This window comes from Serinus canaria, chromosome Z (genome assembly GCF_022539315.1).
Source record: "Serinus canaria isolate serCan28SL12 chromosome Z, serCan2020, whole genome shotgun sequence".
NCBI classification, from domain to species: Eukaryota; Metazoa; Chordata; class Aves; order Passeriformes; family Fringillidae; genus Serinus; species Serinus canaria.
The window spans coordinates 9,065,191-9,196,772 of record NC_066343.1 but is presented as its reverse complement, the minus strand read 5'-3'; the positions used below and the strand labels follow the sequence as shown (position 1 = coordinate 9,196,772).

The window sequence follows — 131,582 nt, the reverse complement described above, 5'->3', positions numbered from 1 at the left end:
TTTTGTGTTAGGAAAATAGTTTGGTCCTTGGCTCCCCCCATGTTCTCCCCTCACGATGGTTTGTCCCAGATTGTCTTTTACTTTCCTTTCCCGCCACTTGCCTGCCCATCAAACCCAGGGACAACCTGGGACAAACCATCATGAGGGGAGAACATGGGGGGAACTAAGGACCAAACCATTTTCTTCCCTCCCTGCCCTTATCAGTCCTCTCCCCTCCCAGTGGTGCCCTCTACTCCCCTTGTCCCTCACTGTAACCACCCCCCTTTTGTTCCAGATTTTTCCATGTCAGTCACCCTTACTGTGCTCTATGATTTGCCCCTGGGGCTTTTCCCCTCCCATGTATGATCTTTATTGGTTCAGATATGCTGTTCGTTCCTCCCCTACCCTATTCTTATCGGTTACTCTGAGTCTCCCCCTTCCACTCCCACTCCCTGTATCAGCTGCCCCCTGAGCCTGTCTCCCTTGTCGCTTGCCTCTGGAACCATGAAGGCCTAAAGCCTCCTTGACAGCCACGCAAGTGTCCTCTCTTTTTCCTTTGCCTTGGACTCCTCGTGGTCTCCTCCTCGCCTGTGCCACCCACGCCACAGACGGCACCACCACCTGGGGTCCTCTGAGGGAACCTGGGGGTGGCAAATCTTGTGGCTTCCTCCAGCCAAGCTTGGCGAGCAGTGAGCTGGGACTGATTTGCTCCCCTGGCTGCAGGGAAGGGCCGCACTGCAGAAAAACAAAACTATTTTTTTCCCCATGAACATCTTTTTAAAGGAAATAATAAGGGGTAAAATCACAGAATCCCAGGGTATTTGGGGTTGGAAGAGATATCTGGAGATGATCTGACCCATCCCCCTGTCCAGGGAGGGTCCCTGTAACCTGCTGGGGTTTGTTTTATGGGGTTTATTTTATTTTATATTATATTATGGCCATAAAATGGCAACACTGGCACCACTGGGCAGAGCCTGGCCCCATCCCCTGGCACCAGAGGATGCACCACAAAAAACTCCCTGTGGATTTCCAGCAGGGAGTGCAAACCCCAGAACCACTGCCCTCAATACAGGGAGCACTGAGCTGGCTTTTGGACAGGATGAAAAATCCATGTTCTGCAAAGGAAGCCTGTCCTAAAGAGGGAAAATGTGGAGAGGAATGAGAAATTCGTGTTTCCAGAGCAGCTGTGGGGCTGCTGGTGGGTAAAACCAGCACTGGCAGAGGAAAGAAATAATGTGAAGGATTCCACTGATTGATGAATGGAAAAAGAGATTTGCCTTTACAAATGAACTTTGGGTTGGCTGAGAAATGAAATTAGGCATTGAAAGATGAAAGAAACAGTGGGGAAGAAAAACCCCCTAAATTCAGTAAGAATTAAACATTAAAAGGGAGGGTTGTACATCAGAGGGGAATCTCTGGGATCAGGAGTTCTGGGCAGTCTGAACCTCTCCAGTCCCTCAGCCAAGGGGGAAAGAGAGAAGGGAAATGTGGCTGGGAATTGGGATAAGAAGGAGGCTGCACCTCCAGAAATGTGAGAGACTCCAGGGAATGGCCCATGGCCTCTGCCTTGGTTGCAATAAAGGCAAAGGACTCCTCTGGCTCCTGTTTGGACACAAATCTTTGCTGTTCGTGGGTTGGTTTTCCTAACAATGTTGTAAATTATATATTGTGATAATAATATATTATACTATAACCTGGGAGAGGCTGCAGCCTTTTTCCCAGGAGCACAGGGGTGTGAGGGGTGAACAACATTCCTGCTGGGGGTTTTAAGCCCACCCCAGGTCCTGCTGGCATGCTGGGAATTATTGCATTTGGGTTTGGAAGCAGAGGAGAGCCTGGCAGTTTGTGGGTTTAATCATGCAGCAGCTGGGATGCATTTTAAATAAGCTCCTTGTCATGGTGAGTTCACAGATCCTGCAGGTTTTAACCAAAATCCCCCTGAATCCAGGGGCCTCAGGTACCTGCAGGAATTCTGACCTGCAAAGCATCTGCTCCCCATCCATCCCTGTGCCATGGAAATGATCCTGCATCCCTCTCTAGTGTTGACAAATCCCTTCTGTGTGCAGCCCTGAAACAATTTAAATTTAAAATTTTACATTTAAAAAAACCCCAAAAATTTAAAAAATAAGTAATATGAATTATCTGAGAATTATTAGTTTAAGATGACCCAACCAGTGCAGCTCTTGGTACTTTTTGTCTGATTGAAGAAGATTCTGCTGCTTAGACCTGGGAATTGGTTAATTAAAAAGCCTCTGCAGCCTGTGGCAGGGAGGAGGTGGAATGAACTGGGAGAGACCTTGACAAAAATTTTGACCTCACATCTTTACATCTGCAGCTGAACCTGCTCCCTCCAAAACAAAGAGTGTGGCCCCACAACCCTGGCACCTCTGTTTAAACCAGACTTGTTCAGATAAAGTTACCCAGGTAAAAATCAACGTACCTGAAAATAATATAAGTAAAATTTAATATCATTTTACATATTTATATATTTTATATTTATAAATATTTAATTTTATATCATTATATCATTTTATATCGTTATATAGTTTTAATTATATAGTATTTAATTATTTTTATTATAGTTATTGTTTAATTATTAGTTATTATTTAATTAATAGTTATAGTTTTAACAATATAGTTTTTAATCATTTTAATAAATGTTTAAATTAAATATATTTTTAGATTAATATATATTTATAAAATAAATAGTTAATTTATATATAAAATCCTGTAAATTATACATATAATTTAATTTTTATATAATATAATTTTATATATTTATATGTACTTATGTAAATTTTATACTTATTTTAATGTATTTATAAATATTTAATCTATTTTTATATATGAATATAATTTAATATAACTAAAAACTAAACTCTCTAAAGCCAAACTTCTTTTGTTCAGAGGAGTGCAGAAATGCAGTTACTTGGTTTTACCCAGCCCATGCAAACAAGCTTGGCCCTGGAGACCTAACACTGGGTAGTTTAGACTCAAGAAATTCCATGAATTCACAGCAAAAATCCATTTTCTGATCTGCAGGCTTACCCCGAGATCATCAAGCACCAAGATCACCTGGGCAGTGAGGTGTTGTCAGGGACCTCTAGGTAAATGTGGGAAATGTTGATTAAATAAACTAAAATAAATTAAATAAAAACAATTAAATAAAATTAGTAAAATAAATATTAACATTTTAAAATTCTTTAATGATTAGATTATATTTTATTCATTTTATCAATAAATTAGACTTTATTAATTTTTTTGTTCCATTTTCTCCCTGGACCAAAATGAAAAGTTAGGAGTTTATCTGTCCCACTCCTGCAGCTTGCCAGAGTTCTTGGTTTCCTGACGTGGACAAAGCAGGCACAAAACTTGTGTGCACTCAGTTCTCCACAAATCCCGTGTGGAATTGCTGTACTCCACAGTGTCTCACATCAATAAAGAAATTAAAGTGACATTGTGACAAGGGATGCTGCCATCCCTGGGGGATGGGGGGGGACACCTGCTGGATTTTGGGGCTCTCCTGACTCTGCAGAGCTGGTGGTGGGTGCAGGGTCAGCCAGGGAATCCCAAACCAGCCCTCCTCTCCTCAGTCTTCCCTGGAGTCCTGGAAAAACTCCCAGGGGAATGTGAGACACAGGGAGGGGAATTTATGGAAAATATGGGAGATGGTCGTTATGCAGAACGTCCTGAATTCCAGCTCCTGGTATCTGCAAGGGCAAGTCTGGTCCACAGCTGCAAATACAAATTAAATTAATTCTAATCATTGTATAAAATTATTTATTAAATAGCAATATTCTTTAATTGTACATAATCTATAAGTATAGAAATATAGCATAATGCATAAATATTTAATACATATATCATGTATATATATAAAATATATCAGTAAATACATTTAAATATTTACTTATATATTTATTTTTAATTATAAGTAAATATATTTATTTATAACAATAAATAATATATTAATATATTTAATAATATATTTATCATAAAATATTATATTTACTAATATACTTATTTATTTTTATATTAATAATGTATTTATTTATAATATATAAGCAAATATTTTAAATACATTTAAAATATTTACCTATATGTTTATTTATTGATATATTTTATACATTTATATTATATATTTATTGAATATTTTCATATATTTATGAGATATAAATATATTTATAAATATATATCTATACATAAATATTTAATAAATATAACATATATTTATATTATATAATTTTTAAATGCTTATATTTATATCTATAAATGAAATATTATTGTGGATATATAAATATTTATGTAATATCTAAATATAAATATATAAAATTATATAAATCATAAATGTAGATATATGATATAGATTATATAGATTATATGATTATATAGATATAGATTATATAGATTAGATATAGGTATAGGTATAGATATAGATAGAGATATAGAAATAGGGATAATCCATCTCCTGCTGAAACCACTGCCTGCCTGCCAGCCACCAGGGGTGGAATCAGAGCTGCATTTTTCAGAATTATCCCTAAAACATCCCTGGGAGCAAAGCAGGGTGGGAAGTGCTCTGGATCTGCCACTCCCAAGGTATGTCTTCCCATCCTCCCTGCCTTCTCCCTTGTCCTGGGCTGGAAATTCAGGATGTAGCTGGGTGTGTGTTCCATTCCCACCTGTCAGAGCTGGGGCAGTTCTCCTCTGTTCATGGGGCAGTTTCTTTATCCCTCCCACAGCCCATCCTCCCTCCAGGAGATCTCTGCTGTCCATGGCCCATCCATCATTAATCACCTTCTGTCCATGGCCACTGAGTGTCCCTGCAGGGCTGATCAAATCCCACCCTCCCATGGGAGATGCTCCACCCAGGGCAGGAGCCAAGCATTCCTACCTGGATCCAATCTGAGCTTTGGGACACCCCAGCAGCCTCTGCCCCCTGCATTCCCAGAGGAGCAGCTTTCTCCTGCCCTGCATTCCCAGAGGGTTCCAGTTCCTTTAGAAGGAGGGTCCCATTTCCCAGTTAAGTGGGACACACCAGGCCTGGACCTTATCAGCAGAAGAGATTTGGTACACAGGGTGCCTTGGCAAGAGCAAACAGAACTGTGAGTATTAAATCGAGACAAAGCTGAAGGTTAAATCAGGACTTAAATCAGGAATTAAGTCAGAAAAGAAAATGACATCAAGACTTCTGCAAGCCAGAGGTGTTATGAAATGTGTAAGTTTTTAATGTGATCATTAACCCAATCATTGCAGTAAAACATTATTAGCCTTCCTAAAACAGTGTATAAGCACGGGTTGCCCACAATAAATTTGGATTCTTTTGACCATCTCACAGCCTCCCTGTCCTTCTCATCATCACCAACACCAATTCCTGCAGCTGAGGCCAGGCAGAGCAGCCCCATCTCTCTGCACCCCTTGTGCCACCCTGAGCCACACCTGTGCAAGGCAGAAACAAACTCAGAGAGATGCAGCCCTGCAGAGGGACCCCATCTCCTGATATTAAAGGGTTTATCTGAGAAAATACCTTTGGTTTGGCTATTTTGGCCTCTTTGAATAACATCCTTGGTGCTCTGGTGTTTCCTCCTCCGGTTCAGATTTCCATGGTGAATATTCCTGGTGAACTTAAAGTTCTCCCCAGGCAGTGGGCAGATCCCACAGACACACTCCACACCCTTCCTGCCACGCAGCAGCATCTTTGGCAGTGAAACACCATCATCAGCCATGAGATTTTCAGGATGTGAGGAGGAAAACAAACATTTCCCACACCTCTAATCGTGAAGGAGCTGGGACTGCAGGAGAGCTGCCTTCCCCCCAGGCAGCTGCATTCCTTTATTACAAATATTGCCCTCCCCAGTCTGGCAAGGCTCACCACAGCCACCCATGGCCTGAGTCTCTCCTGGAAGAGGAAGAAGTGCCTGGGGCTGGGGGCTGCCCCTGTGCCTCACACCAGCCCAGCAGCACCAGGGGAAATCACATCTGACAGCCACGGGGAGCCAGCAGGGACCCCAGGGAATAAATAAATCTGCCGGAGGGGAGGCTGACAAGGATAAAACCACTCAGAGGTCAGGAGAGGTTGGGAGTGTCAGTAAAATCAACCCACAAGCAGCAGGGCTTTGTGTCCAGAAAGTAGCCAGATGAGTCCTTTGCCTTTATTCCAACCAAGGCAGAGGCCATGGGCCATTCCCTGGGGTCTCTCACATTTCTGGAGGTGCAGCCTCCTTCTTATCCCAATTCCCAGCCACATTTCCCTTCTCTCTTTCCCCCTTGGCTGAGGGACTGGAGAGGTTCAGATTTCCCAGAACACCTGATCCCAGAGATTCCCCTCTAATGTACAACCCTCCCTTTTCATTTTTAATTCTCACTGAATTTAGGGGTTTTTCTTCCCTACTGTTCCTCTCATCTCTCTTTTTGCATTGATCACTCACTGGAATCCTTCCCACTGTTTCTTTTCTCTCCCAGTGCTGGTTTTACCCACCAGCAGCCCTACAGCTGGTCTGCAAACACAAACCCACTGCTCGTCTCAGGAGGAAAACAAGGAGAGGGAAGAGCAGGAGGAAGAGTGGGGAGAATTCCTTGCTGTCCTGTGAGGTGGTGCCCCACAGCTGATGCTGGTGTGTGACTGGTGTGTAACTGGTGTGTGACTGGTGTGTGACTGGAGAGCAGCCTGGGAGGAGGCCAGGCAGGATGACACCTTTGAAGGCTGACCTGGAACAGAGACCAAACAGGGCTGAAGAATAAATAAAGGAGGGATTTATTAACAAAGAGGCCTCAGTGGATGCACCTTGGGCAGCACAACCCAGAATGGCCCCAAAGGTGGATGAGAGGTCTCGGGGTCCCTCACTTCTGTTTTGCTCATGTCTTTTAATGGAGCTCATTGTCCCAGCCCAGCTTTAGCCCAGGCACTCCCAGCCTTGTTTTTCTCTCTCCAGCCCACGGGGTTTGTGCTCCTGGGCTGAGATTTGGCTCATTTGTCCTTGGTGCGGAGCTGGAGCAGGAATTGTTTTGTCTCCCTGCTCTGTGCACAGAGCTCACTGCCGCGCTGTTGCTTCAAGGACCCTCGACTCCCCACACGGTGGGGAGGGGGAAGCGCCGGCTAGCAAGAGAGCACTGGCAGCGGCTAGCAGCGGGGGGCACTACCCAGGCGAGCTAGGGGCGTCCAGGCAGCGCCTACGGCAGGCTGAGCAGCGTTTGAGGAGAGCGGCGAAGGACGAAGGAAGCTGGAAGAAAAGAGGTCCTCTACCCCGTGGATGCAGTCCAGAGAGAGTTTGTTCGTCTCCAGGGGAAATTCCAGGGGGCAAAGGTAAAGGGGGGACAGTGACAGCAACTTATAAAGGGGGTGGAACATAGGTAGAGATACATTACATGAACCAATGAGGGAAAACTGAGGAGGGGTATTGAACATAAGTGACACTAGAGGTAACAAATAATATACAGACTAGGGAGGGGTCCGGAGCACCTGCCCAATCACTCCCTGGGGAAGGGAGAAGTCTCTGGAAGAATGGGCAGGGCCCCGGGAGACAGACAGGGCCTGGGAGGGGAGGAAAATGTAGCAAATGGGGTGGTTGCTAGGGGAACGGGGGGTACAGACAAGGAGGGTACTATCTGGGAGAAAGGGGGAACCAGGACTGAACAATCGAACTAAATATGGGGTTAAAACTGGGGAGAACATTACAAAATGGGAAGAACAGTACAAAATAGGAGAGAAACTGGCCGCGCACCGCAACATCTCCCCCTTTTCGTTTAAAAAATAAAATGGGAACTCAGTTTCTAAAAGTCTGTTTCTGAGTCCAGTGAAGCTTGTTGGTCAGCATCGCTGATGGTTTCTGAGACAGCAAACCACTGGGGAGAGGGAGGAACGGGGAGCGGTTGCATCTCTTCATAATGCGATTTCACAGGATTTGAGCTCGGAGCAGCAGGGAGGCAGACGTGGTTGACTTGCGGTGCGGCGGCAGAACAAAGGACAAGGGAGCAGTCTATAATTGAAAAACTCAGTACAACATATGAGAAAATGGAAATGACAAGATTTAAACTGAAGTATTGGGGTCTAACTGAAGCAGACGAAGAAAATAGGTTAGCACAGAGGGTTCTGGGGTGGATGGTTCAGCCTGGGGGACACGTTGACCTGAGGCATCCGCCTCAGGGTGGATTGGGTGACCGGAGGGGCGGTGTTTGGTTTGTGTGCCTTCCCTGGAAGGAAGGGCTTTACCCACTTTGAGGGGACCCATTTGAGCCCGGCGGGGGTGGACACGCAAGCGTACCCACGACCCCACGTCACCAGGTCAAATGGCCCCTCAACCTTCCATGTCTCTGGGTCTTTAATAAGGACAGGTGGTCGGTCCTTAAATTGGGTTGCGGCCTAGATATTAAAATGCCTTGCGATGGGCGGGTTGAGGCACTCGAAGCTGCAGTTTAAAAAATTGATGGTGAACAGCGCCCTGGCCAGTCGGATCTGAGGGGACTCCACCTTCACTGCCCCACTCTGATGTTCGAGAGTACGTTTGAGGCTCTGGTGGGCCCTCTCAACCATGGCTTGCCGTGTCGGGGAGTAAGGGATGCTGGTTTTATGAGTTATTCCCCACTCCTGCAGGAAGCTTCGGAACTCCCTGGAGGTGTACCCTGGCCCGTTGTCCGTTTTGATCTCTTTAGGGATTCCCAACACAGAGAAGGCATGCAACAGATGTTTTTTGACATCTGCTGTCTTCTCTCCTGTGTGGGCAGAAGCGTACACGGCCCCAGAAAAGGTATCCACAGAGACATGCACAAATTTGAACTTGCCGAAGGAAGGGATGTGGGTAACATCCATCTGCCAGATTTCACAGCTGTTCAATCCTCGCGGGTTGGCGCCAGCATTGATGGCCGGAAGCTGAAATGACTGGCACTGTGGGCATGTGGCCACAATCGCCTTTGCCTGGTCCCTGGTCAGCTGGAATTGACGGACCAGGCCGGGCGCGTTCTGATGGAACCGCTGGTGGCTGAGTTTTGCTTGCTGGAAAGCATCGGGAAGCGGGGCCATTTCAACAGGAGCAGCTAGGGCATCGGCACGCCGATTCCCCTCTGCAATGAACCCCGGAAGGTCGGTGTGAGACCTCACATGCAATACGTAAAATGGGTGCTCTCGCCGGGAGACCAACTCTACGAGACGCGAGAGCAATTTGAACAGGGTCATGTTGGAGACCTCCTGGAGAACTGCGTGCTCTGCTCTGGACACCACATCGGCTACGTAAGCCGAATCGGTAACCAAATTGAAAGGCTCGGAGAACCGCTCAAAAACCCTGACAACCGCGGCTAACTCAGCAATTTGAGGTGAACCCTCAATGGTGGTAACATCGGTCTCCCATTGCTGAGTTTTGGGATCTTTCCAAGTCACTACGGACTTGTGAGATGCCCCGGACGCGTCGGTGAAGACAGTCAAGGCTTTTAAGGGCTTCCGGCTCTGAATTTTTTTTAGAGATAATTTGAACTGGTTGTCCTGATTGAATAATTTGTGTTTTTGTTTATGGACTGAAATTTGTCCGGTGTAAGAATCCAGAGCGAATTGGAGAGCCTCATTTTCCATGAGGAGGTGTTCCAACATGGCCCTGGTCAGTTGGCCTGATTTTAACTGAAGTGGCATGTGTATGCAGGTGAAGTCGACGCCGGCCAATTCCCTGATCCGGAAGCGAGCCTTCCGGATCAACTCAGCCATCAGCTCTTGTGGCCGTGTCATTCTTTTGGACCGATGGTGGCTGAGGAACACCCACTCTATGATCAAGAGGGGGTCCCTCGAACCAGGGTCCTCAGATGTTACACCTGAATTGTCCCACTGGAAAATCAACCCGTGGAGGTGTGGCAGACTTCCCAAGATGATAAATTGGAATGGCAAGTCTGGGTGGTAACGATGTGCTTGCCTCTGCGAGATGGTTTTCTGCACCTTTTCTAAGGCTGCTGCAGCCTCTGGGGTAAGGGTCCTAAGAGAACTGAGCTCTTCTCCCCCTTTCAAAAGATTGAAAAGGGGGGCTAGGTCTTCCGTGGGAATCCCTAGCCAAGGTCTTACCCAATTCAAAGTCCCACACAGTTGTTGGGCTTCCACTAAAGAGGATACCTTAGTGTTAATTGCCAATTTTTGCGGAACAATGGTCCGCTTGGTGATTTCAAGGCCAAGGTATCTCCAGGGCGGCATCTTTTGGATCTTATCTTCTTGAAGCTCGAACCCTGCAGAAGTCAACACATCGGTTGTCAGGGCAAGAGCATGGGTAAGTGCATCATCGTTAGGAGCACAAATTAAAATATCATCCATATAATGCAGTATGATTGAGTTTTTTGTTGCCTCACGGACAGGGGACAGCAGGGAAGAGACGTACCGCTGGCAAATCACTGGTGAATTTTTCATGCCCTGAGGCAAGACTCGCCAGTGGTACCTCTTCGCTGGGGCTTCACGGTTGATGGTAGGGAACCGTGAAGGCAAAGCGCGGGGCATCATCTGGGTGCAGGGGAATTTGAAAGAAACAATCTTTAATGTCTAGGACGGCCAAATTCCAATTTTGGGGGAGCGTGGTTGGGGACGGCATCCCTGGTTGGAGAGCGCCCATATCTTCAATGATGTTATTAATTTGGCGGAGGTCGTGGAGGAGCCGCCATTTGTCTTTGTTAGGTTTTTTGATAACAAAGACGGGGGAGTTCCATGGAGACATGGACTCCACGATGTTGCCCTTTTTTAGCTGCTCCTCTACGAGTTCCGAGAGCGCCTTTAGTTTTTGTTTGTTGAGCGGCCACTGCTCTACCCAAATAGGTTTGTTTGATGTCCAGGTCAATTTGTGGGTAGGGCGCTCTTCAGTGGCCGTTACTGAAAAACCTGGGGAGCGCTAAGTAAGTCAATTTTGGCTCCCCACTGGGCCAAAACATCTCTCCCCCACAGGGGTTCCGTATAATCTAAAACAAATGGGCGAACTGAAGCCAATTGCCCATTTGGCCCCATAATTTGCACCACACTCTTTGATTGTTTTGCCAATTGGAAACCCCCTACGCCCTGGATGCGTCCAGCAGCGCTTTGCAATTCCCATTGTGACGGCCACTCCCTTGCAGGAATGATCGTCACATCTGCCCCCGTGTCAAGCATCCCATTGATTTTGGTGGATTGGCCATTCCTTGAGATCTGGCATGTGAGCCGAGGCTTGTCCTGGCCCAAAGTTTGGGACCAGAACACTTCGAATAAAGGTGGTAAAATGTCAAGGTCGGGCTCACAATGCTTCATCTCAGATGGAGAAGCAGGAATGGCCTGGGCGATGGCTTGGCCCTTTGGTAGGGTAATTGGGGGATGTGCACAGACGACGGAAATGCTAAATGTGTCTGTGAGTGCAGGCAGCACCCCCGGAATGATGGTGATTTCCGGGGGAGTGAATTTTGTGTCTCCTACAACGACACACTTACATCCGCGCTGGTACCAGGTGTTCGGTGCCTCGAACCCGACCATGGCAGGTGTAGGCCGTGAATTAATGATGTTCAGGGAGTCCACGAGGCGCAACCTAAAAGGGAAGGCACACAAAGAATCGGTCAGATTTGGCAACGTCACAGCAGGTGGAAATGTCGTGTCCGGTAGGGAAATTTTGTTTGGCGGGTCGGTAGGGGTAAGGGTGTGGGAATGGGGTCCCCTCCCTGGGTTTTTGGGCCTGGTGTTAAGGCTTCCCGCCTTATTCGTGTCTTCGCGCAGGGGGGGACTGCGCTTAGACATTAGTTTTTTGGTTGACTTTCATTGGATGCCGCCTGCTCCTTGCGGAATTGGAAGAATTGTTTTCGCAAGGGGCAGTCAGGCATCCAGTGCTCTGGGTCGCCACACAAGTGGCATTGTCCTTGGCTTGGTCTCCTGGTCTTAGGGGAGGTTGGCGGTTGTTGGGCGGCCATCACGTCGCCGTCGTAGGTGGTGGCTTCGGCGAAGGAGACGCGGCGGGTTGGAGGTGGCGTCTTCGGGTCATCCCTGGCCAGAGATGGTGTCTTCTTCTGGCATGCCTCTATCATTGACTGGATCGTCGGGGGAGGATCCACGGGGAGGCTCAGGATGACCGCCTTGCAAATTGCGTTTGCGTTGGCGCTCGCCAACGCGGTTAGCATCCCCAGTCGAGCGCTCTCCGCCTGGACTTGGTGGTCGATAGCCCTGCGGAGACGCTCGACAAAGATGATAAATGGCTCCCCCGGCCCCTGATAAATCTTTGTAAAGGTTGGCTCCTGAACAGTAGGGCGGAGTGCTAAGAATGCCCGTTCGGCCATTCTAGCACTCTCCCGAAGCGCTTGACGGGGGATGTCCTGAGCTTGAAAGGCCCCGTCGGCCCAATTCCCAGCACCGACCAGTAGGTCGGTACAAACCGTTACACCACTGAGAGTTGTGGCTGTGTTGGGATTCTCCCACAACTGTGGGAGAATGTCCCTGACTCCCTTTTTCCATGCCTCCTCCCACACTAAAAATTCGGTGGGGTTGAGGAGACATGAAAAAAGCGTCCGCAAATCGGCGGGTACAACATTTGTTTCTAATAAAGTGGCCCGAAGGAGTCCCCGGAAGTATTCACTCTCCCGGGAAAACTCTCTTTGGGCCTTGCACAACTCTTTAATGGTGGAATGGGGGAATGGGGTCCACTGCGCTCGGGGGGGCCCTATGCTGTCATGATGGTATGTGACAGGAGCAGCAGTAATAATTGGGGGCAGGCCATCACTTACGGCATTGGAGGCGTGGGAAACCGGAAGCCGGGGAGAGGAGCTAACGGTGGGAACCGAGGCGGAGCTGGGAGGTGGAGCTGATGGAATCGGCTCCGCCTTGGGGGCGAACTCAGAGGGCGGGTTTTGAAGAGAGGGAGGGGAAAGGGGCGTGTAAGAGGGTGGGGGATTAGGAGGGGCTTCGGGATAAGTCAGGGTGGGGTTAGGGAAGGGGGTAAGGGCGGAGAAAGGATTGGCGGGAGAGAAAAAGGGATTATGGGGAGAAGAAGGGTTGGTGGCAGGAAAAGCCATGTGGCTGCCACCATCTTGGGCTCCCCGGGAGCCATTTTGAGGAACGGTCTGGGGGCTGCCACCCTCAGAGACTGCAAAACGAACTTTGGGGCGAACAACTGGGGACTTGGGGGAAAAGGAGTTGGGGGATTGGAAAGAACCCTCCGAAGTCTGGCCAGGACTTCGGAGGCGGGGGGTCAGGGAGCCCTGAGGAGAGCCCGGCGGGTGGTAAGAAGCCGGCGCGGTGCTCTCGCGGGCTGCTCTCCTCAGGATCCCTTTATTTCTGGGGAGAGAAGGGGTGGAACGAGGGTCTGGAACACGGGGACTGGGAGAACAAGAACTGGGGGGTGGTTGTTCCCTCAACTTCTTACTTTCATCAAATTTTTGTTTTTCTTTTAATGCAGTCATAATTTGAAAACTCCAATATACTAGTCTTTTGTTCCGCCATCCCTCATTTGGTCCTAATTGAGATAATTTGTCACCGACCGAATTCCAAAAGTTAACATCAGTAACTGAATCTGGGGACAGCTCAGGAAATTGAGTGAACAACCAGAAAACTAACTGCTTCAACTCTTTTTTAGCAACTTTAACATCCCTCCCCTCAAGGGTACCCACAACTTGGTAAAACACTCTTTTCTGGGGAATGGAGAGCTTGGCACCCATCTCCGCCCCCAAAAAGCGAGAACCACGAAGCAAACTAAAGAAAAACGCTAACTAAAAATCCCCAACCACCAGCCCCAACCTCACCGGGCCCAGGGCAGAACCTAGGACCCGACCAGGCGAAACTGGGAGATTGGGCGGGGGTAGCTTGCGAAGATGGTGAGCTGGAGCTACTCACCCAAACCGGTGGGACGCGGGGAAAAGCTCCGTGGGCCGCAGCTTCCTCCAGGAACAGTTCCCGGGTGAGGAGGTGTTGTTCCTATCCCTGCCCGGAGTGCTACCCCTAGAACGGGGTCTGCTCGACGGGACAGGGTAGCTTGACGGCCACGGAGCAAACGGCAGTCGACGAGGCGAAGTTCCTCGGCGCTGCTAACTCCTGCCGTGGGGCAAGGGGGGGTCTTCTCTTGCCCCACGTTGGGCGCCAAGCTGCCGCGCTGCTGCTTCAAGGACCCTCGACTCCCCACACGGTGGGGAGGGCGAAGTGCCGGCTAGCAGGAGAGCACTGGCAGCGGCTAGCAGCGGGGGGCACTACCCAGGCGAGCCAGGGGCGTCCAGGCAGCACCTACGGCAGGCTGTGCAGCGTTTGAGGAGAGCGGCGAAGGATGAAGGAAGCTGGAAGAAAAGAGGTCCTCTACCCCGTGGATGCAGTCCAGAGAGAGTTTATTCGTCTCCAGGGGAAATTCCAGGGGGCAAAGGCAAGGGGGGACAGTGACAGCAACTTATAAAGGGGGTGGAACATAGGTAGAGATACATTACATGAACCAATGAGGGAAAACTGAGGACGGGTATTGAACATAAGTGACACCAAAGGCAACAAATAATATACAGACTAGGGAGGGGCCCAGAGCACCTGCCCAATCCCTCCCTGGGGAAGGGAGAAGTCTCTGGAAGAATGGGCAGGGCCCCGGGAGACGGACAGGGCCTGGGAGGGGAGGAAAATGTAACAAATGGGGTGGTTGCTAGGGGAACGGGGGTGGAGACAAGGGGTTGGCAGCGTGCCCAGACAGGGAGGGTACTATCTGGGAAAAGGGGGAACCAGGACTGAACCATCGAACTAAATATGGGGTTGAAACTGGGGAGAACATTACAAAATGGGGAGAACAGTACAAAATAGGAGAGAAACTGGCCGCGCACCGCAACAGCTCACCATCCCCTGATGTGAAGCTCACACACTAAAGCAGCACAGAATGTGAAAAATATAAAAGCTACACCTGAGGCATCAAGGATTGTTGTGACAAGGGCACAGCAGACACCAGCAGAGGGAAGGGTGTCACCAGCCCTGAGTGGCAGGAGGGGACAAGGCCACAGGCTGAGCTCCTGGGGCTCATCAGGGCAGCTGCCAATCATCCTGAGTGACAGCCAGGAGGGGACATCACAGGCTGAGCCTGACAAAGGGGGTCAGAGGGCAGAGAGAACAAGAGTGAAGCTTTCCCAGCCAACACGGGGCCAGAGGCTCTTGATCCTGCTGGGGGCATCCTGGAAGGTGGCACAGGCTGCTGGGGCCACCACAGCTCCCTCCTGATGTCCCCCCACACTGCTCTGACCCCTCCATGCCAATCCCAAAGCCCCCTCCAGAGATCCCCATGGCTTTCCCAGTATTTCAGTCAGATTCCTGTGTTTTAAACGCGGCCAGAAGTGCTAGGAAAAAAATCAGGCAAAGCAGCACAGACAGCACCTAAAATGTTCACACCCCAGCTGAGGGCCTGAGCATCCTTTTCTCAGAATTTAATACAGACAATGGTACAGTGAAATTTTGCTGCTCCAGTGAGCTCTGAACTGTGACTGAGGCTGGTCAAGCAACAGCTGCTGCTGTCCTTAATGCATCAGCATTTGACATCTCCTCAAAAAATGTTTGCTGTTACAGAGATTATGAGCCAAACACTTCTGGCACAAACTTTCCTACAGCTCAATGGCATTTGGAGCTGGTTCTGCTGGGTTTTATAAACCTGCAATAAAAACCATCACCCACTTATACTCAAAGATGAACAGAATAAACTGAATTTTGTATCTACATGAAAGACAGAATGGCATTTCTGGGTGGGCTGAACGACAAACAGAAATTATAAACATTACTCTTTATTTCAATCAGGTAAAGAAATAATGAAACTCATCCAGCAGAACAGCAGAACAAGGAGGTAATCACAACCAAGCAGAGCTCCTCTGTAAGGCTGGGTGTGTCCTGCTCATGGGGGGTTCCATTCTCCACAATTCATCTGTCAGTTATTACCTGCATCTCCTTCAAAATTCCCAGCTGTTCCCCCAGCGTGTCCTGGAAGCAAGGAGATTTTACTAATTCAGAACAATTCAGGCATTACTAGAATAATTATTATTAATAATAATTATTATAGGTTATTTGGCCTCCTAAAGGACCACCAAAAAAACCCAACAAACCTCTAGGAGTTGTAACTCACTCCAGAGTTTGGAAGGACAGAGGAGGAATTTGTGGGGTCCCATGTCAAGCCTAGATCCTGCACATCCTGCACATAAAGTGAAAGCTCCCCCAGAAATTTGCTCTGTAGGACAAAAAGTAAATATTATAACGTGGCCTAGAAATGTCTTCAGAGGAACAGAACCCAAAATATTCAGGCAGCCCTGGGGAATCATGCTCCAGCTACTTCCACACCAATTGCCAGCAGGGATTGATGTGAGTCACTAAGCAGATTTCCAGGAGGACTGAAGATTTCCTGATCACTTTAATGACATGAAGAATCTGCCTTTGGAGAGGTTCACTCTATCATTTCCCCTCTGCTGGTGAGACATTAATCTCCCCAGCCCTGCAGCGAGGTTCAGTTGTAATTCTGCACCTCTCTGATTTTCCCTGCAGAATTCCAGGCAGGGGCTGCCTGGCATGTCCTGGGGACAGCAATCCCAAGGGACCTTGGCAGACCATGGTTTTCACGGTCACTCTGTTTATGCAAACCTTTCCAACCCTAAAAATTCCCACAGGCAGCAGCCCTGACACAAAAGGGATCCAGGATTTTTTTTCCTTGTGCTTCACCTCGAGCCAGTGGGAGCAGATCTGAAAAGGAAGAACATTAATGCTGAGGATGTGCTTATTTGGGAACAGGTTTGGGGATTTCCACCGAGTTCCTTTTGCTGATCAGGGGCAGGATTTGACACGGCCCCACACCCATTTCACAGGCTGCTTTTGCAGAGTGGGTGAGTGTGGGGTTTTTTTCAAGAAGTGAAGTTCAGACTGTCCCTTTCTCTCAAGGCTTCACATCTGTGCAGTCATGGCACACCTGGAACAGAGCTGTTCAGTCTCCTGAAGAGCCTTCATTGATATTTTGTGGCAGAAAGCTGCAGCTGGCAGTGAAAAACCTGCTCATTGTTGATAACACGAAATGCTGAAAATTCCTTTTCACTGGAAAGAGCAGCTTGAGCTTGAAGAAGCAGTGGGAAACCAGAGCTGAAAAAACTCAGATTTGGATTTTTTTTATGTGTGTGGTTTTGGATTGGCCTTGTTTTTTGGTTTTGGCTTTTTTGGGGGGTTTTGGGGGGTTTTTTGGTGTTTTGGGGGGGGGGGTTGGGGTTTCTGTTTGGTTTTGGTTTTTTTTTTTTGTTTTTTTGGTTTGGGGTTTTTTTGGAGATTTTTGCTTCGGTCTTTTTGGTTTTTTGGTTTTTTTGGGTTTTTTGTGGTGTGTTTTTTTGGGGGTTTTTTGTGGGTTTTTTAGGGGGTTTTTTTGGTTTGTTTGTTGGGGTTTTTTTGGTCTTTTTTGGTTTTTTGTTTGGTTGGTTGGTTGGGGTTTTTTGGTTTTTTTTTGGTTTTTTTTTGTTTTTGTTGTTGTTGTTGTTGTTGTTGTTGTAATTGTTGGTTTGGGGTTTTTTTAAAAAGATAATGAACTCTCTCCACTGCAGACATGAATAAATGGCAGAAGAGCTGCAGACTGGCTCCAGGACACCTGAGAGGCAGCTCAGTGGTGTAAGGGACATCACGGGGCCAAACAAAAAGTCTTGATTCATCCAGCTGGAAAACCTCCTTTTCCAGCCTCCATCCCAGGTGAAAATCCCTCCCTATTCCCAAGCAGTTCCCTACAGCCCTGCAATTATTTGCAATAACCAATTCAGATATTTGGGCAGGTAACACAGAGCATGCTGAGGTACCAGGACCAAGAGACTCTCCCAGGAAAAGCACCCAGACAGAGCTGCAGAATGTTCAGGAAGGCTGGTCCAGAAATTTCAGGAACTGAAACTCTGTGTTAGGCTTCAAACATAATGTAAGTTGTGAGTAGATTTACACTACAAGCTGCAATTTCTGGTTTATGGTAAGTGATCAGCTTGAAGGAAGAAAAGAAAATGCAAAAATATGTATCTATAAAATTGAGCACTTTCTTCTGATTTCATACAGGTTTTGCCCCGTAACATCAAATTTTGAATTGATTTACTGCAATGCTACAGTGAACAGATTCAGGTGTGACCTGGGAACCACTGAATCAGATTTCAGGCCTGTCACACACCAGGGAAGTGCCATGCCACAAGGCTCTCTGGGGCTGGAGGTGTTCAGGGATGGTGAAGGTCAGACCCACCCTGAAAATGCCCTCTGAGCTCCTGAGGACACTTCCTGGAAGGAGAGGCTGCACTCAGCCTTCTGCAAGTCCTTGATCTAAGAGGAAAAGAGCAGAAATACCAAAGCTGCTGTGGCAGGAATCAGCGTGTCAAGGATGAGAGTAAAATGCCATCATTTAAAAACCTCGAGGGAAAGAAGTAAATCTGTTTCTTCTGGCTCCCTGGAGCTCAGTGCTGCTGGCTCATGGTTTGTCTCCCTGCCTTTACAGTGACAATGGCTCTGATTATTGCCTGTGCATTTTTAATTAATGCTAAGCCAAAACTCCACCACTCCAGTTCAAGCAAAAGTGCTTCATGTGCTGCCTGAAAATCCAGTTCCCTGCCAATGTGAAAGTGCCAAATATTGGGGTGAGGGGCAATTAGACAGCATTTCAACTACTGTAGATGAAGAACAGGTGTTTTGATTTGTTAACAGATGTTTTGATCAGCCTTATCACAGCCTGTGAAATTTACCCTGTTTGAGTTAAAGAAGTGAGACTCTTCCTGTCAGCTCTGAGTGGGAGTGGTTGGGACCCTGAATTTGGAACACTGAGCTGGTTCTGAAAAGATGCTGTAAGGTTTCTGTTTGAGTGAACACATGCATGTTGGAAAGCCTGAGGTGTTCCCACGTGGAAAAAAGTTTGTATTTTATAAACCAGTCTAGTTAGTGCCACCGCATCTCATTTCTGTAGCACACAAATAATTTTAACTTGAATTTTCCTGTCCAAGGACCAAGGCTGTGGAATGTCCCTGTTGTTCCAAAATGTGCCCTTGACAGGGATTGTTTGGCTCACATTTACTGGGAATGTAAGAATACACATTTTTGTGGTTTCCAGCCATGGGTGCTTGCTTTCACACATGGTACCAGGAGACACAAACTGCAATTAGGAGGATTTTTTTTCCCTCTGGTGCATGTTCCACCAAAACATCATTAACTCCTTACAAATACATGGCTCATCCTTCCAGGGCTGTGACCAGCAGTGTATTTCCTGCCTAATTCAATTAGTTTATTTATCCTTTTTTAATCCTTCTGTCATTTGAGTAGAACTGTGATGGCACAGGGGCTGCCTGGCAGAGGAGAATTACCTGCTGCCACTGCCAGGCAGAGCTGGAACACAGAAAGTCACAGCAGAGACAAATACTATGTGTGTTCCTTTCCCCAGGGCATCCCAGTCATGCCATGGGTTAGGAAAAGCTGATAAAGACAGGTGGGAAAAAAAAGCTGAAAGAATTTTTTTCCTTTTTGGTTTTTTTTTTTTCTTCCATTTTTATCCACGTTCTCTTTTACTCCTGAAGTTTTCATTTCAAGATATCAGGTACTAATTCTTGCCTTCAGTTCAGGAGGAGATGGGAGGGACACACACACACACACACACACACACCAGCCTTGAAAATCTGCAGCAAAAAGTCTGGCCTTGCACATGTTGGAGATTTGCAGTGCTGAGCACCTCAAGCACTCAGGCAGCAGATTTCCACCCTGAACACCAGGGAAAAGCAAAGGGAACATTGCTGGGCTGGAAAAGAGGATGAGGAGTGAGGGACAGGACCAGAGGGAAATTCCCTCATTCCCCACCTCAGTCGTGTAGAACCTCTCACAACCAAGGTGTTGATTTGCCCATTTAAACCAAGGAAAGGAATTATCAGGTCAGAACTATCCTGGCAGCACCCTCAGACACCAGCCAGGAGGAGAAACGACCTCTGTGGGAGGAAGAGGCTCCCCTGTGCCTCAAGAGCCTGGGTTTGGGAAGGGCAGCTCAGCAGGGTGAGGATCTCACACCAGTACTGACAGAAAATTTGTCAGGCTGCCTCTGAGCAGTGCCAGGTTTTATTTCCTCAGCCCCAGGCAGGACAGCTGTCTTGGTTTGGAATGACAGGAGTCTGCTAAGGAAGGCAGGAGCCTCCCCTGGAATGGAGAATGGGAACAACCCCCACCTCTGAATTGCTATGGACTTTAAATTAAGGGCTCTCTGGCAAAGATATGGGAGCAGGAATAACAGTTCTGTATTAGGGAAGAAAATAAAAGGATAAAATGAACACTGCAGTGACCCAAACCAACCCTGGCAGAGGCAGAGCACAGCCTGACAAATTTTCTGTCAGTCCTGGTGTGAGATCCTCTGGTTCTGCTGGAGCAGGAATCCAGGAGAAGGGTGCAGTCCCCTCTGAAGGTCCAGGGGCAGAGGCAGCTGCTGCTCCTCTGGGAAATCCAGTGCAGAAGCCGTGCTGGTGTTCCAGGATCTCCAGGTTCTATCCGGGTAGGAATGCCTGGGAATCTCCAGATTCCATCCAGGTAGGAATGCCTGGCTCCTCTCCCTGGACTCACATCTCCCATGGGATGCTGCAGTTCTTATCAGCCATGCAGGGACATTCCATGGCCTGTTAGCAGCAGGGGTCTGCCCAGCTGTGGAAGAGATAAGGAAAACTGCCCACTGAGCAGAAGAGAACTGCCAGACAGATGGCAAACAGATACAATTTGCTTGGCAATCCAGGACAACAGTCCAGCTCTCTGGAGCACGAGGAACATCTCCTGTTTGGCCCTGGCACCCTGAGCTGTGCCAGCATCAGCCAGCTCTGTGTGCAGGACAGGGAATGTGAAAAATGCCTGGTTTATGATTGGCCACTGGCCAATATTGCAGTGAATATCACATGTGTTGTGTTAGGAAGTTATGCTGTGTTAATTCTCTTTAGTAGTGTGTTAAATACAGTTTTAGGCTATAACACAAGGTTAAAATAGAAACTATGCTATGTAGGATACTTTTTTCCTAAAGAAAGGGCTCACAGTGAGACAGCAGCCACAGGACACCTGGATCTTCCAGAGAAAGAGAATTTATTGCTCCATTATCAGGAGAAATGAACTTCTTCCTGCATCACTCGGGCAGGATGAGACTGTCAGGATTCAGAGGCAGGAGCTGACCCTGCCCAGCCAGAATCCTGTGTGTGAATGGAATTGATGCACCATGGATGAGCTGTGTGAATGTGCAACAGGCTGTTGCTTTTAAGGGTTAATCCTCTGTTAATGTGGGGCCTTTTGGGGCTTATTTTGCCCAGAAAGAGGTACCCAGACTGCCCCTAACTCTTTGTTTTTATTGTCTCATATTGTCCTAATCCTAATTGTCCAAACTACTATTACTCTAATTATATTGCTATTTTTATAACCATGTCATTACCATTAAACTTTACAAATTTTAAAAACAAGTGATTGGTGTTTTTCACGGGGGACCAGCCTGGGCAGGGTTTAATTCTCAGCTTCTCCTGCCAGCCCCACTCAGACATTCCTGCTATTGCTGGCTCCCTTCATGGGAAAGATAAAAGTCCGGCAGCTGGCCACAGGCAGCCTTGGCAAGTCCTCAGAAGCTTGTGTGTTACACCTGGTTATGTGTCAAAGATATATTTTTTCCCTCTGAAGTGCCTTCCTGGATGAACTAATCTCTGAGGACTCCACATCTGGTCTGTGTGTCACCTGTACTAATAAACAGGGTACATGTGGACACCTCTCAAGGTGTTTAAAGACCTCTGCAGCGCCGTTTGCAGAGGCTCCAAACAACCAATTTATTCTGTAATCTAAAATTTAAAAAGCCATTTGCTCCCAAATCTGGTTTTGGTCGAGTTTCTGTCATGCTGTGGCTCCCATTACTTGTAGCACAAAAGCACCACAGTGATGAGAACATTGCTGTGTTCTCATTGCTAGAAATCAAATGATGGCTAATTTGGAGTTCCCAAACCTTGCCCCTACAGAAGAAAGGGTGAGTGGGATGGCAGCATCCTAAACTCTCAGGAGCAGCAGTGGAAATCATAGCACAGTGTCCTTGTCACTGCTGGCACCTTCCACCTCTCTGTATTTATATTTTCCATCTGGCATTCTCCATTCAGGTAGGAGTCCTGAGGGACACTGATGGGATTTTGGTAGAAAATAAATGTACCTGGAATTACAGCACATAATGCTCATAATCCATCTCCTGGCACGGAGCTGAGCCATGGGGTGAGCAGGGGTGAGCCTTTGTGAGCAAATGTCTGCTGTTTTCCCATCAGATCCTTGGGATAAACCTCCAGCTCAGGCACAGGAAAGCACCAGGATGCTGCTGTCCTGCAGCCACCATTTCATCTGTGCAGGGGATAAAAACACACCTTAAGGGGCCCTGAAGATTCCAGAGTAGGAAAAGGAATTCATGGGGACAAAAAGGAGGGGATGTGACTTGGGAAGTAGAAGGAGAACACATCCTGAGGAAGAAACTGATGCTGGTTTGTCAGGACACAGAGCAAATATAAGATGGGGGCAAATCTTGCCTTCTGAAAGAATATGCAAAGAGCTTGGTTTGGTGTTTTTTTTAACCTTTATTTAATTTCAAAGTGTCCATTACAGATTCTCTCTTCAAGACTTGGTAAGCTGGATGGAGAGCTATGCCTCTATTTTGGCTTTTTGCTTCAGGAATAAAGTCCCACAACACGAATATCTCTAACTCACAATGGGATTTTTTTTTCTCACCTTCATTCCCAAGGAATCTTCGAGATGATTAACAGTGAATAGCTGGCTAAACAAACTGTTACCTACTTTTCCTTTCATCAGCTGGTGAAAAAATCTGCAGAGAGTACATAAACAGTGCCAGCAGAAGAAAACACCTCTTGTTTCACTGAGACACGGACACGCTGCTAAATATAGATTTTACCAAACTGCTGGTTCCTGAGTTCATAGGACTCATTTCCACTGCTTCTCAGGGGCTCCTTCTCATCTCCCATGTCACTGTCCTTCATCTGTGCAAAATAGGCAGGAGGAGCTTTGCACTCGTAGTGCCTGTCCAGGGATTTCAGGTGGATGAGCATGTGCAGAGCATAGGCCAGGACCAGCAGCAGAACCAGGGACATCACCATTCCCATCAGGATTGCTGGGGAGAAGAAGGCTGCACAGTCCCTGGCATAGGCAAAGTGTCCTTCCTGGATGTTAAAACCTTGAATCTACAGGGAGAACAAGAGGGAACACGTTAAAGCAAGCACTGCTGTTCCATTAATGTGTGTTTTGTTAATTTGCTCCTGATGGCAGTACGAATTTCTGATTGGAGACCTGCACAAATTTGTGTGTCCCACTGACAGCTGGAGCTAATGCTCAGAGTTCATCCAGGTCAGTCTTCTGAAACTGGCAGCTCTTCTAATCCCCTCCACTCTGCTGCCCCAAGGATTTGCAGCTGTGTTTCAAACAGAATTTTCCACACTCATTCTGGGAGGCTCAGCAATATTTAATTGCAAGCATGGTGCCTTTCATGTTAACTGTGCATCTCCAGCATCCCTTGCTGAGAGTCCCAGGAGTTTTTGCTTCAGACTGCACAAACTCCAGCAGGACAAACCAGGAAATATTCTCAAGTGCCTGCCCTCAGACAAGATTTTTCTCACCAGTTCCACATGGGTGACATGTGGCAGCAAAACTACAGAAACTACAGAAAGCTGCACCCAGTTATGGTAAACACCAGCAGGTTTTATTCGTGGCTTCAGTTCTAATATGGATTTTAGCACTCTGGCACTCAGGGAATTGACTGCTCCACTAAATCAGTCCCTGGACATCTTTCACACGGTGACAAAAGGTTTCTCCATTCCTTTTTCAGCTCCCCATGCCCCCTGACTCAGGTGTCTAAATGCAAGGCACTCTAGTCCTGCCACCTCAGGCTCCCTCCCTGTCAAACGCAGAAGAACTGGCACTTCCAGAAGACTATTAATCTCATCCTAAAATAAGGGCTTAAGATGGGTCAGGGGAATTATCCTGTGGCTTTAGAGGCAGGCTGGGGTGACATTAATCAGGGCATAAGGGTAAAATTCCTAGCCATCCAAAGTGAAGTGAGATGAATCCCTGTGTGTGTGGTGCTGTTATTGGTGCTGAGTGTGAGAGCTCAGCTCAAAATGATGTAATGACAAGAAATCAAAGTCACTCACCACTAGAGGGAACACAAGCAGAAAGACTACAAAAAACAGCCTTGCACTTCCTTGGACAGGAAAAGTCTTGGTTTCTATTTTGTGCTCCATGTGATGCCTTAGGATTTTTGGCTTTTATATTGTCCATGTATTTGTGACCCTGCAGTTCTTTAGTGTGAAACTCCAAACCCCACACCCAGTGTCAGCTGCTGCTGTCCCATTCTGGGCAGACACAGCAATTCCTCTCCAGGCCTGGCAGCCAAGGACACCTCACTGCCCCAGGGCCAGAGATGCCAACAAAAGGGACTTGGGGGCAAACTGGGGGTCAATGACTTCATTACCTGCAGCTGGAATTGTTAGATTAACCCCAACATGCAAAGGGATCAAACTTAAAACAGTATAAACAATCATGACCTGTTGTTCATTTTGGTTGTAGCCCCTGAGGGAGCTTTGTCTTCCCAAAATAAACCTGAAGCCCCTTCAATAAATATAACCACTTTTTATTCTCTTAATTTTGTCTGGCCTCTCTTTTTAGGCAGCCCCAGAAAACATTACATGAGCGTAAACTGCGCACGGAAGGTGACGGCCTTCCCCGAGAAGGGCAGAACCCATCCATGGGATCCCTCTGGCTGAAACCCATGGCATCACCTGGAAGTCGATGAAGGTGACCTCCCAGAGGTGGGAGAGGTCGTTCTCAGAGCTGGGCACCAGCAGAGCCTCGTGTCTCTGCAGGCTGCTGACGCGCTGGCAGCGGAAGGAGTGGGTGGCGGGCGCGCGGATCCCCGAGGCGTTGAACGTCGCCTGCACCGAGTGGTTGTACAGCAGCTGCAGCCTGGGCAGGCTGAACCAGCTCTGCACGGACAGCTGGTAGTAGCTGGTGGTGAGCAAGAGCCTGGGAAGGCCAGGTTGGAGCAGGGAGGAGGGAGAAAATCAGTCAGAGGGTTGCAGTTGTTAAAAGTTGCGCAGGGAGCGACTCCGCGCGCCCGGTTTGTGTCAGAGTCATCAGAATATTAGATCAGAATATCAGAATATTGTAGGAGCTCTTGCTCCTTCCTTGGGGTCTGGAAAGGGAGGGAAAGCTTTCCACAGAGAGTGGCAGAGCCCTGGAACCACTGCCCAGGGAGGGCCTGGAGTGTCTGGAGACATCCCAGCCCCAGCTCCTGTGCCTCTGCTCCAGGGGACCCTGCCTGGGGAGGGGAATTGCACCAGATCATCTCCAGAGGTCCCAGCCCCAAATACTCCCAAATACCCTGGGATTCTGTGGTTTGAGGTTGTTCCCTGTGGCAGCTGAAGGAGTTTGGTTTCTCCCACAAAGCAAGAAGAAAACGAGGGTGTTTTGCCTAATTACTTGGAAAAATTATGGATGCAACACTGGTACTGTACCCCCACCCACACCTGGAAAGTCACTCCTCAAGAAATGCTGCTCTCTCCCATCACCAAAAAGCAAACATAAAGTAGGCCACAGTCTGATGCCCAGAGCATTTTAGCTAAAATCTCAGACACAGGAAGATTCCACACAAAAGAGAAACTTTTCCCAAACTTTTCCATGAGTAGAAAACTCAATGTAGAAGAAAAAACACCTTAATAAAGCAAGTCAGGTGACAGACATGCTGAATGCAGGTGTTTCAGTTATACAAGACTTTCTCTCACATTATTTTTGCTTAAACAAATTCTCTTTAATTGCCCTCACAACTGCATAACAATGTATTTGTGCTATGTTATTATCTGGTAGGGATTTTAGTATATAAACTTACCTGATAACAAGTCCCTTTAGATTGCCAATGTCACCAAAGTTCAGGGAAAGCCTAGGTCAAAAAGCAAGTAACATCAGGCTAGGAAAAATATTCAGAGACCCTCAGAGAAAAAAGCACCACAAAAGATTGAGCTCAGTTATACATGCAATTTTTTGCTCAGTCTACCCTTAAAGTCAGCGGGGAAAAAACCTGAAAGGATTAAATCTTCCCCTAATGAAATATACTCATTCACCTGTTGGTTGGAACGAGGCCCAGACTACCCAGAAAGAGTAGAAATCCATGTTTAACTCCCAACAAAACTCAATCCCACTGCTTCCCCCCCAGCTGACAATTGGGCTCAGTGGATCTGTTCTCCTCCTCCAGCCACAACATCTCAGTCAAGCATCACCCCTGCCTGTCATTAGAAAGTGTAAACACACACCTTGTCCTCATCTTTTTAAATATCAGAGCAGGGCAGAAAGCAGAGGTGTGAGCTCAGATTTCCACATCCCTTCCTTACAGCCTGACAAACGCCCTGGCTGTGAGGCAGCTCTGCAGTTCAACAAAGGGAAGGGCCCTACCTGGGTAATTAATGCAATACATGATTAGGATGAATAGATTCTTCTCACTTAAAAGTAGTGTTTTGCCTCTTGAAACCTGCAGGGAGATTCTCATTGTTCAAGTAAGACAGAAAGGAAACACAGTGAAAGCATGCAGGTTCTGAAAGGCCTCCAAAATTAAAGCTGAAGATGACTTGAGGAAACAAAAACAAAACAAAGCAAACAAAAACCCAACAAAAATATTTAAAACAAAAAAAAAAACCGAACCAAAGAAAAAAACAGCTAGCCCCACAATTTCCTGGGTGATCCAGACTTCCTGGGTAACACTGGTCCCCTAGGACAGGACACTGAATCCAGACCATCCCCTGCTTTACTACAAATGCAAGTCAGAGATAGTTGATGACTAGACACAGGCAATTGTGCCATTCAGCTAAAAATAAAACAAAAATGCAGCTTGGATTATTATATCTGATATCATTCCGTGTGTTTTGAAGCCCTTTATTTTGCCTTAGTTTATTTTCTGTTAGGTTGAAATACTTACTAATCAGACTAAGATTATTTTCAAATTGCAGGCCAGAAGAGAGGGGGGAATGTTTGTTATCACTTTTTTAACGTAAGTTTATTCCATTCTCTGCCTCTCCCTGTCAAGAGAGTGCTGGATAAGTTCAGATGCTGATGATGTAATATTCCAACTGCCTCGCTGAATATTGTGATGCTGGGTTCTTTCTCCATTTCACTTTGAGCTTTCTGGTAACCTCACCAAAATGTCTGTGCACCTTGTGCTGCACAATCACAAAGAGGTGACACCTACTTTTCAGGGAAAACATATTTAGATGTACAGGTAAAAGGCTGTGTAGGCGATAAATGAAACTGCTGGGTTTGGTCATGTTATTTATATTGCTGTGTGTGTCATTACAGATTTAAACTCCCTTTATCCCTTTATAATTTATTATTTAACTCCCTTTATTCCCCAGGAATGATGTTTAATTAGGATTTTTAGACCTCCCAGAGTGGAATCTGGTGTGAGCCATGAGGCCAGCACACTGCATGGGGGGAGAGAAGCAATCAGGAAACCAAAAATGCCACCTGCCTTCCCAGGCAGCCAAGAGGGGTTTGGATGCAGTGGGGTTCATGTTCAGCTCTGACTCGGGGTGAGAAGCATGGAAAGCAAAAATTGTGCTGAATGCTTCTCACTCAGGGTGAGAAACACCAAGCAAAACTGCTAAATGCTGCTGACACTGAAGAAATTAATGACAGGCTGGAGTGCAGAGCTCAGGTTCTCAGACGCTCTCGTGCCACATGCAAACCTGTGGTGAACCCACAGTTTGTCTGCAGCACCTCAGGGACCACAGCCTGGGGTTTGGGGTGACCATCCAAACACAGACCTGCACCCTGTGCAGCACTGCTGGTGATGCCTTGGGATTTTGGCTTTTATATTTCCCATGTGTTTGTGACCCTGCAATTCTTTAGTGTGTAACTCCAAACCCCACACCCAGTGTCAGCTGCTGCTGTCCCATTCTGGGCAGACACAGCAATTCCTCTCCAGGCCTGGCAGCCAAGGACACCTCACTGCCCCAGGGCCAGAGATGCCAACAAAAGGGACTTGGGGGCAAACTGGGGGTCAGTGACTTCATTACCTGCAGCTGGAATTGTTAGATTAACCCCAACATGCAAATGGATCAAACTTACAAAAGTGTGCAAACTGTGACCCGTGGTCCATTTCTGGGTGCAGCCCCTGAGGGAGGGTTGTGTGCCCAAAATGCCCCTGAAGGCCCTTCAGTAAATATAACAGCTTTTTATTCTCTTAACTTTGTCTGCCCCTGTTTCTAGGAAGTCCCAAAAACTCATCACTGGCACAGACCCCTTGTAGGGATAATCAGTCATGCACAGCACCTAAGCCCCACAAGCACAGGATCCCCTCTCCAACCCCACAAGCAGCTGTGTAAAACAGCTGGAGGTGAGACAGAGCAACAGCTTCAGCCCCATGGGCAGGGAGAGCAAAGCTGGCTGCCCCCAGGAGGGGCTACAGCAACAACTGAATATGGGTGTCCACGACAGTCTGGGCTTAAACTGCACAGCCCTGCTGCCCACATGGCAGGACATTGTCACAAAAACCTGGGTCTCAGCAAGGGCTGCTCTCCTGATGCCCTGGAGGGGCTGCCTACAACAGAGGCTGGGCAAGATTGAGGGAATAAAGTTGGTGTTTATTAAAAGCCTTCCAGAGCTACACCTTGGGCAGTCAGAGGCCTCCCATGGGCTGCACCCAAGGTGGACAATGGTCACGAGTTTTTCACACAATTATAGGTTTGGTCCGTTTGCATTTCAGGGGTTAATGCTCCGATTCCAGCCTCAGGTAATGAAGTCATTGACCCTCAGCTTGATCCCCCCACTTCACTTTTGTTTGTACTTTCAGGGCTGAGGCTGTGGGGTGTTGTCCTGGATTGCCAAGCAAATTGTATCTGTTTGCCATTTGTCTGGCAGTTCTCTTCTGCTCAGTGGGCACTTTTCCTTATCTCTTCCACAGCTGGGCAGACCCCTGCTGCTAACAGGCCATGGAATGTCCCTGCATGGCTGATAAGAACTGCAGCATCCCATGGGAGATGTGAGCCCAGGGAGAGGAGCCAGGCATTCCTACCTGGATGGAATCTGGAGATTCCCAAGCATTCCTACCCGGATAGAACCTGGAGATCCTGGAACACCAGCACGGCTTCTGCACTGGATTTCCCAGAGGAGCAGCAGCTGCCTCTGCCCCTGGCCCTTCAGAGGCAGAGTGCACCTTTCTCCAGGATCCCTGCTCCAGCAGAACCAGCCCTGGCACTGCAGGAGGGCTGAGCCACAATTCCAGTGGCACTGCTGCCAGCCCCTGACCCACAGGGTGTCAGGCTGTGCTCTGGCTCTGGGTTGGTTTGGGTCACTGCAGTGTTCATTTTATCCTTTTATTTTCTTCCCTAATACAGAACTGTTATTCCTGCTCCCATATCTTTGCCAGAGAGCCCTTAATTTAAAATCCATAGCAATTCAGAGGTGGGGGTTGTTCCCATTCTCCATTCCAGGGGAGGCTCCTGCCTTCCTCAGCAGACTCCTGTCTTTCCAAGCCAAGACAGCTGTCCTTGAGTCTCAGGCCCAGAAGGGACTGTGTTGTCTGGCCAAAATGTGAGGACAGTAACTTACACTCTATTTGGAGCTCAGAGTTACACCCTACACGCTAAAGCAGCTCAGGATTTGAAAACAATAACAGGTAAAACCCTACGGCTCCACTCCCAGATGCAGTTCCCCTCCCAGCAGAGCAGAATTCCCCTTACATGGCGCTGTCCTCGCTGCAGTTTGAGTCCCCAACATCCACGGTGGCGTGGACTCCAAAGGTCCTGTCTGTCAGATCCAGCTGGCTGTGGTTCCCAAACCTGATCAGGATCCTCCTGGCCCAGAACAGGATGCAGGGGGTGCCGTTGATGGTGACGTTCAGGGGGCTGTCGTGGCTGTGGGGGGGCCCAGGGTGGCTCCAGGCTGCTCCTTGCCACTGTCCTCCCCTGCTCAAGTTGTAGCTGACAACCTGAGGGACCACACAAGAGATTTCTGTCAGAAGATGAGCATGAAAAATGCATTTTTTATTATTGGTTTTTGGCAAATATTACAATGAATATTGTATGTGTTATGTTAGGAAGTGATGCTGTATTAATTCTCTTAAGCAGTGTGTTCAATATAGTTTTAGGTTATAACAGAGGGTTAAAATAGAAGCTATGCTGTGTGAGATATTTTTTTTAAAGAAAGGGCTCACAGTGAGATAGGAGCCACAGGACACCTGAATCTTTCAGAAAAAGAGAATTTATTGCTCCATTATCAGGAGAAATGAACTTCTTCCTGTTCTTCCTGCCTCGCTCAGCCCTGAAGGCACTGTCAGGATCCAGAGGCAGGAGCTGACACTGCCCAGACAGAATCCTGTGTGGGAATGGAATTGATGCACCATGGATGAGGAGTATGAACATGCTACAGGCTGTTGCTTTTAAGGGTTAATCCTCTGTTAACCTGGGGCCTTTTCTGGGCTTATTTTACCCAGAAAGAGGTACCCAGACATCCGTAACTCTTTGTTTTTATTGTCTCATATTGTCCTAATCCTAATTGTCCAAATTATTATTACTCTAATTATATTGCTATTTTTATAACCAATTTATTACTAATAAACTTTTAAAATTTTAAAAACAAGTGATTGGCGTTTTTCACAATGTGGTTTCAGGAGTCACCAGAACTCCTGAGCCAGCCCTGGGCTGAGGAAGCTGAGGGATTCCTGGCTGTTTCCCCTTCCCACCTGACAGAGCACCCAGCCCCAGCAGGGAAGGTGCCCCCTCAGCTGAAGACTCTCTAGAGCACTCTAAGAATTGTTTCAGCTCACTGGAAAGGACCCAGGCTGGGCCAAGGACACAGCCCACCATGCTGGAAGCACACTGGGCAGTGTCCAGGTGAGAGAGATGTCTGAGTTCACACCTACCTGCAGGCAGCTTGGCTCACCTTGGCTGTAAATCAGGGAAATACCTGCTGCAGAATGGGGTGGATCAAGTAGGATCCCTGCCTTTACAAAATCAGGACTAAAACCCCGTGTCCTCTGCACACACCAGAAAACTGCCACCCCTTCTAAGCCTAATTTCATAGCCAAATTTTAATTTTCAAAAAGACAGTTTGGCTGTCAGGCAAGACAATCTGACTTTAGGAAGAACTAAAGACTTTAGCTGCCATTCTCAAATTTCACACTCAGATTTCCAGTCACCACCTGTGTCCTGTGCAAAGAAGATAACACACACAATGTGTGTTGTTACCATGCCACATGCCTGCAAGTTCACAGTAAAACAGGAAAGGTTTCCCCAGTCCCAGTCATAAACAGCATCTTACCAAGCTCCAGAAGGGACACAGCTAAGCCCCAGGGTTTTGTCTAGGCTTAAAGAGAGATATTTTGTGTGTGTGTGTGTGTGTGTGTGTGTGCGTTCTGTTTAGATCAGCAAACCACAACTCTCAGCTCAGACCCTGAAAGATCCCTTTTGATTCTGGGCCTTACATATGGCACAAGGATGTTTTAGGATTAAAATTAATGAGCACTGACAGCAACAAGCTGAAAGCAAAGCAAGATCATGGTCAGGAAATGTGCTGAGTGGCTGTGAGTGTATTTATGTAAATGACAGGGCTGTCTCCTCAGAAGTCCACATGAGAGGGATTTATTCAGCATGTTACTGACACTGGAGTGCATCACTTTTGGTAAGGAAGCCTTTTATGCTCAGTTTTTGACAACACCTACAGCCTGGTCTCAGGTAAAAAGCTCCCACTAAAAATCTGAAGTTCTGCTCCAGCTCTTCCTTCAGGAGCAGCAGACATGAGAACAGGACTGGTGAAATCCTGTGGTATTGTTCACAGGGGTCCCAGGATGAGGGAAGAGACGAGAAGGTTGACTCCATGTTCAGAAGGCTGATTTATTATTTTATGATAGATAATATATTAAAACTATTCTAAAAGAATAGAGGAAAGGATTTCATCAGAAGGCTGAGCTAAGAATAGAAAAGGAATGAATAACAAAGGCTTTTCTCTGACCCAGACAGTCTGGACAGCTGGACTGGGATTGGCCATTAATCAGAAACAACCACAGAGACCAATCCCAGATTCCCCCTGTTCCATCCCACAGCAGCAGATAAGAATTGTTTGCAGTTTGTTCCTGAGGCCTCTCAGCTTCTCAGGAGGGGAAAAACCCTAAGGAAAGGATTTTTCATAGAACATGTCGGTGACAAAATCCCATTGCACAGAACGTGGATGCAAGGATTTTGTCCCAAGCCCACGGCCAGCCAGCACCAGAGGTGTCACTGCAGTCCTCAGAAAAGCAGAGAATGTTTGTACAAGTGGCGAGGCAGAACAGTACCACAATATTTTACACGGTTTTCTTGGCTGTTTCTTGTAAACAAAGTAAATCCAATTTGATTCAGCATTGTCATTAAATTGTAAGACCTGAATGTGCTGTGAAAAGACTTCACAGATCCAATCCTTCAGGCATTACCTGTGCAACTGCCTCTTGACTGACATCAGACTTTGGCTCCACACGACCACTGTAGTGCTGACCTGCAGAAGAAGGAGGGTTATTTCATCATTAGCATATTGTAAACATCTATTCATAAACACATTTATAAAAACACACATCTATAAAAACACACATCTATAAAATTTTGCACATTCCTATGCAAACAATAATTATCTCTGCACAGAATGTGTATGTCAGAATTACTGCTTTTGCCCTGGAAAGTACTTGACTGGCAGCACATACTGCCTCCACTACATGGATTTTCTGTTTTACCTTCCTTGTTCACCAAAGTTCCTCTTGTTTTCATTTCACATCTTGTTACCCTCATTGGGAGGAACTCCAGCACCCCAAAATTACAGGATTCAGTCTATACCTGTATTTATTCATCTCAAACACATTAAAAGCTGGTTGGTTTTTTTTTTTTTTTCTTGATGCAGCAAATTCATCAAAGGGTAGGTGCTGAACTGTCTGGCAAAAGTGTGATAGCTGTGCTGGGAGCTTTCTCCCTGCACTGCCAGAAACAGGAAGCTGTGACAAATGCCCTGACACCCCAACTCCTCCTTGCCAGGAGGGTGAAGTTTCACAAGCACAGATTATTTCATGGTCACTCTCACAGCCCCATCCTTCAGGCACTTAACTCTGTTTTCATTTGGTCAAAAAAAGGTGAAGGCATTTTCCTTCCACATTCTCACTGAACCTCAGAGTTGGACAGTGAATTGTTATTTTAGCAGGAAAATCCTTTAAAGGGTATTTTTAAAGAGGGTTATGCTTTAACAAAACATCTGGGAATGAAATCTTCCACAGCCACACTAACAGAACCTGCATCCAGGGATTCAGCCCACCAAAAGCCTTACCAGTTCTCTGGAGAGAATCTTGATCTGAAAATCCATGTGAACTAGGAGAGAGGAGAAAAATATTCACTGTGCAGCCTCTGAATTCAAAGTCTGCAGCAAGTTCAGTGGGGAGAGCTCCTGTTGCTGCTTCACTCCACACAACATTCCAAAGGCAGCTCGGGTCCTTGGCTGGTGGAGGCCACAGGAACAGGGCAAGGCATTCCAAAGCTGCTGTAGGCTGGCTAGAAATGTCCCATTTTCAGAGATCATTCAGCTGGACCAGCCCTGACAGGTACTCCCATGTCCTTACCACGCTGTCCCAGTCTGGAGGGGCTTGACAGCTGGCCTGCAAGCAAAGCTGAGCTAATAGAAGAAATAACAATTGATGATTTTTGAGTGTGTCCATAGCAAGGAAGAAGACAAGGCCATCAGCATGGAAACTGATTAGAAAAGATACGAGAGAATTTTTATAACCTAGACTCCATGCCTAAGTAGATGTGTACATGTGTCTTATTAAATATCTGTAAAACTTTTGCCAATTATATTGACGCTGATTGCTTTGCACCAATGAAGATAATAAGTTATTGTGATGTAGTGAATGACTTCAGAGCATGCTTTGTTAAGGGTATATAAACTGGAGAACATGCAGAATAAAACACTTTTTTCTTCTCGGACCCCAATCACACGTGTGTGTCACATCTGACCTAACAGTGACATCTCATCCCATGGGATGTCAGTTTTGGGGTGGGAAGAGAGCCAGCTCCAGTGCACAAGTGTCACTAGGGTGATATTAGAATGCTTGTATCCCCATTCATGTGTGTTATTTATGCTGGATATTATGTTCTGTGCCTTCAAGACTGGCTCTGCAGAGTGAAAGGTTTGTTTTGGGCCTCTTATCAGCCACTTGGTGGGACATACAGACAGGACACTACATAGTGCTGTTTTTGCTTTTTGCCCTGCTTTTCACTCTGCTCTTGCTTCTGCTCTGCTTCTGCTTGCTCTTGCTTGCTCTTGCTTTCTACTTCTTCTCATTAGTTAATTTAGCTAAACAGTCCAAATTCCTTCCTGGACTGTTTCTCCTTTCCTGTTTGGGTCTACCTGAACCTGCTCCGGACTGGGACCTGGGAAACACTGAGAGTTTGCACTTTGTGGCTGCAGCAGCTGCCCCTGCACTGGAGGAACTGATAACAGAGCAACCACCCCAGGAGAGACTTTCTGAATTTGTCATCTTTGTCAGAGCAGTGAAAGAGTGGTGTCATCCAGTATTGTTCATTTTTTATGCTGGGGGTGCTGTGCCTGTTAAATAAACAGGTTCTTTCCACCTCTCTCTGAGGAATTCTTCCCAAACCAGTTGGGGGGAGGGGCACCTTTTCTGGGGATTCTCTCCCAAATTTGCCCTAAACCAGGACAACAAGCAGAGGAACCAAGGAGAGCTCAGGGCCACCCTGGTTCCCCAGGGAGGATCAGAAGGATCCATCACGTTGGATGTAGAGCAAAAGCAGGGGCTTGGCATGCCTCAGGCACAGATTGACACCACGTGAAGAACCACCCTCCTGGGTGGTTCCATGTTGGGAAGGATGAAAGTTTGACAAGAAAGTCTCACAGCTATGTGTGCATGCCAGAAAGATTTTTAAGTGTAGAATCTGAAGAAGGAATAGAGTTGGAAGCAAGTTTTGATCTGGAAGAAAAGAATTGCTGAGCCAGCCTGAGTGGGTAACCAAGGAGCAAAGGGTGTGTTAGTGAGAAGGGGTTTTATGGCTCAGAGCAAAGATAAACCCACCCCAAACACAAAGATGTTTGTACCAAGCAGGAAGAGAGCACAGGCAAACAAGGCACAAATGTGGCAAGGAGAAAAAAGGGCTCAGAATTTCCCACTGCAAGAAAACTGAAAAACAACTTCTGGCTTTAGCTGTGATGTACAGACTGTGAGTGATTGGAGAGCAGTGCCATGAATATGGGAATTACAGGAGCTATGACAGGCTAGAGGTAACAGTTCAGGTACAGATTGGTTCTGCTGTGTGAAAATGCTCAGCACAGAAAAGTAAATAATGCACTGTAACCAAACCAAAGGGACTCCAGGGCTGCCTGCAGCTGGAGCTGACAGCTGTGGGCACAGCTCTGCCACCCACAGCCCTGGGCTGCTGTGACTCTTGGATGGCATAAACTGCATTTTGGAGAGCCCCTGGAGTCCCACATCCCTCATTCAGGCTCTTACAGTTCCGGGCAACAACAAATCCCATGGAAGTCACTGCAAGGCTAGGCTCAGGAGAAGCACGTCTCAAGTGACAACTAACCAGGCTCCTGCATTTTGCAGCATTTGATTTCCTCCTTAGGCCTGTCTTCAGCTGGAGTCAGCACCATCAGCTTTCCCCAGCCAGAGACTCAAAGGCTTCACAAACACCAAGAGACCCCTCAAGAGCAAAGCCCAAGAACCAGGACTCCCTCAGGACCAGAACCCTCTCCGTGAGCCCATGGACACTTTCCACATTACAGCAGCTTCCTTGGGACTGCGTCCCCCTTCGGAGGATGGCTTGGCTCCTGGGATGGCCTCTGTCCCCTTCCCAAGGCTTCCATCAGAACTCCCACTCTCCCAGCTGAGCCCCAGCCCACAGACCCTGCACAGCCTGCCCTCGGTGCCCTCCAGACCTGCCTCACCCTCCACTGCTCAGGGAAAGACACTTCCACCTTCCTTCCTCCCTCACCCCATTTATCACCATCCTTCCAAACCAACAGAGCAGAAAAAAATTGTGGAAATATTTACGCCGAGGCTGGCATGTAAATATCAGGAATTACAGCAGTTTTCAGAGTTTATGGGCAAACTTCTCCACAGGTTGTTGGGATTGCAAAGCCAGGGCTGGGCTCTCCTGGGGAGCGCTGGGGCAGCAGGGTGAACCCTCCCCTGGCGGGTTCTGGGCAGGGGGATCTGTGTGACCCACTGGCACACACAAGAGGAGGGATCCCAACCTAATTTCCATCACAGCATCCTCTAGGGCAGATAAATGGGACGGCCCAGAGCCCCTCCTGCTTGCTGCCAGGCTGAAAGGAACTTTATGAAGATCAGACATTCAGAAAAGCTCAGCTCTGTTCAGCATTTATCTGGCAGTGTGATTTACATCATAGTTTTTATCTGGTGATGTTATTTACATATGGAGAGGCCAACTTTGCCCTCAGCTGCTGCTCTGAAACCCCAGGGGCTTCAAGAAGCACTCTCAGAGTGGGTCTTCTCTTTTGCTTCTTCTTCTTCTGCTGCTTTTTGGGTGGCAGGGATAGTGCTGGCCTGGGGTCCTCAGGGGGCTTGAGGCTGCTCATGCCAACAGCAAACAGAGATGGGTAGAAATACTCAGATTTTGACATGCAGATAACAAAAGACGTGGCTACAATGGACCAAAACTTGTTTTCTTGCTTAAACAAAACCCCTCTCTCAGGCTGCCTTACAGTTAGGAATGTGGGTCTTGTAATTTGATGTAGCTTTTTTCATCTTTTCCAGCCTTTCTTCATGACAGATCGTGCCTTCAGGCTGGAAAAAGTAATTTGGGGGAGCATTTTTTTTCATGATGATGCCTACAAAATCAGGGCATGCCAAACCAACATGAATGTACATTATTTAGTTATACTGACTTCAGTTGCACATAGTTGCAGCTATATTATATATATATATATAGTTATGCTTAGTTGTACGTTTAGCTCCTCTCCATAATTAAACACTATTTGCATATATGCATAATTAAGCACTCATAGCCATTTACTCCAGCTTGGAAACCACCACGCTGAGGTACCTGGACTAAAACACTGGGGTTGGAAGAAGAATGCTGTAAAACTGTGCAGTTCCTTCCATTCCCTGACAGGTTTCTATGCTGTTTATGGAAGGGGAAAGGTTAATTCTGTTTTTTGTGACTGTCCATTAAGAAAAATGAATCCTGGCTCCTCCACACCCCGTGTAGGCACAGCCACTCTGGGCTCAGAGATGTCACATCTCTGCTTTCAGCATGAAGGCACTCAAACAGAGATGAATGTGCACAGCTGGTGAAATATTCATGTTTTCATGGGGAATGCAGAGCAGAGAATGACCCAGGAGCCACCACGGATCCATGAACATGCTCAGCCCTGAGAGGAGCAGTGGGTTTGTGTTTGCAGAGCAGCTGTGGGGCTGCTGGTGGGTAAAACCAGCACTGGGAGAGGAGAGAAACAATGGGAAGGATTCACTGAGTGATCAATGCAAAAAGAGATTTGCCTTTACAGATAAACTTTGGGTTGGCTGAGAAATGAAATTAGACATTGAAAGATGAAAGAAACAATGAAGAAGAAAAACCCCTAAATTCCACAAGAATTAAAAATGAAAAGGGAGGGTTGTACATTAGAGGGGAATCTCTGGGATCAGGAGTTGTGGGAAGTCTGAACCTCTCCAGTCCCTCAGCCAAGGGGGAAAGAGAGAAGGGAAATGTGGCTGGGAATTGGGATAAGAAGGAGGCTGCACCTCCAGAAATGTGAGAGACCCCAGGGAATGGCCCATGGCCTCTGCCTTGGTTGGAATAAAGGCAAAGGACTCCTCTGAATCCTTTCTGGACACAAACCCCTGGTGCTTGTGGGTTGATTTTACTGACAGCCCCATGCCAGGCACAGTGAGGGAGGTGCCTCCAGCCAGGCCCTCCTGCTAATTACTCCATTAATTAGCAGTGCTGGCTGCCTGCTCTCAGCCTGCAGAAGGCATGCAGTGCCAGCAGGAAGGGAAATCCATCACCCCACATTCCCATGGCACGGCCAGGCTGGCACACAGGGACAATCCCATCCTACTGCCCTGGCTTTGGGGCAGGCAGGGTGGGTGCTGATGTTGTCAGCTCTGCCACCTGCCTCTGACACTCAGGTGTCACCAGGGTGTGATCCATGCCCGCTGCCAAAACAGCAGCTTTTCCACCCAAAAAGGCCAGCTGGGAATCCACAGGCAGCAGAGCCCTCAGCTGGAGCGTGTCCCCTGGAAATAAAAGTATTGAAAGTGAGAAAAGGGAAAATAGCTACAGGCTGAAAAATATGTATTCCCTTTTGATTATAAAAAAGATAATTACATGTGAAAGAGAAAGGAAACTAGCCAGCACTAGAGCATTCTCCACAGCAAATGATTTGTAGCACATTGAGTTACAGACCTTTCTATCAGCCTCCCTTACTCTGAAATTTCAAATTCCTTTGATCACAAGTGGAGTATGTTTTGATGAGCCACACTGTCCCTTACCTGTTGGTAAACAGCTCTCCCAGGTGCACCCAGGCACGTCTGTTGAATTTACCACACCAGGCATGTTAGGAACCCACATGAAATTGGATTAGCCCTAATACAAAGCACTGGAATGACTAATCACTATGTAAACCCCAATTAAATAGGATTATAAGTATAAAGAAGTGTAAATTTCCTCTTTATCAGATGACATTATCCATCCACACAAGATAACCAAGTCTGGCTTGCTTGTCTGCAAAAGTTGATAAACAGTCCAGCTCTGAGGACTGCTGTGTAAACAGCATTTTCTCCACTCAGATAACCCCATGGATAACCCTGGCACTCAGCAGGGGTGGAGTGTGCAGGCCACAGGCAGTTCTCATGCCTTGTCCACACTTCTGCTCTTCATATCACTGCTCTGATAAACTGCACCAGATGGGAAAATGCACTCTGCATCTACAGAAGCAGCATTTCTGTATTTCCATTACCTCAGGGGCATCTCCCCAGGACTGATGATCTCCAGCTGCAGAATTCCTCACTGGCTGCTGAACTGGTGACAGATAATTTATGAAAATCTCATATGCAATCTCGAATGCACTAAAAATAAAATTCTGAAAGGTGAGGAGCACCTGGGGACAATGCACTGCTTGTAGTCCTAGGGACACTCAGCATAAGGAATTGCAGTGAAGTCATTAATGCTATAAATGTGGAAGTTTGGAGAGACCAGATTCAAGGAAAGAGCTGGCTCCTTCTAAGAAACATCCTGACAAAAAAAATCACTGTGTAAGTCCTATCAATAAGAAATATCTACAAACCCCACAACTCTACTGGGTTTGTAATGTGTGATTTGACACATTTGACACAGGGAGACAGATCTCCAAAAATATTTTACAAAGCAATGATTACTGGGGCTGATTTGCAATTTAATGGATGTCCAGCAAGGTCTGGATCAGAGCAAGATGATCTGATCATCTTGCTTCCGTTTTCAACACAAGAAAAGCAACTGAGCTCATAAAACTTCTAGCAAATTTACACTGTGCAGGTACAACGCCATTCCCAATGAGGCAAAATTCCCATTTGATTCACTGGCATCAAGATCATTACTTCATCTGTTAATATTTATTGCAATAAAGGTCAGGAAATGCTCCACTGCTTGTTATCTGTCAGATTTTGGTCTGACTGAAAGACAAAGAAGTGAAATTATCTAAGAAGAGCAGTAAGAAATCTGAGAACTGGCAGAGGAGAGCAGCAAGTAAGCAATTTAATGAAAACATATTGTAGTATTGATCAGTAACTGGCTACCAGATCTCTTAATACAAGCTTAGGCAAATCACCACATGTCCTTCTTGCCTCAAATGCACAGATTTTACTGACAGCTGCAACCTTCACCAGCATGCTTGCTCTGAGTTTTTGTGTCTGTTTTTGGTGACTTTGGGCATCATTCAACTCACACAGCTCAGGCTGTTTTCACTCTCTTACTGCTTGGCTCTACAAAGTCCCCTCTCCTCCCTGCTATGATCTGGGCTCACTGTTTGTGTTTCATTAGAGAGTGAAACAGCACTACTAATAATAAACCCAAACCTCCAGTAAATTTTTTAAGTCTAATACTGACTTGCAATATTGTATTCACACTTCAGATATTCCACACAAGCAGAATATTTTCGTGCCTGTGTTTTTTGGAGTAGTTTTCACACCCTTGCTGTAATGCTATTTATAACTCCCTTTTCCCAGGGACCAGGGAAAATCAGTGTGGGAGTCAATAAAACGTAAATTAAACTTAGGGGGATGCACAGAAAACACCCGATTTTAAACAACCTTCACAAAAATGCTTCGAAGTCACACCTCTAATGCACCACCTGCTTAAAAATAATCAATTTCTGCATTAGCCCGGGGTGTTCTCAAACCTGGAGAGGAAAGCAGAGCACGAACGACAGCGATGGAGACCAGCGCTCCGGGTACCGACCTGTTCCCCGCGGGGCTTCGCTCCTCGGAGCCGCCGAGCCCGGCGCAGGCCAGCAGCAGCAGGAGCGGCAGGGCAGCGTTCCCGTCCATGGGGAGGCGAGGAGCCCCTCCACGCCAGGCACATCAGCGCCGTGCTCCGGGGGCAGGACAGCGGCGGGGGCGCGGCTGCGGGCGGAGCCGCTGCTCTACCTTCATCCCCGCTCCATCCCTGATCCATCCCTGCCTCCATCCCCGCTCCATCTCCGGATCCATCCCCCTGTCCATCCTCGCCCAATCCCCGGCTCCATCCCTGCTCTATCCCCGGCTCCATCCTCGCTCCATCCGCGCTCCATCCCTGCCTCCATCCCTGTTCCATCCCCGGCTCCATCCTGGATCCATCCTCGCTCCATCCCTGGCTCCATCCCCTGCTCCATCCCGGCCCCATCCGCGGCTCCATCCCGGCTCATTCCCCGGCTCCATCCCTGTTCCCATCCCCTGCACGACCCCCGCGCCATCCCCGGCTCCATCCCCGCTCCATCCCCTGTCCTATCCCTAATCCATCCCCGGCTTCATCCCCGGCTTCATCCCTGGCTCCATCCCGGATCCATCCCGGCTCTATCCCCGGCTCCATCCTCGGCTCCATTCTCGCTCCATCCCCACTCCATCCCTGCTCTATCCCCGGCTCCATCCTCGCTCCATCCGCGCTCCATCCCTGCCTCCATCCCCTGCTCCATCTCTGGCTCCATCCCTGCCTCCATCCCCGGCTCCATCCCCGGCTCCATCCCGGCTCCATCCCGGCTCCATCTCCAGCTCCGTCTCCGGCTCCATCCCCGCTCCAGCCCCACTAACACTGCCCTCCGTGTGCCCCGCCCTCACCTCCCAGGTACCTCCAGAGGCAATGATCACTCCGTCTGAGAAAAGTGTACCTGAGTGAGAGCTGCTTGCTAAGGGGGCAGAAGGACAGGATCAGAGGGCTCCAAAATCACACTGAGGTTCCTTTCTCATCTGCACTTAACCCTCACCTTAAAGGGAGCTGAGGGTGATGTTTATGAGCAGCTCTGGAATTTCTCCTTCTGTTCACAGAAAGAATTGTTTGTGTTCTGAAGTCTTATAATATCTTATGTCACCTAACTATATGAGAGATGAGATAGATATATGTATGTTAATTATCTCGACTGCACTGATGTGAAAGCAAGGCACTGCAAGTTTTGGAGCCAAATATTTGGAAGCACTTTCCTTTCTTCAGCACTAATTCAGTTCATGCATGTCCAACTTCTTGGGCTAATTGTTTTGGTGCTTTGAATTCTAAAATTACTGAGTGGTTTGGGTTGGGAGGGATCTTAAAGCACACCCAGTGCCACCTCTGCCATGGCAGGGACACCTTCCACTGTCCCAATGTCCAGTCTGGCCTTGGGCACTGCCAGGGATCCAGGGGCAGCCCCAGCTGCTCTGGGCACCCTGTGCCAGGGCCTGCCCACCCTGCCAGGGAACAATTCCTCAGCCGTGAAATGCCCACAGAATCACAGTTTGGTGTATTCAGATCGAGACACCAAAGCCCCCACACACCACTGTGACTGCAGGGGGTTGGCTCTGGGTCATCCTCAAAGAGATTTGTGGGTCAGACACGCTGGTAGCTCTAAGAATCATGGAGTCATAGAATGGCTTGGGCTGGAAGGGACCTTGGAGGTCATCTAGTCCCAAAATCCTTAAATATCAGGCAGGACACAGCCATACACCAACCTGCAGGCATCAGACACTCTCCTGTCCTGCTACCTGCTGATGGCACCACCAGTGCAGCTTCACTTGATGATTAAGAGCTCCTGCCTGTGGCATTCCAGATATTAGAGGATGCCTGGGGCTTTAGCATTGTAATCATTAAAAAGGATTTGCCATGTTAATTCATTTCTCCTTCTGGGATGCAGAGGGTATCTGCTCATCTGAGAAATCCCCCAGCAGCTTGTCCTCAGTTGAGCGGCTTCTATCCAATTTAAGGAGGAGTAAAGATGCTTACGTGACAATCCCAGATTGGAAAATGAGATGAGGGAATGTAGGATTAAGCAAAAACCACTTGAAGATAACCCCTAAATTTTCTGAGGAGCACCAGCAATGCATGATGCCAAAGTTAGAGCAATTACACCAGAATGGACACAGGGCTCATTTTAAAAATTTAAGCAGCCCAGGGAAGGAACAGAAGTGTCACACACTTTTCTAAACACTGTGAGGTCACTAATGTCACTGCCCAATGCCTCAGCACTCCTGACTCCTAAATAAATGGAGGGAAAGGCACAGAGAGGCTTTCTGGTGGTGCCTTGAGATCTGATCCATGCGCATCCATTTCCCAAACATTCCTCATCCACTTGGGAGTAAAAGCTAAGAAACAAAACCTCTGAAATACACACCAGCAGGGGCCAAAAGAAGAACAAAATGTGTCCTTTCAGGGCAGAGAAAGTGAAAGAAAGTAGCATAAACAATACATGGCAGGCCACAGGTAAAGTCAGCACAGGCTGAACCGCAGACAGTGCTCTGTGACAACTGAATGCACCTTCAGCTGCATTTCCACCCCCTGTGATTCCATTTATTAACTTATCAATACTTGCTTTCTTGGAACACCATTCTACATCAGAAAAAATATTGCAAATTTGCTCAGAAAAAATGGGGGGGGTTGCAGGCAACCCAGACAACACCTAACACCAAACTGCCAGCATAGGTTAAACCAGAATAAATCAGTGAAAATATCCTGACTCTTTTGCTATATATTAATGCTAGGGTATTGGTAATAAATCACTAATCAGCAATTAACTGGAATATTGGTGAAGCAAAGAGCCAGAGTAAAAGCCTTTCCTCGCCCCTTGGCTCTTGCTGATAGTAACAATAAGTCAATTTCTTTTAATGATGCTTTTTTTATGATGTTCAAGCGCAAACAAATACACTTGGTGACGGAAAAGAAATTAGATCCTCATTCTGGTGAAGAATGACAACAAAATCAGCATCTCTGAGTTTCTGGGGTTGGTAAGTAATTCTGAATAGAGCCTTGCATGCAGCAGTCCTGACAAGGGCATGGTTGGGGGAGCTCTTGTGATTCCTCTTTTGAATTGCTGTTGCACTTCTGCCTGGTTTGTGTTGAAATCAACCAGAAAAAGCTTCATCCTTGAACTTTTTGTGGCCACAGATGAACCACCTGTAGGGCAAAGTTAGTGGGAAGTCAGCAGAATCCCAGAATCCCAGGATCACTGAGGCTGGAAAATCCCTGTCAGACTCTGAGTCCCAGCTGTGCCCATCCCCACCCTGTCCCCAGCCCAGAGCTCTCAGTGCCACCTCCAGGGGACACCTGCAGGGCTGGGCACTCCAAACCCCCCTGGGCAGTGCCAAGGCAGTTCCTGAGCCCCCTTTCCATGGGGAAATTCCTGCTGTGCCCACCCTGAGCCTGCCCTGGCCCAGCCTGAGGCTGTTCCCTCTGCTCCTGTTGTTTGCAGCCTGCACGATGGGCTATGCTGGGCTGAAAAGTGCCCAGTATTCCAAGCAAACTGCTGTTTGTCATCTTTCCATCCCCATTTGGAGAGGAGGTGTTGGTTGTGGGTACTCCTGATGCAGAACTCCTCCTCTGGTGATCAGGCAGCAAGGTGCCACTTGTCTCTTCCCCATCTCCCAGCAAGGCAGCCCAGACATTCCCACCCTCAGGAAGGAGGCACTGCAGCTCTTATTGTACTTTAAACAATGCTCTTTTTTTTTTGTTTTTTTTTAAATCTACCTCACAGGAAAGGTAATTATATTCAGTTCAAGTCAGTGCAAAGGCTCACAGTTCTGTCAGGGCTGTGAAGCAGTCAGAGAGTGACAGGTTAGACGTGGCACCCTGGCCACCCCCAGTGTGTCACCACTGTCCAGCCACCCCCTGTCACACAGAGTGACCAAATGGACACTGATGGAGACCCCAGGATGACAGCTGTGCTGCAGGAGCTGTGCACAGGCTGGGTTTGCATGGCACAAATGGATAATCTATCCCCGTGGCTGCGTCTCCCCGGGCACACACAGCACAAATCATTTCCAGCTGTTTGCAGTTCCCTCCCAGTGCCATTTCAGGACACCACAAAGCTTCCTAAATTAACCAAAGTGTGAGGTGTCAGCCACTTTAAACATCACCTTTTTGATCCAATACATCATTGCTGCTCTGATGCCCAGTGCACTGGCAATGCAAGGAAGCAAGGACAGAAAACTGGCCTTAAAATACACAAAAATCTTGTCTCAGTTCCAACACCATCCTCCCTCTGGGAAGCTAACCAGGCCAAAAAGTATCCTTCTGGGGAAGGATGCAAAAATTAATCCTTTTACAACTCTTTACTGCTTCCCTGGCAGGGTGGGCAGGCCAGCTGCCCCTGGATCCCTGGCAGTGCCCAAGGCCAGGTTGGACACTGGGGCTGGGAGCAGCCTGGAAGGTGTCCCTGCCATGGCTGGGGGTGGAGCAGGATGGGATTTAAGGCTCCATCCAACCCAAAATAGTCTGGGATTCCGGGATTACCTTTTTTTGGGTCCCACTTCCCCAAAGGATCCCATCCCTGAGAAATCCCCACGCAGACTCCAGGCCTTCCTGCACCTTCAGGGAAGGAAACTACCCCAAAAAAAAACCCCACAAAAATCCCAGTGTGTGTCACAGCCCAGCTGTGCAGCACCACGGGGCGCCAGGCACCAGAGATCAGATTATAGCAGGAGTTTCAGGATAAGTGGTGGGATTTTGGGTGGATTTGTCTGCTTGGCCAACCAAGACACTTAATTTTAGAAACGCTTATCTGGCAGCACTCTCCAAAGCTGCCCTGAGGGCTGTGCCCAGGAGGGGAGATCTGCAAAAAGGGAGGAGTCTCAGACTCTGTGCAGGTCCCAGAACCACAGAATGGTTTGGGTTGGACACTAATGGTCATCTTGTTCCAACCCCCTGTCCCTCCAGGGACACACCTTGAGGCCACCTGTGCCTGCACACCTCTCACTCATTAGACTTAATATTGATTTTATTCTTATTTGTTGTCTCAAATCTGACATGTGCTTTGAACTATTATTTATTTCAGTTAGTAAACTGCTCTTATCTGAACCCATTTTTGGAACAATTCCCTTCCTGGAGAGGGAGAGGAATGAGGGAGGCTCTGTGTAGTGTTTAGCTGCAAACTGGGGTTAAAAAATGACATATTGGATTAAAAAAAAAAAAAAAAAAGCAGTAATTTTGAGGAATGTGGTAGAACAAAGAAAATTTGTCTTAACAGAAGTGTCCCAAAGTGTAGTTTAAAAGGAAAGAGCAAACCCCACAACAGCTCCGTGGCAAACCATCTCTTTCCCAGATCTTGACCTTTTAATGAATATTTGTCCAATAAATACCAGTCTGTTGTGGTATATTTATGTTATATTCACCAACCATCTTCCTAGTCAGCTTTTAGGTATTCCTAGTATTCCTAACTTTGAAAAGCAAAGCTGCAGCATTTTCACAAAGACCAAATGGTTCTGAAATTACCAAACAACAACTGCATTCTAGCACTGGAGCTGCATCCTCAAGAGCTGTCTTTTATAACAGTAGTGTTTTCTCCTCAAAGTGTTAATGGGGTTTATGGTTTGTTTGGGATTTCTTGGGGTTTCTTTTGCACAGGGAGGTTGGATTTTTATAATATATAGAAATTTTGTTATTATATAAAGATTGAATGTAAAACCAGCCCTACATCAACACAAATACATAAATGCAAAATATGTATTTTCCACTTAAGCTACGAACACAGACTGTGTTAAAAAGGATGTGTTTATATCTAATTACTGCCTCTTCAGAGTCATTCCCAAAAGGGGAAGGGAACACTCATGATTTGGATGGGTGCAGCCTGGCAGCGTGGACTGAAGCAGCTTTCAGAAATTAGAAACACAAGCTTGTTTGTGTTACAGGACTGAGTGCAGATCTGCTCGGGGGCAGTGCAGAAACTAAAGTCACAATACCTCTGGATCCCTGGAAGTGTCCAAGGCCAGGCAGGATGCAGCTTGGAGCAGCCTGGGATGGTGGAAAGTGTCCCTGACCATGGCAGGGCTCGTGGAAGCCCAGGGCACCCAGGGAATATTTCTGTGCCTGCTCTGGGGTGCCCTGACCCCAGGGCAGCTCTGACTCTGACCCTCATCCATGGAGAAAGTTTCCCAGACTTCCAGCTGGACTGGAACCCATGTGAAACAGATTACAGAGAGCAGTGTGGGTGTGTCACTGGGTGGGAAATTGAGGGTTTGGGGTTTTTAGGGTGTTGTGGATGGAAGCAAGGTGGAGGGCACAGGGAGGGTGTCATCCTGGGCTTCTTCTTCACCTTCTTCTTCTTCCTCCTTCTCCTTGGGTTTGGGTGGAATTTGGTACAAGGGCTTTTACAGCTAAACTGTCCCATTAAGAGCTGACACCTGGATTATTTCCCTTTTAGCCCAATAACTGATCCCAAAGAGCCCCAATGGGGACTTTTCTGCCCAATTGCAAAATGCCCCCCAAACCCAAGGAGAAGGAGGAAGAAGAAGAAGGTGAAGAAGAAGCCCAGAAGCCCACCCTCCCTGTGCCCTTCACCTTGCTTCCATCCACAACACCCTAAAAACCCCAAACCCTCAATTTCTCACCCAGTGACACACCCACACTGCTCTCTATAATCTGCTTCCCACTTTTGTGGGTTCCAGTCCATCTGGAAGTCTGGGAAACTTTTTCCATGGATGAGGGTCAGAGCCAGAGCTGCCCTGGGGGTCAGGGGACAGAAATATTCCCTGAGTGCCCTGGGTTTGCACAGGGACCCTACCCTGTCCTGGCTGGACAGCCCTTTCCAGGAAGGAATTCTCCCAGTATCCAACCTGAACCTCTCCTGCTGCAACTTTATGCCATTTTTTCTCATCCTGCTGCTTCCTCCCTGGGGGAAGAGCAGAATCCCAGCTCAGCACAGGCTCATTCCAGGCAGAAATCCTGGTTCAAGCCCCACCAGGCCCTGGGGATAGTCCTTGCCCATCCCAGACCCTCTGTAGGACTTGAAACCACCACCTCTGTGTGAAAAACGCCAATCACTTGTTTTTAAAATTGTAAAAGTTTAATAGTAATAAAAAGGTTATAAAATAGCAATATAATTAAAGTAATAGTAATTTGGACAATTAGGATTAGGACAATATGAGACAATAAAAACAAAGAGTTAGGGACAGTCTGGGTACCTTTTCTGGGTAAAATAAGCACAAAAAGGCCCCACATTAACAGAGGATTAACCCTTAAAAGCAACAGCCTGTTGCATATTCATACACCTGATCCATGGTGCATCAATTCCATTCCCACACAGGATTCTGTCTGGGCAGGGTCAGCTCCTGCCTCTGGATCCTGACAGTGCCTTCAGGGCTGAGTGAGGTGGAAAGAAGTTTGTTTCTTTTGATAATGGGGCAAAAAATTCTCTTTCTCTGAAAGATTCAGGTGTCCTGTGGCTGCTGTCTCACTGTGAGCCCTTTCTTTTAAAAAAGTATCTTACATAGCATAGTTTCTATTTTAGCCTTATCCTATAGCCTAAAACTGTATTTAACACACTACTTAAAAAAGTCAATACAGCATAACTTCCTAACACAACACATATCATATTCACTGTAACATTTGCCAAAAGCTAATCATAAAATACGCATTTTTCACAAACTTTATGTCATTTTCTCTCACCCTGTTGCTTCCTCCCTGCGGGAAGAGTGGAATCCCAGCTCAGCACAGGCTCATTCCCGGCAGAAATTCTGGTTCAAGCCCCACCAAGCCCTGGGGACAGTCCTTGCCCATCCCAGACCCTCCACAGGACTCGAACCCGCAACCTCCGGGACTCCAACCCTCCATTCCAGGGATGCCTGAAGCCCTTTGTGGAAACAAGGCCCACAAAAAAAAAAAAAAAAAAAAAAAAAAAAAAAAAAACTCCACGGTTTTACCTGTCAGAAATAACAATCAGGAGATCTTTAATTGGCAGTTCTGCACACCAGTAGTAACCAGGAGCTCCCCTGAGTGCGCTGGTCAGTCGGGTTTGCTGGCAAAGGTCAGCAGGCACATCCAGGCCGGACCTCACCTCAGCCCTGGGCATCACCTCAGCCCTGCGGCCAGGGGAGGGTGAAAACAGCTGGGGCACGTGTGTGGAGGGCATTAACAGCTGTGACATTGATTAGCGTGCGTTGAAGGCTTTTTGGAAACAGGTGAAAAGCTTTTGTAATGAAAAAACACACACGACCCACCTCGATGTCGGTGATAGGAAGAGAGACAATCCCCTCCCCCCAACACGCAAGCGATGTAGCAATAAAGTAATGCCCGTTTTTTATGCCCAGCTCTGGTTCCAAAATTTTCTTCCCCAATTTTCTGTGAGGCCTGAGGGAACCTGAGAGCCCCGCCATGCGAACCCGCCGCACCGAGACTCGAACCTGCGGCCAGCAGCGGGAGGGGTCCTCACTGCACCGCCCTGCCGGGACTCGAACCCTGGGTCTGTCTGCTCTCTGCCGGGCCGCCCTGCGCGGTGCCGGTCGGTATTTGGGTCAGGCGCGGCGCGGGCAGCCCGCGCGGGTCCTGCCGGGCGTGGCTATAGGCGGCAGCCGCGGAACCTCCTTCCTCTTTTCTCGCTCGGCAGCCGCGCGGAGAAGATGGGTGAGCGCTGGGCCGCGGTGGGGCCGGGGCTGGGAGCGGGCCGGGAAAGGGGCTGCGGGATCCCCGCGCTGCCCGCAGCGCTCCGCAGGCGCCGCCCGCCCGCCCGCAGCCGGCTGGGTGCGGTGCGGGCAGCGCTACAGGCCGTGAGGCCGCGTCCGCCATTACCCGCCGCATGCCCGCCATGGGCCTCAGGCCGCCTTCCCCTCATGGCTCCCTCCCCGCCTCACGCCGGCCCCGTCTCGCCCTGCAGGGAAGTGCCGAGGCCTCCGCACCGCTCGGAAGCTGCGCAGCCACCGCCGGGACCAGAAGTGGCACGACAAGCAGTACAAGAAGGCGCACCTGGGCACGGCGCTGAAGGCCAACCCCTTCGGGGGTGCTTCCCACGCCAAGGGCATCGTCCTGGAGAAAGTGTGGGTGCTCCTCCCGGCTGGAATGGGCATCCCAGAACCCCTGGGATGCAGCTCCGCGAAGGATGGGGAAAAACAGGGATTCAGGGTGGTTTTTTTCCAAAAAAAGCAGGGGGGATGGGGGATAAAGATCTTGGGCCAGAAATAGTTTGGGAAAAAAAAAAGTGAGGAATTAGCACAACTTAGACCAGCAGGAGAAACGTGTGGGGTTTTACCAAAAATTAGGGAAAAACAAAATTTGTGGAAAGAATCGGAGAAAATAAATTTGTTTTAAAAGTAAGAAAAAACAGAGAATTTTAGTTAAAAATCAGGGATTTTTTTTTTTTTGCATAGGCGATAATCAGGATTTTTTGGCACAAATAGGAAGTAATGCTCATGTGTCATAGATACCACCTGGTTTTTTCCTCCTCTTAAATAATTTATAAATTTCATTAGGTTGCTGCCATGGCTCTAGGTTTGAGGCACTGTTTCTGTGATTTCAGTTTAGGGATTTCTCTTTTGATTTTTTTTTTTTTTTTTTTTAGAGTTACTGCATAAATCTGGAGGTAATTTAAGTTTCTGTTTGGCTCAGGAAGTGGTATTTTATGGATTCAAGCTTAAATCTAGATCAATATTGATTGAGTGTTAATTCAGTGCCTCCAAACAGCTCCCAGGTGTTGAGGTACTGATACAATTCACACTGAACAGAAGGTAAAAAAGGTAAATTTTGTGTTAATTAATGCCCCTCCTGGTCCCCCACCCTGATTTCTTTGCTGGCTGGTTTCCTTTGCAGGGGGGTAGAGGCCAAGCAGCCCAACTCTGCCATCAGGAAATGTGTCAGGGTCCAGCTCATTAAGAACGGCAAAAAAATCACAGCTTTTGTCCCCAACGATGGCTGCCTGAACTTCATCGAGGTAACTGCCCAGCACCCTAAAACCTTGTGGGGAAAACGGTGTGAAAATCAGATTTACTGTCTTAGCTCTGATAAGTGTGGTGGTGGGTTTTGGTGGGAGTTTGGGGCTGGCTCTGTGCTCACTGTCCGTCTGTCCCAGGAGAACGACGAGGTGCTGGTGGCCGGCTTCGGGCGCAAGGGCCACGCCGTGGGGGACATCCCGGGCGTGCGCTTCAAGGTGGTCAAGGTGGCCAACGTGTCCCTGCTGGCCCTCTACAAGGGCAAGAAGGAGAGACCCAGGTCGTAAACCCTCGGTCTGACAGGAACACCAATAAAATCTTTGGTTTTCAAACGTTCTCCGCTGTTTGTTCAGGGGTTGCTGCAGGAGATGGGGCGGGCACAGAAATCTGCTCATTCAAAATTTGATTTCTCCCTAGGTCTGGCCAAGGAAAAAGCCCACCCTAATGTTCCTTTAGGACTGCTAATCAGGAATCAAAATATCCCCGCAGGGCATCACAAACTGCAGGAATTTTACTGCATAATTGTGAAAAACACCTTCCGCACTGGAGTGCTGGGAGTGGTGTTTGTGGCAGCACTTCCAGCCTCAGGTGTGAGCACAGACACAGAACTCAGTGGGTTTGGGCCCTGAAGGGGTGATTGAACCATCGACCCAAACCAAAGAGATTCACCTCTGTGAGTACAAAGTAGCTGCTTATTTTGGGGCAAGTCTGCCCAATTTGAAGACACCTGTTGTAGTTCACCAGTGCTGTGCTCTGACTTGGGTGTCTGAATTTTTACTGGCTTAGCCAGATAAAAAATGGATATTTCAGCACTTTCTTAAGTCAGTAAAACCTCAAAATATTTAGCTGAAGTCAGAGTGAGCAATTCCCTTGTTACAGCTGCATGGTGAGGGAAAGGCTCTGATTCAGATCATTCACTTCTATAGGAATTGATGTGAGAATTCAGTAATTTACATAAAAATGCAGAAGGAATCTAAGAATACTTTCAGAATCCCTCCCGAGGTTTGTGTAGTCCAGTTCTTGGGGGAGGAAGAAGGGACGGGGACTCTTCATGGTGGTTCCGAATCTCCAAATTCCAGAGGGGGAAGGAACATTCAGCGGGCACTGGAGCAGCTCCCGCGGGCGGGCGCTGTCGTGAGGCCTTGTCGCCACCAGGTGTCGCGACAGGAGCGGGAAGGGGGACAGCTGAAACGGAAATGCTCGAGACAAGAACTTGTGGGGCTGTGACAAAGGACACGGGGAAATTTGCGCAAACCGGGGCTGTGGAGAGGCACGAGAGCTGCTCCAGCCTGGATCCTGGCTGGGCTGAGCAGGGGGAGCAGCCCTGGGGGTGCTCTGGGGCAGGGCTGGGACCCCAAACCCTGGGCTGGGCTGGGACCCCAAACCCTGAGCTGGGCCGAGCCCAGAGCCCCGTGCTGGGCCGGGCCCAGCGTGGGCAGCAGGGCAGGGGGGATTCTGCCCCTCGGTCAGAGCCACCTGCAGAGCTGCCCCAGCCCTGGGCCAGCCCAGGAAGGAGCTGGAGCTGCTGCAGCCAGGCCAGAGGAGGCTCCAGGATGGGCAGAGGGATGGATGGAGCAGCTCTGCTGGCAGCCAAGGCTGGCACAGCTGGCACTGCTCCCCCGGGCAGGAGAAGCTTTGGGCTGAGCTCAGGGTGGCCTCGCAGGGCCTGAAGGGGCTGCAGCAAAGAGGGACAGAGACAATTGCCAAGGGCTGCAGGGACAGCCCCAGGGAATGGCTCCCAGGGCCAGAGGGCAGGGCTGGCTGGGACCTTGGCACTGAGGAATTGTTCCCTGGCAGGGTGGGCAGGCCCTGGATCCCTGGCAGTGCCCCAGGCCAGCCTGGACATTGGGACACGGGAAGGTGTCCCTGACATGGTAGGGGGTGGCACTAGATGGGCTCTGAGTCCCTTCCCACTCCAGCCATGCTGTCATTCTGTGGTCGTGCCAGTGCCCAGGAATAGTTTGTGTTACCTGGACCCTGCAGGAAGAACTCAGAGAAAGATGAGCTGAGCAAAAAGTCACCAAATCATTACTAGAGGGGTCTAGAGCCTAAAAATTACATGTTATGTAACCCAACATCCTCCCAAACAGAGTAGAATCCACAGCTGGCCGCATTTTCCACCTCATCACCAACACTAATTAATATTTTCACTTATTAAAGCAGCTGGCCAGCCATCTGACACCAGCAACACCTGACTGAACAATAACCTACGGGAGATGTTTTGTAACACACTTGAGGAAGGTGTTAAGAGGGTGCTCTGTAAATCCATTCTCTGTTCAAACACAGCAGTGAAATCCCTTCTGCCTTAAGGTGAATTTGTCTTCAGGAGGTGACAGCTACAACAAGCTCTCAAGTGGGGAACTGAAAGCTTCCTCGTGGCGCAGGGTTTTTTAAGATTTTCATGAAATCCAAGAGATAACAACCTGTGTGACACCTCCCTAATCCTGAGCACTCAATACAGGGTTACTTCTGCAGCTCTCAGCTTCAGGCTTTTTTTTTTTTTTTTTAAATTCTAGCTGGTAAGAATTTATTGCTAAAAAATGCACCAAATTCCTTGAAACACTTTTAAAAGCCCACATGTTGCTAAAAATAGGTATAAATACCCATACACATGCTGTTCTCTAGAAGAGAGTTTTTTTGAGGAAATAATTGTAACTTCACCATTCAGAGGGAAGAGCAATCGTCCTTCCTTTGTGCTGGCACTGAATTTATACGTGTGCAATATAAATACAGATGTCCAAGCACACTCATGAAACCATCATCACAGCAAACAGGGAGGGGGGAAAAAGTTACTGAGAAAGTTTTGCTGAAATTCAAGGAGTTGCAGCAAGAATTGATACTGATTACTTGACTGTATTGAGCTGTAGTTAAGTAGCTCCACATTTCCTGCCTGGAAAGGAATGTTCCTGTTAGTAAGCAAAGCCAGGCAACCTCGAATCTCCTGGCAGGGGGTTAAATTCTTACCTGGTCATGCTGACACAAATGAGGGATTATGTATGTGGCTACCGACTGCACTCCCCAGAAAAACACATTTTTTGGCTTAGGTGAACCCATAAAATTGATCCTCTTGATGATTCTGGCAACCCAGGGCAGGTATGAGACTGTTCTCTCTTACAAGAGCTCCCCTGAAGTGAAGAACCTCCCTTGATGTGTCTTCCCCGTTTAGCAAAGATGAACAACTGAGCAAATTTACAAATCTAAACTGGAAATTTTCTCCTTGGTAGGATGCAAGAGTTCAGACAATGCATGTAGACAAAACCCAAGCTCAGGTCTAAGGATCTTCAATAGTCTACCTAAATAATGAATCACGACATAAAATATAATCACAAAACAGTGCTACAATTCACTTGATTTTAAAAAATTATATATATATATATATATAGATATATATATATATATAGATATATATATATATATATATATATATATATATATATATATATATATATATATATATAATTTTCATGCATAAAAATTCAGTGAAGGTATCCTAGGTCATTAAGGCGTAAATTTAAACAGGAAATTGGTTGCTTACCTCTCACCCCAGCCATTAAAAAGGAGATATCCAAATGGGCTTATTTATCTCCTTGGTTCCAAATATTTATGTTAGCCTGTATTTGTTTCTCTGTCTAACCTCCATGTATTTCTACTAGCCAAGGTGAATTTTAGTTTTCCAGGCAAATTTCAGGGAAACATTGATACTGATGAGACACAGCACTGTCACCTCATTGTTTGAGCCCAGTGTAATGGCTTAGTCAAATAATCCTTTCTTTGCAAATGGTGAATTAAGGTAGAAAAGGAATAGCTGTTGAGACTTGTTCAATGTAAAAGACAAATATTTATTTTCCTTTACATATAAATTACACATTTTGAAAGCTGAGTGCTTCTACTGTTCCAGGGTATCACAAGTGAAGTTCACAGAGCAGGGATGAACATTTACCAGCTCTTAAACCTGCTGTTACCTCTTTTTGTTGGCTCTTCCTCCTGTCTAAGTGTCACTTAAATTTAAAAATGAGCTGTGGATGCAATTATCAAACGTGTTACCAAAAGTGTTAAAAAAAATCAATGTAGCTGCAGGCCATATTTTGTAAATCTTACATGGGGAAAATGGCTTTTCAGGTTGATATGACACAGAACAAAATAAACTACATGCTTTCATAATTAATTCCAAATGTCTGGCAAACAAATTCTGCACCCATGGAATTTGAAGGACTGCACTCTGTATTCCATGTCCACCGGTGGCACAAGTAATGGAAGTTAAAAACATCATTTGAAACAACAGAATCTGGATGCATTTCTGACGTGGCACACCCTAGACTCTGCGTGCAAGTGACAATTGCTGAACGTACAGAGTGAAATCTGTGCTCCAGTGTCAGCTGCTCAGACTCTGTTTTACACTGCAAATAAAATGGGAGTGGGAGAGAAGCCAGGATGGGTGGTAGGGAAGTTCCTCATCATCTGGCTCTCCATGGCAGCACCACCAGGCAACCCCCAAACCCAGCAGCTGTCAGGGGAGGCTGCAGAAGCAGTGCAGGGTAGGGAGCAAACCTGTGAACAACCACAACCACAAGGAGGAACACTAATTGGGAAGAACAGCAGCTCCCTGGCAGGCAGCAGAGCAGGGCAGAGCCAGACGTTCCCACAGGGCTGCTCCAGGCTCCTGAGCTCCAGAGTTGGACCTGCTCACTGTGCAGGCTCCAAGGGCTCTGTGTGTGACAGCCCCGACCCTGTTTGCTCCCTGAGGTGTGGTGTGGGGGGATATTCCCGGGATGAGGATGTTCTGTGTGCTGGGGAACCTGGGCTGGAGAAGGTGGCTCCCAGTCTCAGCCATACCCTGGCTGCCACAAGCTCACACCACCTCCCACGAGCATTTCTCTGTGTTCATATTGCTTTTTCTGCCCCACAGATGGTGCAGATTTTCTAGAGGTAAGTTCAGTAGATCCAGCAGCTCTGGCTCTGGCTTGTGCATGTGTGTGCAGCCTCAGCAGGAGATGAGTGACTTCAAGGGAGGTCAGGTCTGGGTGGTGCTGGGGAGATGCTCCCACAGCTGCAGCCAATTCCCACCATCATCAGTGCCCAGTGCTGGCCACAGAAGGAGCCATGAGCAACCATTTCCACTCTGGCATGGCTGAGCAGCCAGGAAGGAACCTTCAACCTCACCCCCGGGGAAGTCTGCAGCAGCTTTATCACAGCCTAACCACTCCCAGTCCTTCAGCTCAGGGCCCTGGAGAGACAAGAGCAAACACAGAAAAAGAAGGTAAATCAAAATCCTTGCAGCAGTTATGCCAGACCCCCAACCCTGTGCTGGGGGAGCCAATATAAAACACTTCTCCACACCCAAGAGAGACCCCAGGAGCTCAGGGGCCCTCTGGGCTCATGAAGGCTGTCAGCAATGGGCTGAGCACCTCTCTCTGCACAAGTTTTCACTGCAAAGCAAGAGAGGCAACGAGACAGGCAGGTGAGCAAAACACTGAAAGGGGAGTCCTAAATTAACCAAGATCTTCAAAGGAGGAGGAAATGGTTCTGCCATTTATCCATCTGATCTTTGGAACAGCATGGTGGCAGAGGAAAGATGGTTTCTTTTTCTCTTACCTTTCAGCCACAGCAGCAGCCGTGCTCTGCTCAGGTGCCAGTTTTGCATAACTCAGAGGCAGATTCAGGCCCACAACGGGGCCTACAGTGCTGAGCCACAGTGTGATGTAATTTATGTGCCTAGGACAAAAAAAAAACCACAAAAAAGCACCATAACTATATTATCCCAGCTTTTTCTGAATTACAGACAGACTCAACAGTCAGAAAACAACTTAAGATGCGGCTGTTCCTTCATTTTTCCTATGACAAATGTATTTTAATTTTCAGGCCTGAAGTGACACTACAGAAATCTTATTCTGCTGGCACTAAGGAAGTAGTGTTGTCCATCTCCACCCTGCAGCTGACTGTACCTGCATTGCAGGAAGCCCAGCAGTGCCCTCACCTGTGGTGCTCCTGTGAGCCTCTCAGCACAGCAGAGATGAATTCGTTGGTTCGACAGGGGTGCAGGACAAAGAAAGGCTGCCCGAGGATGGGGTGCTCCTAAGAGGGAACAGAATTTGCTTTGTCATGGAAGGGAAAAACACAAAACTCATCCTGTGCAACTGAAAAAGACAAGGCAGGGTGCAATCAGCCCCTGATGCAGCTCTTCTCACTTCAGAATCTCGGCTCACATTGCTCTTCCTATCACAGTCATGAAATTTAAAATATATTGTATATATTACACATCAATAATATATATTCTCCTCTGATGAATGGGAAATAAGACCAGCAGCCAGGCTACACCACTATTTTAGTTAAAAGCAATAGTTTGCAGAAGTAACTCAAGTTCCTGTATCAGCATTAACTGGCTGGGAGAGGAAAAGCCACTGTGCAAACCACAGTCTGAGCAAATGTAACACAGAAAACCCATTCCCTTCAGGAAGAAAGGTCTTTAACCACCCTGAGCCCTGGTGTCTTTTCAGCCTGGTGTGGGAAATACACATGGCTCTGTTTGGAGAGGCAGCAAGAAGGGAGAAGGAAGTGCTCTCAAGGTGGCTTCAACTTCCACTTGGTGCTGGAAATGTTCTCATGAGGATCAATCCCTTTATGTCTAAGAGAACTTTAAAAAAACTCCCAGAAGCTTCAGAATATACAAAAAAAAGGGTGTTCAGAAAGCTTTGTTTCACACTGCAAACAGATAACTTGCATAAGAATGCTACCATCTGCTGTTGTCAAAAGTGAATTGATGCAGTTTTTCTTTGAGAAAGAGTAATATTTTGAATTAAAACCCCCTTTTCATATTCTGCTCAAATTAACTCCGGCCTCCAAATAATTCCAGAAAATACACAGATTGTACCAATGGTATACCTAAAGACAACAAAAAAAGGTATATAGCTAATAACATTTACAAAACTATTACGCAAAGTAAAAAAAAAGAAAGTAAATTTCAGTGGACTTCATGAACTCCCAGAAAGAGAGAGGTAACCTGGCTGTAAGTGACTCAGCTCTGTTAACAAGTCATGAAGACAATTCCCAAGGCTGAATATTCAGCCTAAAGATATTCCCAATCATCCTGACCCCCAGTTTTTGATTTTCCCCTGCACTCCTTGCTACAGCAAACCACTAGTGAGTGACACATGGAGGCCAGACTCGACTTTTAAAAACAGTTTATTAACTTTACATTCTATATCATTCTTCTTTTAGTCCTTCCTCTTCTTACATGACAACAGAGTGACACTGAAAACATTCGCAAATGCAGGAATTTCACACTACTCAGGACAGGAATGTATCACAAACTCCCAGGAAAACCACGGAAGCACAAGAAACCAAAAGAAATCCTGAGCCAAGAGCCATTAAGGAGCAGCCTTTAAAAAGGGAGAAGGCTGAGGTGGGGATGAGAAGCTTGTGGAGCATCAGGGAAAACACTCTGAGAGCATCAGCTCTGATTCAGTCCAATGCCACCTTCCAAATCCTGTACACAATGGCATCCTGGGAGGCTCTGATGTGCACTCAAGGTTAAACCACTGACACAGCAGCTCTGAGCAGGCAGCATGGGGAAGCTGCCAACAAAAATGCAGGAGTTATCAAAGCACTGCATGATTTCAGAATTGGTAATGGGCTACAGAGCCTCTCACTGCCAGGCCCCCAGCCTGCCCTGGGAGAGGGTGAGCTGCCTGTGGTGGGATGAACCCCAAGTCCTTCTCAAACGCTGTCAGAAGGGTGAAAAATGAATGAAAGTTTGTGCTGCATCAGCCTCATTAGCATTAGCTCACTGCCTCCTGCACTTACCTGGCAGAATGATGACACTCCACTGAAATACAAACCTGAGCAAAATATTAGGGCAGCAGTTCTGCCCTTCATCTAGGCTGGTCCTGTGCCAGCTACACCAAAAATACACAGTCCTACCGGGACTTCATGGAGAAAAACCGCCAAAACAGTACAAATAATATGTAAGAATCATCTGTTTCTTGTTTACAATTAATCTTTTTCCAGTCAGTCATGCACCAGGGCAGTGTGAGAGTTTCAAGTCAATTCCCACAAGCACTCACTGGCGTTGTACTGCAAGAACCCATTTGCAGGTTGCCCACAACTCTTCTGGGCAGTAATACTCTGACACACAGTTTATTTGAAATCAGCACCATTATTTTCTTGGATCTGTCTATGATTTTGGATCTATCCAGCTATGAGGCTGATTTACAGCAGTGCCTGCTCAGCACCACAGGCTGGAATCCATCACACATCTGCATATCCCTCTGAGTCTGACCCAGCTGGGATGGAAAGGAATATTTTGAACAGGCAGGCACCAGCTCTGCTGAATTGGGAAGCTCAAAATGTTGCTTCATTTATTTTCTGTGGGAAGACCTCTCTCCCAGGTGATGCAGGAAAGATGTGTGAGGATGTTCTGTGCCTGCTGCTGTAGCTGCTGCCTCAACCCCTCCCATTAAAAAAAAAACTGGGAGGGAGAGATGGATGCAAGACACAAAATGTTCCATGGGGTAGACTGAAAGATAATCACAGAGTCCTGGAATGGTTTGGGTTGGGAGGGGCCTTATATCTCATCCCATCCCACCCTCTGCCATGGCAGGGACACCTTCCCCTGTCCCAGTGTCCAGGCTGGCCTTGGGCAGTGCCAGGGATCCAGGGCCTGCCCACCCTGCCAGGGAACAATTCCTCAGTGCCAAGGTCCCAGCCAGCCCTGCTCCCTGGCAGTGGGAAGCTGTTCCCCCTTGTCCTGACCCTGGTTTGCTCAGGAATGCCAGCCCAGGCTGGGACTGAGCGAGCTCTGGCAGCACAGCTCTGTTCATTGCCTCTGCAGGTACAGGGCTGAGCAGGAAATGTCACAGCACTGATCTGAGCAGTGGCAAAGAGCGGGCAGTTCCCAACACAAGTATAATTAAGACTAAACCTCCGACAGATTGGATTAAGTCATTTTATCAAGCAGTCTCCATGTCGGATTTAAACCAAAAATAAACATTACTTCAGATAAGGGGTAATTGTCTGTAGGTTTCTGTACCGTGCTCTGCTGCTCTCCTCCCCAGCCAGCAGGAATTTTGTTGTCAGTACATCTCTTGTAACAGCACCATTTATTTTCTCTGTCATAACTGGAGCTCTTCCAGGGGTAATGGCTTCTATTTTCTCCAGTGCTACATTAAACTGCCTTCAAGCATCCATCACAACATTTATGGTCTCTCCATTGATGATAGTTCAGGGGATTTGTGCCTGAAACTGCCTCTTCCCCAACCTGGTTTGCATGATGTCGCTTTGCAAAAATAAATTCTCACACAGGTGTCAAAAAGTTCATGCAGGATCCTACCAGCAAACACCACAGCCAGTGCCAAGTGAGTCCAGACATTTTCCCAGCAGTCACCAGGTCAGAAAAAGAAGGCAGAATTAATAAAACATGCCCCCCATAATCTCTTCCATTTAGGGAAAAGGAAACAGTGATGCAATTAATAAAGAGGATATAACTTTTTCCTTTTCTTCTGATTTCTGACCACATTTACTGAAACAAATGGCTGAGTTTCAGTAAAAATTCTTCACTCAAGATTATGTAAGTAATTAATGTTCTTGAATTCATGGTCTATCTTCATTTTATTCCTTATTTTCATGCACACCAATAGTAACTCCCTTGTTAATATAATCCAATCTATACATTCAGAAAGAAGGCAGGAAGATTTCTCTCTTCAGACTGACCCTGAGTCCCACAGCCAGAACAGAAACTGCACACAGAACTTCAAACCTGTGCAACTCGAGGTCAAAGGGATTTTCCTCTAAAAATGGAACCACTGCAATGGGAAATCTATTCCTATGGAATCACTATATTGCAAGCACCACATTAAGGAACTGTAATGACACAGGGAACTTTTACAATCCTGACAGAAGGTGTAAATCACAGTAATAAAGCTGTTGGTAGCAGAATAATTGTACTAGGGCTTCTCCATCCTACTGACTTAGGGTTATGCTGGATTTTGGGCAGGAATTGTTCCATGGGAGGGTGGGCAGGCCCTGGCACAGGGTGCCCAGAGCAGAGCTGCCCCTGGATCGCTAGAAGTTGGTTGGATAGGGCTTGGAGCAGCCTGGGACAGTGGGAGGTGTCCCTGCCCATGGCAGGGGTGGAATGGGATGAACTTTCAGGTCCCTCCCAACCCAAACCAGTCTGGGATTCTGTGACCTGGGACAGATAATGTATTTATGGTCACTGACTTCCACTCACAACCAGAAGCCAACTCATCCTGCTGACATAGCTGAGGCAAGTTTCCCCAGCTTTGCAACAAAACACAGGAACCCCACCAATCCCAATCCCTGGAGCTGGAGGTGGAAAAACCTGCCCTGCCTGTGACAGTGCTGAGGAATGACCTGGCAAGTGCCACTGGCACTGCTCTCCTGCTTTTCTCAGAAAATCAATGCAGATCTGCATTGGCATCGAGCAGGGGAAAGCGTGAAGGGACCCTGACAACACAGAGAAGTGCAAACGACCCCAAGAAGCAGATTTCAGTGGTCACTGAGCCTGTCTTTGTGGAGGAGGCTGGTTTGATTTACAGCCCAGCCCACTGCAGGCAGCAGTTGCAGTTGCCCCCATGGTTTAATGTCCCCGTTCCCGTGTGCTCCCACCACCAAGCTCAGGGATGATTTTTTATTGACACCTTCACCACTTCCAACCCCACGCAGCCAATCAAGCTGGATCCTGTCCTTCTTTCGTCAAACACCAAGGCCAAGCTGAACAGGCAATTAAATGGCTGTGCCTTCCTGAGAAAAGCAGAGATGCTTTGGCAGATCCTACAACGCAGAAATACCAGGACACTTAACACAGCCAGAACTTCTCTGAGATGAACCACGCCTACCACTTTGCATCTGCTGCTTCAAATCCATCATGGATCCCAGCAATGGTGCCTTCCAAGCCAAACCATTCTGTGACTCTGTAATTCATATTTTATGCCCCAATTCTGCCTGATTCTGGAGTATTTACAGTTTTGAAGAGGTGGTGATTATTTTTTACATTTTGTAACTTTATTATTTTACTAAATGTTATTATTTTTTATTTTAATCAATTTATTAAATGGCTAACAAAAGATGCCTGAAAGGCAGGAGAAGTAATGCAGAACAAGCAAAACAGTAATCAAGAATAGCCAACACTGCTGGTCCATAATTACATATTTAATATATGTATAATAAGGTCTGAAATATTAATTTCAAGAACAGGAGGAATCAAAGCAGTAGGTGACACTCAGGCATGTTTCTAAAGCTTAACAAGCCTCATTTAAGGCTTTAAAGCTTCTCACAAGCACGTAACTTATGCATTTAGGATTTTTCAAGAAAACTTTATACTTAAAAATTGGCAGGTCCATAGTTACATTGTCAAGAAATGGCATCTCAGCCATTTTCCTAAGAAAATAAACAGATGATTCTTCTTCCATGCTTGCCAAAAGTAGATTAATTCAGTTGTCACCATTTTAGTTATGTAGCATATAGTCTTAATTAATTACTATTTAAAATCTGTTCTTAAGTTATGAGATTCATCTAAGGTGCAAAACTGAACGATCCAACAAGCTGTGGAAGTATGGAAAAGACACTGGAGACAGATTTCCTACCCTGATTAAGAAATTATAAGGGGAAAAAAAAAAACCACCACAACCAAAAAACTCCAAACCCATGTTGGCATTTGACAAAAGTGGCCTGAAAGGGTTCATCCCATAATCCCAGAGATTCCAGAGGATGCCCCAGCAGTGTTTCCTGCCTCCCCCAGCAGCTCTGCACCCCGGGCACTGCAGGACAGGACTCACTCCTGCCAGGTAATTTTGCATCCATTTATGGACAAGTGGCCTCATGAATTTGTCTAAATGCTTTTGAACTGCTGACACCATCTGCTGCCACCACTCCAGAGCGCAGGTGCTTAGGTATAAACTGCTTCCTGTTAGCACAGATACCTAACTCCTATTTCAGTGGCACTTCAAATGCTCTTTTTAATTTATAAAGTAAAAAACATTACGGTTTACCTGCCCTGTGGCCCCTCCAGTGGCCTCTCAAATGGATCTGAGTGTACCACATATGAGTGAGCCTCACTTCTTTCATACTGTGCAGTCAATGCTGTTGTGTAATTTAGGATTTTTCCTTAAGGGGGAATGTTCAGTAGGCAGATTCATTCCAGAAGTGAACAGCCAGCAGTCAAGGTGGGGGGAAGGCAGAACAGACCCACCCCAGCTTACAAGGAGAAATGACACACCAGGCAGGGAAGGTGCTCTTACACTTACTTCACAAATCTCAGCAAGGGAAGCTCTCTGGAAGCAGAACCACTGCTAGATAAATTATCTGTAAATGCAATGCACAGCACTGAAACAGGTTTTTCCACAGAAGTAGAAAATAATCAAGAGAATCAATACTATTGCACTGTAATTTGTTCAATTAATTACAAATCTGCATGGAAAATATTACTGAATCTTCATTTCAGAGTAACTCAAGTAGCAATAGTACTGGGACTTGAAAGCCTTTCCTGAATTATGCCCAAGAAACTGGCAGGGAACTCCATACTGCTTTCATTTCTGCATGTAAATTATTATAGAATCCTGGAATGGTTTGGGTTGGGAGGGGCCTTATATCTCATCCCATCCGACCCCCAGCCATGGCAGGGTCACCTCCCACTGTCCCAATGTCCAGCCTGGCCTTGGGCAGTGCCAGGGATCCAGGGCCTGCCCACCCTGCCAGGGAACAATTCCTCAGTGCCAAGGTCCCAGCCAGCCCTGCCCTCTGGCCCTGGGAGCCATTCCCTGGGGCTGTCCCTGCAGCCCTTGGCAATTGTCTCTGTCCCTCTTTGCTGCAGCCCCTTCAGGCCCTGCGAGGCCACCCTGAGCTCAGCCCAAAGCTTCTCCTGCCCGGGGGAGCAGTGCCAGCTGTGCCAGCCTTGGCTGCCAGCAGAGCTGCTCCATCCATCCCTCTGCCCATCCTGGAGCCTCCTCTGGCCTGGCTGCAGCAGCTCCAGCTCCTTCCTGGGCTGGCCCAGGGCTGGGGCAGCTCTGCAGGTGGCTCTGACCGAGGGGCAGAGGGGCAGAATCCCCCCTGCCCTGCTGCCCACGTTGGGCCCGGCCCAGCACGGGGCTCTGGGCTCTGGGCCCGGCCCAGCTCAGGGTTTGGGGTCCCAGCCCAGCTCAGGGTTTGGGGTCCCAGCCCAGCTCAGGGTTTGGGGTCCCAGCCCAGCTCAGGGTTTGGGGTCCCAGCCCAGCCCAGGGTTTGGGGTCCCAGCCCAGCTCAGGGTTTGGGGTCCCAGCCCAGCTCAGGGTTTGGGGTCCCAGCCCAGCCCAGGGTTTGGGGTCCCAGCCCAGCCCAGGGTTTGGGGTCCCAGCCCAGCACGGGGTTTGGGGTCCCAGCCCTGCCCCAGAGCACCCCCAGGGCTGCTCAGTCCCAGCCTGTGCTGGTGCCTGGGACTGCCCTGACCTGGGTCCTGCTGAGCTCCATGAGATCCCCATGGTGCCACCACTCATCCCTGGTCTCTACCTGGACATCGACTCACTGACCCCAAATGCCCAAGTGTGACCACTCAGCCCCCTCCCTCACCCACCCAGGCCTTCATCCACCAAACCCACGGCTCTCCAACTCAGAGACAAGGATGTCATGTCAGACACAAATGCCTTGCACAAGTCCTGGCAGATGCCACCAGCTGCACATCTGTCAGCATCCATGAAGCTTCTGCATTTACTCTACATTTAGTATTAGTTCATTTTTTGGTCTTCTCCCTCTATTAAATTAGTTGAACTAGATTATTGTCCATGAAGTCTTATGGGGAAAAGTATGACTCAGCTGTAGGGCGGCTGAACATTAATAATCAGTAGCTAAATTAACAATCAGTTTTAAAATAAAACCTCCTTGGTAGCTTGTACAATACTATAGCTTGGTTGAAACCCCAGGAGTTCAACGCATTGTAGAAGATTTTAGTGGGAAATAAATACCAACCCAGCTTTGCCATCCTCATATCTTCCCCTGTCAAATAGCCTTCCAGTCTGTACTGGTAAGACTCCCATTTCTCAGGAAGTTGAACTAATAATTTTCCAAAAATATTAGCAGGGGATCCATAGCAACTGTTGATGCAACTCAAATTCGTTAGGAGCGATCCTAGCAACCTTCTGTTAAGAAATACTGTATACAGCCTCCCCCACTTAGCAAAATCCCACAATATGGCAAGAAAGAATCGTGTGTCTAAGAATAGATACCTTACCACATTTTTCAAAATGACTGAGCTGTAATGATTTAAATCCTCCCTATCACATTTTCAGCAAGATGTGCCTCTACAACACTATATCAATGTGTTCTGTTCAGAGTTTTGACTCTTTCTCCTTTTTTAAATCACACTATTAACATCCCTGACATTTTAGAAATAATGTTTATTGATTTTCCTGTTAACACTGCTATAAATTAAGTGATGTAATGGACAGGATTATTGAGGAGCTATGAAGAATGTGTCCTCCAGATTCCTAACTCCTGGCTGAAAAAGACTCTGGATTAACTCAGAAGTAGGTGCAGTTCTGTGTTGTGATTTCTGTAGTTTAGGTTTGGTTGAATACTTTTGATATGACCGAAGGGACATATTAAAACTACCTGCTAAGTATCAAATGACAGAAGAAAACCACCTCATTTAGATGAAACTGAGAAATGAATGGCTGAGAAAAAACAGATGCAAAATTCCTGACCACTCACTACTCAGAAACGTAGGATACAGTCAGTATCAGAATGGTCTGAGTTACTTTCTCTGCAGCAACATGCAGGAAAATGTGGATTTATTGCTGGCAAATCCAGAACCAAAGTGTCACACATGAAATGTGTCCCCTCCCAGGCCTGGGAGCACTTTGGTAGCAGAAGAAATTGCATCTGAACAGTGCTGGTTAAAAAGAAGGGGAGCCATGTATGGACACATGTACTCCACAGTTTCCAGAGCCCTTTGGAATCCTGACTCACAGATTAATTTTGAAGACTATTTCTGTAGGATCTTCAAGTCACCAAGTTTAGTTCCTGTTTTATTGGGGGAGTTTTTCAACCCTTGAGCCTCCTGCAATAATGCAATTCGATTTCTATCCTTGGATGTTTGGTTTTACATTCCATCATCACCAAGCATTGATTAAGCCTTAGCCCATATTCTTGATTGTGTTTACGACTTTGTTTCCTCAGGGGAAGGTCAGCCTTTATGACAGCACCACTCTGTTAAAAACAAAATTGTTGGTGATGCTACTGACTGTGATCAGCTTCATTCATCAGCTTACAAAATTCTCCTGCTAGTTTGCTTCCACACGGGAAAAAATTAATGGAAGGCGTGGATTAGCAGAAATAACAAGAATCAAAAATGGACTTAGGAACCTGTGTTCATACAATTAATTACATCAATACTCAGTTTCATCATAGTTTTAGAAATGTATTTGTCAGAGTGTTGTCTCTCCCCCTGTTGAAGTCATTCTGCTTTGTCTACACTTTTATAAATATCCATTAGGGCAAAAAAAATGATGAAGATTCAGTAGTGCCTTTACCCATTTTTTTTCAATCCCTTATTCCATTATAATTAAATTTCAGAAGGTGCCTGAGAAATCTGTGGACCTCAGTTTACCTCCTAGTAGGTGACTGTATCCATCAATCCAGCTCATTCCACACTCTGTGGAAAATGCCTGGATGTGAAAGCTACAGCAGTGTCCTGGATCTTGATGGAGGCACTTTCAAAAAGGTGTGCAGCCCTCAGCCACAGCAGGATGAAAATTCATGCCCGGACCATGCCTGTCCCACACCCATGCTAACAACAAAAGCCTTTCAGTCTTGCATTTCCAACTCCACAGAGAACACCCAACCAGGGCCCCCAGCCTGAAGTTATGGCTATAACCACCGAGTCACCCTCTGCTGCTTCACATCTCCCACCCATCTTCAGAGAGGCTTCCAAAATTATAAAAGATCACATGCAGCCTCTACAAACTAGCTCTGTATTAGTTATCTGGTTTTGTTTTTTTTTTTAATTCTGGTTCTTACACCACTACTATGTGATGAAATATGTTCACTTTCATATTTGGGAAGATTTCTCCCCATTCATCTCATTTCTGTTCTCCACTCTCTGTTCCTTTTTTTTTTTTTTTTTTTTTTGGTTAACATTTTTCCTGTTCTTGTGAAGTTTTAGTCTCTCAATTTGCCTCACCATTTAGCATTTGACCATGGCGCTTTTGGGCTGCTGCCTTCTTAACTGGGACATTACACCTGCTATTTATTATATTTATTACACACAGAGGGCCCAATAAGTTTGAGCTGTTTAGGCAGTACCACTATGTATTTGTGTATGCTCTCTTATAAATAACTAATATAAATATTATACATCATACATATAATATATGTTTATATGGTATTTAACTTGCTAATATAAATAAATAACACTAAAAAGCACCCACTAAGTTACAAGTAAACAATTCAGGAGATGGGTTGCAATATCTGTAATTCCAGTTCTGAATCCTCCTAAAAAGAAGCTGAAAATCACAGTTGGCAACATTTCTGGAAGGCAACAGTAATCCATATATACTCCTTAATTTTCCTGTCATTGCAGAATTAAGCCACTTCCAGCTCACACAGATCTTACCAGGTGTGCTAAATTGATGTCATTATAAGTCATCAGGAAATACCCACAGAGACCTGTAGCAACATTTGGAAGTTTTGTTAAACAGCTGTGTGTTCTAATTGATTTGTATTATTTAAAACAGCTAAAGCAAGTTATCGCCGGATGTAGAGAAGGGATGACTGAAGACCCCAGGGAGATTTAACTCACAAGAAAGCCAATCACAGGAACTTCATTTGAGCATTTTAAGATTATTACTAGAGGAAGTGCAATTAAATCATCACCATTTATCAATCATCATTATGAAATACTATGCAACCTTATCATGTTAATTTATTTATGAGAAGGTAACTAGTTGACTTCTGCTTTTTGTAGTAATCTAGTCAGGAAAAATATTTCAAGATGCTTTCTCTGGAAATGAGCATAGCTTTCCACCATCATCAAAAGTAACTATAAAAGTCCAAATTTTACCTAAAATTTGCAAATGTCAAATATCTCCTCTCTGTGCAACTTGTCTCAGTTCCTGAGATTTATTTCATTATAGATGTATTCTACCAAAGGGAGTATACACCAAAATATAGTTGCATCTAAAATGTGCGCAGGTCTGGCACCTTCATTTCATAAAATATATGGGGGAAAAGTCCCCAAAAGTCAGTAAGCCTTTCTTTTCCTGGCCTGCCAATCACCGTGCAGATCAGCTCTTGTTTAAAGTTAAGGAACATGCATGTTGGTAAGCTCAATTTTTCTTCCCAGTGGTGGAGTGCTTGTAGCATCTAAAATTTGTATCTCTTTTGGATTAAAATCCTAAACCATTTTTTATTCTGCTGCTCATGTGCACTGAGTGCTCCAGCCTGATTTGATGAGTTTGCCCAGTGACTTGCATTATAGGATCTGTGTCCCTGCAGGCAAAGCCTAACCCACATAACAAAATGGGTCAGCAGAAAAGCAGCAAGGCAAGACAAAACTCCGTATTTCAGTTCAGATCCCTGATTCATTTGACAGAGAAAAGCAGGTTTTTTTTCTTGTAGACCTGACTCTTGCTTTGATCTGAGGCTTGCAGGCTAGTTTTCATCATCTTCCATAATCTCCTTGTTTCACAGAAAGTCACATTTTGCAGCTGTTAACTCTGCTAATTTCTCCAAAATGTTCTTCCTGTGTTTGTCAGTGCACTCACAGCTGACTCCACAGTACCACCTCTGGAGAGTGTCCCAGAATCAGATTAATCACTGCGCACATTCTGCCACCCAAAACTCTTGTTTCTACAGGAATTTGTGTGTAAGTATCCCACACACACCTCCAGTTATTAGATGCAGGACAGTTTTTACTTTACTGTCCCTTAAGAAGCAAAAATAATCCCTGTGTGGGAGTGACCTGAATTTCCTTTTGGCTTCCCCAACTCTGATTTCACACATTCCAAACATCCCGTTTATGCTTTATTCTCAGTAGTGCCACAGGATTACATTATGTTATTAAAACCCAGTTTCCTCATCTTCATTCACAGACAAGCCAGGTAATTAATGCTTCATGTGAAAAGTGTGTATTGTAAGAACTTGCCAGCTCACAACTGGAATTCACACACGCACAGCAATCACCAGAACACCCATGGCTTGGTAGTTTCTCAGGAAGCTGTTATAAGATAAATAATAGTCTGTGGCTGCAAAAAACAAGAATTCTGCTTGGGTTCCCATGGCTGAGCACCATCTACAAACAGGCCTCCTGCAATTAAACCATGTTATTTGAATTAAGGGAGCACCTGTAGGAGGACCTGGTGGATGTCACATCCTTGTCATGCTGCTGTGGAGAGAGACCTGAGTGCCTGGAAACAGCTAAAATAAAAAAACTAAGGAGGGGAAGGGGAGGGAGAGAAGACACAGGGGTATCTTGGTCTGATGGGAAAAACCTCACACCTGGAGAGTCTCAATTCTTTGTCAGATTTGCTGTGAGACCTGGAGGAAAGGGAGGACACCAGCTCAGCTCTGAGCCATGTGGCTATTAGACAGCACCAGCTTATTTTAGGATAGGAAACCAATTCTCCCTTGTACAATCCTGAAGACTGCAAGTCTATTTAAAACTGAAAATTACACACAGTCTTTTTTGGTAATTTGATTACCAGACAATCCGTGAGATGTTACACTGAAATACTTTATTTACATAAACAAGTCTGCTTTTGTATTTACCCAAATTCACGATTACTCAGAAACTGCCTGAATTTTTGATGATTGGCTTTGGAAAAGTATTTTAAATGTGAAATACTGTCAAAGCAAGCCTTAAATGGTGAACACTTATATATCCTTCAAAACCCAGGACTGAAACTATTGCTGGTAAATGGTTCAGCATGACATGATATAGACATCTATTTTTTTTTTTTTAATTTTTTTCCCTTCTGTGCAAGAGAGGAATAAGACCACTGAGGATCCAGGCATATATTTCACTCCCCAATTTCATGAAGGACCAGAGGATTCTCACCTGCTGTGTAATAGTGTCCCAGGGCCCCTCCTGCAGACGAGCCTGGTAGGATGCATGAACACTTCCCCATATTTCATCCAGAGTTAAAGGCCTTCCATCTGGGGGAAAAAACAACCATCTTTAACCAAAGCTCTTGGGCACACTGTATCTTTAATACAGAACAGCAAAATTAAAACTGAAAACCATTCAAATCCTGGCTGAAGGTGCACATAGAACCACCCTAAATTCCCTGTTTGGTTTTCTTCTCTGTCACCTGAGAGTAACAACTCACTGTGTGCTGATTGTAAGGTGTGAAGTGTAACTGGTTTTGTAAAACAAAGTTTTGGTAAGATGGATTTCAAACCAGAAAAGAACTTAATGAAGAATCACCTACTGTAAATATATGCAACTCAAAGTGAGAGAGTGAAGAAAATCTAAGGAACAAAATCCTGCAGATAAAAGTTTACTGCATTTTCGTGCGACCACAATGTTTCCTTGAGCTACATTTATCTAGCTTTACTGCATCAGGTTTTTAGCTGTGATGCTAGAATTATGCCAAGATATTAGTGTCAACCACTTAGAAAATAAGCATGTCTACTTTAATGAATATTTGTTTATGGCAAACAGATTATTTCAATAGACTTTCAATAAGTAGCTTCATCTTGGCATTTATCAGGTGTCAGAAACGATCATCCTCTGATAAATGGTTTTATTCTACTGACATTTGTATGTCTGTAAAATGAAAAAGATTTATTCACACAATTAATATTTGAATGCCATGTTTAGACACAAGTTCAAACCAGCTGCCTACAGCCTCTGTTTTATTTTCTGCACATATTTATTAAAAAAACCAGGAAGTTCTGAACTTATCTAAGAACCATACAGCAGAATCACGTGGCAAATGAAGTATCTGAGGGGTAACAGCATATTAATCAGTTTTTCCATGCTATCCTCATGAAGGTAAGACTTGTTAGACCATCACATCCACTGCCTTGGGATGACAGATGCCAGAGTTGTGCTGGGGACAGTCTAACATTCAGAAAGAATTTGCTACAACAGCATAAATTTAAATCAAGAGGATGTATTTACACTCAGATCACCTGTGTGCAAGTGATATGAAATGCCATGCATATCTGCAATTTTGTTCTCAGCAGAGAAAGCCCAAGTGTAAAATGTACAATAACACGTGTTCTAGTGCAACCTCTGATTTGCCATTGTAGATGTGCTCTGTAAATCTTTCTCTGAGAATTTTTATAATAACACTGAGCAGATTCACGTACACGTGCAATGGATTACTCTAACTCTGACAGTCCCATTTTATAAATGATCAGAAGTTACTGAAATATTAACCATGTTATAGTTAAAAACAAGTTTTGTCTTTACCACATGGCGAATTCATTCTATTCCGAGGCTCCTGGACTTGCTCTAAACACAGATCTGTATTCTTTGGGCTCTTGGGCTCTCTTACCCCCTTCTTCCATCACTCTCACATGTTTAGCAGCCCTGTTACACATTCTTACAACCACTGAGACCTCAAACATCCAGCTGGTCTGACAGAGCAGGCAGTAATTGTTGCTGCTGGCAACAAGGGCCCACTGTGGCACCTGCTGAGCCAAGCAGCCTCTTGCCTTCATGCCTCTTTTCTTCCCTGGGATGGAGCTGAGCAGGGAAGTTCAGCCAGAACCTGAAGGGAACAGCAGCACCAAGCCAAAAGAAGGGGCAGGGGAGGAAGGTGAAGGCTCCAGATTCACCACCCCCCCATCCATTTATTTAGTAACCCACAAGGACACAGCTTGCTGTGTGCCCCAAGGATTATCCCAAGTTCAGCTGGGATAGTTTTATTATTTACACTGCTAAGACTACAAAAAACTTTTCTGACAAAAGCTTCTAGACTGCCCAGCCGGGGTTAACTCAATCCCATCCCCACAAATAAGAAATAGTTAAAGGCAGAATACTGAGTGCCCTCTCACAGCAGCCAGGTGAGGCTGTCAGACCACACAGGAGCTGCATTCTCAGCTGGACCTTAATTTCTGCAAAGAGCAGAAATTCTTTAGGCAGACAAAATTCCATATTTATTTTCAGAGAAAATTTTCAGGCTTCCCAAGTCACTGTATCCTATTTTCTTCATGTGTAGTGAGGGCTTTTAGTAATTTCAGAGGTTCCCAATTAAAAGCTTTCAACAATTTCTAAGATTTTCAGTTAAAGGTTATTTGACGCTTTGGGTGAAATGGTGCACAAATTGTTTTGGGGCTTCAGTCTGATGTATTTTACAAAGAAACAATATTAAAAACCACTACCAAATGAGGAAAAAAACCTCATACAGCTTAAGAGAATATATGATCACAGAAATTATTCAATTTCAGTTATGTCCAAAGCCACAATAAAACCAGTTCTTACAGGATATGGTCTTTAGAGCAGCTGTGTTTCTGAGAAAGGACACGGTGGTTACATGTTTCTGAGCTCAGGAAGTAAATCTGTATTCTGGAAAGCACTTCAGCCAGGCCCAGTGTGGTTGTGCATACAGAAAGTCATGCCTTCGGGGTTGGAGGAAGTTGCCCTATCTCAGAAGCTCCCTCTCTCTAACCACTGATTAGCATGGTTTTTATTGGCAGGGATTTAGCTGCCACTGAGCTGAGAGAGTATTTTGAGCAGGTCAACCTGGAAACCTCATTCCTTTTCTCTTCTCTAGAGGAGTGAGGGGTGCAGTCCTTGTTGATTCCCATTAGTCCTGCTCTTTCTTTTCAGTGTTTAGCCAGCTTTCCTGCTGCTTCTCTGCCTTTGCAGGAAAAAGGAGAAGTGTGAGACGAGCCATTATTTTCTCCACACATGGGGTGATTCCTGAATGGTGCCTGGGCTCACCTGTGCTGCTGATACCTCACTGTGGGCTTTCTAATGTATGGCAAGAGGGTTCTGAATGCCTGGCTTCAGATGGGGATGGTTCAGGAAAAGACTGAAGCTCCTTGACATCTTAAAGAGTAGGAAAAGAGGAAAATACTCTGCTGATTAAAGAAAGCTTACTGGACCTAGCTCAGCCCATCTGGCTGATGCCAGCATTGAAGGGGAAGGATAATTGCCTACACCATCTGTCTCCAAGAGGGCTAATTGCTGACATCAGATATCAGCAGGGGTTCATGCATTTCTTCAACTACCTATTTGGTAGTCTCAGAAGCCAGGGGAAGAAAGAAGTGCTCCGTTTCTGGATGGCACGGCAGGCACAGGGCTGATTTTGGGAGAAATTAGCCTCTGCCCTGAGCTCCTGACACTTGACTGTGACTTCAGCAGGTCTGAAATTAGGAATAAAAGCCACGTGGCAAGTATCATGAGGCAGTGAAAAATGTTTCTTATGTATAAACACACAGCCTAAAAATATCTTCTTGTACCCTATAATGTTCCCAAACACCTTTCCAGACAGTCTCATCATGCTTAATCACTATTTTCAACTGAAGTATTTGTCCTTGCACAGAACAAGATCTTCCCTGCAAATCCATCCCCTGAGATTACAAGAAAAGTTTAGATGTCTCTCAAAATGTTTTAGTTCTGCTGCAATCAAAATTTCAAACCTTACTTTGCACCACCTTACATAGTAAACTTCATCTCACAAACAACAAGAAAAAAGATGAGTTAAAGAAAGTAAGTTATTTACTACAATTTAGACAGCAGGGGCAAGGATACAATGCAACTTTTTCCCTTCTGCAGAAGAAGTGATCTGTAGTGCTTGAATGCTCCTAGCAGAGAGGACTGAGAACTGGATGTCTTCACTGGCACAAGCTCCTGAGAATGACAACCAAGCTGGAGACCACAAGAAAATCCCCCCCAGCACCTCCACAGGGAGCCTTTTTCCTAGGAGGGACTGAGAGACCAGGTAAATGGAAGCTGCAGTCACATGCAGCAGGAGAAAGGCAGGATTTCATTGATTTCAACACTCTAGAGAAGTTTGTAAAGCGTCTGTTGGAGTGCAGATTTGGACAGGCTGGCATCAGCTGCTGTTATACAAAGGGAGGAAGTGAATGCTGCAAAAGCCCTCGGCCAGGCTGAACAGAAGAATCATTGTTTCCCAGGTGCGATGGGCATTGCAGACACTGCCAGGGTGGAAGCACAGCTCTGAATTCCAGCTCTGTGCCCTGTGCTGGGGAAGGCAAGACAGGGCAGGGCTGTGGAACCACTGGAAGGATTACAGCTCACCTCTACCTCCCGAAGCCAGCTGTAATTAGCACGGGGATCAGTATGGGCAGGATCCCAGGGGAACCAGGAACAGCTCACAGGAGACTTGTGAGGAACCCCTCCTCTTACCGAGTCTACAAACAATGGTAGGAATTTTGACTGGGAAACTGAGGTAAGTCTTGGGGAGATTGTTCCTTGATTAGTGCAGGTGAGCAATGCAGTGAGCATTGCTGGTTGTCTTGACAAACAAAGTGAGGAGCCTATCACATGGACTCTTACTTCCAGAGGAGAAAACTCAGGGCATTTCCCAGAGTTTTCCTCACAGCAGGCTTGGGACAAGACAAAGGATACTCTGCTCAGGTATCTCCAGTGATCGTGAGCACGTGCCAACTGCACATTTCCAAAAATCCCACTTTAGGACCTTCAGACAGCACAGCATAGGCAGACCAACAACGTGCAGGGAAGACAGAATTCTTCATTTTCAAAAGTAAGCTGCCCATAATTAAAATCAGAGAATACCAGCTGGTAACACTGTAGGAAACACACTTACTGCCAGCATTTAGTATCCTGCTCCCTTCAAGAGTCAGATATTGTTATAATTTAAAAGAGAATGCAAAATGCTGAAGAGAACCCAGGTGACCTTCGGAAGCATCTAAAAAAAGCCCTTGTTTTCCATTGTAAAAGGTTCCCAAGAAGTGTTTTAAAGGATAATTGAACTTGTAGGAGCAATTACAGTTCTGTACTGCAAGGGGAGCTGTTGGCACATAATAGCATGATTGTGCATTAGATCATCCACTGGCTCCTGTAATATCCACTTCCAGCTATAAGGAGTCATGTTTCAACACCTCCGATTCCCTGGTGCTGACAAGCTAAACAACTTGTTTTGTCTCTATGAGCTCTTCTCTGGTGATTAACTGCTTATGGTGAATACTAATTATATGGAAGTACAGTACAGTAGAGATACTGTCCTACTTCCTCTACCTGCACCATCTCCGTCCTCTTCTGTAGACACTGCACCACAAATTTAGCAAAAATCAAGAAGATGACATTTTTCAGGACCACAAATAGGCTAACCCGTCTCTCACAGCAAAACTACCTTCATCTGCCTGTCTGCACAATAAGTTCAAATGCAAAAATCGCTGCACGTTTGTAAATGTCTGTAATAATGCTGGAAATAAATCTGCAACAGGATGTGTGCAAATGAGTTTTGGTGGTGGTAAAGGCAGAGCAATGTCCCCAGTTCCCCATGTCCCACTCTGAAAATTTACCCCAAATTATCCATTCCTGAAACTGCAACTCAGACTAAAATCTTTCCACCAGGGAGCCTACGAGAATTTGTTCTTCAATTTTGAATCTGAAGTGCTTTTTGAAACGCTAACACTGCAAAATTAGAAACCATTAAACAATATAAGGCAGAGAGTGATTAAATCTACCAAACACATTCAAAGCTGCTTAAGCTACTTTTTAATTAAAAAGGAAAAGATATCACTGGCAACATTCAGACATCTTTATCTAGATAAAGTTAAGATATTATTCAAAACACAGAAGATGCTGATCATAGAATCATTTAGGATGGAAAAGAGCTCTAAAATGATTGAGTCCAAGCCTTAATCCAATAGAGCCATGCTCCCCACTCAACACTGTCCCCAAGTGCCACAAGCTGGTCCTGCTGTCCACATCACTGCAGGCACAAGCCAGGTGGTCCTGGAGCACAGGTACACAGGCTTGGGGCAGCGAGGAACAGAGCACAGCCAGTGCTGCAGTGTGATCACTCCGTGCCTGCTGATCAAATGAGTGACACCAACAGTGCCCTCCGAGGGAGGCTGAGTGTTCCTCCTTCCTCCCCTGACAGGATGGGGGCTGAAATCACAGTGGCTACAGCCACACAGCAGTGGGTAGCAAGATGTACATACCAGGGAGGGAACAGGATCAGACTGTTTCAAGAGCCAGCTTCAATACAAAAAAAAAAGTCAATATCCTATCGGTATTATTTTATTTTCCCTTAAGCAGCAGATTTAAACAGAAAACAGCATACATTTTCAAAGACACATTTAGACCCCAGCCTTGTGGCTCAAACTGTGGCTCAAGCACTGTGGTTATGCCCACTGATTGCCCAGCCCAGTTTAAACCTGCAGCACTAAGTTTTTGTAGTCATTTCAAGAAAAGAATAAGAAAAATGACTGGCAGTTTCAGTCAACCACAGGCAAGATGCCAGGAGCCAAAGATCAGCCTCCCTCAGGCTGAGATGATATCATCTCCTCCACGGTCCTGGAGCTCTGTGTCCAGAGCACTGAAAAATTCTCTGGTGGGCAGCCTCACCTCTTGGTTTCTTATTACATCTCTTCCTCAAGCTAATACAAAATTTCCAACATCTACTGCACGCAGCACATGGAGTCTGTGCTGGCCTTACCCAAGAAGCAAGCTCTGAAATACAGCACAGGCACTTGGTAGCTGCTGGAGTAGAGGACGTGGTACTCGTAGCGAACCACTTCTTCTGTGCTGCAAACCCCAGCGGCCTGGGAGTCATCCGAGGGCTCCTGGAACGACACACGTGGCCAGGGCAGCACGTCAGCCTCTGCTGCTGTGCCCAGGGAAATTGTCATGAACTCAGTAAATGCGCACAACAGAAATAATGGCAACCACCCCTTTCACAGCGCTACTCATGCAAACTCCCAAGGGAATTCTTCAACGCTAGCAAGAAAATCAGAGAAGTCTGAAACCTACAGTGTAAGACATCTTGCACACTCCCTTCCAGAAACTGTGAACTATTTGCAAGCCTTTCCAGAACTGAGATCTTTCTAAGCTGCACCAAGGCTCTCTCTAAAATCTTCATGGCACAGTAACTGGCACAATAAGGGGACTACAGCTGTACCTGTCCTCATTACATTCAGTATAGACCATTTTAGAAGTGTATCCTGAAATAATCCAGTTTTGCTTGCCAAAAGACAAATCAAATGTATCATCCAAAAATCCTCTGATCTACTTTCTTTAGAGGCTTTTTGCCAGGAGATGCTTTTGCTAATAGTATAAAATATATAATGTAATGTAATTATAATAATAACATAACATGTAATAATAAAACTGAGAGGGGGTTTTTTTGCCCCTGTTAGTGTGTATTTCAGGTGTAAAGTACTAAAGTTTATGGTAGATTTGAAACAAATCAAAGTAGAGGAAACTAACTGCATTGAGATATACCACAGCTGCAGCACAAATTTCAAACATTTCAAATTAATATTCCAACAGTGCTAAGCACACAGTTGTTTGGACTTTTCTAAAAGCTGTCATAATTCAATGTCTCTGAAAATGGAACCATTAAATTAATAATGCCATTAAGATTAAACATAAGAACAAACTTTCCAAGAAGACACTCTGGGTGTGGACTTGTTCAGTGCTCAAACCCCCAAATTTACATGCATGAACTAAGCAACCATAATGCCCCACAGGTTGGGCGTGCATTTCATGACTTGGCTATTGCCAAGCAACCCTGAACATTGGCTTATGATATCTGTCCAAGCAAAACAGAAAAAGACTGAGCAGAAAAGAAGAACCAGCATCCTCTGAACACTATGTTCATACAACACACCAGAAATTTACAGCTATTTTGCATTTTTATCTCACATCCGTTATCAAGTCAGCAATGGATGAATCGATATATGACAAAATATAAAAACTGATAAACTCTAACAGTAACAACACCCAAGATATTTTCAGGTTTTTTTCCCTGATGTGACTGTCCCCAGATTTAGTGTATTAGGCACCCAGATGCTGCTGAGGCAGAGGGACAGAAGTCCACAAGTGAAAGCCCAGACCTTGGGAAGCTGCAGACCAAGGAACTGCCCACACATTTTTGGATGCAAAGCGAGAAGATCACAGATGACCACAGAGCAAAGGTTTCCTGGTAAATCCCAGATGTCTGCAGGAACATGGCTGATTCTTGCTTATGGGGAAACGAGTGCCTAAAGCACTGAATGGGAATGTTTGAAAACACGCCCTCAGGGTTAACCTGTTTTTAAAAACTGTATGTGAAGAAGTCAGCCTGCCAGAAGGACAGTGCTGATTGCTGTTCCTGATGTTACAGGCCAGACAAAGACAGGTATGACATGCCCAGTTCCCACATACAGGAGTGACAGACCAAGAAGGGGTGCTCCTTTCCTCCTCACACAAGTCATACCCAGTGGTTATAAGTAAAATACAGCTTAAAATAAAAAAAATTCTCTATATAACACTGGACCTTCTTTAAAATTGATTAATGCTTCAGTAAGAATAGCAAAAGAGACCATCAGCAGCCTGTGGGAAAACAAAAAGCCAAGCCCAGGTACAGTCAGGGTGGGGAAGAGAAAGAGTCTGTGCTCAGAACTGAGCCTACACGGTGCTTCTCAGGCATTAATGTTTCATCAGATACCACGGCCGTGCCTCCTGCTTAGTCACCAGCTTACCCTGCCCTAAAAGATACTTCTGGAAATGGCAACACTACCTGTTCCTGTGTTAAATACCACTGTTGTAGAGAAAAAAGACTGTCTGCATACACTGCATTCTGTACATAATGGTAAAATGACTAATTTGTGACTATTTTAGATCTGCACACAAAGGCAAATAGCTGAATCCTTCTCAGGGCTACTCTAATCCCCCTTCCTCTCAGGAAACAGCAATTTCACGTTTTCTGATTTAAAAAGACACATCACTGATGTGCAGTCGTGCTCTCTACAGTCTCTGCAAGTACAGCCCACAGTGTTTTTGCAGGCAAAGTACATTTTGTAGCCTACAAGTTTCGATGGTATCTCTGTAGTTGATGAGATGAACTTTGCTGATGAGATGAACAAAAAGAGTACAGTCATTTTAGGTGATCTTCGAAACAGTTAAAAATCTACAAATGGATCACTAGAACCAAGGAGCCTCAGACAGTTTGGTACCAGCCCACAAGATCTCATTTTCACTCTTTAACCAGTACAGATAAAGCCATAAATACAAAACACAGGTGTAACTTACTTTTAAAAACCAAAACTGACACTTTATTTTTACATATATCATGACAGCCTATTTTAACTCTTTCTCTGAATATTTGTTCTAGGCTTTGTTCGTATTTATATTGTTGTTCTGACTCTTTCTGAGCTAATGCTGAATTTTAGTTACTGTACTGGACAACACTGAAATCAAATTTAAATTTGGATGGTTTTGTAACTTCTGGAAAACATTCACGTGTACAGACACCACAAAACAAAAGACAAAACACAAACATCAGCCTTAAAAAATGTCATATACAACAACCAAAAAAGGCATTTTAACCAAACTGCAATCTTTAAAAATTATACGAAGAAAGTTGTTTCTCAAATTTTTTGTTTCTGATTTTCAAATTTACTTGCATGCCTGCCACGCTTCAAGTTAAACTGTGAATCCAGGACTGACTGGCTGTTTCCTAAATAAACTGGGAAGCTGTCATCAGGAAGCATCTGCTCCTCTATTGCTCTCAGGTAAAATCACTCCTGTGCTATCATAATGGACTATTGAGCAGATGTTTAAAAGCAATGTATGTATTAGAAAGAAGATAAGCAGCAACTATCTAATTAATTACATTAGTTCCATCATAAATGAATTACCACTGATTTTAATTGATATAAAATTGTCCTCAACCTTTAAGTATCCCCAAAACAAATTAAGTCGATTTGTTCCTTTTAAAATGCTAAATTATTTAAATCAATAGGTAAGAAACACTGCCAGGTGTCATTCCGAAGGCAAAATAGCATATTTGTACTATTTCTGTTCCTCCTGATGAGGAAGGCAAGTCTAAAACCTGTGGTAACGAGTTAATTTGACAGCAGGAGAGAGTTAATTGTGGTTTTGGGTAGTTTAATGGCAGCAGGACAGCAAGGAGGTGTGGGTTAAGGTACCTTCAGAGGGAGACCATGAAGGAAAGGCAAGGGTAAGCTGGGAAGGTGACAGAATCACCTAAAAAAATGGATTTCCCTACTGACACCAAACACTTTCCTATCTCCACCTCACCTTCAGAGGCCCACTGAGCCAGACTTTCTTGCTCAACCTGAATTCCCTTAGAAATTAAGAAGCAGGCTCCCTTTTGGGGGAAAAGGTAAGAGAAGTGGTGCAAATAAACATTTCCCCTGGATGTCCTTCTTCCAGTTCCCACATCTCCTTTATTGCTGCCTTGGCCTCTGTTTACTCCTGCCTTGTCCAGGCTCCTGGGAGATGCTCCTGCAGGACTGGGAAGAGGTGACACAGGCACAGGTACTGGTAATGCTGCTTTGAGTGTGAGGAGGGGGAAAAAGGAGATGCAACCCAGATTAGTAAGCAAATTTGCCTTCATTGCTTGGAATGCATTTACGTCAATTCCATTTCAGCCTCTAAAGTTGAAAGTGTATCACTCTTCCTCTCTCTTCAGAGGCGCAGAACCCTTGAAACGCAAGAACTTTTAGGAGCAGCTCTTTCAACACTCCTCTCCTGGCAAACAGGGAGATTTGAGCATGGAAACTGAGTGGTAGGACAGTGTTCATGAGGGAGAATTAAAGCAGGCTGATGAGCAGGGCGTGGCCATGTGGTGAGATGTTATCTCTGTTCTCCTCCCGGCTGTTCTCTCAAGCACCCAAACTTCCAGAAACAGTTCTTGCTGCAGCCCCCAAAGGTCCAGCCTCTGCAGGCCTTGGTCCCTCCTGTGCAGGATCTCAACTCAACTGAGACCTCCAGACCTCGTGGAGCCTTTGCCACCACTGGTCACTGACCATGCAGTGCGGGGTCACAGTGGTCAGCTAGGTGACCCTGCCTGGGGAGGGGTGACACTGAGTGCATTTACTGACTGCTGCTGTTTTTCATCAGTACTAAATGCTCACACTGTGCTCAAATTTACAGGCTCTAATCAAAACTAGCCCGCTCTACCACAGCCTGTAAAAATGCAGGTATCTCCCTGAAGGATTTCAGTTTTGTACAACAATATGGATGTTGTACAAAACCCTTTACCACCAGCTGCACCATTTTTATGTGCACTGATAAACTGCTCTCTTAAGTGAAGAACACATGGGGAATCCAACCACCTCCAGGTGCTTTCTAATGCTGACATCACTAGTGACAGATGAGGAAAACACAAGGAAAGCAGAAGTGGTCTGAAGCATAATGAAGTTATCTTATGGATTTATCTTCTGTGGGCAGCTACAAAATCCTCCCCACTGTCTAAGACTTCTTACAATTTAGTCATCCAAGTGAAGAACCTGGTTAAATACTCAATAACAGAGAAAGAAAGTGGTTCTTAAATCATTTGGTAATGCCTAAAATACTGTGTGGAAGGAGCTTGCTTTTGCAAGACACAGCTGCCCTGAAAAGCCACTATGTCACCAGTGGAGTCAAGGTAAACAGGTAGTGGATCCCTGAAACGTGTCATTTCCAAATGGAAATCTTCTGGCTGAACTCAGCACCCTGGCCATGACACTATGAAAGCATCCACTCATTTTCAAAATAACTTTTTCCCAAAAAAGTCCTCCCCCCCCGCAACCCTTCTGTTATTCACAGCAAACCAAAACACCAAAACCAAGACTTCCATCCCAAAAAGACATGGCACATAAAACTGCAGTAGTTCCTCATGCATGAACAATCATTTCTAACAGCTGGAAATTAGATTTGTCTTTTGATTGCTTCAAAACCACTATCACAAGTGAAAGCAAAGCCTTTTCAAGCAAAAGAAGCAACGGACCGTGAAAACGGAACAGTTGTGAATTTTGTCTTCATATAAAGGTGGGGAGCTGTTACACAATCTCTCCTCTTTCTTCCTGACTTGTCACATACAAAATGCAGATTTTGGTGGCTTTTCTCCTCCCACAGAAGAAACGTTTTTTCTTGTTTTCATGCAGAGAGTACAAGGCTGTCTGCACAGAGCTGGAGCAGAGGCATGGTGTGTTAGGAAACTTCTGGTGGGAATGACAGAAAATCTGGGAAATGAGACAAAGAAATCCAAGGAGACAGAGGGACACAGCTCATCTGTTGAGAGAAGATGGACCAACCCAAACTAGCGACAACTCCTGAAGATAAGATCTCCCTGAAGCTACGGACACAGACCTTACAGAGGATCAGAGCAGCCCCACCTGGAACCACCTCCACTGCCCCCTGCCAATGTTCTATGCCAATGTTATTCCTCAGACTGAGGAAGTCACAGCAGTTTTCTTTCCATGGAACTGTGATGGGATAAGGAGCAGTTGGAGACAGTGGTGCCTGTAGCCTCTCATTTTTGCCACCTGCCTTCCAGGAACAATCACAGCATCCCAAGATCACTGAGGCTGGAAAATCCCTCCCAGCCCATGGAGTCCCAGCAGTGCCCTGTCCCCACCTTGTCCCCAGCCCAGAGCTCTCAGTGCCACCTCCAGGGGACACCTGCAGGGCTGGGCACTCCAAACCCCCCTGGGCAGTGCCAAGGCAGTTCCTGAGCCCCCTTTCCATGGGGGAATTCCTGCTGTGCCCACCCTGAGCCTGCCCTGGCCCAGCCTGAGCCGTTCCCTCTGCTCCTGTCCCTGTTCCCTGGAGCACAGCCCGACCCCCCGGCTGTCCCCTCCTGGCAGGAGCTGTGCAGAGCCACAAGGTCCCCCCTGAGCCTCCTTTTGAAGGATTTTCCCATCATTTTTGTCATTATCTTCCATTTGCACAAATTGGAGTAAGCTACTGCTTTGAGGTTAAGTACTATTCCACAAGATTATTGCTTCTTCGTAACTGAAGTGCTTCCAGGACTGGGCTCTGTGCTTTACAACAGGCAAAAAAAGGGAAAAAAAATTGCTACACTAGAAGACAACAGTAGCAGTTCAGCTGTATTTTAGGTCAGCTTTATTTTTTTAGAACAAGGATTATTATTTCTGCTTTGTGAATCACAGCAGCAACCCAGTTTTGGCCACGCTTAATTCAACAGGGAGACTGACAGCAAATGCCTACAAACCTTTACTTTTTAGAAGACAAACTCAAATCCTCATTAATTTCTCAGATGGGAAACTGTATGAAAACGATGCCAAGACTGACAGACAGTGTTTAACAGTAATTCTGGTGAAAAAGTTACAGACAGAAATGCTCAAATTATCACAAAATCTGGCGCTGTAAAAACAAGACATTTGAAATTAAGGGTTGCAATTAGAAGTGGCTGCACTGGTGCCCACCCAGGACTCTCCAAGGGAACAGCTCTGATACCAGGACAGTGACTTACTGCTAGAAATAAAACAACTGGATGCTGACCACTTGAAAAGGAAATGGCATCTGATTAGGTTAGTATCTGACAAAATGATACATCTTGAAAGTTACTTGAGATGCTAGCCTAAGCTTGGCCATAGACTGTATTAGATAAGCATGACCATTAGAAACAATAATCATAAACAATGTGGCTTAATTACACCTGGCTTATTTGGATGTGAGAGATCCAATCCTATTACCTATATGTTAGGGCTAAAGCACATGTGTTACTCTTTTATTAGGAAAACACGAAGATGACACTAAATTATAATGATTCATTCCACATATAGAACAGCCTAAATTCAAAAGTTTTAGCTACCACTGAAAATATTTTAAAAATTACTTCTAAAATCTCCAAAAGAAAACCTGAACTTGTTCCTACAGTTAGACAAAAAATGACAGCACTTTAGGATCCAATGATTGTTTGCATTTGGAAATATCCAAATTTAATAACTACATTTTTAAACAGAACAGGGGCAGACCTTACCAAGTCAAGTATGTCTGCCCACTCTTAAAAGCTATTTATTGTATTCAAAAATTTTACAATCAAAATGCATTTACTTCCAACTCTGCAATCACTGCTACAAAGGAAATACAGAACTGAACTCAGACTGGGGCAGGTCAAAACCCCTTAAGTTCATTTTCAAACACAATACTCTGCAAGAATAATCTAAATAGTAAGAAACACAAAGTTATCAAATGTCACTGATTTGGTGTCACAAACACACCAAATGTATATTGGAGACATTCAGAGTGGCTGGAGATATTTCCTTTATTAGTCTAATATCAAAAGAAAACTGCCACAGAGTGTGACATGGTCTTTTCAATTTCCAGAAATGTGGTACATAATAAGTCTTGATGCAAACTTAACCACTTTGAATTTGTTTTACACTTCTTTAAAGCCAAGTAGAAAATCTGCATGAATTATTGACAATGTTTTTGTCTGGAATGACTCTTCTAACAGTCTCCATTCAAATTGTGTTTTATTTGACAAGAAAGCCCAGTACAGAGTTAAGAATACCCAAATATTTCCATTGCTCATTGTGGTGGGAAACATGGGGTCAACAGCACCCACAAACAAAATGACCAGACAACCCCACTTTGGCAGAAGAGTTAAAAACACCAAGAAATGGTACAGATGTACATAACTGCACTTGGCCAGGCTCGTGGATTCTTACAACAAAAATAAGCATAATGGCTGAATTATTAAATAAATTAATCTCATTGCAAGGAATTATTCTTGTAGTTGAATTGCTCAGAACTAGGTGGAGGGACCTCAGAAAACTGTTCTGTATACAACTGTTCAATAACCATATCAAATTTTCCCTTCAAACTTTATAAATAACCTACATAAAATACTTCAAGCAATTAGCAAGTTGTTCCAAAAAATGTTCAAGCTCATTGTCCCACAGGATGGGAAACAAGAAGCAAGGAAAGAGCCACTAATTGTACACATGTGCAGAGAAAGAGCCAGAACGTGGCTCTGACTGTTGGGACATTTTATCTGCTCTCATTTCCCTCAAAAGCTGCTCTATAATTTATTCCTTCCATTTGATTAAGGTATCTCAAGGGTTATTCCATATATTTATCCCTATTTGCAACTAACTGAAATCATAGCTAAGACAATGAAGTACAGACTTGGTTAAATTGCTCTTGCTTCTCAAAACTGAGATATTCCAAGTGTCCTGAAGGCATTCAATTCCAAAACAGGAAGCCAGAGAAGAGAGCACTCAGTAATTCTAATCATGTGCAGATCTCTTGGAAAGTATTTTCCTAAACATTTGCTGCAAGAACCTTTAATTGTACTGCATGTTGCTGCTTGTACCCCAAACAGGGTCCCACAGCAAGATATTTACTACTTAAATTGTCTCTGGTAATGTAAAGGAATCAACTGGAGACAACCAGGACCATGCTTCCCTAAATATTAAACTTCAGCCAAGTGCAAAACCAGGGAATCTGGGAAAGAAAAAGCAATTAAAAATATGTTACTTATTTTTAACATCCCATACAATGGCTTAATTCATAAAGCAGAGGCTACAAATGGTAGTGTTGCACCAAAATCAAAGATAAATTAATTGGTTTTTTTCCTAACTTCAGTTTATAGGTTTCTGCAACTCAACTGCCATCTCTGAATGAATAATTTTAGAAAAAAGGCTTGGTGTCCATATGATATTTCAAACAGTACTGCTGGAGTCCCTATTCCATCATGTTTCAGCTAACAGAAGAGTTTCTGACTTAGCTGAGCCTGAAAGTAACATTGAGTGGATCAGGAATTAACAACTGCAGAAACCAGCTCCCAGGGTCTTCCATGAACTGAATTCCAGAGGACTCCACCCCATTTACAGAAAAAGGCTAATGATGCCTTTTTATATCAATCAGCTTGTTTTTGCAAACATCTACACACCCAGGCACAGCATGAGTGCAGGTATGTGGAATTCATTTTACAGCAGACTTCTTCCCAGAGAAAGAAGCTTTGGATTTTGCTTTGGATTTTGAAGAATCATGGAATCATTTAGGCTGGAAAAGACCTCTAAAACCATTGAGTCCAAATGCTGATAGGCATTCACAGAAAATTGACCTCTCAATAAAAACACACCACAGCCACTCATATTTACAGGATCCTGGTACAGTTAGAGTTTTAAACCAGGAACAGTTTTGCAAGAGATGTGCCTGTTACCCAAACACAGAATAAAAGCAGAGATGAAGAAATAGTAAAATATAAATAAAACAAAATTTAAAAAAAAAATTTAAAAACCAAACAAAAAAAAAGAAAAAAAAAAAAACACACAAAGAAAATTGTGCAGGAAACTGTGTTTCCAGTGGTTTTGGATGCAATGTTGGTATTGTTTCTTCACCTAAATTTCTTGAATAACAAACAAAAATATTTTTATGCGGATTACCAAAGTTCTAAGATGATTACGGGATAGCTGCTTACATAAAATAAATCTGACTCAAAGATTACAATTACATACAAGTAAAAATACATGAAGATAGGTGCATACATGATATTAAGTTTATTTGACTGCTGGGTCTCGCTCAGTCTCTCAAAAACAACCAACTGCAAGACACCAAGTCAGGTGGGAATCTCATCTGCCATCAGACTGGCAGAGATTATTGAAATTTTAATGTCTTGAATGGAAAATCAAGAGCGTGCTCTGCTTTCTAGGATCAGCCAGGAATTTTACAAGTTCAAGCAGAGGCAGTCAGGATTTCGTAACAGATCTTTGTGTGGTGGACAGGGAAATGTGTTCTGGCCTGCCATGTCCAGGTGATCACAGAACAAGAGAACAGGCATTTCAGGGTCCTCCTGAACTCAGCATCTGTTCCATGATAAGCTTTCTAAATCTATGTTTAGACTTTTTTTTTAATATTTGAGAAATAAAGGAGGTCATGAATTAAAGCAGAAAAATTTAAATGGGGAAGGACTGGAATTTGGAAGAGGCTAAAATTTATTTAAATCAGAAATACAAAAACTTCCTAAAATTTACACCCTGAACTACTGAAAACAATACATAGGATAAAACTGCAGATCTGAGTGAATAACCACCTCACAAATGATATCAGGAGTATGAAAAGAAAACCCCTACAGAGAACAAAAAAGAGGTACGGCAAGCAAAAAAACCCTCCTTCTTGAAGCCTAAGTTTAAAGAAGAAAGCAAGAACTGCCAAAATTCAAGTGGTACTTACAAATGGCAAAAGGGATTAGAACCATTTCTGAAAGAAAGAATAATTCATCATACAGAGCTACGTAGAAATTGGATTAAAACTTAACATTGGTTTGTCAAAGAAAGAGCAAGCCAAAGGAACCTGATACCTTCCCCTGATAAGATAACTGAATTAGTGGACAAGGAAATGCAGGAGATTCAATCTGGCTGGATGCAGTAAAATATCTGATATCAGGCCAAATGGGAAGCAGTTCTTTAAAGTGGAGAAGATGGGGATTATGTTCAAAATGTAATGCACAAGAAAGTGGAAAAAGGGAGAGAATAACGTGAAAAGCTAAAAAGAGAATTATTGACCAGCAGACAGTCAACTAACAAAGCACCTCTACAGCTGGGCAGTAAAGTAATCTTAGTTACAATATTCCTCCACAACCTGAGCACAAAAGCAGGAGATTGTTGACAAATTCTGCTGATGATACAAAGCTGGGCAGCACAGTCAATAGAGCAGGAGATGGAAACCGTGGCAGGAAATGGAGTTTATAACACCTGCGCTGCCACGCTGAGCTTGCCCACGAGCTGATCTCAGCTCTGCTCTCCCCTGTCACACGAGTATTGACAGGGCCAACAAATCACAAGACAAATGCCCCTCATTCCCTGCTGCCAGCAGGGATCCCACACACACTCCACAGAGCTCATTGCCTCAGCCGTGATTTACACCCAGAGCAGAGAACCAGAAATGCTGAGATTTGCCCAAATGCTGCCGTTTTCACTCCAGGACAAAATCTGGGATTTTAACATTTGTCTTTTTCTTTAATCAATACAGAAGTTAAATATGAGCACTTTCACAGGACAAGAACCTTCTGGTCTGAGATGGTAAATATTAAAGTAGAAAATGTCAGAATTTCCAAATTAAAGTGTGCCATATAAATCTGAACAGGCTCACCCGGAATCAGCTGGACATTCACTTTGATAATCCTGGTAGTGTGCATTAGGGCATCAGTAGGAAAAGATTTTAAAAATACAGCTCTGCTGGGCAATGCAACAGATTATTAAACTTGCTAAAAAAAAAAACTTTCAGAAAAGTTTAAAACTTTGTCACATTTTCATTAGGATTAGTCTGATCCTAGATGAACTACTTCATCTAACTAATTAGAAAACAAAGTTCCTGAAAAAAATCTGAGTTTGTAGAAAATGGATTTTCTACTCAAAAATTCTCTTGACACCTTCACCTGTACTGCAGTATCCATACAGCACTAAGCAAAAGAAAAGTGAATGTTCATTAATACTGCAGTCATAATTCTGAAGAAAGAGAAAAATAAAGCCACTTCACAGTCAGAGAAAATCCATTTATTTCATATCAGTACATTAAAACATGTAAGATTAAGCTAGACAGAAATTTAACTCCAGTTTTCTTGTTTATATTATCAACCAATTTTAGGATTGTAGAGGAATGCAGACCACTACACTAAATACTGATTATGCACAGTTGATGTGACCCAGAGTTTGTTCTAACTTTCAAGGATAGCTGACCATCTGTATCATAAATATCAAACCTCAGCTCTGTCCTGAGGTTTTCTGTACTCAAGAACAGTCTTTAGTGATATGACTTTTAAGCTACACCGTGATTGTTTATCCTACAGCTCCACCCTTAAAAGAAGTTAGGCAAAATTTTCAGCAATAAACCCAACAAGACCAAGACACAACAGGAAAGGCAAAGTCCTAAAGAGTCTATTTTATTGTTTAACACAGGAAAGTAAACATTGCAATGCAGAGACGGAGTAACTCAAGGTAAAGTTCTTGCCTTAATGGTTTCATTGAATATTTTAAGCAGGTTTTCCAATACAAAGTGACAATACAGAGCTCACTGAATATTCTACATCAGAATTACTTCTACAAAGTTATTTCGTTCTGTTTGCTTCTACCCCCTACAAGCAAGAGCTACTCTGGGAAAACAGAGACAAAAAAGTGAAAAACTTTGATCAAACGTACATTTCAAAATCACAATGGAACAGAGAGTATAATTTACTTATCCTGATCCCTACTGCCAAAATGCTCAGGATTTCCAAACATTTAAAAAAAAAATCTACACCAAAAAAACCCCACCCCCAATTCATGACTTTAAAGCTCACTATTTTAGTAAAATAACTTCAAAATTGGTTCTTCTTAGGAACATCAGCAAACTTTAAAACAAGTGATGGCAGTAAAGTACTCAACAAATATTTCAGATCTCTTTGTTTTCAAATCCAAACATTCCAAATTTTAAATCAAATATTACCGGGCTGTAATCGTTCACTGGTAAAATACCTATGTATTTTAAAAGTCCTTTTAGTTTAATTTTATAATTGAAAATGGTAAAAAACATGCTGGCTGCTTCACCACAGGTGAGAAGAACCTCTAATTCAGGACAACATTATCATGCCTCAGACAGCCTCGGAACACACCCTGGCACCTCCACAGCTTCACCGACTGTAAAAAGCATGCTTTGAAACAATCTAACAAATCACTTTTTGAAGAGCATCAACTCTCTGTGCTAAACACTTATTTAAAACAAAATCACTGCCAAGAGTTCTGTGAAGTATTAGACATATTTTCAAAGCATGGAGACCCTCAAATCAGAAAGAATTACATTTTCAGCAACCTTGAGGAACAGAATGAAATAATACCCAAAGCTGCCAACACCAAAATTTATTCATTTCTTCAGGTGGTGCAAGACTTTATCAGATATAACCCAGGAAAACATACAACTGTGTCTGTAGAATTAATAATATTACCATGCCAGTAAGTAACTTCCAGTGTAAACCCAGGTCGCTGGAGAAGCAACAGTAAATGCAAGATTTGTTTGTATCTTTAACTTGAAAATGTAATTTCAACACTAGGAGGGTTAATACTTTTGAAAATTAAAAAAAAGCATTAATCACAGAAACAGGTGCCAAAAGCATACTTAAAGCACATCTGAACATATTCTTTTCCCACATTTTCCTCTGCAGAAGAAAATACCAATTCTTTATATAGTCTTTGGAGGAAAGACAAACACAGGAAATAAAAAAGAAACATGAATTTTACAACAAAAACTAAGAATACATATATTTCCCTAAAATTATGAAGGATGATGAGTGTGTTACACAGCTTTCCTAAACTGACTGACCAGCTCTGATATATTTGCTTTGCTCCATTTTGCCACAGTTCAACAGAACTAAAGTGCCTTCTTCCCTTTCATATTAGGTGCTTTCAAAATAACTAATTTTTTTTATCTCTTAATCACACAGGCATTAAAGGAATTGCTGATACTCCAGATATTAAGTAATAGACATAGAACCAAGCCAAATTTGGAATGGGCAAAGGGAAATATCAGATGCCAGATAGAAACATGTAACTTTGCTAGCCTAAAAAAGAATAAAAAAAAGGAAAATAAATTCTTAGTTCTAGAGATAAGCCTGAAGAAAAAGCATATGCCATGTTGGGAAGTGAAAAAAGTTATTACAGATTTTAATTTGGTTTTAAGGTGTAAGGTTAGAATCTGTTGAGTTGCCAATGTTCAGCACAACTTAATGCCCCCTCTATTTTATATTTACATTTCCCTCCACCTAAGCCATTTGTCTCCAATATTTTACACAGTAACTCAGTCCCACAAACTCGTTCCTTTGAACAAAAGCAGTGCAATCCCATCTGAACCTGTGCAGAAAAACAAAAGATTATGCTGTCTGCTCCGAGCCCTGTCATTGCCATGAGGAAACATGACTGTGCTCATATCATTGCTACTGGTTGCCAATCACAACTGGGAACTGCCTGAGTCACTCAGACAAAATCAACGTAAAATGAGCACATTAATATTAGAATTTATCATACAAAATTATAATTCTGTCATCAGGGTTAGCTTATTTTTTTTTCAGTATAATGCTCTACCAAAGCACTCTGTACAGATGGTGCCAGGGTGTTTTCCTACCACCAGAGAGATGCCAGGGGCTCAAATGGACCCCTCCAGCTGCCAGGACTCCTGCAGAGTTCCAGAAAATCCCAAACTTATCTCAAGTTCTACATCCCTGCTGCTTTCCTGTTACACATCCTCCTTGGAGAAGATTATCTGTCAGTTCTGCTCCTTTTTAACACCAAATGACAGAAAAACTAAAAGCAATTCCACCCAGGAAAGGAAAATACTATGTTCTCGGCAACAGAGCTGGAAACAAGATTACCAAGGAAAAGGTAAAAATCTAATGCTATGAATAATCTAAAATTGTGTGTCATTAATAATTGCATTTTTAAAGACCAGAGTGTTTCTCTGCTCGAAGACAAAGCTTGGCTCCAAAGGTGAAATAATTGACTAACCTTGCAGCATTTCTCTTCTTTAATCCATCAGGACATAAAAGAAGAAACTCCTAGCTGAACTTCACATGAAAACAGAACTAGGGAGACAGCTTTTTAAAAGAATAAAATCTGAGGGATTTTGAGGATCACACACTCTCAAAATCAGATCCCAGGCTTTCAGGACCCTTTATCTAGGCCAAAAGTGAAAATCTCTCTCACAGAGCTATGTAAAGATGAGGGTCCTGTTTCACACAGGGAAAATATTCGCTCTTGTGCAATCTCTGCTTTGATTTCCTTGCTCTCCAAGCAGCCTTGCAGAATCTGATTTTACATATAAACAAAGGCATTAACTCTAAATGTGCATCCTGCACTGCAGCCACAGATTACACAAATGAGCAATGATCTATAAAACAGGAGGCTAAGGAACCTCCTAGGTGATGAAGTTCAGTACCTTGTTACCACAGGTATCAAACCTCACAGAATGCCTTTTTCTAGATTTATATACTTTTATCTGCAAACTGACTGACTTCAAGACACTATTGCTCCTTTTGGAAAGCTATTTCAGCATCCCACTTCTCTGACTCTACTGCATGTTTATCCAAGTTCAGTTTATAACTAAATTCTCATGGCAACATGATAGTTTAGTTTAAGGAGCTTTTTTTCACACTGTGGCATTTCAAACCATTTTGCCCAATGTACTAACAGAGATAAACCATATTTCCTTCCAGGCTTTTTTTTTAACAGTAAGCAAGAATTCTTCTAGTCTTTTCTCTTTTCCCAATCTGATTTTTCCAATCAACATAAAAAAAATCCATTATATTTTAATTCTCTTAATTTTTTGTTTCAATGGGAGTGGCTGTAATTAAACATACATGACAGACAAGTCCTCAATATCCTTGTTTAATACCCATTCCATCAAAGAACAACAGCCAGACAGAACCTAAACCTGTCTTTATTTCATTCATGCCCATGAGCAGTTCACAGTAATCCTATGATCAGCTAAAACACCCATTTATTTCTCCTCCTCAGTCATTTCCAACTAATGAGCCTCATGCTTCTGAAGCAGCATTATCTTACCCCTACTCCCCAAGTACATGACCTTATATTTAGCAGCACTAAATCTCATCCTGGCTCTGTTGTGCCAGTCCTAGATCTCCTCTGGCTCTCTCCACAGGAATTTCTTCCCTTCTGCTGTATTGACAATGCCTCCAGATATTCTGACATCAGCAAATTTCAGTAACCCTCTCCAACTCCCTGTCCTGCAATTTCAGCTTAAAACATGAGATTTATCTGAGTGTGAATTTTTGTGGTGTTATCACACAGCTTTGATTTCCTGTGCTCCACGGATGAAAAGTTTTACTAAACTCTAAAAGAGTTAGGAGCACTGAACTGTCTTTGTCCAGTCACTCAGTTATTTTGCCAGATCATAGACAATGGTCCAATACATCCACTACCTTCTTAACATCACCTTGCATTCCATCCTATTTCCATATTCAACCTATACTTAAATCTTCCTTAAGGATTTCTTTGAAAACTTTGAGTACCACTGATGCCAGACTAATGAATATATAGCTTTTTGCCTTTTAAAACTGAAAAAAACAAAAACCCCAAACAGATTTCTGACATCTGACAGAAATTCTAGGCTACAAGTTATCTCCTACTTTCTTCTGCGTGATCTCCTTTCAAAATTTGTTTCCTCCTTGATTGAAGCATCTACTATCTTCAGTAATTGTTCATCAGACCCATCCTCACCAGACATCCTGCCTTGTCTGAAATAATCTTCACTGGAAATAGGAATTTATTTCCATCTACCTGGCGAACAGAGTAAAATATAATGTATAATATCTGCAATCTTTTCCCTGGGCTTTTTTCTCTTTCTTTACTACTGCTATATGCAGAGTTAAATAACCTTCTGGTATTTCTCTCAGCATCTTTTCAGACCTATTTACCATATATGAAGCAGGTTCTCTTTCTGAAAATTCCTGACTCTAAAAAGCCAAAACTATACATTTGTGCCATTCCTAAGTGTTGGGGATTTTTCCTTATGACCTTTGTACAATGCCTGCTTCTCAGATTATCCTGCACATTTGATTGAAGAAAGGTGAAGCATGCTTCAGTCAAAACCATTAAACCTCTTCAGAATTTAAAATCTGCCCTTTGGAAATTAAGAAACATAAACACTCAAGTTGTCCATCTATTTATTTTAAACAGAATCAATTAATGATGTGTCCTTCTGAGCCAGTTTTCTTGGGCCAGCTGTTCTGTAATTCTTACTACATGCTAAAACCAGGTCTCAAGGAGGTTCAGGTTTTGCTCATTAAGAAGCACAACTCTGAGAGAAATCCATCTGCTGTTACATCCCAAAGACCCTTACAATTTTTAGCAATAATAACCAGAATAGTAATTAAATTTAATAATGTCATAGTTACCAACAAGCCACTTGCAATAGATTAGTGGGGAAAAATAATTTTACAAGTCTGACTTCAAATCCAATTAGTGACCTACTCAAACAGTTGTTTCGACTGTTTTTTATACTAAAAAGTTGTAGAGCCTCTCAAACTGACTTACAGTCCCACAACAAGTATCCTTAACTAACTTTTTAAGAGAAGTGTTGAAGAAGTTTTCTGTATTTTTTTTATTATTTAAGAACAAATCGTTCACTTCAGGAGTAACTGAAAACAGCTGTATCTACTCCACAGAGAAAAGAAATTTTTTAATATCTAGGTTTTTTGAACTGGTAGGGGAAAATTTAAGTAAAAGGCATTCAAAAAATGGACAGGGAAAAAAGGAAAATAAAAAAGGCAGGGAAAGCCCACCCTTCTGCTCTCCTGCTGCTGAAAATTAAACAAATCTCATTTCTGGCATTATGAAGCTACTAAAAAAAAATCTGTAAAACACTAGAATGGGCTCATCCCCTTTCTTACCAAAGTATTTCATCAGCTCACTTCCCTCCTACTCTTCACACTTCTTTCTATTCACCCATTCACTCCCTCCCTCTTTGCCTACAAATTATTAACAAGTTCAGCTCAAAGTATCAAGTGTTCAGTTCTTAATAATCATTATTTTCAAAACTTTGAAGCACTTAATTCCAATTTTATTTGCTTAAGCACTTTGTTGTATTACTCATGCATGGCCATTAAATGTTCTTCAATCACTAAAGAAAACTGATTATGCTTTTTAATTACACATTATTTACATCTTGGAGGAGGGCTGTCCTTTATGAAGGGCCTCACACGAAAGGGAACAGCTCATCACAGCAGACATGACTGAAAAAAAGAGATGATGGAACACCTGCTACAGCTGTTTACACATGGTAACAAGGTCTGTGATCCAGAGCTGCCTTGGAAAAACAACAGGTAAAAGGGAATTCTCAGGAACAGTTTAAAATACCAATGGACAAAATCTGAAAGTACCAGCTAATTGAAATAGTGTAAGAATACCTTCCAGAAAACTAAGTGTACCAGAACAGGGATTACAATTTAAGGTAATGAAGTACATTAACTGAGAAACATCACCAAGCACCCCATTCAAGTTATTTTTCTATTTCTTCTTTTTTACCAAGTTTTCTGTCACAGTATTATCTCAGCAGTTTTCAGAAAGACTTTTTTAAAAAGGGACATTAAAGTCTAGTTATTTTTAGAGATATTTCTAGAGATGGATTTCAAATAAAATTCTATAATGAGACCCCACTGTGGCAGCACTTTCTATGCAGAGACAAAGAAAATCAGTAGAGCTGGTAGATGAGGTAAAAAACCTGGCACAGGAAATAAAGTCCAATACCAGAAATCTGGTTAACAGTGGAGGAAAAAATACCTTGCCAAGGTATTCTCACTGCTCATAAGCATTCAAACCTGCCATTCACAGGGACAATTGTTGTATCAGCTACAGTTAAGCTGGGCTCCCCCAAAGAATGCAATGTTTTAATATCCAGCTACTTTGCATATTGTGTCAGGCATACAAGGGTGCCTTTACTCACATTCCATCAAATGCACTCTGTCTTCCCAAAGCACATGCTCTTGAGGAAAGAGAGGGAAAAATCAATAGCAAAAAAGCAGTCTCTTTTTCTATGCAAGCATAATTCTTTAATCAATTCATATTTATTATTTTGTATTGCCTCAAATTCACATGACAAAATATTTTGATATTGCTTATCAAGTTGCTTGCTAAGTGCTGTAAGCCCAGAATTACCTGGAATTACTTTGAAACGTTTAGTGTGGCTGATTTCTCTATCCTTCAGATCTGCATCAAGTGTTAGTTAGGCCCAAGGAAGGAGAGGGCTCTTGCCCCAGCTGGGACATTTACAAAGGCCTTTGTCCTGTGGATTCTCTGGCACACAGTAAATTAACTCAGGCACAGAACTTTCATGGCCTGTCCTCCACTCAGCCACTTACCTCCATAAAACTTGCAGGAGCTTAATTATCTTTAAAAACCTTTACTTTGCTCAAATGGGGTTAGCATCACTCCACAGAAAGAAGAATTTCTGAGAAGGGGCAAGGGCAGAGAGTGAAGCACACATCACAGAAAAACAGATCAAAACAGGTTTTCTAACACAATCCAAAGGAAAGTGTTATACCTTGCTAACCATGGTGTAGCAGACCTTTTGCAGCCTCAGCTTTCCTATGTTTAACATTCTTCTCAGAATTCAAATTTGTGCAGTTATGGTTTACACAAAAACAACATCTGATCTTAAACAGCAAATGTGTCTCTATCCTTCTAAAATATAGGACAAAACCTGGGGAATATGGAATTGAAGCATCTAACAACGGGCAGCAATTAAAAATATTTTTAAAATTACAAACTTATGAGATAGTCTGCCATTTACATTTGTATTTAAATGGACAGTAGTAATAATAGCAGTGATAATATTTTTTTTCTGACTGCTAAATATTTCCAGCTTATACCAGACCATGGGATCAAAATTTTGATTCAATATTCTCTTCAATTTTTAACTCCACTTCTGCATCTAAAACACTGGACTAATTAAATATACATTTACATGTATTAGAACACATGCTGTGACTCTGCTGAAAGACAGGAATCCTGCAAAGGAGATGTTTAAATATATTCCATGCATCCTACTAGGTTTCAGCATTTCATACAGGAAGTTTTTCTAGCTCTTGTGCTCTTCCTTGTAAACCAGGGCAGCCTAACTTTGCCTTAGCTTCTAAATCTTGGACAACACCTTCAAAATCAGAGATTCTCCTTCAGACTGGCTTTGCTCTCTTTAAGTGCCCATGTGGCTTGATTTTCCCAAGCATTTGTGCTCAGAAGCTTCTGCTGAGGAGAGGCAAAGGACCCGGTGCTGCCAAGGTCCAGGTCAGCTCAGACACAGCTCAGCTTCCACAACTGCTGGAAACTGTATGGCCCAGATAGCAATGTTTAATTTTTCTGACACACCACCCTTCCTAAAAGATCAGTACTACCCACCAACATCTCGAAAGCATGGGTTTCACTGAGTATCTAGGAGGGAAAACAAAAGTTTCATAAGCACTAACTGAAGTACTAACAAAGCTGGAAGATGGAATTCAGTTTGCTTCAGCTAGACACTTAAATCATTAAATCATATTCATCATTAAATCATATTCAGGGCTAAAGTTCCAAGTTAGCTGATGAAGAAATTTCTGGCTTTGAAGGTCACCATGACCATCTACCCACTCCTGCACTGCTGCTGCTGCCTGAACTCAAGCAGATAATATCTTAATTTAGAGATACTCAAAAGCACAAAACAACCTCAAGAGCACACTGTGGTGACAAACAGAATCTTAATCCCCAGAGCATTTCCAAAGGAATTGAGTCAAATCCAGGCACAACCACTGGCTCCCACATACCTGCCTATGAGAAAGAACTAAGCTTTCATCCTGAAAGCCCTGAGGCCCTCAAGAGCAGACCTGGTGGCTGGTATTTCAGACACTGTACCTGCAGCACGTGGAAATACAGCACTGCCAGATCCCACACACAACACAGGCAGCACCAAACCCTTCCAGAAAATAAAACAAGCTGAAAAAGACAAAGGCACATCGTACAGCACCTGAAAATCTACATATACTGAAATTAATGTTTCCAAGGTCACCTCACCACACCCCAATACTGCTCACAATTTCTGAAATCAACATCAAGATTTACATAAATATAACCATTACGTAACATTCAACTGAAATGGGCAGAATGCTGGGAATTCCTATAATACTTCCAGGAAAACTATTAATAAGTTAATCTACCTGCTCAACATTGCAGAACTGAAGAGATTAATTTAAATTCAGGGATAGGATCATGTATGACAGGTGATGGCTAACCCATCTTGCTACAAACACATCACCAAAAACTACTGCTGTATGAACACAGTGGCTTTAGATGTTTAGGGATGATCAAGGGTTGGACATTTCTGAGTGGTCTGTGCTCAGAAATTATATATTAATTCCTTGATCTCGTGGTCTGGCAATAAGAAATGTGTCTTCACTTGCTTTGGTTCCTTAATCCGTTCCTCCCTCTCAGAGCGACACCTTCCACTCAGTTGCTATCTCACCTTCCTGAAAATTAACCAGTCCAGATGCAACAAAGAAAATAACCACCAAGATCCCAGGAAAAGAAGGAAAACCAAGGCTGTAATGTTAGCTAACACAAGCCAGGAAATTTAAAGCGGAAATTGAAATTTCAGCCTGAGATAGACGTTTTGGCACAGATATTGCATGATTTTCCTTTGAGTATTGTCAGTCAAGATCCTCGCTCCTGGGACTACACCTTCACAGCACATTCCAAATATACACAACATGCGGAGAGGCTTTGAGAGTGGATGGTATTTGCATTTGGACTGACATCTCCTTGTAATATGTTTGACACTGAGCACTTCTGCAACAAAGAACCGAGCCGCTTTCAACCCAACTCTTTTCCAAAGAATAACGGGCAACTACACAAGAATGAATAAGTGAACAGTTTGCTACAGCAGTGAATGCCTCCGAAAACAGCAAGTTTGCAGGCACCAGATGGAAGAGAACATTACTGCAATTCCTGCATCCCATCGTGTAGCAGCCAACAGAGCCGTTAACGCTTTCGGGTGATTTCTGAGCTTTTTAATGTGCTTTCCTTTGAAGGTGGGGGGTTTTTTTGTGCCCTGTCAGTCTGCAAGCTAGGTTCAGCGGTCTGGGAAAGAAATTTTATTGGCAAGCTATCAAATAGGGAAAAACACAAAATACAGATGGAAACACTAATGATCATATTACAAAAATCACTAGATGGACACAAAGCTTATGTTATAAAGTATGACCTACAGCACAAGTCTTTTGTCTCCCAGCTTTCTCTCTCCCAAACTAGACACGTCTGCCTTTCCACAACTTCATTGATCACTAATCCCAGAAAAATGTCTATCTCATGATCTCAACGAGTTCTTACACTTTATTGTTTTCCTCTTCAAACAGCAAACTTAAATCTTATTTAGTGTACGACATTATATCTTCCTCAGAACTCAGAGAAAAATGGTAGTAAGAGAGGTTTGAGTCAACGCATATAACTCATTTTCATTGCTACCACCACAGATCAGCATGAGAAAGCCACCCATTAAGCAAAATACTCCCAGTTACATCCATTCAGGCCAAGAAGAATATTTTCCATTCCCAAGCATTAACGTCCCCTGTGCTCAGGATGTGCTCTCAGTATCTTGCACCCAGGAGAAGTGAGTGTCTCATTTAAGAAGTCAGCGAGCATGTCCAAGTGCTGCCTGAACTAGTCCCTGGCAAACCAGGGCAGAAAGATTACACAACATTAACAAACCTAATTCAAGTGAAAGAAAGCCCTGCTCTGTATTAAAGATCTATTGTCTTGCTCATTCAGGAAAACACCTGTATCACAGAAGTTGACAGAACCAAATTAATTTCTGCCATATACTAGAATAGAAATTTTGAAATTGGGGCATTCATAATCACATTAGTACCAAAACATAGCATTCTGCATTGGCAGCATTATGTTGAGTACCAGTGCAGTACAAAAAAAGTCTTATGTTATATACACTCTTTATATATAGACATGTTTTTTAAGTATATATATTAAGTCTTGACTCCTACAAGGTAAAAAAGAAGTGTCTTCTCTCTGTGTGTTGGTCTGTGTGGGGGAAAAATAAGGTTTTTATTTTTAAGGAATTTTTATGATTCATGAAAAATAATTTCTAACTCTAGAGCACATTTTCCTGCACAAGTTCCTAAGTTTCAGTGAATTTCAATGCTCTTCAGTTATATCTAGAAAGGACCTGACCTCAAAATCACACACTGATTACACAATGTAAGTCTACAATGTTCTCGAGAAACACCACATTCTGACCTCAAGAAAAAAGCTGATTTGCTTTATTTATAGTATTAATACAAACCTGCAGTGGCTGTTTCTTATTTAATAAGGCTAACAAAAAGAGTCATGGTAAAGAAATCTTATCATGCAGGGGGGAAAAGAAAGTATGAGAATGCATATTTTTCAAGAGCAGAAAACTGCAACCATTCTTTCTGACAAAGGGGAGAAAAACATTTTTTCATGTATCTTGAGAGACAATGAGAGTGAGATGGTGTTGGGAAGGAAACAAAACTCACAGTTGGACCTCACAGCTAAAAGGACAATAACCATGAATTTTCCACAAAGCAGCAACATATGGAAGTTTGGCCATTTAGCCTGGTTCTCAGGAAGCCACTCTGAGGCCCTAAATCTGCAATATTCACTCTGAGCCAACACGACCTGTGTGCTGCAGGCGAGCAATCCAAACACACTGAAGGATAATCATATGACACTGCTAAAAACACAGGCACTTGGCCAAAATAAAAGCATTGTTCCAATACAGATGAGCATCATCATCCCCAGAAAATTAGAGCGTAACATTGAACCAGTACAATTTAATTTAAGAGAAACAAAAGCAGGCATATATGCAAGGCTGGAAACATGAAGTGTTAGGAGGTTCACCATTAAAAGTAAAATGCTAACAATTGACCAGACTGTGATTTTGTTTCTACTGTGGTAAAACAGTATTGACAAACACTACAGTGTTGTGCCTCTCATTTGTGAATTAATGCATTAAGTATTTGAAAATGTGTATTTATCTACAAAATTTACCTACACCTGGCATGGTCAGGTTATTACAAACATACAAACATGGAGATTTCCTTTCAGGAATGCAAGAATGTTAGCATTAATCTTTCTGTGATATTTAACATCACATCCCAATGCATGTGCTTGGAGAAAAAATCCTTCTGTAATGTGTGTATTTCAGTGATTAAAAACCTCTGAGCAACTATGACCAATATGAATCGTGTTCCACTGCATCCTAAAGTGTCTTGACACCAAAATTACATAAAAGTTGGGGAAATGAGATCCCCCCAAAGTTTTCATTCCCATTATTCCCAGGCACACAGCACTGCTTAGGAAATGTCACAGTGGTACTGTGTTACAACATGCATTAGCTCAATATATTAAATAAAAGGAAGCCAAAGTGTGGCCAAATGTGCCAACATAAGCACTGCTGATATGGCCATCAGTTCAGGATCTCCTCCATTCATGGCATTTTGAACATTTTGGAGGAGAAAAAAAGAGGGAGAAAGAGCAGGTGAACAATACAAGAAAGGAAAAATGTCCTTTCTTCAAAACTGTCTCTCCTATTAAGACCATATTAAGACCACAGCAGTAATATTTTTTTAAATTGGAAACAGAAAAACAGATTTTAATTTCTCACAAGCCCTTCCACTCATAAAACTGCAGAAGATGGGATCTCTTGATGCCTCGCCCAGCTATCAAGGCATGCCAAGCACCAAAACATTTGATGGAAGAGAGACCAAGACTTGTAAAAAATCATATTAACTCAGCAAGCTGAGAGGGGAAGCACACAGTCCATGTAGGTAAGTGACTGCATGGCCTACATATCTCTGATACTGCTGTTGTATATAAAATTACACACAGCTCTAAGGTAAATTAACATAATTTACTGTGTGAAGACAACCACAGTTCAAGTCCACTCTGGCACAATTTTTAAAAACTATTTTTTACAACCTCATAATAATGAATTACTGTACAAAGAAACCCCAGCAAAATGTACATTTATGACATTAAATCAAACTACAATTATTTCATTAAATTTTAACTTGAAGAATTTAAAAAGTGTAAATACTTTACTCTGATTTTGATCTAAAAGCACGGTAATGGTTTTTCAAAACACCTTTCCAGACATCATGAGAAAATGAAATAAATGGAAACAAAACAACAATACCCCTTCTTGATATCTAAAACACAGGATCACCAGGACAAAAGGGTGAGCTTATAAATAGTTTTGTCTCTGGCATTGCTACTCTGTCAAAGTTCAGATTCTGGGAAAATCACCTTCACTCCCCCCAGCCTCAGAGTGTGCTCCACAGGAAATGAAGGTTTATTTACTGCAGAAGAAAGACATTGTGCTGGAATGACATCATGCCTTCAACCAGGCTGACTCCAACTCAACTGTCACATTCAGTTACCAAACCTTAATTAGAGCATCTTTTCCTGTGTCTGATGTAGCATTTTTTTCTAATATTAAGTGACAGCTCTGAATACCAAGATGGCAGATAAAAAGCTGAAATCACTCCATGCTAACATCTAAACAGAAAATGAATCACTTTTGGGGGTCATACAAAGTCCTCCTTCAGCTCTCCCAAAAGCATCATAATTAGTTTATATACTTGCTTTTGATATATTTCTTAGGATTTGTGGAAAGTTATTAGTGGGTAAAGCAGAACAGCAGTCAGAGAATGTGCAAGTTAGAGAATTCAGATCAGGGTCCCACCACCCTCAATGACAGTCAAGCCAACAGCATGTCATCAAAGCTGTTGGAAACTAAATGTAACTACTGCTAACGAGATTTGCCAGGATTCCAACGTGACATGCAGAAAATGATGCACAAAGGTCTGTGTGTGGGAGACAAAAAACCTCCCGTGCCTCCAGAACTTTACAGGAGCAGAAGCATTTAAACTTCCTCCTTGAAGACTCAGGCATCCCAGCACCGAAGGAGCCCCAAAGCAGGACTGGGACTCAGGTGGCTTCTGTCTGAGGAATTCTGCTTTTCCTGAGGGCTCTCCAGCTCAAAGAAGGGGTGCAAGGCCTCCACCAAAGTTCCTTTCAGCCCTGATATTTCTAAGCAATGCCTTTATTTTGCCAAGCCTTTCCATGAAGACAACAGTTAATAAAATCCACACTGGAACATTTTCCTGTAGTTTAATAAAGGCTAATTCCACTTTCAGATTAATAGATTTTTAAGCAAAATCACGAGGATCTTCACTGTGTTTTTGCAATACGCTTTACAACTCTTCTGCATAAGTGGTTTCTTGATTTATTTCTTACAGGTCTCCATTTGGGTTTCATTTCTGTGACATTTGAAAACAGTGCTGGTAACGAGCAACTTCACTGCTCTTGAGCCCAACACATTTACTACAAACTGATGGTTTAGGTATGCAATACTTGATTTTCTTCCTCTTTACTAAGGTCCTTCCATTATTTCCTGCAGTGAATGCTGGATTCTATTAAAAGTATTTACATTTTTCTCCTTAAGCACTGTTTGCTGGGTTTTCACTTAACCATCCAACAAATACTGTGGTTATGCAAATGTTTACACTGTGTTCGTCTTATTTACTTTAGCACAGAAAAAACAAAAAGGAGCTGTTCCTAATTGCAAAAAGACTGGATTTGTTTAGAGAAAAAATTATCAATAATTGCTAAAAATTGTAGTTTTCTATTTTCTACAATCTTAAAAGCACAGCTGAACAGCAAATCATGGAATTACGACCTTTAAGAACTCATTGCCACATCCCCCATCAGGCAGATCTCCACCAACACTCATGAACAGCTGCCAGCAAAGGTGGAGACACAATGCAGCAAATGCATAACTTCATCAGTTTTTGCTGGGGCTCAGTGCTCGTTCTCCAAAGGCAGTATCAGGTATGAACAGACCTTCAGCATTCCCAACCTGCCCACTCCTTAATAAAGTGGCAGTGGCTCCAGCTCCAGGAATGGTTCCATGCTGACTCACTTCTTCTGCAATACCCAGAGGAGCTGAGACAAACCACACACTGAGAATTATTACTCCAAGTTATTGCTTCCCTTGGGCTATTTGAATAACAAACAAAGAGAATGCATAAAGTGAATCCAGATTTTCCCATTTTACTCGTTTACAGTATAAGCTCTTTGAAGCAGGAGAACTACCTTCACTTTGAATCTTGTATAGTATTTTCCACCTTACCAACAATTCATGCAATAATGTATGTAACTGTTCTGTCCTTGCTAGAAAAGAAGACACAGTCCCATGTTCACTGATGAAGACCCTGACAGATGTCCTGGAGGACAGATTTGATTTGGATCAAGAAAGAATACATACTGAAGATTGTTGTTGAATTAGCCAGAACGCTTTATGGTGGTTACACAAGATTTATGCTGTCTGTGGAAAAGTACAGATGACACTCAGCTGGCATAAAGTCAGAACAGCTCAGAAAGACAACAACTGATTCAATAAAAATTTAACCAGAACAAAATGGCAACTTAAAATTTTTCAAATGGAGCCCATGTGTTCCTATCTGTCCCTTGCTTTGCATCTCAGGCTATTTTTATTCTTTTGGAAGAGACTCTAAAAGGTTTATGACTCTCCAGCTCATATCCAAGGGACTGAATCTCATCTCACTGGTCTGAAGAGCATCCTCCACCAACCTGGCCTGAAGTTTATCATCAGTCACACTGCCATTAGTAGTTTCTGTTTACCAATCAGAATGTTGAATTAAACATCTTGATTAAACTAAAACCACAAAAAACAGAGGATGGCATACCAGAAGAGCAGTGTGAATCCTTTTCCAGGAGGATGGAAAAATGGAAAAATAGGGTCTGCCTAACACAGGATCCCCAGGCACCTCATTAAGATAAACAGCTTGACAACTGAGACACTGCCAAGTATAAAAAGACAAACCTCCTTAAACTGTCTTTAAGGTGCTACTTCACAAAACACAACCCTCAACTAACTATGAGCTCCACCATCAAAGGGAAATCTCAGCTGCAGTGAAGTCCCCAGCACAAATTCCCAGTGCTGTAAGGAGCCCAGAGCCACCTTTGTTGTAGGGGGCTCACATGACAACAGGCAGGCATCTACAGCCATGTAGCCTAACCTTGATCACCCCTAAGGAAAAACACACACTTTTAGACTTATTCTCTCCTAGAGGAGACACCTAAAATAGGTCAACTGATTTATACCCAAAAATGCCTTTTTAGTTCCTCAGGCTGAAACAAAGATTTAAGTGACAAGCTCTATATTGCAGATATCTAAAATAAGCAGAAAGAAACCCACATAGAATTTTATTCTTGGTTTAAAGATGAAAACACAACTTGTATAAAAGGAACCAGCACATAATACAGACTGCTCTGTGGAAAAGACCAGAATACAAAGTTATTCATCACTCCTTCACCAGAAAGCCTCCTGATATTTAGACACCAATCAATGAGATGGAAGGCTGGAAACATTAACCATCCATGCTAATCAATGAGGTGAAACAAACTCCAAGTAAATTGGTCAGGTTTCCAGTAGATCCCATAAGATTAGCACATTTTTGAAACTGTGATAACTTATAATTGATTTTCTATTTAAATAAAGTTACTTCAGGCTACTTGTGTATTTTCCTTATCATATAGTAAGGTTTTAGTGTCCCTTCACAGACTAAAACTGAGCAGAACAATGATAACTTTGCCCCTCTGCAGTTTTAACATCCTAATTGTACCCCACTACAATAGGATATATTTATGATTTATTCTACATCACCTCCTCCCTGATGTGTCTTGGGTTCACTCCCTTGCACAGGAGTTAAATCCTCACTATGAATAACTTTCCCATAACTTCACTTCGAAAATCTGTCTTCTGATTTTCCTCCAAATTTTCACCTCATCTGTCAAAAACTGATGTTCTATTTCTAAACTTTGAACTGAATTTCCAGGATGAGGGAAGGAAAATCTTTTGGCCTTTTATGCCCTGGCATATTCCACAGTACATTCTTTTTTATTTGTGTCAATACTGATTGTTCTTAACAATGAATGTTGATTACTCAGATCTTAATTTCTGTATTTTTCCTTTCTTACTGTTCCTGGTTGATTATATCATTAGATGCACATGCATCGTATCTACCACACCTTGCAGGAGATCAGATCAGTCAGATGGAAATATTCCTATAAGATACAAATAAAAGAGATACAATATAGAAAAATCAAGATCATAACAGTAATTCTGGAACTGAAAATTGTGAAATACACAACTATCAGTCAATGGCTGGGCTTTTTTTTTTTGCAAAATAAATTTTATTTCCTATTTAGAGCTTTTTTAAGCTCCAAATATATAAAAAATAATTTATTAATTAATAAAAAGAGTAAATATTGAATGCATATAGCCAGAAGAAATCTTTTCATTTTCCACCAAGATCACAACTTTTGCTTTTCATCAGAATGCATTTCAATAACTTACTCAAACAGACTGCAGTAATTCCATTACACCATGTGATTTATGGGTACAACACACATTAAAACTAAAAAAACCCCAAAACCTAACACCTATTTAAATAACTGACTGTTATTAGCAGTGGAATTGGTCTCTAGCACTCAATATCTGTGAAAAAGAACATGCATCTTACACAGGAACTACTGTGCCTAAGAAAATGTAACCTCTCTACAGTCATCATTTTCATATTTCTTAGTGTTAAACACACAGCTTTACTCTACATATCCAAAGCAAATTTCATTTTCCTATTTGATAGATTAAATAACTTTAATAGTCTGGCTACCCTTCAGCTCAATGTAGAATGTAAATTTTACATCATCTCTATTAGGCATTCAGTGTTTTGGAGAAGAAATTAAATTATTTTTCTTATGGTCTTATAACCTCCATAATTTTCTGAGACCTTTCTCTTGTTTCACTCTTCATCTTTACTGCTCCTACATGACAGGTACAAAGGTTCCTTCTCCAAAGAGGGTCCTTCCAACTTGCACATTACTGTGGCTCAAAGCTAAGAAATCTTTCCAAATACCTCACGGACTGCTCACTTCAGTATCTTGACAAATCACAAAACTTGGCCTGGAATCTGATTTCAGTGTATTATTTATTATAATATTTCAGTGTATTTAATATTTCAGTATGTTAGAGACTCTGAAATCTCTTTTGTTTCATGATATTTTCTGTAACTGACACCAGAAGAAGGACTCAATAGCTTTTTACAGGTGTTCTTTTAAAATGCACTCTGTAACGAAGACTTGATTCATTATTTAAAAAAAGGTCACAATAATCAAAAGCAATTTTCAATATGAACAGTAATCTGTGTTACAAGTCAGGACTGAGGTATACAAACACTGCTGTTAATGACAATTAAATAACAACCCCTGAAGCACTGATACCACTCTTTTTACAAAATACTAAAATACAATTCAAGAAAAACTTGAAAAATGCCTCAGCTATTTGTTAAATGACTTGGGTATCTATCCTTCTTCAAAATGCAGCTGTAACCTGTGAGTGAGCTAAAAATTCAGCAGAAATGACTGTATCACAGACTAATAGCACAATTGTTTTAAGTGCCATTTCCTTCAGAAGCCAGGCCAAAAGAATACTCATTTCAGACCAGAAATGTCTTAAATGTACCAGAGTCTCAGTGGGGAAAAAAAATGCAATCAGAGTGCTGATGAAAAAAGGAAAGAAATTGCAGAAAAAGGTAACTGCAAAGTTTACCTCATCCACCTACTCAACAGCTTATAGCATACATAATACATTGCTTTCAGACTATTATAATCCATGATTTATTTTCATTTTTATGGTAACAACACAACAAGGGAGGGAATCCTGTCATTTATATCCTGATTAGTCAATAATCTGGAGCTCTAATGAAGATTTCAGCAAGCAAATAATTATTCAGATCAGTCCAACCAGTCTGATGAACAGTTTTCATTTTCTGGAAGAAAGACAGTTATTCTCCTTCAGGAACACCTCACTGCCCCCCACCAATTTAAAAAAATTGCTCAGTCCTTAAGTCAGTTCCACAGTAGGAAAGTACCCACTGAGTATAAAAGTCTTATTCAATAAATATCACTTCAAGTGAGTATTAAGCTCAAAGTTTCCTCTATTCTTTTAACTAACATTTACCTCTAAGATAAATAAATATTGGTGATTAACCTTTTTCCAAACACACACACACACACAAAAAAAAAAGTTTCTTTAATGTTATTGAATAAAAATGCCAAGAAATATTAACCTATGAGTAGAACACCTACACAAAGGATGCTGGAATCTTCTTCATTTCTTCCCAATTTTCATCACCAATACTCATTGAGGTGTATTAAGTAGTTTTCCTATAACTGTATGACAACTAATTAAAAGCCACTGGTAACTTCAGATCTGAAGTCTTGCTGGAAGGACTTACTAGCATAGTGGTTTTTATTTTTTATTACTTATTTTATAAACACATAAACACACTGTACTTACTTCTACATGTGCAAATAACATTTGTTCAGTGTTATCATTGTTTTTCTCCTTGAGGTCTGGTGGGACGTGTCTGTTTCTTACTTGGAAATGTGTCTTACTAAGATAACCATCACCAAGGTCCTGTGTTCAGAGAAAGAAAAAAGAAATTTTCTGTAACCAAAATGGTAAATGCCTTCACTGTTCTAGAAAATAAACAGAGCATGGTATTTAGGCACAGGCTCCAAGTCTTTTTATAGGCACTGATGACTGCAATGCTCCTCAGCACCTTCTCACGGATGGTTTACACCAGCTCTTGGTGTTGAAGGAAGTCAAAGACCTCAACAGCAAAAATAAAGTTTAATACAGCTATTAATGGAATAAGACAACTACACCCTGGGGATCAGGATAAGTGCCAAAGAACGGGAAGGCAGTGCACCAAGGTGATGAAGAGATGAGGAGCTATTAGCGATTCTGACCTATTTCAATGCCTTCATGCCAGGAACTTCCCAACTCTCACAAGGCTGGTTTGGTTTTGCTCTGTTTCTCCCTCTAACTTTACAAAGTTCTGGAAACAAAACAAAACAAAACCACTTCAGAATTTATGTATGCAGAGTCACAACTTGTTTCCTTCTCTTGATCACCTCTGAGGTGAAATGTAAGAAAAAACAGACGAAGCTGTGCCTTCTCCCAGTTCCCATTTTATCATTTTGCTTCCCAGGCCACACAGCCCACAGTTGTTAAGTGCTCTTGTATAATCCCAGAGTGGCAGAAGAAAGGTTTAGGAGTTTTCCTGCATTACTGGCCTGTCTACCTGCACATTTTATTTTTCCTAATTAGGAGCAAGAGGAGAGAAAACATTTAATAACAGGTATACTCTGAAAGGAAGAAAGCAAGTACAGAACACAAAGAACAGTAGTTGCACGTCGAGGATTTACTTCTCAAAGGAAACAAATAAATTGGGAGTTTATTAGCTGTTTCATTACATTTTATTTTAGACAAACAGCATAGGCACAACATCTGATGAAAAAGAATTCTATTCAAAACAGTCTCACTACAGAATTCATTAACATAGCACTAAATTTTTAAACAAGACTGCAAATTTAACTATGATTTAACTCTTTGGTTAATTTGTCATTGCTGACAGAGTTTCTGCTATTTATTTTTACCTTTAAACCATCATAGGTTTTATTCTGACACACTAGTTTTCTCTTTCCAAAGACACCATAGATTAAACATACCTCCAAAATCTACTATGAGCTACTTGTTTACTTTGTTCTGATTGAGTTTCACGCATTAAAAAAAAGGATAATGCACTCTACATGTACTTTTTCTATTGATTTTTAAGCCTGAATAAAAGTATAGCCAGTTACAATGCACACTTCTCCTACTTTATGCCTCGTTTTCTCAACAAATCTCATTAAAAGCATGAACCCACCAAACTTTGCTGCAAGCCCTGGCTGCAGAGCCAAGAGCAGCCTGTGCAGGGAGGAGCCCGGTGTGCAGAGAATGGTGAAAGAAAAACGAAGCCTAAACTGGTGACAGAAAACCCACTTTTCTCACTCTCAACTCCCTCTCAAGCATCTCCTCGCTCCTCTCAAGTGTCTCCTCGTGGAGCTTCCCCACAGCGCCAGCAGGAGGAAAGATACCTGCACAGGTATTTGTCCCACTAAGAGCAGCAGAGGAAGGGCTGCAGCCACCCACGGAGGAGAAATGCCCCACGGCACAGTGAGCTGTGCCAGAGCAGGGCTGGACTGAGCCTCCTCCTCCCTGAACCGGTTCTTCCCCCCAGGAGAGTGCAGCCAAACTTCTCAGCCCTTGCATTCTGTGATGGATGGATGGATGGACGGACGGACGGATGGAGGGACGGAGGGATGGATGTGAATGGATGGATGGATGGATGGATGGATGGAGGGACGGAGGGACGGAGGGACGGAGGGACGGATGGATGGATGGACGGATGGACGGATGGATGGATGGATGGATGGATGGATGGATGGATGGATGGATGGACGGATGGATGGACGGATGGACGGATGGAGCCAGCAGTCTCTGCAGCTGTGTCAGAGCAGGCAGGAAGGAGCAGCATCCCTCCTGCTGCACTCAGTGGTGTTTTGTACTCTTCTATACCCCTGTAAATCATAGCTATAGCCAGAACCCTGATCCCACTAATGTGCTTAGGGAGTCCCTTCCTACTGCAGCTGTACCAAAAGCCAAAGGGAACTAATGCAGCTTTTGGTATGATTACCTGGATTAACCTCACTAGATATGAAACAAACACAAAGCAGAGAGCAAATAGGGCCTCGTTTGCTTCAGCTAAATCTTGACCTCCACAGCAAGATTTAACCAGTCATCCTTAACAGCAGCACCCAAGTTCAGCTCCACCAGCTCCTGCAGGAGAGGTGCTCTTGGCTTTTTTACAGCTTTCTTCCGGTGGAAAAAAAACCCCAAACCAAGAAAACACATTATAAAAATAACATCATTTGGAACATTTCACTTACAGCTATAAATACAGGGTTCTGCCTGGGCCATGTGAGCTTGTGCACCAAGAGCCAGCTCCACAAGAACAATGAGTATTTCATCATCTAAATTTAATCTCCACAGAAAACACGGGAACACAGTTCTACCAGCCTGCTTCACTTGTGTGGTCTCACTGCCATCAATGGGTCTATTCACGTGAGTCAGGAATGAGGAATGGGATCCAAGTGCATTACATCAGCAAAATTAAGAGTGCCCCAAACTACCCACAATACATATACTGGTTAAAAAAAAAGGCAAAAAGACAATGAGACATCTTGTTGAGGAAAAGCTTTCTTCTCAGACTCCACACTGTAAATGGATGGTCTCCATGGCCAGGTTTTTATCACACACTGAAATCACAGAGTCGCCAACTTGGCCCATTAAAAAAAGAAAACAACCCTCTTAGAATTTTTTTATATGAGAACAAAAATCTATCTCATTCTGCTATTTCCAGCAAAGCTTCTTATTTCACAGAAAGTTCAGACTTTGACCCATGTATTAAATTCCCTGTAGAGGCTCAGAGCATCTTTCTTTGTTGAATAAATCCTCACAAATATAGCCTTGAACTGAAATCTAAAGTTTCAAATGGTTTTCTGTAAGAAAGGCTGCATTGTAACACTTGGCTAATATTTGCACTCATATAAAAACTCCTCAATAGAACAAATCCAAGTCCAAGGTCCTCCCTCTTCTCCCTCTTACTGAAATTCTGATTGTCTGTGATGGAAGGGTTACAAATATTAATGTACAACTATACATGTAAAAACGATGGCACACATTGGAAAAAGCATGACTTTTCTCAAAAAAAAAATCCATGAAAACATGGGAAAACACTGAAGCCATTAAACTCTAAAGGAAAAAAAAAAAAGCTAGAATAGCAGATTTTCTACAATAGAAAGATAGAGTACAGAAAAAAGAGAACATGAAAACCTAAATGCTGGAGAAAACCAGAATGTATCAGTACATCTCCATACACTGTAACAATAATCTGTATATACTGTATCAATATATATTTATACACTATAATACATATACTGGATAATTTGTGTACCTATACACATATTAGTTTGACATTATCCTGAGCAAAATAACAAAAGTCATATAGAACTCAGTAAATGAAAAAATATGTATAGCAAAACCATTCTTCTTAAAGAAATCAGAATTTGTCCGTTGTAATTTCAGAAGACATGTTGGTTGATAAACATACAAGTTGGAACAATATGTGCTCAGAATTTACTAAGATATCTGTGGATTCCACAAGTGGAAATTTAAAATAATTAAAACAATCCCACACTCATCTTACACATGCTACAGGATGAAAATTTATTAATTCACAGATCTCAAAGTGTAACTTAAAAAATGGGCAAATCATCATAAAATAAGTTATTCTAATGGGGTCCTTTGGGACTAGTCTTAGCCCTGTGCTATTTAAAATTTTGATTAATGACCCAGTAACAAAATGTTATTGCTGTAGAGATTTGAAAGCTATGGAGAAGCAGGAAATAATGAGAATTGATCATTAATACTGGCAGATATTTCTGGTTGCTGTATGCAACTGACAGGTACTGTAATGAAAGTACCAAGCCAAGGATCTAGAACAAAGACTATGTGCTATTTCAGCCTAAAGGGTTAAAGTGAACTTTGGACATAAAACCACACGCAGTTGCCCAGAGTAGGAGGGATTGAATTTCTCAGTGACACCACATTCATTGTCTGGCTCTGCCCAGAGCTGAAAAAGGGTTTTGACAGACTGGCCAGGATTCAGAGACCCACAGCCCTGTTCAATACCTGCACTGGCCTAAACCCTCAACCCAACACACCCGTGCAGTTAAAGGATGTTTCAGCTTGTGGTGGTTGTCAACAGCTCAAAAAGCCCACCCAGAGTCTCTATAAGCCAACGCTCTGATTGTTTTACCTTGCTAGTCCTCCACTCCCAGCCATCTCCAATCTGCTGCGAATGCTTAACAAACTCTTCACAGAACTGCCTGAATCTTTTCTCCTCCAAAAAGAAGTCTTCTTCACCCGCCATGCTACAGGATTCCTGCAGAGCAAACCAAAGGTTAGTGCTGGCAGATGAGAACAACACTGAGAAATTTCACTAAATCATAGCAGCTGAATAGTAAAGTAACACACCATAAGGAAAAAAAACGATTGCTTTAAATAACACAAAGACTTTTCTTCAATTCCATCAGGGAATCATGGATCTGCAGAACAGCTGAGACTGGAAGAGACCTTTGGAGACCTTTGGTCCATTCCCCCTGTTCTCAGCAGTGTCAACTGCATCAGGTTGCTCAGGTTTGTTTCCATTTGGGTTTTGGTTATCTCCAAGGATGCAGATGCCACAGCCTCTCTAGGGAACCTGTTTCAGTGCTCAATTACCACAGTAGGGAATATTTTTTTCTTCTGTTTAACTGGAAGCATTTATCTATCAGTTCGTGCTTGTTGTCTCAACTGAAGGAAGTCTGGCTCCATCTTCTTTATTCCCTCCAACCACGTATTTATGGGCATTGAGAAGATCCCACTGACCCTTCTCTTCTCCAGGCTCATTCTTCCCAGCTCTCTCAGCCTTGCCTCACCAAACACCCTTGATCACATTTGGGGCTTTTTGCTGGACTGGTTCCAGTATTGTGGGGTCTTCCCTGTACTGGGCAGCCCAGAGATGCACTTTTAACATGTATTTTCTTAATAGTGCAGTGCAGCCCAAAAATACGGCTGCAAAATGTTCCCTGTGTTTCAAAGGGTTTTCCCACAGGGTTTTGAAGATAAAATTTTTCTCGGATAATTTGGTCATTTTTACTTGCCCTCCCCCTCCCCTTGTCCATTTCAATGAGGATGTGTCATAAACAAAGCTGGTTTAATGTGTTTATGGACATCAGGCAGCACCACAAACAAACCACTGAATCACAGAATGGTTTGGATGGAAGGAACCATAAAACTCATCTTGTTCCATGGGTAGGTTCACCTTCCACTGCCCCAGGCTCCTCCCAGCCCCAAGGTCCAGCCTGGCTTTGGGCACTGCCAGGAATCCAGGGGCAGCCCCACCTGTGCCAGGGCCTGCCTACCCTCACAGGGAAGGATTTCTTCCCATTATTTACTCCAAACCTACTTTTTCTAATTTTAAAGCCATTCCCCTTGTCCCGTCAGCGGCTATCACAACAATAACCTGTAACTATTACCACCAGATCACACCTCTCCTTAACAATACAAGTGACACAGCATGTCACACAATGCTCATTATTTTTCAGTGTCTGACCCTGAGTCACATCATGATCCTGTCTGCCCATGACAAAAATCATTTATTAGCACTTGAAACACATTACTCTCAACAGCAGTTAACCCAAGGCTCTGTGCCTTTTGGATGCCAAGAAATGGGAAAAGCAGGAAACAGACAGTGCAGGTGTTTCTGCAATTCCCCAAGTGCCCCAGCCCTGATGAAGGGATGCAAACGGACCCTCACTGGAAAACGTACAGAGTGCACAGCTCCCTCACAGGGTTGAAACAGAGCCGCGTGCTTCTGGAAAACGGCAGCTGTGAAGAACCACCGAATCCCACAGCCCTGGGGCTGGAAGGTTCCTCTGGAGCTCCCCCAGCCCAGCCTTGCCCAGGCAGGGAGCCCTGGGCAGGGGCCCAGGAAGGTGTCCAGCTGGGCTGGGGTGTCTCCAGCCAGGGACACTCCAGGCCCTCCCTGGGCAGCTGTTCCAGGGCTCTGCCCCTCCAGGGACACAAGTTCTTCCTCCTGCTGCCCTGCACCTTGCTGCCCTTGGTTTGATGGGCACTGCTGCTGCTGCTGGCACTGGCAGCACCGAGCAAAGCCCGGCCCGTGCTCGGGCAGCTCCTGGGGATGTTTGGATGGATTGACGGGACCCCCTCTCGGAGTTCCCTTCTCCAGACTCCGTGAAGGATCCCCGAGCCGACCCGCACGCGCCCGTCCCGCTCGGACACGGGCCTGGCCGGCTGCTGGAGGCCAGGTGAGCCCCGCACAGATTTTTCCTTTTCCTCCTTCCCACGGTCTTCCCGGCCCCGGCGGACAGGGTCGGGGAGAGCGGGAGGGACCAGCCCCGTTCGCCGCCCCTCACGTACCGTGCGCTCCTCCTCCTTTTTCCTTTTCCTCCTCTTTTTCCTCCTTCTCCTCCTCCTCCTCCTCCTCCCGCCGCTCCCGGCCCGCGCCGGCCCCGCCCCGCTGCGCATGCGCGGCCCCGCCGCTAAGGGGGGGGGGGCGGTGGCCGGCTGCGCGTGCGCGCGGGTCGGTTGGGGGCGGGAATGGGGGACTGAGGGGATGAGGGGGAAAGGGGGGGTGGTGAGGGAATGGAGGAGCGAGGGGGTTGAGAGGGATGAGGGAATGAAGGAGTGAGGGAATGGGGGAGAGAGCGGGGATGAGGAAATGAAGGAATGGGGGGATGGAGGGATGAGGGAATGAAGGACTGAGGGGGATAAAGGAGTGAGGGAATGGGATGAAGGGGTGAGGGGATGAAGGAATGAGGGACTGAGGGAATGAAGGAGTGAGGGAGTGAGAGGGATGAGGGAATGAAGGAGTGAGGGGCATTAAGAAGTGAGGGAATGGGGGAATGAGGGGATGAGGGAATGAGAGGCATGAAGGAATGGGGGAATGAGGGGATGAGGAGCAAGGGGGATGATAGGGACGAGGGAATGGCGGGATGCCGGGAACGAAAGGGATGAGGGCGATAAGGGGATACGAGGGGATAGAGGGAATGAGAGGAGCGGAGGAAAAGAGGGGGATGAGGGAATGAAGGAGCAAGGGGGATGAAGCCTGAGGGGGCTGCAGGGTTGAGGGGGACAAGCGGGGTGTGGTCCGGAGGTGAGGGTGGCAGAGATGCAGCGGGGCTGGAGGGGATGAGGGATGAGGGGCTGAGAGCCATGAGGGAGGGACGGGGCGGAGGTGCCTGCGGGGTGTGAAGGCCCTGCGGGCGATGAGGGACCCTGGGGGCTGCAGCCACCCACCCCAGCCTGGTGAGAGGTGCTGGTGCCTGGCCAGCCCGGGAGGAGCCAGCGCTTCGTGCGTCCAGCCCCGGTTGTTTTTACACAAAGACCTGGGCAATAACAGGCGTAGTCACCTTCCTGTCCCCGCTGTACAAATATATCATGCTGCTCCTTGAGGAGGAGGTAGTGTGGATTTAACATGGCACGGAGGTCACCTGAGCACTTCCTAGGCCATTTCCAGGAGGTGTCAGCATGTTTTCCAATGTTCCTTCCATTACCCAGCTGTGCCATTTCGGTAATTGCCTGTAGGTCTGAGAATTTGGGAAGAGCCTTGAAGCTGCTATGCAAATGGCTGTTGGAATTATTTTTAAATTAAAGAGTCTATTGAACCATACATTTTCCAATGGTAAAGTCTTGCCTGGCACAGCTAGGCAGTCCAAGGTAGTGTGTGCAGAATGCACTACAACACGATAGACATAAAATATTTGTTTTTACCTATTTAGCTATACACTGCTGTTTTAAATAGGTCTAGAATTGTTGTGTGTGTAGTAAACCACAGCTTCCCCACAAGTCTGGAGACCACACTACTCAGGAAACCTTCTGTATGCAAATGGTGAGTTGTGATGTGACATTTTCCCAACTGTGCACTTCCAAATTTCCTTGTAATTTGCTGGATGTGGAGAGCTCAGGAGAGCCAAAGCTTCCTCTTCCTCTTCCTCTTCCTCTTCCTCTTCCTCTTCCTCTTCCTCTTCCTCTTCCTCTTCCTCTTCCTCTTCCTCTTCCTCTTCCTCTTCCTCTTCCTTTTCCTTTTTTTCTTTTTCCTTTTCCTTTTTCTTCCTTTTCTTTTCATATATTCCTGAGGTAAAGCATCTCTTTGTTCTGTTAATTCCTGTTAGCAGCCAAGTCCTTCAACTAAATACCAGAGTTCAGGTGCAAAGATGATTTTCACCACTTGTGTTCAATGAAATGTTCCATCTAAGTTTGCAGTTTTCAACATTAGGTGTATATATATAAATGAAGTTTTACTTCATTAACTTATTCTAAAGAATTATTAATTGTATTATGTGTATTATTGCATTAATTGTACTGTTTGAACAGATTATTGTGCCCTCAGAGATTGGTATTTTGACTGCAGACATAATTTTTAAAAACAGCTGCATAGTTTGGGTGATTGCATTATAGGCTGTGATGCTATAGCCCTTATTTAAGCATCAGAATTAATTATTTATATCATTTTTTGCTGTTTCTTTTAAATGTTTTTTAAATTTGTTGAGTAAAACACCGCGTTGTCACCCACCCCTGAGTTTTGGGGGAGGATTTTTCACTGTGGAGCGTTCTCTCTAGGCCATTTTTGCTAACAGTAAATGCATGTGCTAATGAAAAAAAAGTCACGTAATGTGCATTTCCTTGGAAGCTACAGCTCCTGATTTCTAATTTTAGCTTTGTTACTGTCTCTCTGGATTATCTTAGGGAAGAATCGTTGGGTTTGAGACATGGCTTGTATAAAAAGTGGCTGAGAGGGCCTGATTTTGCATCGAAGTTGGCAAAGGAGTTGCCATGGCTGACAAAATAAGGCTGAGCAGAGTGAAATAATTCTGTTCTTGCAGCACCTGGTATCAGCTTGGTCATCTCCAGTCCCGTTGCCAGGGCACTGCAGTAGATTGCAGTGTGTGCCTCTTTATCAAGGGAAAAGCATCTGCTGCGGCTCTGAAATTACTGGACAAGAAGTCCCAAAGTGGGGGGTTCTCTCCTCTCTCTTCCTCCTTTGGCCTGAAAAATGCCTCGGGTTTCCATCCCATCTCTGCCAGGCAAGAGCATTAATAGCCCTGCCTCTTGTGTCACTGCTTTAAATGCATTAAAAGGTCATCAGACCATTTAATTGTTTTCTAAATTTAGTATTATGCATTTAGAATATATATATTTTTCATATGTCATCATTGATGATGATGATGATGAATGAGCAAAATCATTGATACTGATACCAACTTTTTATCAAATATCAAAACAAAACAAGTTTCAGAGTTGTTTTGTTTTGATATTTGATAAAAACAAATATCAAAACAATGATGTTGTTGTAGGGACTTAATTGATTGGGAATTTTAGAACTGAACTAAATAAAGATTGTGGAGAATAATCCTTTATCAGCCAGACTGGAGACATCTGAAAGGTCTTTTTCATTCTTCATCCTGCTCTTTGGTCCCAGGAAATGCGGCTCCAGCCCAAACTCCTTGATCAGTGGAGCAGTTCATGCAGCACTCCACTCTCCAAAGGAGAAAAGTGACATTACAGCTCCCAGACTGGCAGAATTAACACCATGAACATTTCATTCCACGAATCTTCCTCAGTGTGCTTCATCTCCTGACAAACTATTTCCTCACAGTAATTCTAATGCTACTTCTTACACTTTGTTCTTTGATTACTCCTCATTTCTGACACTGAGTGATGTTGCTGGGACAAAAAGAGATAATAATTTGTGATTGCCAGTGCCTGGCAGTATCTGCGTTGCAAAGTCACAAAAGAATATTGCCAGGTGGGCCAAATCAGAAATAATGGTGTAGCCAAAGCAGAATGCTTCTGAGAATGTCTTGTGAAGCTGCTGGACAGCATGCTTAAAGCATTTCACCTCTGCTATAACACAGAGTTTCTTCATTTTCTGTACTATATATAATAAGGATTATAATATGTAATAAGAATTAAAAATAAGATATTCTCCATTTTTCTGCTCTGTTTGTTCAGGAGACTTAGTAGTCAAAATCCTCTCCCCTCATAGAACTTGGTAAGTGGACAGTTTTTCAAAATTGTTAACAAACTCTATTTTTCAGTAATCACTGTAATACTGCTCTTCTTTTGTGAGCTACACAAGTAGTGTTATTTTTCCTTTTTCTGGCAGAAAAGGAGGAATGAAGTAACCTGTTGAAGACTGTGGTAACTGCTGGGCTGGTGAATGGAGATGAATTTTTGCAACTTGTATTCTGTGCCTTCGACTGTTTGAGCTCTTGGGCCCTGTGACTGTGCTGAAAGTTCAAAAAGAAATAAACTGAGAGGTACACAAACAGCATTCAACTTTCATGAAGGTTTTCATTCCACTCCAGTGGCAAATGTTTCCAATCAGCACTGAAGGAAGTACAGTCAAAATGCAGCAGTTGTTGCCACCTTCTGTTTCTAGCAATTTTTCTTACCTTTTCCATTTTACATAAAAGTTGAATAAATCTTCAGAGTTTAGATTTTTTTTTCATTTGTTTTGTATTCTTTGCAAGTTACTGTTATTCATGTTCCTTTCCTGTTTATTTTATTTTTGTCTCCTATTAGCCCAATATATATCAAACTCAGCTTGAGACAGGCTATCTAGGAAATACTGACACCATCCATACAAAAGTTGGCAACAGCTGAAGGTCTCAAAAGTGTTGCTCCTGAGCAGGGAAATTGAATCTGGGAGATGTTGCAGGTAATGAGAAGAACTGTTTGATGCAGAAAGATTTTGTTCTAATTAGCTCACAATTCTTGGTCAAAAGAGCATTAAAATATCTGTGGGCAGTGAAGCAAAGATCATTATTATATGAAATTACAGTAAGAAGATACACTTGGAACTGTAGTAAATATATATAATTCTAATAAATAAGCAAGTTAGTCTTTCTCTCTTGTTTTATTAAACCAGCAAACTACAATACCAGTGTTAAGTTCACTAAAAAGTCAGAAAGAAGTTCAAAGTGCAGTAGGTAGATCAGAACTAGGATTACTTTTATGCAAATAACAAATTAAACTTATTGATAAGCTCCAGAGTAAATTTCTCTTCTGATACAGGTCTAAAGAATTCTTTTACCTAAGGAGACTGACCCAGTTGAAGATTGAGAGGGAAATTCTACACAGATTAAAGGGGTTTTTAATTTTTTTTTTTCTTTTTGTGAAATAAAGTAGTTCAACAACAGAAATTACCCAGAAGCCAAGCAAGAGGTAAAACAAGTTTAAAAGCATTTCTGTATATTTTTCTTACAGAATTTATGTATAGTACATGCAGTACAGGTTGTGTCCCAGCATATTGTCCTTGATGTCACAGCGCTGCATGCCCACAACACCCTGCACACCAGGGATGTGTGGGATCCGTATGTTTGACCCCAGGATTTCTGAGGATCACCACAGGGATCGTTCCAAGAGTTAGATTTGGTTTCATTTCCCTTTCTTCCCGTTTTTTCCCCTAGTCTGTGACAGCAAAGCGGCAAGCCCTGGAGCTGAAGTTCATACACCAACTGAGGCCCCTCCCAGGAAGGCTGTTACCCACAGAGTGTTTCCACTCCCTGTTATTTTAGTAACAGCTAATTTCTCTTGTTAGAAACCATGAAATCCTCCTCTGACTGCTCAGATCCCTGGAGGAAATGCCAGTTCCATACCTAGCAGTGGAACAGCACAACTGCAGTGTGCTTTTGGCATGCTGGAGACACACCAGAGCTGTGAAAACACCTCCTGATGGCAGCTGGGTGAAACCTGTAGGGGCGATATCGTGGGTTTGGGGGGTCTGGGGAGGGGTACAAGGGGCCTGGGGGGAGGTTTTGGGGTGCCTGAGGGGGCTAAAGGGGAATTATCCTGGGTTTAAAGGAGGTCTCGGATGTTGGAGAGGCTTGGGGGAGCTGATAGGAGGATTATCATGGGCTGGGAAAGATCTTGGGGGCTGTGATTTTTTGGGGTAGCTGTAGGGGATTTTTATGGGTTTATGGGGATCTGAGGGGCACAAGGGGATTTGGGGGATTTTATAGATTTGTATGGGGATATAGAGGGATATAGGGGTTGTTTGGGGAAGTCTGGGGAGGCTATAGGGGGTAATGGGGTTTGTCATGGATTTATGGTGTCTGGGAGAGCTATCAGGGAGTTATGGGAGCCTGGGGGTTCTGGTAGGTCTGTAGGGAATTTTGGGAGTGCAGAGAGTTGTGGGGCTCTGAGGTGTTCTAGATTTGAAGGGGCTTTAGAGAGGTTTGGGGGTGCTATGGGAACTGTGGGGGTTCTAGAGGGACAAGAGGGTTAATGGGGAGATTAAATGGAGTGGGGGGCTCTGGGGGAGTTGGGAGGGGTTCTGGGAGTTATCACACGGATTTGGGGGGCCTGGGGGGCTCAGGAGGAGTCTTTGGGGCTATAAGGGCTTGTCATGAATTTGGGGCAGCTCCAGGGGGGTCTCAGGGGTCTAAAGGGCAGTTATGGATTTGGGGAGATTTGTGGAGCTACTGAGGGGACTGTCATGGGTTGAGGTGGTCTTTGGGAGCTGTGAGGGGGTTGTGATGTGGCTCTGGGCTACCTAGAAAACATCCAATGGGCTATGGACATGGACCTACAATAATGAAATTAAGTTGCTTTGTGCTGTCAGAGGGCATGCTGGTAACACTGGTGTGAATTTATCAATAGCAGATTGGAGGTGCTTCTCTAAGAAACCTAAAAGTTTACTTGGGAAAAAGAAATGTTATTAAATATCTCTTAAGCACAAGCGCGTAGCCTGGTCATAGTCTGTCTGTGAGCCTTTCAAAGCCACTTGTTAAAGTGTGAGTTAAATGGATGCAGAAACAAAATAACCTAGAACAAGGGATTGTGCAGTTCTCCTTCAGGCCTCCCCTCCCCAAGGAATTCTTATAGTTTTACTACTCTGTAGCATTCCTGATAGAATAGTTGTGGCACTGGAGAAAATCCCTGTTTTAATGTCCTTGCCAACAGAAATCGTGCCCTCTAAACATTTTTATATTAAAATATAATTTAAAAAATATTTTTAATTATTTAAAAAAAATCAAAACAATTTTATGTTAAAAATACCTTTCTCCCATTTGTTATTGATAAGATTTTTTTTTACATCACAGAAAAGACCTTCTGCCTAAAATGAAGAGGTTAGCATATGCTAAAATATCACCTTTATGCTAGACTTCACCAAATACTCTATTAAATAAGTTTATTTATAACACTCATGCTTTGTTTGTCTTTATTTGGACAAGGCTAAGGACTTCTTTTCCTTCTTTTAAATTACAGAGTCCAGGAATTTACCAGAACCTCCAAAAGTCATATCAGCAGTTAAATTAGAGGTATTATCCAATCCAGTTTTGTTTGGGTTTGGTGGTTCTTTTCCTCATAACATCCGTGCATTTATTCAGGTAAAGTTGGAAACCTACAGCATGCTGCATAATCACTGCGTATATCAAGCAAGATAATCCTGTGAATTTTGCTGAGATACTTTCCTGACCCTGAAACTGCTGACAATTTCCACTGCAGAGGTGTGTGCAAAAAAAGGATTTGTTGGGCTCCAGCCCTCCAAACCGTGTCAGTAGAATTCCAGCACCAGGTTCTTGCAGTTTCAGTACTCTTGTTCCCCCCCACCACCAATACTCACCTCAGAATTTCTTACTTTTAGTCCATGATTCCCAAAAGCACTGGCCCCGCTTGACCAGATTTACCCTGGCACAAGGGTTCACTGAAGTATTTACCTACAGCACACTTATACCACACGGGAAGATTCCAGGCAGGGCAGGGGCTAGAGGTTATCCAAACCACTTCCAATCCCCAGCCCCAGCCATTGTGCAGCACTTTCACCGGGTAAATAATACCGCAGGAGTCAAAGGAAGTCAGGGAGAGAAGAGTCTGAGAGCAATCTGTCACCGAAATTTGAATGATTTATTTAATAACACTGTGAAACAGCACACTTTAGCTTCAGCAGCTCATCAGCGCCAGCTCCCCTGATCTGTGCGCGGCACTGACAGCTCCTTACCATAACAATGGGATCCACGGGCCAAACTCACCGCCGGTGCAGCTCTGCAGAAGTCAGGGCGGCTGTGTCAGAATTCATTCAGCCCAGCAATCACTCTGCATTATCCGGGCTAATGCTGGGGCTGCCGCACCTGAGGAATGACAAACCCGCCTGAGTCCTCTAAGACTCAGACTAAATCACGCTGAAGAGACCGATTCCTCTTCCCAGGAATTTCCACAGAAGCAGCTAAATTCGAGAAACAAAGCCAAAGTAAGATGTAAAATTAAACGGTGGATCCTGGTGCACGATGTATACATTTGTAGGTGATTTTTAGAGGCCAGAGAGGTGGTTACTCTGCATGTAAGACTAGTGGAATGTGCCCCGGAGCACCAATTCAAAGGAGACCCACCCAGGAGCAGCGATCCCGAGCATCGCTTTCCCAGTCATGGTTCTTTTGTCTGCCGTCCCGACCGTTTACCCAAATCCAAGTCACTTTCTGCTTAATCCCTCTTATCCTAACTCTTGGAAACTTTTCCTGTCCCCTCACCTGCTCAGTCAAACCATGTGGCTTTGGGGATAGGCGTATTTCGTTTATGTAGAAATGCATATCCGTGTATGTTTGCAACAACACCTACAAATGTTGTCTGTCTCGTAAATTACCTTGCCTTTTTCAGGAAAATGTTTACACACTGAGGTGGCTAAAAGCACCTTGGGAGACGACAGCTCGTTGTGGGTTTCCAGGAGCCGAGGAAGAGCTGCTCTATCATGTTTTATCAGCTGGGGAATTGCTGGGGGATAATGGTGAGCCTGGTGTCACCCGTTTTCAGCTCTCACCTTCTTCCATCTCTGCCCCTGCTCTCTCCACTGCCTTTCGCAGGTCACTGGCTCCTCGCTGCTATTTCCACCTACCTGAGGAATGAGGATGAGGAGGATAATGGAAGAGGTGTTTTGAAGATCAATTCAATAGTACTTAAGGCCCTTTCAGACTCTCAAGTGAGAGCACGGGTGTATAGAAAATCAAAGTATAATTACTATGAAAATGTACAGTATTGTTCAGAGTAAAAGGGAAGGGAAGGCAGGATGATGAGATAATCAGACCACAGTAACTGAAGGATTTTGAGACATGATATTAAGTAAGTAAAAAGAAACATTTTTAATTGAGCTTAGGGAGGGTATTTCTAGCAAGAAATGTTAATTTCCTTAATTTCTTTTTTTTTCATCTTAACCTTTGAGTTTGGGCAAGCCTCTAAGACCAATAAGTACAAACTTTAACCCAGCCCCACATGTTCACCACTAAACCGTGTTCCCAGGTGCCACAGTCTTGGTGCCACAGTGTGGTAGGGAATGGGAAGCTGTAAAATGGTGTTTTAAGGGCTCAAGCCTGTAACCATACCCACCATACCAGTAAATACAACATTAACAAGTCTAGATTTAGGTCCCTACTGCTTTGTTATTACTGGTTATATTACCAGATTAAAGCTTACTAGGGATAATGTAAGTTTGTTATAATTGTGAGTCTTTTCTTAAGGACCGTGTCATCAAAAAGCACCTGAAGAGTTACCAGGTTTGAATTTATTAGAGATGAAAAATTGCCCTCAGTTCCCTTGGTTCCTTCTGAGGAGTCAATGTTTCTTCAGCAACCAGAGCTCCTTTTCAGAGAACATGATGGGGAGTACCTCCAGCTCAACCCAGAAAAGGCTAAAGGGGAGGCATTTATAAATCTCACATTGCCAAAAATCACATCAACTGTAACCGTTCTGTACATGATGTAAAATCAGACATAAATGAGATACAACACTGAGAGTGAGGGACTCCTGTTACCCTACATTTCATTTATTGAACTCTTGTCTGCTTGTTTGGATTCCACACGAACATTCCAGCAGCAGCCCTCTTGTTGGGGTTTCTATTTATAGCATTCTCTCTCTTCACTGGATGCCCCTCCATCTTATTTCCAAAGAGGCATTAATTAGGGTCTTAAAGCAGAATTCATATATCTTTAATAATTTAATTTATATACAAAATATGCTCATTATTCTTGCAAAATACAGTATATTTTTTTTAATATATATCTTTGCTATACTGTGAAAGAGGGTGCATTTCTAAACGTTCCTCTTTCACATTTTCTCCTGTTTTTCTCTTATGTATTTGGGGGCTAACAGCCACCATCTCCACAAATTCCAGATTTCACACATGCACATATTTAGCCATAAGGCAATTCTGAACTTTCAAAATTAAGCATACAGCTATTCCCTGTAGGATACAAGATTTCTTTTGCATTCTAAATAATTTCTGTCTTCATAGCAGAACTACTTAGCTCTGTGTAGACTCAGGCTTTGGCACTGAATTGGAGAGACAGGTTTGAAGGAGGGACTCTTGGATGGATAAGGACCTGGCTGGATGGCTGCATCCAAAAAGTTACAGGAAATCACTCAGCATCCAAGTGGGAACCAGTAACCAGGGGCACAATAAATTAATATCAGCACTTAGAAGGGAGTTGGAGAGGGAATTTGGGTGATGACCTGGAGTCACAGGACAAGGGGAAGGGCTTCCCCCTGCCAGAGGGCAGGGTCAGATGGGATACTGGGAAGGAATTGTTCCCAATATTGGGAACAATTGGGAAGGAATTGTGCTGTGAGGGTGGGCAGGCCCTGGCACAGGGTGCCCAGAGCAGCTGGGGCTGCCCCTGGTATCCTGGCAGTGCCCAAGGCCAGGCTGGACACTGGAGAGCCTGGGACAGTGGGAGGTGTCCCTGCCATGGCAGAGGGTGACACTGGATGGGCTTAAGGTCCCTCCAAGCCAAACCAACCTGTGATTCCATGATTCTACAACTCTAAAGAAAAAAACCACAGCCCAGAAATGTCCAGCAGCCTTAATCCTGAGCACGCTGCCAGTGCAGCCCTCAGTGCAGCTCTCAGCATTCTGGCTGGTGCTGTTGGAAACAGCAGCAGTGGCACTACAGAGAAATATTTATCCCTTCCCATCTCTTGTTGGGCATTAACTCAGGCACCAGTTAATGAACTCGGTGCTGTGGTTCTCACTCTGCAGCACCCCACACCAAGCCCTGTGCTCCTCACCAACCCCTTGCTGCCTCCCTGCTCACAAGAGGTTCGGCGAGCTGAGGAAGGAAAACTGCAAGTGAGAAGGAGTTTGAACAACAGAGCTGAGTATTTCTTCCCTCTGACTATTCGAGCTGTTTTTTCATTGTGGAAACTTTACTCCAAAATTACCTTTTCAGTGTGTGGGAATCAGACAGATAGCAATTTTGAGAATGTCTTGAGGGAGCAAGGTGATTTGAGTGATGAGACTCATAAGCCTTGTAATTACCGTAATTATGAGACCATACCTCTACAGGTAAGAACTCATAAGTAAAAACATTAGCATGACCATTTAAGAAGCTCAGTAATTCATTCCAGGGCATGTGGTTACACTGCAATGCTTAACATAAATTTCATGACTCTGCTGGCTCTTGGCCTTGCCTCTGGAGCATGTATCCATCCTCCAAGTGTGGGTCCTTTTGTCCCGTGCTGTTTGTGTGCAGACTTTTAAATACAAGTCTGCAGCATCAGCAGTTACAGCTGGCCAGACCTTACCCAGTGTTTCAGACATTGTTGGAGCTGCAGCTTTATAAAGAAACAATGGAAACACTGGAGTGTTCTGGCTCGGACAGATTTCACTCTGAGAAGCCCATGTTCAAAAGGAACCCCAAAACCTGGAGTTTTCTGTCCTACATGTGCTTTGCTCCAGTCCTGACCTGCTGCCTAATGGGATGATGAGCAGGAAAAGCTTGGCAGCGTGAAGAAATGCCTCATTCTTGGCCACTCTGTGCTCTCTTTTTGTTTGTTTGCTTGTTTACTCTGCACTTGAGTGCCAGGTTAAATCTTCGGTCCGTGTGAGCAACGTCACCAACCCTCTCAGTGAGAGAAGGCTGGTAGGAAGAAGAAAGTCTCTCCCTGAGCAGACATGCTGAGGCAGAGAGTGCAAAAAACACAGGGTCATTAGACGGGATATTGTTAATATTCTTCAAAGTTTGTATCCATGAGCTAGAGCATGAACTGCCAGCCACAAAGTGATGGTATCATATGGAAACTGCAGACGATCCTTTTGATCACAGCCTATACAATATTTCTTGAAGGTGTGTGCAGGACAAGTTTGTACGGATCAGAGCCTGTTTGGGTTTTTATTTATACTCATTTCCCTGAGTTTGGTTTCATTGGGGAATACCTGCATTGTTCACCACTTGCACATTCGATGCTAAAAAGCATATTTTATCACCCAGTGGTTTTTCCATTGCACTGCCACAATTTTGTTTGGACTTTGAGTCGTTCTAGTCACACAAAGTTACTACTCCGTGCTAAAATCACTCTTAGCATCAATCAGTTTCAGTTACAGCTGAAATTCATTATTTATTTAAATTTTATCAATGAGGAGTCAGTATAATACTTGCAATCCAATTAAAACATGCCTGGAAAGTCAGAGAAAGCTGCAGTTTTCAATCAAATAATAAAAAAAAACCCCACTGCATCTGTCCTCCCACAATCCACCATACAAAGCAAAACCAGCCCCATAACCTTTGCATTATCTCTGCCTTTGGTTTTTGTGCTGGCCTTGCATTAAAAGGTTGCAATATCTACTTTCCAGATAAGGTAAGAATTTGGGAGTTGAGATAAATATGTTTTTAAGCATTTTCTTTCTTCGAGTATTTTTTGTTGTTGTTATTGTTGTTGTTTGATTCTTTGTTTGTTTTGGCTTTTTTTTTTTTTTTTAATTTGGGTTGGGGTTGTGGGGGTCTTTTTTTTTGGGGGGGTGAGGTTTTTTGTTTCTCGGAGGTTTTTTGTTTGTTTGTTTATGTGTAATAAAATAATTCCTCCAAAATCTTGCATTTCTTATCACACCCCAGATATGTTTTCAAGGACATTAAAATAATAAAAAAATCCTGAAATGCACTGTTTTGAGAACACTGCATTCCAAAAATTCTTTTTGGTTTTATTTTGACTGAACTTTTCTCTGGAATCTTCACCCTGATTTTGGTTCTCCTATTGAGGAGAAGTACCCTTTAGAACGTTAGGCAAAATATTAAGGGATTAAAATTATGTTTATTATTTCTTTGTTGCCATGAAATGGAAATTTTTCCAGGATTTCAGGTGACCCTCCCTCTAGAAAAGGGGTCCTCTGAAGAGCACCATTTGCATTTTGTACATACTGTACATAAAATAATGTGTTCAATACTATTACATTTGCAAAGTCTAGTGCACAAAAGTGTCAGGACAGAGAACTTAGCTTCATTTTGTTCATTTTACAGATCAGCATTCTGGTGTGGTAATTAGTGGCTCATCTGCATTGTGTTTGCCCACCTTTTTGAGGGCACAGATTAGATTAAACTCTTTTAATGAGCAGCCGTGTATTTTTTAATGCTCTTTTACTGAGTCTCTAATCTGTTGCTGCTGGTCTTATTGAAACCCTGGCTGGAAGAGAGAATTATTAAATTGATTTTAGGGGTGTGGAAGAGAGCCTCCCACTCATTCAGAGGAACCTTCCCTGTGGGCAAGCGTGGTGCCAGGCCCCTCCCAGGGATGGAGGGAGCGTTTCCAGGGTCACTTTGGGAGCTGCCCTGTCCTCCCCAGCCTCTCTGATTTCCCCTCACAATTCCTGGGAACCCAAGGCTTCAGCACCTTCAGGACCTACCAGCATCACAGATTTGCTTTTCTGGTGTTGGCACAAAAAGCAAATGGGCTTGTGGCCGTGGTGGAATGTGAGTCCCTCAGGAGTCCCTGTCTTATTTCTGTCCTCCTCCACGTGCAAGGAAAAACTTCCTACCATATCATGAGGATTTTTCCTGGCAGGAAAAGGATCATTCCAACTCTTCCCTTAAAAAAAAACCAAAAAAATTTCTCAAATTAACTGACTTATTCTTTTTTTTCTTTTTCCTCTTCTTTATTTCTTCCTTCAGACAAAAGGAGAAGGTTGCCCAAACATTTTCTTGCTCCACATTCCTCTCACACCCCGCTTTGAAACACAGCAGCACGAGCTCTGCTCTGGTTCCACTCCTTCCCCCTCAGCTCCCAGGAACCAGTCAGTGCTCATTATACCCTGCTCAGTTAATTTCTTTACAGGGAATACAACCTGCTGCTCCACACTGGCTGCAGGCTCCCGTGCTCCCATTATTCCAGTTTACAAAGGTACATTTTTAGAATGTTTTCAAAGATTAATGCAGGCCTGGCGATGTTGCATCCAAAAGTACTGGTATCAAGACTTAGAAATGTAACATGCAGCAACCATTCCCCCCCAAAACAGAAAACATTAAGGGCACAGAAAACAGATCTGGACATAGGAAACCGTGTGAGAATTTTTGTGAGAAAGCCACAAAAATAAACTTGTTTGTTAGCCAAGATCCCTATTCTTCTCTTATCAAACTCAACCCTGTGAGTACAGATTTAATCTTCCTCATCAGAAAGCAATAAGCTCTTATTTTTGGGGCACTTTCTACTGAAAAGGTTACCCTGGCATAAGGACTGTCTGCTCCAGGACTGTGCAGTCAGTGTCTGCTCTGCAGCTTGGCTCTGCACCACCAGTGGGGTACAAAACCTAACTTCACTTTACCACGGAGTTCCTCTGCTGGCCAAATGCACATTTAGGAGAGACACTGAAATGTTAAATCCACATTTCACTTGCCCACATGTTCTTATTGCACACGCTGAAGAATTAAGCCATGTGTGAATGGGTGTTTGGCTATTATTAAGTAATTTCCTAATATTGTAAATTTTGCCACAGGAAGGTAAGATTTAAGATTTTGTCCACAGGGGTAACTGAAATACTGTGTCATGACTCATGACAAGAAGATTGGTAGCCACTGTACCAATAAATAAGCTGCTGCCCAAAACCAAAATAATTCAAAAGATAATAACCATAAATGATGGGGGTAAAAAAAATCAGCAATTGTTCCTTCTAGCCTAAGATGTTTCTCTAATAATCAGACAACACAATGCGACTTTTTGCAGAAAAAGGAGTACACCTTGAGCATTTATTGCAGTTTAATCCATTAGGCACTGTTTAACTGCTTATCCAGACCCCATTAATCTAATTTTTAGCACCTTCATTTTCAAACCCAAGCCTGTGTTTTAGCCAACCATAAAACCAGCACACCCTCTCTGCACCATGCCTTCGTTAGCACTCTGCTGCTAAGCATGTAAAAACACGACAGAGACTCCAGAGACCAGATTCCAACTGCAGGCAAGGCATTCTTGGGTTAAAACTGGCACCAGCACCAACGTGAAATTGCTCCTGCACAGAATATCACAGAGATGGTTATCAGCTGCACTGGGGAAGAACAAAAACTTACCGTGAAAACTTCAGGAAAACGTCAATTTTGTCTGCGTTGGCCATGAAAGAGTTTGCTTTCCCAACTGCTTGCTCTTTCCCTCTTTTATTATTTTTTAAATTATTATAATTATTTAGTAGTAGTAGTAGTATTACTTCATGATTAGGGTTTTTTGTTTTGGGTTTTTTTTGTACAAGCATAATATTTTTAGAAAACTAACCCTGTACCCTTGAGATCTCTGTGACTTCATCACCAGCTTCTGTGGAAGCAGCTGAGGGCTCCTGCAAAGAAGCCTCATGTTTAAAGACTTTGATTATTACAATTTTGCCCAGATGCCAACCTCTTCATGAGTGGTAAATGCTGCATCTGGAGTAAGAATATGCACAAGATGCACTTAGAATGCAGTTAAAATGACAGTAATCTTTGCTTAAGGTATGGAACACGTTATGGTTCTGACTAGATTTAGGACAACACTCCTGCTCCACGAGATTTACCTTTAGTCTCGGTGCAACATCCCTTCTGCACTTGCATTGTTATTAAACTTGCATTAACAACCCTGCAGGATGTTCTTATACATGTAATATTTGACATTATAGCCCTACAATATAATTTATATTTTATATAATTTATATATAAATATGTATTATTTGGTTCTCTGTCTGGAAACTTGTCCTCCAGTGTGGTTGCTGATGTCTCACCTGCAGCCACAGATGGTAAAGAAGCAAATGTTCAGCCAATCATTACAGGAATTCCAACTAAAATTTCCCCAAAACACAATTGTACTAAACATAAAGACAACAAAAAGAAAGGGAAAAAAAAAAAAAAAGACAGAAAAAAGAAACTCAACTTAGGCACTAGCACAGTATTTTCCAGAAAGTTTATAAGATTTTTCTTGAAAGGGCAGAGAGAGATTCCTGCTTTGTGCTCAGGCAGCTCGGCATTCCAAGACACATCAGTGAGCTTTCACTGGTACAGTCATGATTTTTTATTTAAAAAACCCATAGCACAAGTTATTCACCAGCTGCAATCAAATTAAGTTCAGAGGAGCTCAAAATATGCCTGATCACCTCAGGAAAAGGTTTGTATGAACCTGAGGAGTCACAGACAGGTACTCCCACTCTACCTAAAGGGAAAGAATAATCTCTGCTAGCTTCAGATAAATATCCTTCGATCAGTCTATGACAAATACGCTCGAGATTTTTATTTTTCCTAGTATACCACACTACTCTTTCATTCACCAGTTTGGTCAGGATGACTTGCCCACAGCCAGCGAGGCTGATCACGCTGCTCTGATCACGCTGCTCAGTCCCTGGAGCGCTGGCTGTGCTGGGTGCCAGCCCTCAGAGCCCTCCTCCTCCTCCTCCTCCTCCTCACACCGTGTCCCCCACCACACACACACCCAGGGGCATCTTCACTGCAGCATCCTCGCAGCTGCTGCTCCCTGCTCGGGGCCGCTGGAGGGGCCGGAGCGGCCGCCGGCGGCAGCGAGAGCGGGGCGCGGAGCGATGCTGGCAGCGGGCAGGGATCCATGCCTGCGTGCCTCCAAACGCCCCGCGGACCCAGCCAGGGGCAGGGGACATCGCCTCCCTTCCCAGTGCTCCTGCTCTGCCTTCCTCCCCTTCTCCCCTTGCTCCCTCGGCCGTGACCCCGCGCTGCGTCCGGCCGTGGCTGGAGGGTCCCGCTGCTCTCCAGCGGGCAGGGGAATGTGCGTGCTGAGCCCTGCAAGGAGTTAATGCTCCTTCCACAAAGCCTTCCGAGGGCACGGAGGACACGAAGCCAACAGAGAACCACCTGAACCAGCATCCCCCCGAAACCTCCCAAACCCTTCGGGTTGCGTGGAAGCAACTTCAGGTGCGGGCGGGGAGCGTGGAGCGCAGCTCCGGCCTGCCCAGCGCTGCAGGTGTGGGCACACCTGCCCGCCCACCCTGTGCCCCCCTGCTCCTGCCCGGCTCCAGGGCACAAGGACGGGCATTTCTGGCACCTCTCATCCTCCCCGGGCTGCGGCTGCCCCCAGTGAAACCCCACCCGCGGCCGTGCCCTCACCCCGAGTGACACACGGCGAGGCGACTGACAGTCCCTTCCCACACGTGTACAAACCCCCCCCCCAAAAAAAAAAACCCCAAAACACTGAACCAAACCCCCCACAACCACCAATGGGGCAAAGCAGCGCCGGGAGCCTGCCCCGCCCGCGGGTACCGCACATCCGCACCGGGGCACGGCCGGGCGGGACCCCGGGGAGGCTCGGGGGGTCTGGGGGGCAGCGCTGGGAGCCGCAGCCGGTACGGGCAGCGCCTGTGTCAGCACAACGCGAGCGAGCGAGCGAGCGGGAGGAGCGGCCGCGCCAGGCGCCGGGCGGCGGCGGCGGGAGGCGGCGCGGGGCCGGAACAGCAAATGCTATTCAGCCCCAGCAGTTTCAAGCCGCCCATGCTGGGGAATTGCCGGGGCTGCTGCGGGCGCCCAGCGCCGGCTCCGCGCGCCACCGCCAGCGCCGCCGCGGGACCGCGCACGGGAGCGCGCACGGGGGCCGCGCGCGCACCCCCCCCTCCCCTTCCTCTCCTGCGGGGCACGTCCCACGGAACACCCACTCGCCACCCACCCCCCCCCCCCAAAAAAAAAAACTTCGCGCTCTCCCAACCCGGATATTTATTTTAATTTATTTTTTAAATTTGTAGTTTTGTGGGTTTTTTTTTTTTTTTTTTTTAAGTCATAAAAAAATGAAACAAGAGCAGAACCCCCAAGCGCGCCCCGTTCTGGGGCAAGGGCTGACAGTCGGGGTCAAGAAACAGCTGCTGGAGTTAATGTTTCTTCCTCCCACTCCGGCTGATGGCGGTGCCCGGCCAAGGCGAAGTGGGAGCGGGGGAGATGCTCGGGCTCGGCCCGGGGGATGCAGGACGGGCCGGGGGCAGCGATCTCCCGAGCGGGGGGTCCGGGTTCCCCGAGCCCCCTCCCGCGGCCGGGCGGGCGCGGGGACGGCGCCGCGGCGATTCCGGGCATGGTTCCCACCGTGTGTCCTGCCCGGACTCGCAGGGTCCCCGCGGGGTCTGC

At 44.4% G+C, this 131,582-nt stretch overlaps 3 protein-coding genes and 1 long non-coding RNA gene across 5 annotated transcripts; 2 read left to right on the top strand and 2 right to left on the bottom strand.

Annotated features, from left to right (window-relative positions):
- Positions 1-22,239: 22,239 nt before the first annotated feature.
- Positions 22,240-48,716, bottom strand: LOC103823063 (V-type proton ATPase subunit S1-like protein). 2 transcript variants are annotated; one of them, XM_050986989.1, is made up of 8 exons: positions 48,561-48,716; positions 48,264-48,478; positions 33,224-33,264; positions 32,349-32,410; positions 29,623-29,870; positions 25,782-25,832; positions 24,676-24,919; positions 22,240-23,082 (listed from the first exon to the last, which is right to left on the bottom strand). In XM_050986989.1, the coding sequence occupies exons 1-8, from the start codon at positions 48,714-48,716 to the stop codon at positions 22,780-22,782; spliced, it is 1,320 nt and encodes a 439-aa protein (XP_050842946.1). In that variant the 3' UTR covers positions 22,240-22,779. The 2 variants fall into 2 exon arrangements, with proteins under 2 accessions (XP_050842946.1, XP_050842947.1); XM_050986990.1 differs by having other exon boundaries at positions 48,264-48,422; positions 48,561-48,630.
- RPS23 (ribosomal protein S23) lies at positions 48,709-50,597 on the top strand. The gene is made up of 4 exons (XM_050986997.1): positions 48,709-48,963; positions 49,214-49,373; positions 50,143-50,263; positions 50,402-50,597. Exons 1-4 carry the CDS (start codon positions 48,960-48,962, stop codon positions 50,546-50,548), a joined length of 432 nt encoding a protein of 143 aa, XP_050842954.1. The 5' UTR covers positions 48,709-48,959; the 3' UTR covers positions 50,549-50,597.
- Positions 50,598-54,084: 3,487 nt separating this feature from the next.
- On the bottom strand, positions 54,085-113,752 carry ATG10 (autophagy related 10). Its single transcript, XM_050987035.1, has 8 exons — positions 113,656-113,752; positions 111,491-111,616; positions 107,083-107,202; positions 75,851-75,977; positions 69,301-69,398; positions 56,236-56,333; positions 55,854-55,973; positions 54,085-55,485 (listed from the first exon to the last, which is right to left on the bottom strand). The coding sequence occupies exons 2-8, from the start codon at positions 111,602-111,604 to the stop codon at positions 55,473-55,475; spliced, it is 690 nt and encodes a 229-aa protein (XP_050842992.1). The 5' UTR covers positions 111,605-111,616; positions 113,656-113,752; the 3' UTR covers positions 54,085-55,472.
- Positions 113,753-114,128: 376 nt separating this feature from the next.
- Positions 114,129-117,695, top strand: LOC127061043 (uncharacterized). Its single transcript, XR_007780454.1, has 3 exons — positions 114,129-115,126; positions 117,250-117,289; positions 117,404-117,695. It is a non-coding gene; the product is annotated as an uncharacterized LOC127061043 (long non-coding RNA).
- Positions 117,696-131,582: the final 13,887 nt, after the last annotated feature.

Bases quoted from the DNA above. Each gene is read 5' to 3' on its own strand.
- LOC103823063 (XM_050986989.1), bottom strand. From the start codon at position 48,716: ATGGCGGGGCTCTCAGGTTCCCTCAGGCCTCACAGAAAATTGGGGAAG. The intron at 48,479-48,560 runs GTGGGTCGTGTG...TCAATGTCACAG, and splicing joins TTCCTATCACCGACATCGAG to CTGTTAATGCCCTCCACACA. The intron at 33,265-48,263 runs GTAAAACCGTGG...CCTCTCTCCTAG, and splicing joins CTGATTGTTATTTCTGACAG to TTCACATGGATTTTCAGATC.
- RPS23 (XM_050986997.1), top strand. The intron at 49,374-50,142 runs GTGGGTGCTCCT...TTTCCTTTGCAG, and splicing joins GGCATCGTCCTGGAGAAAGT to GGGGGTAGAGGCCAAGCAGC. The intron at 50,264-50,401 runs GTAACTGCCCAG...CGTCTGTCCCAG, and splicing joins GCTGCCTGAACTTCATCGAG to GAGAACGACGAGGTGCTGGT.
- ATG10 (XM_050987035.1), bottom strand. From the start codon at position 111,604: ATGGCGGGTGAAGAAGACTTCTTTTTGGAGGAGAAAAGATTCAGGCAG. The intron at 107,203-111,490 runs GTAAAACAATCA...CTCTGAACACAG, and splicing joins GGGAGTGGAGGACTAGCAAG to GACCTTGGTGATGGTTATCT. The intron at 75,978-107,082 runs GTAAGTACAGTG...GTGTCGTTCCAG, and splicing joins TGTTATTTGCACATGTAGAA to GAGCCCTCGGATGACTCCCA.